General features: G+C 37.0%; 1 protein-coding gene across 4 annotated transcripts; it reads right to left on the bottom strand.

Moving 5' to 3' along the window:
* Positions 1-25,317: 25,317 nt before the first annotated feature.
* Positions 25,318-133,221, bottom strand: LOC131038108 (E3 ubiquitin-protein ligase SDIR1). Of its 4 annotated transcripts, XM_057970424.2 has the most exons (11): positions 132,803-133,221; positions 93,876-94,203; positions 90,865-90,929; positions 90,129-90,402; positions 89,742-89,799; positions 89,576-89,628; positions 89,120-89,360; positions 88,590-88,725; positions 88,326-88,386; positions 61,016-61,141; positions 25,318-25,833 (listed from the first exon to the last, which is right to left on the bottom strand). In XM_057970424.2, exons 4-11 carry the CDS (start codon positions 90,204-90,206, stop codon positions 25,717-25,719), a joined length of 870 nt encoding a protein of 289 aa, XP_057826407.1. In that variant the 5' UTR covers positions 90,207-90,402; positions 90,865-90,929; positions 93,876-94,203; positions 132,803-133,221; the 3' UTR covers positions 25,318-25,716. The 4 variants fall into 4 exon arrangements, with proteins under 4 accessions (XP_057826407.1, XP_057826404.1, XP_057826405.1 ...); XM_057970421.2 differs by lacking the exon at positions 90,865-90,929; XM_057970422.2 differs by lacking the exon at positions 93,876-94,203.
* Between the last annotated feature and the right edge of the window lie 10,958 nt (positions 133,222-144,179).

The following is a 144,179-nucleotide window of genomic DNA, read 5'->3' as shown; positions in this document are numbered from 1 at the left end:
TGTGGCACCATCCTTTGTATCATGTGCCCTCTAAAATATACCAATTAAGTTTGTACCTATGATCTACCGAGTGTAGGATCAAATTCATCTAAATCATCCACACAGCAAAGGTGAAGCGACTTTTTGTGACCAATATACTAATCTTGGTCACCTTAACATCTTGAATAATTTTGGTAATGTTGGATGACTTCTCTATGTTTTCAACATGTGTCCTTCACTGGCCTCTAAAATTCAGCCAATACCTATTTATACTCAGTCTAAATATCATACTCATTGGAAATGTTACTTGAGAGATAAGTCACCAAGGAACTTGCCTATTGTCTCATCTCATCTAGCCTAGCTAAGTTACCAGGTTCTTCCCTGCATGCCTAGATTCCAGTCCTGGTTCAGCCTGGTTACTGGTTTTGGTCCTAGTATGTCCTTGGGTTCACCCAAGGTACTGCCCAGGCTTAAGATTGTGCTAACATATGAACATTACATCATAACACAAAATTCATAGTAGATTGAACAACAAGCAATAGACATCATTAATGAAAGTAAATAACAGCTATTTATGGTTGCAAATGAATAATTTTGTTAGTTTAGATTTGTTCATATATCTGGTCTTTCTATAACAAACTTATGTTCACATTGATCAACATTTATTAAGAAAATAAACATACTAGTTGCACGCGCAGACACACACACATATATTTATATATGTTTTTTGTACTAGCGAACCCAAACCTAAAAAAAAAACTAGTTGAGCTAGATAACTGGATCCCTGAACCGACAACTTAAGTTTCAAGAGTCCAAGAGTAAGAGTGCATTTTAATTTTTCTATGAAGCATTTGTAGGTGAAAACCCTACTCATCATAACATGCTCTAGCAAAAACTCTTATCTCACTAGCTTCACTTTAAAGCATTCAATTTAGGAAAATTGATGAGAAATTTTCTAATTGAGAAAGAATCAATATATAGAATGAGTGATCAGTTGAAAATTAACCAAACAAGCAACCACCCACACAGTAATATATAGATAATAATAATATTAACATAATTGTTTATACTGTATTTAAGTTTAGTACAAATTGATCTATTATGAAAATCTTAACATTGTCCCCCTAATTACATCTTTGGTTAAGTGAAATTGGAGTGCATACTCCTTTATACACTTAGTTTAGTGAATATTTGGCTTTAATAAAAAGTAAAGGATTCAGTTTATGTGCATTCCAATTCACAGCTCTTGCTATATAAGAAAGTCAATTACAAAGGGGAGACAACGAGGAATTGGGATGTAGCCCTTGAGATGAAAAAGCTAGTGAGAGTGGCACTGTGGTTGTTGTGGTTTAAAAAAATAAATTTTAACGGTCATGCTCTTGTTGAAGAGCAACATGAAGATTATATATTTTAACTTTGTATTATTTTTACAATCAAGGAGTAATGAGCATACATACGTACATGGTTGTAAGTTGTCATATTAATAAACCCAAACTCAAGCTGGCATCATAGGACTTACCATTTGTACATTTGTAATTTTGCTCCACACCAAGTCATAAATTAGTAAATGCCAATGCAAGTTATTGACCTCGAAGAATTCAAGAAAGGTGATTATTTTTAGGGAGAAGAAAACTTAATCAAAGCTTTTTAAAAGAAACTGAAAAAACTAAGAATTTTTTTATGTCACCATTAAGAATGGTGGCACAGAAGTTGTATCTATGCCCAAATCTTATCTATGGAAAATATTTCTAATCTCTCATAATGTTTGGAATATTAAAATTGTATCTAATCTACATTCAACTCTCATGGATCACTAAATTATGAAAAGTAACATATCCATTGAATATTATGGTGATTATATTCATTAATTTCTACCAAAATTTTATTGACAGATGTATGACAAGTATCTTATATGCACTCCAAGTTTGTCATAAACATAAATTGTCTGTTTTTTCTATAAAGCAAAATCTAAATACTCCAATATACTTTAAGTTTGAAGTGGTCCACTAGCATCATCAACACTCAACTCAAAAGAGTAGTCAATCATAAGGTACCATGATTTTCTCCCATGTATCTAATGGGAAGGTTTCGAAGGAAAATTGCATCATTGAAGTTTGATTTTAGCCTTCTTAGGTTAGGAAACAAGAACCAATGCAGTCATATCCACTCATGTATCAACTGCAACAAAAATTGTAACTCAATTGACTAGCTTTGTGTCCAATCAACATCTACCCAATACTAAAGTAGGCCTATTTTTACAACAACCTCTTTCTTATGTCAGAGCATGGAATGATATCTAACGTGTATGTGCTTGATGGATTCCTCAGCATAGATTCTAACATCCTGATTTTGACAAGAATGCCTACTCAAATCACATTCCCACCACACAGAAATAGACATCCATGCACTGTGGATAACTTAACAACTTAGTGTCTCATCTACTTTACCATAAGGGATTACCATAAATGAAATAAATAAAAAAATACATTTACAGACTTCTTACAAAAACAAATATATATATATATATATATATATATATATCAGTTTAAACTCACATATTCTAGGAAAATGCTATCACTCCACATAGTCTTCCCAAAGATCTATTCAAAGTTTTCCTTAGCATTCACAAGCTTCCCAACTTATCATCACACAAACAGGCTCTACTTGCAAACTGTGAGATTTTTCCAAGATCTAGAGGCAATGGAAAGCACAAATAAGAGAGGACAAAATAGATGATAGAAATAAATTGTATTCTATCAAGAAAATATTGATCAACTGGATCATTACTTGTTGTTTTTACAAGGTAGATGAGCCTTCTTATATAGGCAAGGCTATATGGATATGTGATCACACAAACATGACATGTGGCTCAATAAGAAACAAGGGTAGGTAGGAGAAACAATAAAATATTCCACATGAGGTGGAATGTAACAACAAGATAAGATCAACACCATAAAAGGTGGAAATTCTCCTACACACACTATCCCAATGTGGCACAAACACCCAAGTGTCTCATACCCAAACTACTATGAAATGCATTATCCTAAGTAAACTTAAGTAAAGTGTAATAATATCCATGATGAATAATTATTTACACCAACACAAGCATTGAATCAGTCAACATGGACAAGGGTTTACATAAGCTGGGCAAGTGCACCAAGATGGTGAACAGAAAAGTGGTCGCATGCAAAAAAAAAAAAAAAAAATTCTCATAACCCGTGCGTGTTCTATGAAATTCAAAAAAGTGTTGGGCTTGGTAACACCAAGCCTAGCCAAAAATAATAATAAAAAAACAAAAAGTTCCTAAAAACCCGTATGGGGTTTGAGGAACATTATATTTAATAATAAAAAAATAAGTACGGGTTTTGAGGAAAAATTTCTCATAACCCGTACTGGTTATGCAAAACTAGAAGTTTTGGCCTTAGTTTTGCATAAACCGTATGGGTTATGTGAACTAGGAACCAAAGAAGAAGTGGGGAGAGAGAGAGAGGGGTGGGGAGAGAGAGTTAGAGACAGAGATAGAAGAGGATAGGAAGAGAGGGAGAGAGATAGGGAAAGAAAGAGAAGGGAGAGAGGATGAGAATAGGATTAAGAGAGAGAGAGAGAGAGTAGGGGGTAGGAAGAGAGCAATAGAATAGGATAAGGAGAGAGAGAGAGAGAGAGAGAGAGAGAGAGAGAGAGAGAAGGGAGAGAGGGTGAGAATAGAGTAGAGAGAGAGAGAGATAAGGGGAGAGAGAGAGAGGGGGGGATAGAATAGGATAAGGAGAGGGGGAGGGAGAGAGAGTTAGAGACAGAGAGAGAAGGGGATAGGAAGAGATGGAGAGAGATAGGGAAAGAAAGAGAAGGGAGAGAGGGTGAGAATAGGATTAAGAGAGGGAGAGAGAGGAGAGAGAGAGAGATAGAGAGAGAGAAGGGGATAGGAAGAGAGGGAGAGAGAGATAGGGAAGAAAGAGAAGGGAGAGAGGGTGAGAATAGGATTAAGAGAGAGAGTAGGGGGTAGGAAGATGGATAGAATAGTATAAGGAGAGGGGTAGGGAGAGAGAGTTAGAGAGAGAGAGAGAAGGGGATAGAGAGAGAGAGAGAATTGGATAGGAAGAGAGGGAGAGAATAGGATAGGGGGAGGGGGAGGGAGAGAGAGTTAGTGAGAGAGTAGGGGGTAGGAAGCGAGGGATAGAATAGGATAAGGAGAGGGGGAGGGAGAGAGAGTTAGAGACAAAGAGAGAATGGGACAGGAAGAGAGGGAGAGAGATAGGGAAAGAAAGAGAAGGGAGAGAGGGTGAGAATAGGATTGAGAGAGAGAGAGAGAGATAGAATAGGATAAGGAGAGGGGGAGGGAGAGAGAGTTAGAGACAGAGAGAGAAGGGGATAGGAAGAGAGGGAGAGAGAGGGAAAGAAAGAGAAGGGAGAGAGGGTGAGAATAGGATTAAGAGAGGGGGAGAGAGAGGGGGGTAGGGAGAGAGAGTTAGAGAGTGAGCGAGGGGGGGAGGGAGAGAGGGAGAGAGGGAAAGAAAGAGAAGGGGGAGAAGGTGAGAATAGGATTGAGAGAGAGAGAGAGAGAGAGAGAGAGAATGGGATAAGAAGAGAGGGAGAAAATAGGATAGGGAGAGGGGGAGGGAGAGAGAGAGTTAGAGAGAGAGTAGGGGGTAGGAAGATAGGGATAGAACAAGATAAGGAGAGGGGGATGGAGAGAGAGTTAGAGACAAAGAGAGAAGGGGATAGGAAGAGAGGGAGAGAGATAGGGAAAGAAAGAGAAGGGAGAGAGGATGAGAATAGGATTTAGAGCGAGAGAGAGAGGGAGAGGGAGAGAGAGTTAGAGACAAAGAGAGAAGGGGATAGGAAGAGAGGGAGAGAGATAGGGAAAGAAAGAGAAGGGAGAGAGGGTGAGAATAGGATTAAGAGAGAGAGAGAGAAAGTAGGGGGTAGGAAGAGACGGATAGAATAGGATAAGGAGAGGGGGAGGGAGGGAGTGTTAGAGAGAGATAGAAAGGGATAGGAAGAGAGTGAGAGAGATATGGAAAGAAAGAGAAGGGAGAGAGGGTGAGAATAGGATTGAGAGGGGGAGAGAGGGGGGGATAGGAAGAGAGGGAGAGAATAGGATAAGGAGAGGGGGTGAGAAAGGCAGTAAGAGAGAGAGAGTAAGGGGAAAGGGGCTAAGATAGAGAATAGGGGATAAGAAGAGAGGGAGAGAATATGATAAGGAGAGGGGGAGGGGGAGAGAGGGGGAGAGAGAGAGGAGATTGGGAGAGAGGGAGAGGGAGAGGGAGAAAAAGGGAGAGAGAGAGGGTGGAGATGGGGATAATAGGATAAAGAGAGGGAGAGGGAGAGAGAGAGAGAATGAGAGAGAGAGAGAGAGATAATAGGGGCAAGAGAGAGAGAGAATAGGGTCAAGAGATGGGGAGGAGAAGAGAGAATAGGATAAGATAACAAGAGGGGGGAGAGGGAGAGGGAGAGGGATAGGGAGAGGGAGAGGGAGAGGGATAGGGAGAGGAAGAGAGACAGAGGGTGGAGATGGGGAGAATAGGAGTAGGAGAGAGAGAGAGAGAGAGAGAGAGAGAGAATAGGGTCAAGAGAGGGGGAGGAGGAGAGAATAGGATGAGATAACAAGAAGGGGGAGAGGGAGAGATAGGGGGAGAGATAGAGAGAGAAGGGGAGAGGGTGATAATAGGATAGGATAACGAGAGAGAGAGAGGGAGAGAGACAGACAGAGAGAGAGTACGAGGAGGAGAGGGTGAGAGACATGAGGTAGAGAGAGAACGAGAAGCATAAGAGGGTGAGAGACTCGACAGAGAGAGAAGTGTGAGGGGGAGAGAGATGAGATAGAACTCAAGGAGGATAATTAGGGCTCGAAATAGACAGAGACGGTGATGGGAGAAGGAAGATTAGAGAGAGGAAAAGAAGAGAGACATGCATATATAGAAACATATATACATATATCTATATAAATATATATATATGCATATATACATACATAAACACATATTATATATGTATGTCTATACATATCTATAGTATATGCTAAGTTTACAAGCATACATTTTGATGTCTTCATAACCCATACAGGTTTTGTGAAACTCAAAATGATGTATTTCATAACCCGTACTGGTTTTGTAAAAATCAAAATAATAGTTTTTCATAACCCGTACAGGTTTTGTGAAACTCAAAATGATGTTTTTCATAACCCATACTAGTTTTGTGAAACTCAAAATTATGGTTTTTCATAACCCGTACAGGTTTTGTGAAACTCAAAATGATGGGTTTAGTTTGGGTTATGTAGAACTATGAATGGTACTTTTTGTTTTTCAAAACTTGAGTGGGTTATCTTGCACATCAGAACCCGTGCGGGTTTTGGCTTGGTAAGAGGGTTGGAAAACGACCCTAAGGCTTGCAAGCCCATTTTCCCTCCATTTTTGTCCGTTTGCACATTTTTTCATCTTCCAACATGATTTCTCAATTTCATCATCATCATGTTTACAAATGATCAAGTGGGTATCTCTAAAATTACCACCATAATCTCACACGTCTTCTCATCTTTCTAACCATATTTATTTTTCTATTTTCAGACAACATTAGCATAGTAAACTTTAATTTTCTTTACCAATGTCTTGACAGTCCTCACATACATACGTCTACCATTTTTTTAATAGCTTCTGATATACTTAACTAAATTGAAAATAAATTGCATATTATTGTTCTACACTAGATTCTATACAATTTTTTTTTTTAAGTTTTCATTTTTTATTATTTTGATGCAAGTTATACCTAGTGCATGAACAGGTACCAAATTTTTAGGATGCGATCACTTCAAAAAAACAAAAAAAAATACTCAACGAAAATTTTAAAAAAAAATACACAACTTCTAGATCTCAATCTTACCTATCATCCTACCAAAGTGTTTTGCAAAATACTAAATCTAATTATATATTTTGTGCAATGCACAAAAATAGATACGTTATGTTTTTTCTGAAAAAATCAGGAACAATTTTTCGTGCGAGAGAGGTTTGACCCTCTTAATCTTATCCAATTTTTAAAAAAATTAGTACTTTAGAAACTAAATTCATAGTACTACAATTCTTATTCTTTTCTCAACTCCTATTTTTGAGTGTGTGACCTTCAAATATCTCTTTGAAGTTCAGGTTTACCTATTTTCAGAAGAAAAAAAAAATGGCCACTTATACCCCCCTTTTTGTTCACCATCTTGGTGCACTTACCCAGCTATCCTAACTCCTCTACAAACTTAACTTATTTCTCGAATAAGGGCCACACACTTTCTCAAGACTCAGGCCCTTGTACCCTTTTGGAGCCTCATTGATTGATTTCACCATTTGTTGTCAATATCACGAGTGAACAACATTTAAAGCCAATCCATTTGCATCATGAGGCAGGGATGGCATAGACTAATATTTGATATTATAATATATTGTTTCCACATTTGGAGAAGCTCATATAGAGAGTTGTTGGTAAATGTATTGATTGTTTCTAGAGAAGGGTTTCTACAAAAAAGGGTAGGAAGATAGGGATAGAACATGATTATTATACTGTGAGAACAAAAAAATTTGATAGTAGAAACTATGGTTGGATTGTCATATTTCATTTGTAAGATTTGTGTAAGATGTTAATCCCCCTTTATAATCATACTTGCAATGTGTCACAACTTTGTAAAGGAGAGGCAATTTCATAATAAACTATTGTTTTCATAGTTCTATCCACTATTATATTCATTTGCAACCAAATTATTAAAATTAAATTGCTATTGTATATTAAATAGACATGTCATCAAAGCATTCAATTAGTGTGGGGGATCTAGCAGACAAAACCCCTCTTGGTTTTCATATTTGGATTCGCTAATGAACACCCTCTTATTGTTGGAGGTGATTCCATCCAAGAGTAACAATCATGCTGAATTATTGAAGATTGTTGAGGATTTGCAAGATTTTTATATGATGTAATGTTCTAGACTTGGATTGACCAAAAATTGTAATCTAACGTCATAGACTCCAGTGCATAAATGGAAGTGTTACTAATTTCTTCAATGTAATAGATATGCCTTAAGTGAATCACACTAGTTTGATATGTAGATAAAGTATAGAATGCACCTCTCTCTCTTTCCATTAGTACCCTAATGTAGAGATCAATTTTGTCTTTGAATATACTATAAAGACTCTTGCAGGTTCTATGAGTTTGGCTCCTTCTCATCACTATATTATTTGACCAAGTAGGTTGTTTAAAAGATCTAATTGTAGTTGTAGTTTCATAGAATTGATATGAATTGTACAAGAGTACTGTAACCCGAGTTAGACTAGTAAATTGGTTAATGGATTAGCAACTTGATATAAATAGGTAAATATAGAATTGTGTTAGTAATGATGCCAAACATTTATAGGAATCTCCTTAATAAAGTTTGATTTATTCCCTTGTGGTTGTCCCCAATAAGAGAATATTCATTAACCTAGTTCTCTTAGAAGTGGGAGGACTAATCTGCTACTACCTAGAATGCTCCTAAGTGGATTGATATATAATATTATTACATCCCCTTTGATAATCCAAGTATATCTCTATTCAATTAGCAATTTAGTGAACCTTATGCACAGAAAAGCAAAAACTGATATAATATATATGATATCCGCCAAAAATTTGATATGAGATCTGCTAATATAGATCAATATGTTTGATTAAAGAACTGCAAAAACTGAATTCTGATAAGAACATCATAATTTAACACATTGCAAAAAAAATGCATCCTACTCATTAGATGTATTAATGTCAATTATAAAGTGATTATGCCTAATACCCAATTCAAATGGACGACCAAGCTCTATTCTAAGGAAAATTTTGTAGGCACCACTACAAAATATACATCAAAATAATTGATGCTAGATGTAAAGTCTCTAATTTGCAATAGTTCAAACTATGCAAATTCTTTGTTCAATGGAAAGATATTGTAAGACAAGTAATGCAATCCATATGAATCGAAGACAATAAATTTAAATATATTTTGAATTGACCTAAATGATTTAAGCAATCCTATCAGTAGCATCACTTACCAATACCAACTTGATAAATAACATAAAGACATTTTGTATTTGGACTAAAACACTCTCTAACAATCATGCGGCAATAACTTTGTGTAATGACTATGTAATTCGATTGCGATGCTATCAAAGATGATCTTAAAATGATGTTATTTAAATCTCTACAATGGTCATATTCCATTGGCTCTCAAGAAAGTCGGTGCATATTTATTCAAGTAGAATTATAAGGTAGAACATTCCCCCCAACTCGGACCAATGTGCAAACCTGAAGACTCACTGACTATATATTGGGGTGTGCCTCCCTCGGCTAGTGTGATGGCCAATCTCCCATTTCCATCCATTGCAGTGATTGGCAAGTGGTAATCACAAGTAGTTTAGGTATACCCAACCATAACCCAAGATCTATATACCCGTCACACATTGGGATCCTCCTTGCCCTAAAGCCTGGTCTTTCAAGAATGGTTACATCCTATTATGAAAATTAATATTTTGGCAACCCTAACCTATATGAAGTGGGGATCAAAAGTTATAAACATCTAGCAGAAACATCATGACCATATCCTGAACCTATTACTCAGATTGAGCTTTCTCATGAAAAGCACACAACTCAGAGGTGGAGTGGTAGGGGGAGAGAGAAAGTTAGTCAATTTCTGGGTGGCCCCCAATAATATCGTTGCCACTTCATCGTGCGAGGTTTCCTTGAAAGTAGGAATTTATTCATAGGTATGAAAAGTGAGAAGACTTTGTACCAACCATTCTAGTGTTCCAGTATTCTATTCAGCAGCCCAAGGACTTGACATCTTTTGTTATTCCCACTACTTAAATTGATTGTTATGACCACGAAGAAGCAACAGACCCCTCTCAGCCCACAAATTGTAAAGGCTAGAATTAGCTCAATATATGCTAGGGTTTCAAGAAAACCTATCTCTGCCCCTCTTCCTCAAGACTGGTTTCCCTTGCATGTTTAAATTTTAATACTAATGAATCCCCTACAAAGATCCCATTGGTACTATGTTTGCCTTTATCTATATGGTGAATTCATTGCTACACACAAAATTTATATATTTTGTATGCCTTTAACATTTTGGAAAGAAAACAGAGACACAACGAGAATAAGAAAACAAATATGCATAAATATTAATTAAAAATCAGCCCTACCTTAAAATTTGTAGAGCATGTGAAGTGCCTATATGCAACAGGAAGAATGATGGAGGTGCCCTTGTTGGTGGATGAAAGAGTTTGTGGTGTAGTAAAAAGGAAAATTAAGGATTCTTTTGGTGGAGAAATTTCTCACTTCCCGCCATTTGGAAAATGCACGTGTCCTAATTTTTAGTTTAAGACAATTAAAAAGTTTTAAGTTTTAATTTAAGATAATTAAAATAATAATTCTAATATTTAAGACAAAATAGTGATCTATTTTTTTTTAATGTCTTAAAATAGTAATCATTTATTTGAGACAATTGAAAATGTAATTTCTTAAAAATCAAGAGTTATCAAGGGAAGAGGGAGAAATAAAAATGACCTTATCATATATATATATATGGTTACAAAGAATAGGGTTAGAATATGTCAGCCAATAGAAAAATAACTCCCGATGCTTTTATAAAATAATTAAATTCCTTTGAGCTTTTGGGGGCGTTGCCCCCAAAAACCCTTGCAGGGGTGCTGCCCCTGGACTCCGCAATGGACGTTGCCTCTTGACCCCGTCTTGGAGGTGTTGCCCCCAAAACCCCATTGAATAATTTATATATATATATATATGGTTACAAAGAATAGGGTTAGAATATGTCAGCCAATAGAAAAATAACTCCCGATGCTTTTATAAAATAATTAAATTCCTTTGAGCTTTTGGGGGCGTTGCCCCCGAAAACCCCTGCAGGGGTGCTGCCCCTGGACTCCGCAATGGACGTTGCCTCTTGACCCCGTCTTGGAGGTGTTGCCCCCAAAACCCCATTGAATAATTTGGGGAGAAAATGGATCGATTAAAGTAGGGAAAATTTAACCTTCGAGTCTGATTAGGCTTCATATAACAACACACACACACACACACACACACACACACAACCACACACCCACACACCCACGCACGCACACACACACACATATATCCAAGCATAAATCGAATGTTTAGTTGTAGTAGAGGAGTAGTAGTCATTTATTTAGTCATTTTTATTTGTGTGACTAATTATTTAGATGTGTTTCTTACCCGATGACCAAATTAGTCATTTATAGTTGTGTTGCAAAAAATGACTAGAATTTGGTCATTTTTACTTGATGTGACTAAAAGTTTTAGTCACCTGGTCATTTATTTGCCATATTTCTACTAGTGATACAATCATTGATTTCTTATTACACTTGTTGGTTTGCATAGTTCCAAACTTCTTACATTTACTTTCATTGCTAATATTCTAGGCCATAAAGAGTACTTCACCATTCATATCATTGTCAGGTTCCTCATCTTCTAAGGATTGGCTATCCTCCTTGGAATAGAGGCTCCTTTTCTCTTTCTTCTTTCTATAATCTCCTTCACTATTATCATCTTCTTTAAAAGGACATTTCGAAGCAAGATGACCAACTCTTCCACAGTTGGAACATTTGAAAGGTAACTTACATTTGTACTTGTTGGTTCCCTTTTTCAATCTTCTCATAGAGTTTTCTTCAATTCCATCATCAAGTTGATTAGCATATACTACTTCTATCCTTTTATTGGATTTGAATGCAACTTCCTTCTCAGGGTCATGTAATTCAAATTATCTCATCTCAAACACAATGAGAGCACCATATAGTTGATCTATTGTATATTTATCCAAATCTTTGCTTTCCTCAATAGACGATTCTTTAGAACTATAAGATTTGGGAAGAGATTTAAATATCTTTTTCACTACTTCATCTTCATCCAATTTTCCACCAATACCTTTAATTCCATTTACTACTTTTGTTACCTAGTGTATATAGTTGTCAATGTTTTCCTCATCTAACATTCTTAGATTCTCAAATTTTCATTTAAAATTTTCCATCTTGATCTAACTTACTTTGTCATCTCTCTCGTAGATACTGCTAAGCTTCTCCCAAAAATATTTTATAGACTTGCAATGCATCACCCTCATAAGTTCTAAATTTGCCAAACCGCTTATGATTGCATTCATTTTTTTGCCATTGTTCTCATTTAGTCTAATATCATTCAGAGTAGTTGGAGTAGGAGCAGTATAACCATCTATGACAATGCTCCATATTCCAAACCCCATAGAGTTCAAATATGATTACATCCTTAGCTTCCAAAAGGTGTACCATCAAACCTAGGTATCTTATAAGATCCATCTTGTGGGTCATCCGAGACCTTCCTCAAGTGGTTACGATTAATTTAGAGGAACTTGGTCTTGATACCAATTGTTGACCACACCCCTAGATTGAGAAAGGGGTGAACCGGTATTGAACAATCACTTATACCTTTATTCACTTCATATCCAATTAATCCTTAGTATAATTAGCAGTAATGATAGATAAAATAGTGAACACTATACACATGAGAACACTAACTTTATGTGGAAAACCCAAAAAGGAAAAACCACAATGAGGGTTTAACTCACAATATATGAACAAGATTAAAATATTTGTTTTAGGCTCGCTACCAAGGAAGCTCACTATTCTTGAAAGGACTTGCAGGTTGGTGCACTACCCCGGGACAAGATACAAGGGGACTTGTAGGCTAAGACTCACTACCTCAGGGAAAGATACAAATAACTTGCTAGGGAGACTCACTATCTCCAAGGAAGGTACATGAATATATGAATCAATATGAATAAGCCATTAGCAATATCCTCTAAATGTAATTGCTCATGCAAGCAATCATTATGCAATTTGGTACCAATACTTTCACCACATACTTTTGCAACCTCAAATTCGCATCTTTCGCTATCCACTCTGACTCACACACTCACACCACACATTCATACTGATTTTATCTTATATATATCATCCTCTTCATCACAAAGCATAATTTATGTCGACCAAAATAGGGGACAAGCATAAGTCCTACTAAGTCGATCACCAAACACAATTGTGGTGAAAGTGGTCTAATCCAGGAGATACTGAGGACCTAAATAATCATTTTAGAATTTTTTAAGTGGTCCAAAACATCATGCATGTTGTAACACATCTACCAAAGTCAAAAACAAGGTAACGTGTAGATAAAGCATGTAGCACATAACTAGTCAGCCCAAAAACATATCTTCCAAATGAATTAACTCAATGTGAATCTCCACTACCCAAAGTATGACCCAAATACAATAGAACACAACTGCCAATTCTGGCATAGACCCTTAAGGACATAATGCAAGCAAGAGAACAAACTCTATCAACCAAACCACATCAATTACCTTTAAAACCAACATTAGACACAATGTGGCATCAAACAGATCGTCCAACATCATGAAAAGAACATATAAGGATATTCCTTGAACATCCCACAACATTACCAAATACTTATTTCTTATTGTCATGTCAAAACATGCCAAATACAAAATAGTTCATTCCGAAAGGTCGGAAAGCACAATTATGAACAAAACATGATTATTTATTTTTGCAAAACACTTCAGCACCTAAAACTTGATCTAAGTCACAACACAAAAATTAAAAGCATTTCCTCCAAGCCATAGCAAAAGAAATATCAATGCAGAGAAATATGTAGCATTTCTTGGATCAATCCTTATAGACAACCAAATTGCCAACAAACTGCAATTAGCAACCAAATTAACTACAACACCAGGGACCAATCAACTACATCCATAGAGAATACATATTATGTTCAAATTTGTAAGACCATGTCATTAAATGCAGTGGAATGTGGAGCATTCTTCCAAATTGTCTTCAACATACATTCTTGAAATTACTTACTCCATTGATCTTCCAAAGACCAAAATGTCTTAGAAACATTATTTTCTCACTCTGGAGAAAACAAGAGAGATAAACCATCATCCTATAGCATACACAAGATCATCACATTCACATCCACTTTATTGCTATGCTTCTAATCCTGAACTTAATATGATATCATCATTATACCATCTTTGAAACTAGTCAAGAGCATCAACACCAATATTTCCATAAACATTAGCATTCAAGGGAAAACCTCATATAAACATCTTTATTATCATCATTGCTCCAAACCATCAAGATTATACCACAACTCCTCGGGTATATACATCTAACTAGAAACAACTCTGCACCATTGTATATAAAACATCAAAGATGTCACACAACCATTTCAACATACTGAGTGTAGACATCTAACCAAGACCAGCATATCTGATCAACATTATTAGGCAATCCAATTAAGGACTTCATTAACTACATTACTTTCATTTGACACAACTCATCATTATTAGCATTAATATTGTCAATCATGATACCATAGCATGCTAGATATCAACACCAAAAGGATGGACATCAAACATGAAACATCTACTCAACTCTCATTTGCATTCTTCATTAATGTCAACACAATTTGCAACAAGAACATCAACCATCTACACACTCATCTAAATCTGCCATAGCAATACTTGAGATATCAATCTACACCATCCATGAATCACAACTAATAGTCATAGTATCATTTTCAACAAAGAGCTCATCATCAGTTGTCAACAACAAACCCAACAACATCAACATCCACTTCCATCATTAGCAACATCAACATATGAGTAATGACAATATCTAGTCAATAATGACAACAATTCCAACAATCTCCATCATCATATCTTTGCACTCAGTTGCACCCTATGAGAATATATAATGACAACATTGCACGGAAGGTTGACATCAATCACAACAACTACCAACAGGTGGATCCAACATAGAACGGGCAATCAATGTAATTGTATGGTTAGGCACCATATATGGAGTGCTTTCTTATATGATTCTTCTATTTCCATTGTTACCAATACATATCACAATTGTTGGATAATGACAAAAAATAAAAAATAAAACAAATATATTATGAAAAAATAATTTTTACTTTAAAACATAATACTTTCATTAAAGGGTTTTTTCCTAAATTTGATGTGGTTGTTATTTTGAAGATATTATATATTTCTTTGTTGCCTTGAAGACAAAGAAATGGCAATAGCAATAGTTGTGTGAAGATTGTAATTATTTCTCTGAGCAATAAGAATATCGATACGTTACCATATGGATGTTTCTTTGACATATTGTCAAGGTTTTACCACATAAATCTATGTCATGTTATTTTGTTTATCTTCTAATTTATTTTTTCACAAGTAACTTGTGCTACAATATTTACCTTTTCCAACAAATATTTACCTTTTCGAAGCAAATATTTTTCCAACAATTGTTTTAGGATTGGGTGTTGGTTTTGCATAACCAAATAGTAAATGTTTCAAATGTAAGGTTCGAGGTGGAGAAATTCAATGGGAAGAATAATTTTGAGCTATGGAAGCTCAACATACATGGTTTATTAGTGCAACAAGTATTGTAGAAGGCATTGCTATGAAAGTTAAAGAAAGTTGCAAATATGATTGATAAGGACTAAGAAGATCTAGTACAAAATCTTATGACACAATTCAACTATGTTTGGCAAATGATGTTCTTTTCAATATTGTCAAAGAGGAAACAATAGCGGACTTATGGAGCATAGTGTTGAGTCTTCACATGATAAAATCTTGACAAATCAAATCTATTTGAAGAGACAGTTGTATAGTTTGCAAATGAAGGTATAAACTTGTTGGTTATTTAAATTTTTTTAATATTCTTATTTGTTAATTAGCTCGTAGGGGTTTAAAATTTAAAAAATGAAAACAAAACCGCCACATTATTGTGTTGCCTAGATTTGGAACCATTAAGTCACTTCCATTAGCCTTAGCACAATTGAAACCCTTGGTTTTGATTCTATTGTGGGAGCTTTGTTGCTACAAAAGTGCAAAGGAAATCTAATGCAAAAACCTCCACACCCGAAGCAATGGTGGCTAGAGGTTGATTGACAAAAAATGGGGAAGATTGGAGAGGTACATGTAGATAAGTCAAAGGGTAAAAAAGGTAAGGGAAAATGTCAGTACTACAATTAATTAGGGCATCTCAAAAAAGATTGTTGGAAGAGGAAAAAAGACAATGATGAATCCAATAAGGAAGTAAATCGGATTGAGACAAGTTTAGGTATGGTTGATGAAGTATTATCTATTTCTAATATCTTACAATATTATGATAAATGGTTATTAGATTTTGGTGCTTCTAATCGCATGTGTACACATAGGATTTGGTTTTCTACTTACCAAGCTATTGATGGAGGTGTCATTCTTATGGAAAACAATATTTCATGTAAGACTGTTGATATTGGGAGCATTAAGATCAAAATCTTTGATGGTCGTAAACACATAAATGGAGGTGAGACATATACCAGAACTAAAAAAGAATTTAATTTCCTTGGGTATTTTGAATCTTGTCAAGATTGAGTATTAAAAGTGTCCAAGGCCATTTGGTAGTCATGAAGGTGTATAGTTGTAAATTGTATCCCATACAATTTCATCCTCACTTAGGCCACACTTTAGTGTTCTAGCCTTCCACGTTTTGACCATGTTTGATTCTATTCGCACTAGCTTCAAATCTCAATCCTCGTGTTCATTTGGCTTAGTGTTCTAGAATCCAACCTTGATATGCTAGACAAGGACATCCTCGATGCCCTTTCTTGCTTAAAGAGACATAATTTTGGACCCAACATCTAACCAACTACAAAGGGTTGAAGGAGATCTCATAGCTTGTCAGGGTAGTTGGAGGACATAAAATATGTCAACAAAATTGGCAACTATGCTACTCAAGACACTTTGGTTCATAATATTTATTTTTCCCTTGATGAGTTGGATAGAAACACCCCTTGATTTTCAAAGAAAAGTATTTCCTGGAATGTGAGGGGTCTCTTGAACCTCCCCCATAAATATTTTGTTCATAGGCTCATTTTTAATATTTAGACGTCCTTTGCCTTCAGGAGGTCAATGTGTCTAGTTTTTTACACTTAGTTGTGTGTTGTGTCATTTGGCCTACTAGTTTTGCTCTCTACTCAAAACCATGAAGCTAATTAAGGCAAAGTCGTCACCTTCCTATCACCCATGTGACATCAATTTTTGGTTGATCATGGATCTGACCCCACTTACATAGTGGTTGGGCCCTTTTCCATGTTTGTAATCATTATTTTGGACTAATTAATGTATATGCCTCTAATGATGTCATTGAACAATCTACCCTCTAGCATTGAATAGTTGATTCTTTGCCAATAAGTTTTGTGAGGGTGTTTAGGATCATTGGCATTCTACGCTTCAAGAAACAATTGTTTTATTGGCTTTTTTGATCCATCAAACAAGGATGTTTGCTTTCTTTGACTTTCTATGTCTTAGCTACAGAAGATTTTGTCTATTTACTTGCACAAGCTTATTTTGTATTCTTGTGTTAAGGGTATTTATTTGCCTCACATGGACCAACAATTAATTAATGATCTATTCACCTATCATTCTCTCAAGTGTTAAAATATTTTATGCCAAGTGTATAGGTCTAGCACTCAATGTCACTGTACTCTTTGTTACAAACAATCTTTCCTTCCCAAACCAACCTGTTTGGCCACATTCCAGTAGAAATGGATAGGCCATGTAGAATTTTTTAGGGTTTTAGGCTTTTCCTTTACTTTTCATGCCAATCTTGTTGTGCTAGCTAGGATTGAAAAAAAACTTCGATACTGGATCACCAAGCTCCTCTCTCTAAATAATAAGTTTGAGGTTTGTTCCAAAATTCTAAAGGCCACATATGTTTATTATTCCACATGTTCGATTCCTTCTAAGGCCTCCTAATCAAAGGTGGAAAAACTCCTCAAATTTTCTCTAGGCAGGCCATCATTGTTAATACCATATGGCTTGGGAATTTTATTTCTTACTGCACGATTCTAGTTGTTTGGGCTTAATTTCTATTTGCTAATAAGGTGCGGCTTTATGTGATAAATAGATAATCAAGGATCTCACTAGAAATGAAGCTTGCAGAATCTTGTTTAGCCATTTCCTTTTCTTTGGCTTCCCTTGTTGATGTTCAACCTTAACATTGGCACTCTACTCACCATGAAAGAATTGGTCCAAATCTAAGGTACTTTTGTTATAAAAAATATTTGGAAAGCCCAGGAGGCTCTCAAGCCTTAACTTCTTTGCAATGAAAATGATTTTCACAATGGGTTGTCCATCAATCAATACTCCATTTGGTGGTCCTAGTTATTTAGCACTCAAGGGAGGCCTTTACCTCTCTCGCCTTGTACCAAGGCCCTACATTTCTTTAAAAAATGCATCAAAAACTTGTTAGATCTTAAGCATCCCACCACCAAGAATTTCCTTTCTTGGTCAGACTTTAAGGTGAACTTCCAACTCTGTTCAAGATCAGGATATCCATTGGTTTATTCTTCATTCAATTCTCCATTTGTCCTTACACAAGTTGGGAGTGCATTATGTAGAACCTTGGTGGAAAGATTGGAAATGATATCCAAACACTCATTTTCTGAGTTATAGACCAACAAAGGGTTACCCTCGATTTTCACCTCACATGCATATGGTGGATAAGCTCAATTATCATTGGTGATTGCAATACTGTGATGGGTTAGGGAAAAACAGAATTCAAGGAGTCTAGAACGCTATTATTTAGCCAAAATTGACTCACTTTTCTTGGCGCCTTTTGTAGCAAGGTCCTCCCTACGAGGACCTGTATGACTTATGGGCATTCCTCCTCCCAATTGTCCCTATTGTGGCCAAATTGAATCTTTGAAGAACCTCTACTAGTTATGTCCATGAGCTCAGGAAGCTAGGAATTGGGTCCACGACTTCTTCAAGGTATTTAGACTTGATTTCTTTTTATGGCACATGTATTTACTTGGAGATTGGCTTTGCCTTCCTCACAAGCTCAATCTTATATGGCACACTATAAAGTTGGAGATTTTCTTTAGCATATAGAAAGACAAAAATAAAACTTTACTCAATAGCACCTTTGTTGATAAATGCTTCTCTTTATATTATAAAGCTATGGTATGGTATAATGTGCCTTACAAATTCAAATGGAAACTAGCAAAGTTGTGCTTAAGGTTTCTCACCTCTAGGAGCTTCTAGACTATTGGGGAATGCTCCATTGTGTTGTTCCTTGTGTCCCTCCTGACTCCAGTTTCCATCATGGGCATCAGTTCGGGCATAACTGCTCTTCAAAACTCCAATGATTCAAAATTAAAATTCAAAGATTTTTAATAAGGAAGTAACTTATGATTTATGAGTACATTTAGCCCTTTTTGCTCACATGACCTATTTTCTAATGCCATAAACATGTAGTTTCATTTACTTCAAGTAATTTAGTACTCCCTTTTAGCCTATAAAGCTTGCAACCTTTATAGCCTCTTGTAATGTGGGAAAATGGGTGTTTACAAGTTTATGCATGTAAACAAGGAACTAGGTCTATTTCCAAAATATTACATTGAAGGAGAGCTTGAATCTACTTGGCTCAATCACAAATCTGATTGAAAAGGATTGAGCATAAGAGAGATTTGGGTCTCCTTTGTTTGAGTTAAAAATGAGCTATGGAAAGTTGTAAATTGAATGCTAGATCTAGGGCTAAAGGTGCAAATTTGACATATGTTAACACAAACAAGTAGTTTCAGATTTAATATGCAACCATAAACACAGATATCGAATCAGGGAACTAAGAGGAACATGTGCTTGAAATCTGAGCTTGAAAGTGCGAGACAACGATGCTCTAGACAACCTTGTCCTCATAATGTTGGATGTAGACAACAAATCTCTTTTTGGGATCATAATGAAATCTAGAATGATCTCCTAAAGATTCGACAAAAAATGATTGAACATAGGTGTGTGGAGCAACCTTGTCCACCACTTTTCGCTCTTGTAAAAGTTGGATCTGGTTGTCTCTATCTACCCTGCCTAATTTCATAGTTGTGGCTTCTGAATTTGTCCCTTGCACATAGAAGAAGAGAAATTGTGTTGTTGATAGGGGTTTACATAGATCAAACCTCATGTTTGGAATTAAACCTATAATTGAGATTGAAATTGAAATGTAATGGAAGTGTAAAATGTGCTTTTAGAGGATAGAGGCTAGATCTAAATTGAAATGTCAAAATAAAATGTTATACCTTGATGAATCTTATATTGAAGTCTTCATTCAAAAGCTAATAATGTCATGTAGGATGTCATCACAATGTCTTGATCATGGATGCCATCTTGAATGCTTTAAATCTAAGTACTTAACCTCTCCTTCATTGCCTTTAAAATTTTTGATTGCTTGCTCACTTGAATTAAATATGAATATTTTATGACAAGCATGACCTACCAGGTCTTGGGAAGCAACTACACAAAGCTAGCTAGAAGAAACTGTCTTCTATGACCCTCGAGGGACAATAAACTTTGAACCTTAGAGCTTGAGACTCCTTGCCCATAAGTTTTGTGAGGGGGTTTAGGAGCACTAGCATTCTTAATTTTGCAATTTATTAGTGTAGAACCAACCAACCTCATCCTTATAAGGGGATGGTGAGCTTGTAAAGGTCTATGAGGCAAGTTTAGGATGTTGAACAACTACCAGACAATCCATAATATTGTGGTAGGATGCTTAGCATTGATAACAAGTGTTTGGAAGATTGATGTATTGGATTCTATATGAATAGCAAGACTCCCCAATTTGAATATCCACACTTTCCTTCAGGTTTTTTGAGAGGTCAACCTTGACACAAACCTGACAATTAGGGAAAGTTGAGTAAAATTTCTCGAGCTCAACACAAACAACAATACCCACTAAGGTTGCTATCTGGGACAAACGCTGCTAGAAAGGCATAGGTAAGATGAGGAACTCAAACCAAACCAAGACACAACGACTCTTTTCTCATGACAAAAAAATCATTAGTCCAAGGTTTGAAAACGAGCAAGGAAGAATGGACAATCCACGAACCCCAAAGAACAACCTGGGCATGATTGGCTTCAACAAAATGAAAAAGAAAAAAAACCTCTAGAAAGATTTTGCATGACAATTAGTTGAATCCCATGCGAGGTCCAAGATTTGGCCACCCAATCATGAAGCACATTTTCAAGGGCGACCCTTCCCACAAAGTAACCCACAAGGGTACAATTTTCAAACCATTTGCAAGCTTCTTCGAAATCTGAAAGGAGAAAAATGATAGCTAGAGGTGGGTCAAAAGACATACCTCATCAAACACTTTCAAGACGAATTTGAGGTCACTTGGGTGGGGAAGTTTGATTCCTTCATAGTGCACCAAAACTTCAAAGTGAGCATGACCATTGTGTTTATTTAAATTTTTTGAAAAATGGTTTATTCATTATCTTGGTGTTATATATTCACGATATGCTTGTAGCAAGCAATAAAAGCATGCCTGCCATTAGCAAGTTAAAGGCTTAGTTGGCTAGGGCATTTGATGTGAAGGATTTGAGAGAAACAAAAGAAATTGGGGCATAGAAATACACAAAGAGAGGGGACATGGTAAGCTTTGGTTATCACAACAAAAATATGTGGAGGAAAGCCTCATAAAATTTGATATGAAGAACGTGAAACCAGTAAGTATCCTTTTAGCTTCTCATTTTAAGCTTTTTCAAGTCTCTATCTTCGTAATATAGAAAGGATTATGTCTCGCGTACCATATACTAATGCAATAGGAAATTCAACGTATGTGATGGTATGTACACGAACAAATATTTCACATGGAATTAGTGTTGTCAATAGATACGTGGAAAATATAGGTAAAGAGCATTCAACAATAGTGAAATGGGTGGTTCAGTGTTTTAGAGGCATGAGACTATTTAATCACTTATAATGGTTGCAATGATTATGCTGATTTAGATTTTGAGGGGTGAGTTAGACAAAAGGATATCTACTTCAAGATACACATTCATTCTTGTAAAAGGACCTATTTGTTGGATGTCAAAGCTTTGAGAAACAATTGTTTTATCATCTACTAAGGTAGAGTATATGATTGTCTCACATGCATGTAAATAAGCAATTTGGTTAAAGTGTCTACCAAGTAAGTTTGGAAAAGTGCAAAACAAAGTGATTGTATTTTGTGATAATCAATGTTATTCATTTGACTAAAAACCCATCTTATCACAATAGGACCAAGCATATTGAAATTAAATACCATTTTGTAAGATAGGTTATTGAATGAGGTGGAATTAAGTCTCAAGAAAGTTCATACACAAAATTGTATAGACATGTTTACAAACCATTATTATTAGAGAAGCTGATGTGGAGTTTGACTTCTCTTGGCTTGTAGAAAAGGTGATGGATGGACATGGGTTGGTATTAGATAAATTGTTTTTGATAAAAAAAAAAAGCAGCATTAACAAGGGCACTGACCCAATACAAAGAGACCTCAATCCCTCAACGATTAGTGTTAACTATTGCTAATTGTTTTTGAAACAACGCAACGTTAAGAAGGGCGTTGACCCATTACAAAGCCAAAGGCTATCAAAAAAGACCAAGCAGGGGTGCAAACCCCAAAAGGACAAAGTCGGACCGGCTAAACCAACCTGTTAAACCATCAACACCCAAACCAAATCAAGAGGGGGGAGAAAACCCCGACTCTTGAGAAAGGAGGGCTTGGGAAAGGTGGTTAGAATTTCCTTTCCACCTACGACAAACCACCGTCCAGGCAATACTATCAGTAAGAACTTTCGCAGAAGAAACAGGCGGGAAAAACCCTGCAGGTCACTGCCAGACTACTGTTGCAGAGCGGCAACAGGCTGTTGCAGCAGAGCAGCAACAAGCTGTTGCAGCGGAGCAGCAACAAGAGAAGGAACGCCAGGAGCAGAGTGAGTGAGAAGCAAGAGCAACAGGAGGAGGATCCAAGGGGGCGGAAGGGGCCGCACCAACAGTAACATCAACCAGGGCTTCATCAGATGTAAGGGGCACCTCATCATGGGATGAATCAACCGAAACAGAATCTGAAGCATTAATCATCAAGTGGTCCTCCATTGCATCTTTCCACCAAGTAGCAGCACCTTTGCGGCGAGAGAGAGAACAGTCAAAAGCAAGGTGACCCGTTGAGAAACACCTTCGACAGCGAAACGGGAGGCCCTCATAATCTAGCGGTTGAGTCCAAGGCCTGTCCCCAACCATAAGAACCACATTCCTAGGGAGGGCCAGTGATAAGTCAACATCAATTAATAGGCGAGCAAAGGTAGAGTGACCCATGGAGAACGTGGCATCATCAACCTTCAAGAAGCTGCCAATGGAGTTACCGATGGCCTCAAAACAAGGTTTCTAGAAATGGAGGGGGAGATTGGGGAGGCGACCCAAACCGGACGAACAGAGAGAGATTCTGTAAGGGGGTTGAAGGAAGGAGTCCAGGGCTTAAAGGAGAGAGAGTGATCCTCCCAAGACCAGAGCTTACCCAAAATCAAATCACGATCATGAGTAGAGGAAAAGGAAGCAACAAAAAACCCCTTAGCACAAGGGAAAAGCTCAATGCCATAAGAAATATGGGGCTTCCAAGAATCACTCACCCAGCGATGAAGGTTCGAGAGGGAAGGCCAAAACCCAATAAATTTGCAAACCAGAGCGTTGCATTGATAGAAGTCAACATTCTCCATGACCTCACGGCCACAAACCACAACAGGAGAGGTCTTGGCACAAGGAAGAGGACGAACCCCCCTAGAAGGCTGGGCAGCAGATTTAGCCACACGAGCAAAGCTACACATCCCAGCAAAGGGTCTGGGCATAGCAGTCTCACCCGCAAGAAGGTTGTCACTAGCCCCAACAACAGTCGCCAAGTTATCCAAATCCAGAACTGGATCAGAGACACTAGGTTTGGGAGGGACAAAACCACCAACAGGGATCTTGGCATCCAAACCCCCAACATTAGTACCCAAAGTTGTAGGAAGACCTTCTGCAACAGCAAAATCACCCAATGTAGCAGACAGATCCGCCACGACACTAGCACCAAAAGTAGCAGCCACGAGTGGGGGAAACTCACCATCGTTGTGGGAACCACCAGTGACCCACCCAACAGCAGACGGAGGCACCAATTCTGAAGAGGAGCATGGAGCAACAGCCGCAACCCCAACCCGAGCAGAAGCATGACCCAGCGCAGAGGGGAGCGAAGAGCCTTTGCCGGTCTACGCAGTAGCAAGCACATTTGAAATGCAAGAGGCGGGAGAGCCGTTGGGGTGCGGGAGAGACATTGTGGAGACAGTTGGATAATGACAACAATTAAAGAAAAAACAAATTTTATCTTATGAAATACTATTTTTACCTTACATGATGATTTTTCTTTTAAGGAAAATAATTCCTAGTTTCTATTAAAGGAAAAACTATTTTTTTCTAGATTTGATAGTGGTTGTTATTTTGAAGATATTTTATATATCTTTGTTGTCTTTTAAGCAAAGAAATAATAATAGCAGTAATTGTGTGAAGGTTGTAATTATTTCCCTAAGCAAAAAGAATTCAGATACCTTGCCTCATGGATGTTTCTTTGACATATTGTCAAAGTTTTACCACGTAATCTATGTATTATTTGTTATTATATTATATTATTTATCTTCTAATTTATTCATTCACCACTAATTTGTACTACAATATTTAATTTTTCTGGCTGTATGCTTCGGCTTCCACAACATCAATAGTCTTAAAAAAAAAAAATTAAAATTAACAGTAAACATGATCTAAGCAAAATTATAAACGAAGTATTTCAGTATTTAAAGAAGATCTTCTTCAGTCTAATAGATTTCTTCTAAGATGGAGTGGATGTTTAAATGAATAGCTTGCAGGCACTCTTATTTCATTGGCAGATAAATAGCTTAGTGTCCGCTTCAAGCTTAGTTGCAAGATCCAGACCCAGGGGTAGAAAATCTTAACAGCATATATGAGGTCTATGGAAAAAAATCCCTAGTTGGCTTTACACAAGGACGATCTTCGTATGCCAAATTGGCTTCCTCCTACGCTGTGACCCAGAAAACCCTGTGTTTTTTATCTTTTATACTACAAATATTAGATTCATTAAAAATTGGCAACCATGAGGAAGATGAAGATTTTACACTCTTATGCTAAGGAAAGGATAAGAATAGTGATTCCGTGTTAAACAATGGCGACCATCAGTAATTATTGAGACCTAAATATTTGTATATCCATACATATTCCAAGACCAATAATGATGAATTAAATAGCATCAGAGTCTCCAATTATTTATTCTTAAGGGGTTCTTGCTAATGAGGTTTAGTAAGAAATATAATATTGACCGAGGTTGATGCAGAATTGTTTTTGAAAAAAATGACCGATGTAAAAGAGAAATGTTGCTTAGGTGCTGGCAAATACATGATTGAATAAGCTGGTAGAATACAAAATATACATTCATGTTGCACACAGTACGGTACAACAAAAGAACAAGCTAGATAAGTAATCAGTGTTCGTTTATGCAAATATAAATACAACTCTCAGTGTTGGTCTGAAAATATAAATTCAACTTTTTATACAAAAGCCTGCTCTATGAACAACTGTCAAGGAATGAGATCTCGAACATTTCATTAGAGGCTTACAGATCCCCAGCTAAATTTGACAAGCTGAAGCCTATAGAATTATCTTTTTTTAGCCTTCTTAATTCACCCTGCACTAAAGACAAACTGATTTGCAGGAGTGTAGTATAATCATATACCCATCCAATAAGTATTAGTAGAAAAAATTAAGCCATATATGAACCATTGCTTGTGTCTGAGGAATCCTGCGATCCAACCCTGAACTTACAGACTGGGCAAGTTGCCTGCTGTCGTAGCCATGGATCAATGCATGAGGCATGGAACTGCAAATAGTATTGAAACAAAATCGATTCATTTAGTGAAAAATGCTGAGTATCAATAGATATTGAAGTCAAATGTCTGAATGTGTCCTAAGACAGTTCATAGATGCAAAAATGAGAGATTACAGAAAACAAAGGAGAGATACACACAAATGTCAAATACTACACTTCTTTATTCATATATGTCAATTTATATTAAACAGTCTTTCTAAATGACTCAATTTTTCCACAGCAACAGACTTCCCTATTTTTAACTCGTTAACCTATGGCTAAGATACTCTTCGGGACACATATACATTAGTTGTCTTCCCACACAACAAAAATCCCTAAATAATAGACTATTACATATTTGTGTTGGATTGTATACTCTTAACACCTCTTCATGTTACAATACTAATGATTTAAAACATGATTGACAAAGAAAACATAGAATGAAAATTTCTTTTAAGAATCTTCTCTTCTAAACAGATGCGGAACTATGGAGGTACTCCAAAAAGTTGTCTCATCAACCTCCTTAAAGTATAAATCCAAAGTTCCACCTTGCTGAACTCCCAAGTTGATTGACAAAGAAAACATAGAATGAAAATTTCTTTTAAGAATCTTCTCTTCTTCACAGATGCGGAACTAAGGAGGTACTCCAAAAAGTTGTCTCATCACCCTCCTTAAAGTATAAATCCAAAGTTCCACCTTGCTGAACTCCCAAGTTCCTGAATTCCATCTTCCAAAACTCCCGAATTCAGGAACACCCAAATTATTAGACAGCAATCCACACAGACTTAAACCCTCTCAAATTCTTTCTTGCCATTGAGATTCAACAACTTATAAGAAACTTAGTTTCTGATCCACTGACACCAAACTCCATTTCATAGTTGGTGTTAGAATCTTTAATTGTTACCTCATTCTACATTTCTCTTGCCATTATCTTTAACCTTCTGTTGAAAAAAGTTATTGGCTCTAAGTTTGCATTTCCATGTAGTATTGCCGAGTTTCTTGCAATAGAAACACTCGAATTTTTTTCTTAGTACCTTTATATTTTCTAGTCTTCTGCCTATTTTGTTTCTTGCAATGAACGTTATTTCTTAATATTGTTCTACTTCACAAGTGCTCAACCAATTTCTCTTCAGCCAACAATGATGATATCACATCATATACTGAAAGAAGACATTTGGCTTAATGTGAAAGTAAATTAATTATAATTTGAAGGCAAGCTGTCCAATAATATAGCCTTTATATCTTCATCTACATTTACACCAACCTCTGCAAATTGTTTTATAGATGATCTGAGCCATTTCATTAGCCTGGACATATTTGTTTTTGCTTTCCATTTTAAATCTGAAAAACTGCAACTTTAACAATACTTTGGTATTAGCCAAATAATGTAATGTCTCCTTTTGGCATTGCTCTGAATCTTGCCCTTGGAAATATCAAAGTCTGCTAATTTTCACCCTTATTAATTCTGATATTGAATATTGATCCATTGACTTTCTTGTCTTCTTTGATCTTATGGATGATTCCTCTAATTCCCCCTTCTCAATTGAATTAATCTCTTCTTTATATCTTCATTTGTGGGAAGTCACACCTCTTCATAAGAAATGAGTCATCACTCTTCATTGCTGCCCTTTGAGAATAATAAGTTACTCTTCAAATTTTATCTCCCTTGGATGTCCTCCTCAAATGAGGCTTTCACCTTTTTATATCCTCCAATGTGAGGGAGAGATCACATCTCTTCATCATGTATGCCCCTTTGGAAAAAGACACACCCTTTCCAACATTAGCACCCTTTGAAATGGTGCAACTCTTCATTATTTCTGCCGTTTGAAAGTAACACAACGTTTCACATTCAGATCTGCACTTCTTATTCCCCAAATTATCCCCTCAAATGAGGTTCTCTTCTCCCTTTTATATCTCATGTTTGAGAGAGTCACAACTTTTCATTTCATATCTTTGACAATTCATTAACTTAATTAAAATTTAATTATATTCTTTTATATTTTAATTTTAATTTTATTATTATCATTTATCATTAAATTGTATTTCAAAGTGGGGGCATTACAAATAACTTAATTCCTCCCAAACTTCAAAAGATCATTTATCTAGGTCAATGAGGTGCACTTCTAAATCAGAAATGGCTAGTCCAATGATTCTTAGTTTTATCAACTTTGTTCTTCCACTCAATGAGTTTACTATGCTTCGTAGGTGTTATTTTTGTCCCATCAACCACACCAAGATAAATTTTACCATACAAGTATGCAAATTGCAACCTTTATTTTTTTCTAATGGGATTCCTCTTTTTCAGAAGATTAAGAAAACTAAAAAATCTGAAAAATAATACACCTTATGATACAATCTAAGCCAAGGAGTCTAATGAAGACAACCTAATCTATCAATGTCAATATTACATTACATTATAGAACCTTAAGATACCACATTTGTGTTCAAAAATTCATTGTCGATACTCAATATGCATTCATAATTGAAAATACGTTGTCAATATAAATATGCCAACACTTTTTTTGCATGTAGTTCATTGTTTTTTTCTGGTTGGAGGATGTTTTGATACTCTTCCATTTCTATTATGACCTAAAACCGCTTTTTTATGCACTAAAAGTTTTGGGTGTGAGAGAAATTCTGTACCAAGCTTTTGTTCATATTTCTGAATGCTTTTGGCTATGATTCAGACCTGTTTGCCTTTCATAATTGTGAAAAGTCCACTATTGCAGACCTGCAACCACTTTTTTACACACTACCAAGTTCTAAGTGTTTGTGAAATTTATTACCAGGCTACTGCTCATTATTTCTAAGTGCTTTTGTAAGCGAATTAGACATGTTTACCCATCATATTAGTGAAAATCTAGTTTTACAGACGTCCCCTTTGAGAATCACTGCCGTCCCCAAGTTTCCAGGACGTTTCCCACGAATTTTGCAATTTTGGGGACGGCAGGGGGATGTCCCCTAGCCATCCCCTAGCCATCCCCGAAACGTCCCCAGTACAGGGACGGGGGATTTTAGCCCCGGGACGCATCCCCGGGTTACGTAGGAAATAAATAACTGCTACCCTGGCTAAATAGATGTTGTAGATCCTATCACCAGCTAGCAAAAGAAAACAACCACGGTCAGCAGTTGTAACCACCTTCAGAAATCAAATGAATCTACCCAGGAAAAGATAGAAATAAAGTAATGCTGCCCAATGTTGAAACCAAATCTCCCAATGAAAGAAACAATAAGGAAAATTAGAAAAAGCAGCCACGTGGTCAAAGGAATTGTCTTGAAGGAACAACATAAATTTTAACAGCAAAGGAATGGTCTACATGGGAGATGGCAACCCATGGCATGTAGGAAAAATTCAGATACCATCACCAGCCAGAAGAGAAACAACACAGTGCCCTTCAAAAAATGAATGGATCAACCGAGATGAAGTCAGAATGTTACCATGCTCCCAATTTGTTATCAAAAATAACCAACAACAAGAAATTTACCATGTGAATACTACATTAGTTTTTTGCCAAAATAAAATAGAGAATATTAAGGTTCCAAAGCTGCCCATAAAGAAGGAATAAAAAGCTCAACCCTCATCAAATAAGAAGTGTAAAACCTTTGCCACAAATTATTGCCAATTTCTAAATTGCTTAAAGTAATAAAAGGCATCTGAGATAAATCAGCCCAATGCTGCCAAAGAAAGAAAGGCAAAGGATCTATTTTACCTAAACAATTAACAAACTGGCCGCTAACAAGGCAGATCCATATTGCCATAAATTATATTGCATAAAGCAATGATAATCTCATCATCCAGCTTGCCAAATAATTCTTTGCACTAACAGCTGTGGCAGGTTCTGTCACATCCTATCACAAAGGTAAAATACTGCAAAACAGCACATGTGACCATCTTGTAACATACTACACAGCTCCCATCACATTTTTTTAATCAATCCACTTACACAAGAAACTGAAGTGTTGCAATTTGAATTAAGCCTGTCGCAGCCTTTAGGTGTCCTACAGCACAACTACAAGTCTAAAATCCATTTGAAACCAGCAGCCTTCCCTCATCACAAATTTCTGAAAGAATTCTAATCTAAAGAATTACCTATCATTTCTTAAACTGAAGCAAGTTCTGTGATGAGCTGCAGCAGTCAGGGTTTTCTTTCCTCTAGCTGCATCAATTTTTATCAGCAAACACAAGGTGCACAATCACATTGAAACTCAACTTGGGTTATTTCAGATCTTCTAGTTACCCTAATTCTTCCCACACAATATAACAAACATTAGGCTCTGATACCATGATAAATAATGAGACTGTGGTAATACAAAGAAAGGAGAGATACACAAATACTACTTACTTAGATACATCTATTTATATAAAACAGAATAACAAGAGTCTTTCTAAGAGACTCCAAGTTCACTCATTAACCAACAGTTGAGATACTACTCTTAACTGCATTCATACACAACAATAATCCCCAAATAATAGACTATTACACTTATTTGAATTGGAGTGTATACCCTAACATTTACATAATGAGTGGTTAGAGAAATAATATAAAGCTGATGCAAGAACATATTCCATGACCTACAACACGGAGGTGGCTTGTAGCACTACTTTGTTTTCGACTAGCTTTACAAATGAAGGGGTCACCCCTTTATATAGGCCTCCAGCCTTGATTACATGCAAACACTAATTAGGGTTTGACCCCAAAGATTCCACACACATGATGCAATAAGGTGGGAATAAACATTAATGACCCATTATGCCCATTATCAATTAATTAAATTCCTGTCAAAAATGGCGTCCATTGTGCATTAAATGCACCACTTCTTTCAAATTCCCCCGTGTAATAAATGCTCCATCATGCAATAAATCACCCATAATGCTCCACCATTTCCAAAATCAGCCATATGCAATAAATGGTCCATATCTCGCCATGCATTGACTCAACCGCCACTTGGTCAAAATCCCGCCAGCAATAAATGTGACTCTTGGCAACAATGTAGCAAACTAAGAGGAGGTGGGGGGGATCAGTTTGCTCACAAACTTTACTTAATTCAAACACAACTTCAGATCTGATAATAAACAATGAAAGCATAAATCAACACCACATCAATAACACACATAACACCAAGATTTTTGACGTGGAAAACCCGATTAAGGGAAAAACCACGATGGGATCCTACCCACAATGAGATAATACCCTGTTAGGAGTAAATGAAATATTACAATGGGGAATGCACATGCATTCATGCACACTGCCTAGAGCTCACTGTTCAAAAACAACAAAAGGCTACAACCCTAGGAAAGCTCACTGCCTTACAGAAACATTCAGATTACATCAAGAAGATCATGAATTGATAAAATAGCATCTCCTCATGCCTGGTTACAGTTCCGATTAAGCACAACACAAACTTTGCTCTTTCACACTTTTTCACACTTCCTTGCACTTCTTCTCTGCTACCGAAAGATCAAAACATTATTCACACACACAGATACATCTCTCACATGATTATTATATATATTTATACAAATCATCAACCTATATTTCAAGGTCGGCTCAACACTCATCACACATTACAAAGAATATAACCACACATGCTACATCAATACATGCGAACCAAAACAATGTTCGCTAAGACATAATCTGGACCCAAATCACCACCTCAACAACAAAACACCTCCAAGAATAACACCAGGAACATCCACAAGATGCTACAATCATTTGGTCGGCCAAGAACACCGCATAACACGAACATATCGGAGAAATCATTAATAACGCGCACAACGATCAATGTGGACCATCAACATAGATAGGGCCCGATCTAGAAATATACACAAGAATCATGAATTACAACAGCAACAATCGCAACATCACCACTTACTAGAATCTCCATTATCATTATACCGAACCTCAAGAACACCAACTAAACTGACTGTCAAACTAAAAGATTCACTTGCGGATCTCCAAATCATGAACCATCTGAATTGAGGACACATATGAACGTCCCAAACACTCTGCCAAATCCACAAACCAAGATATTGCAATTCTGGAGCAATGCAGAGCTAAATCCAGAATACTGATCAACACAAACAACTGAATACCAACCACAATACCGGATCTCATAACTCGATCAAATCACCATGCAGACCACTGAAACTCTAGCTGAATCAACTAGAGATGCTTATCTCAAAACCCTTTAATCCGCAATAACTCATCTACAACACACTGACCAAACAAACTCATCCAATCCAACTGCAACAATGGAACACAAAAATATGTTGACATCAATAACAACACATCATTCCATCAAACTTCTCAGCAATATCCAACAATCTCCCCCTTTGGCATTGATGGCAACATATTAATGTGAAAAACAATCAATGCAAAGAAAGAAATCAACCACCAACAATCTCCCCATAAATCTCAACAATCTCTCCCTGAGATCTTCCACATGATATGGCAGTTTTTCACATGCTCTTCTCCCCCTTTGACATCAATGCAAAGGGCACATATGCAAATCATGATTCTCTCCCTCTTACCAGATAATCTCTCCCTCTTTGACAAACTCACAAATCTGAACAACTGAACCACATACTGACTGCTCCCCCTGAGTAGTAGCCACCACTCATCAATCCAGATCACAAGATATCTCTGTGAAGTCCATCGGACTAATGCAACTCAATGCATCTTAGCTCTCATTAGGAGGGGCAAGCACCCCTAGCTTCTCTCTGAAATACTCGAAAGTATCCTTAGGCAAAGACTTCGTGAAGATATCTGCAATTTGTTCCTTTGTAGATACATAGTCCAATCTGACTTCCTTCTCATTCACCTTCTCTCTCAAGAAATAAAACTTGATTGATATATGCTTAGACTTTGAATGCAACATAGGATTCTTAGAAATGTTGATAGCACTTGAATTATCACAGTATATAGCAGTAGGCTCATCAAAAACAACTCTGATATCCTTCAACGTCTGCTTCATCCCTACCACCTGAATACAATTGCTAGCAGCAGCAATGTATTCAGCTTCTGCAGTAGATAAGGAAATAGCATTCTGCTTCTTACTCATACATGAAACCAATCTCTTGCCCAAGAAAAATGCACCACCACTAGTACTCTTTCTGTCATCAACATCACCTGCCCAATCAACATCAGTAAAAGCACTCAAAGTAAAGTCATCAACTTTAAGATACCACAAGCCAAAATCAATTGTCCTTTTCAAATATCTGAAAATTCTTTTAACAACAACAACATGAGATTCCTTAGGATCAGCTTGAAATCTAGCAACAAGACAAACAACATTCATAATATCTAGTCTAGTTTGAGTCAAGTATAACAATCCACCAATCATAGATCTATATCTAGTCTAATTTGCTTTCGGAGATTCATCATCCTTTGTCAACTTGCATCCAGTTACCATAGGTGTACCAATAGGCTTTGCATCATCCAAACCAAACTTCTTCAGCAATCCCTTTACATACTTAGACTAAGATATAAAAATACTTTTATCCAACTGAGTAATTTGCAATCCCAAAAAGAATGTCATCTCACAAATCCTAGACATTTCAAACTCATTCTGCATATCATCAGCAAACTTCTTGCACAAACCATCATTTCCACCAAAAATAATATCATCAACAAAAACTTCAACAATTAAGATGTTATCATTATCAATCTTGAAGTACAAATTACTATCAATAGTACCTTTATCGAATTCAAGCTTCATCAAATACTTATCCAATCTAGCATACCAAGCTCTTGGGGCTTGCTTCAATCCATACAATGCTTTCTTCAATCTACAAAACATATCTTTCTAATTTGTCAACTGAAAGCCATCTGGTTGCTCAATATAAACTTCTTTCAGCTCAACATTAAGAAAGACTGACTTGCCATCCATCTAATACACTTTGAAATCTTTGTAAGCAACATAAGCAAGAAATAATCTAACAACTTCAATTCTAACTACCGAAGCAAAAATCTCCTCAAAATCAATTCCTTCCATTTGAGAGTAACCCTTACAAACAAGTCTTGCTTCATTCCTAACAACTTCACCTTTTTCATTCAATTTATTCCAAAACATCCATTTAGTTCCAATTACATTTGTATCCTTAGGTCTGGGAACAAGAACCCATGTATTATTCTTTTTAATCTGGTTCAATTCTTTTTCCATTGCTTTAACCCAATTTTCATCTTTGCATGCTTCACTAACATCTTTAGGTTCAAACTTAGAAATCAAGCAATACTCTTCAACAATTTCTTGTGACCATTTCACACATCGCCCCATTAGAATGGGGACCCCCTCTTTTTCTTGGGTTTTTGCTTTCCCTTAGTTTTTCTCTACTTGCTAGGTGTTTTGAGTGAGTGAATGGTCGCCTGGGCTGGGTAGATTAGGGTTTCTCTCTAAGAGCTCGTCTTGGGGTTTCTTTCAAAGCTGAGTAAAGTCTGGACTTGGTAAGTCAGATATTGTCTGCCTTGAACCCTAGGGTTGTCGTAGAGGAGGTTTTACCTTTCAGGAGAATGAGGATGGATAGATTGGGTGAAAGAGATGATAGGTCTCAGGTCAGGGCAGGTCTGGAATGTTGGTTTTCTTGTCAGAGTCTTGTTTTCCTCCAGGTCAGAGCCGATTAAGCAAAGTCAATGGCCAAGGGGAGATTCAGGAGGCGATTTTAGGAATTGATGAGCAAATTCACTTGACGATGATTGAAGAAGTATTGAAAAGTTATATCCAAGACAAGGAGGTTTGAGGTATAAAATGAGTCTAAACCATGAAATTAGCTCCTGACCCTTCCAAAGGATCCAGGGCAAAATTCATATTCCTCTGCTCTGCCCCTTGTCTGGACCAATTTTGAAACTTCTACTGCATGGTGTCAATGATTGGAATGTATATTTGCCTTAGGAAGAAGGTTTGAAGCAACAAAATGATGGAAATAAGCCTGGAGGAGAAAATTCGTTCCTGACCCTTCCAAAGGTTCCAGAGCGAAATCCTCATTTGACCCTCAATTTTGGTCTAAGGCATTGAAAATGAAGATTTTGGAGTCAAGTGGATGGCAAGTAGACATGATGGTGCTAGGGAGAGGTGAATTTGATCAAGTCTGAAGTGAGTTGAGTAGGAAAGAGGTGTGAAATCAACCCAAAACATGAATTTCGCTCCTGACCCTTCCAAAGGGTCTACAGCGAAATTCCAAGAAGACACCTTTTTTCTCCTGGTTTGCACTAAAAGTCTTGTTCCTTAGACATGTGGTGAAGGTTTTGATATTTTCTTGCCTAAAAAGTGATTGAAAGCATTAAAGGAGGAAGATTATGACCCAAGACATGGATTTCGCTCCTAACCCATCCAAAGGGTCCAAAGCGAAATCCACTTTTCCTCCACTTTGCTCAAAGATATGACCAAGATTGTTAACTTTTGAGGCATAGTTGATAAGGTTTTGATGCACGTTTGCCTTATAGAGGAGGTTGAGACTTTGAAATTGCGAAAATCAACCTGGGAGGAGAATTTCGCTCCTGACCCTTCCAAAGGGTCCAGAGCGAAATCCTCCATTTAGCCTTCCTTTGACCTTAAAGACCTAGTTTGACCTTGCCTGAGGCCAATTGGATGATGGATTGTCTTGATTGCGATAGGAGGAAGTTGAATTGATCAAGTTTGAAGGAGAATGAGATGAAAGAGGGTGAGAAATTAGCCAAGAGTAAGATTTTTGCTCCTGACCCTTCCAAAGGGTCCAAAGCGAAAATCCTTATACACCTCAATTTCTTCATTGTCCAAACCAATTTCCTAGTTTCTAAAGCATGTTTGGAGGTGTTTTGAAATGTTCTAGCCTTAGGGAGTGATTAGAGTTGGGAAAGATGATGGATTTTAGCCTAAAAGTTGAATTTCGCTCCTGACCCTTCCAAAGGGTCCAGAGTGAAATTCTTGAAAACACTCATTTTCCCCTTATAGCCAAAGTCAGGACCTTGGTGGAGATGCAAAGAGAGTAGTCTATGTTTGCCTCCCAAAGAAGATTGGAGTTGAAAAAATCAACAATCAAGCCTAAAACATGATTTTCGCTCCTGACCCTTCCAAAGGGTCCAAAGCGAAATTCCAAATTTTATGCCAAAGGCAAGTGTGGATCAAGGTGAATTGAGATGAGAGAGGTCCCTAAGGATGACTTTAAGTTGCTAAGAAATCATTGAATTTGAAGGAATTGTGCAAAACCAGGATTTTCGCTCTTGACCCTTCCAAAGGGTCCAAGATATTAACCCTAGATTGATTCCTCTTTATCAACATCTTTTTAAGATGGTTTTAATTCTGAGCTTCATACTACTCTTCCCGAGGGGCATGTCAAAGTTTAGGGCATCCCAATTAGATTGAATAGGATGACAGTTCCTATGGATCTATATAATTGGAGTTTGTGATCAAGTCACACATCACAATATACTGGGTCTTCTAATTCTTTACGAGTTTTATCTAATAGATCCGCGATATAACTAGGGCGTCGTTTGAAATACCAAAAGAGCAAAATTTCTAAAAATCATCTATTGACCCTGCAGGTCAAGTCAAACTTTGGGTTGTTATAGCTTGGATGAGTGTGAGGAGAGGTGCCCTTGCCCTTTTGAGGATGATTGAGGTTGAAAGATGGAGGAATAAGCCTAAAACAAGATTTTCGCTCCTGACCCTTCCAAAGGGTCCAAAGCAAAAAACCCTAAAACCATCTTTTTCTCCAAAATTTGTGTGAAGACTAGCCTAGACCATGGTGAGAAAAGCTCTTTGGATTGCCTTGGAAAGATTTTTGACCATCAAGAATGTGAATTTTGAGCTAAACACATGAATTTCGCTCCTGACCCTTCTAAAGGGTCTAGAGCGAAATTCTGGATAGGTCCTGTCCTTGGCTAGGTTTTTGAGCGAATTTTCCTTTTCAAGGCTTTTGAGGATCAAGCAAATGTTGCCAAGTTGAGAAATGGATTCAAAAGAGGGAGTCTAGAGGAAACAAGGTGAAAGGAATGGAGTTGAGTCAGGATAAACAAGCAAAAGATGAATTTCGCTCCTGACCCTTCCAAAGGGTCCAGAGCGAAATTCTTCAAATCCACTATTTCCTCCTTGTGTCAAAGTCAAGATTTTGATTCCTAGGGTGTGGTTGAGATTGGAATGACGTTATTTAAGCCTTGCAAGATGAGTTGAAGTGAAGGAGATGAAGAATTAAGCCTAAGACTTGAATTTCGCTCCTGACACTTCCAAAGGGTCCAGAGCGAAATTCATAAATTGACATTTTTCCTCCAAAATTGTGTTGAGCCAAGTCAGTGATCCAAATGGATTGGGCTTAGAGATTGCCTTAGAAGAGATGGTGAATGAAAGAAGGATGAATTTTGACCTAAAAGGTGAATTTCGTTCCTGACCCTTCCAAAGGGTCCAGAGCGAAATTCTCATAATCACCTAATTTACCCATGGTGGAAGCTAAAAAATTGAATCCCTAGGCTATGTTGAGCTAAAACTAGCATATGCTCACCTTCAGGAGAAATTCGGAATGAAAGAATGAGGCAATTGAGACCTAAAGGAGGAAATCAATCCTGACCCTTCCGAAGGGTCCAGGGCGAAATCCTTGGAAAAGCCTATTCTTCACCTTGTTTGGGCTAGGCAAAGGCATGATGACAAGAGCATGAAGTAGTGATAAATCAAGGTTGTGAAGATGTTGATTAATGGAGTAAATATAACTAATTGAGGTAGTCAAACAAGCCTCCTTGGAGTGATCTAAACCTCTCTCATATCATGGACATTCTAGTGACTATGAAAAACATCTTCAAGATTTACCTTGTCTTTTTAATAATCCACATGCGAATCTCTTCGAGGCACTTTTTTCTATTTCAAATCACTCACTAAACCTTATGCTTGATTAATAAAGCAAATATGCCTTGATTAAGCAATTGTTAAAATTGACAAAATCGACTTTTAGGCTTTGCAATTAACTTAAAATCAAAAAATCCACACTTTGGCGCTCAAAACATTTCATTTTTGCTTTATTACCAAGTTGGCCAGCTTGTAAAAGGTTTTGTTTTATTTTATTCACACATTTATCAAGTCGGCCTAGTGGTAAAATGGTGGGAGCGCCCTATAAAGGAAAGGTGTGTTTTGAATTTTCTAAATCACTCATTCATTTTCTCCTATGCGAATTTGGAAGAGCAGAACTAAAGGTGCGAATTCCAGCAGACTTGGGCGAATTTCTTGATTGAAGAGCAGAACTAAAGGTGCGAATTCCAGCAGAGTTGGGCGAATTTCTTGATTGAAGAGCTGGTTGAGAGCTGGTTGAAGGCGAATTTCTTGCTTGAAGGCTGATTGAAGGTTGGCTGGAAGCTGATTGAAGGTTAAGTCATCAAAGGGGAGGACCTGAAATTCAGATCAAAGACCTGTCATCCAGCAAATCTCCATTTTCCTTTATCTTTTTTTTCAAGGTTAATAGCTAAAAATCAAAGAGAAGGTATGTACAATCAGATTTTTGAAAGCATGTTGAAGATTTGATTTAATTCATAAGTAATATCAATTTGAAAATTCATAATTCTAAAGGTTTATCACATTATTTTCAAATTGTAATCTATTTATTTGCTTGAAAGGTCTCAAATCTCCTACCTTAGGATATCATGCTCAAACCTAACTTAAGTGTTTTGTGTAGGTGTCAAATGACGACCCCCAAGGCCAATGGATCCACTACCCAGCAGGCTCTCATCAAGGAGGATCAGAAGAACGATGATTTGGAGACCAAGATCGTGTCCAAGTGGAGCAATATCGGAGACACCAATCTAGGAAGCTTCAATGTGAAGAAGTTTCGAGAAGCGCCCTACATCGACAAGTCGTCACCTGTTGCGAAGAGGATAATTGAGAGTGGCATCATCAAAGCTGTAGGATTTCCTCCTGCAGTCAAATGTCACGAGTTGATGATTGAATGCGCCCAGCACTATGATTCACATTCGAGGACGATTGTAGCCAAGGATGGAACTATCTTAGCCTATCTTTCAGAGGAAGCTATAAGTGAAGCTTTTCATCTCCCGCAGCCGAGAGACATGATCTACAGAAGTTTGGAAGGAGCTAGGTCTATCTACGAAGATGATCCTGATTCCTGTCTGAACTTCATCAACAAGAATTGGTTACTCAAGAGTAGACCTCGCTTCAACAAGATTCCCAATTTGCCGCACAGAATTGATTTCCAAGAGGAATTCAAGGACTTGATAACCATGCTCAATCGGGTTACTGGTGCCTCTCAAGCCTTCTTCTTCGACAAGTGGATGTTCTTCTTCATACAAGTGATTGTCCAAGGAAAAGGAATGCTCAATTGGGCTAGAATCATTAGCAACAACCTAGACGTGCAATTGAGGAGGTTAACCCCTACCAAGACTTTCCACATGAGTTCATATGTTATATATTCCTTAGTCAGAAGTTTTGAGTATGCAGGGCTACCACACAGAGGAGTTGTTGGGAGAGGACTCGGAGAGATAAGAGCATGTGATTCTTATGTTCAACTGCATCATCCGCCAAGGAATGACTACAAGCTAATCAATGACACCTTCACGATGTACATCACCAGGACATTGCAAGGAGGGATTCATTACCGGTTGTCTACCGAGGCACAAGAACTCGTGAAGAAGAATGGTTCGTGGTTCATTCAGTTTCCAAAATTCACCTATATTAGAGTCCATGGATGTCCTTCACCTCCCTATATGTTGCCAAGGTATCCAACAGACAGGATAATATTACTTGAGGTGACTAGACAGTTGGCAGCTTATGCTAGAGCATCAAGACATAAGCATGGAAATGGAATCCCTGTACCCATTCTACTAGGGAATCCAATTGAAGTGTGTCCTAATTCTCAAGCTGCGGAGGATGCAGAGAAGGAGTTATCTCTATATTCGTTCACATCTTTTGCCTCAAGGGAGAATTTCGACCCTCATGGTCACATGGAAGAGACAGTTGGGAGGAAGTACAAGCATGAGTTTCAAGTAGATGACTTCTGGATGAATATTCAGGATGATAGAGAGATGAAAAGAAAAATGCATTCTAGATTTTGCCCTTGGATCTCATCAGGAAATGTAAAGTTTACAGAGTAGCCGATCAAGCTCAGGACAATGGTAGATATCTCCAATCGTCATATGAAAAGGAAGATAAAGAAGTGAAGATAGATTGGAATGAGCCAGAGGTTTCAGACCTAAGAGCATTAATGGCTCCTATGTTGAACTGCACTCACAGATGGGTGGACGTACAACATCAAAAATTGAAAGAACAGAATGTAGCCATGACATTCACCCTGGAAACAAGAACAGAAGAAGGAGAAGCAAGTGTGAGTGAGAATACTTCTCATTCCAAGGGATCAAAGAGAAAAGAATGACTTGAGAAGAGAGAGCCTTCTAAGAAGAAACAAAAGGTGAATCCTGATCGTCCACCGAGTACGTCTTCTAGGCATGAAAAAGAAACAAGTCAAGGAGAAGATCAAAGACAGATAGTGTATGAAATTGATGAGTCTATAGAATCCATGGTGCAGAATGATAAACAAGGTAAAGGACAAACACCACAGCATTCATCGGGTCAATCTCTCCAGGTTGGTGCTAACGAACAACAAGAAGAAAAAAATGATGATGAAGCAACATCTCCTTTCAGAGAAGATAGACCTCTGCCTAAGGAAATACAAGTGAGGGAAAGAAAGTCTTCTATTCTAGATTGGCTAAAAGAAAGGCTGACAAGCGTAGTTGTGGTTGAAGAGGAAGAACAAGTATTCGACTTGGAAAGTCTCATAGGAAATTCCCATGAAGAGATTGAAAAGAAGAAGGCTACAAAGATGTCAAAGGTAATTAGAGATGATGCAGGATCCAGAAAGGTACAAGTAGCCACACCAGTAGTGGACAAGTATGAGGATGAGATTCTGGCAAAGGAATATGATCTAGAAACATTTGATCTTGGTCCACTTACCTCCGAGCAGGCCATGGAAGAAGCAACTGATTCAGTGAGAGCACTGAATGACAAACTCAAAGAAGAAATGGAAAAGAATAAGAAGCTAGAAAGGGAGGTCAGTGCTTGCAGGAATTATTTTGGCCACCTTAATCAACCTTTAAGGCGACAGGATCCATCAATATCTCCTTTGCATGCACTTCCTCCTGAATCAATAAATGAGGCAGAAAGGATGAAGAACTTGGCCCAACTCATGAGTTCTTGGATTGATGAATCTTACAAGGTACCCATTGAATTTGCAACAAGAATGATGAAGATAGTCCATCGGGCTATCCAGGTCCTTGAGATCATTCATAATCTATTGATAACTGTAGATGCATTCACTCACACTAGAGACATTATCATCCCGGTCTTGCAAGTGATAAGAAGGACACCGAGACAGATTTTAGCACAAGAGAAGATAATGGATGGAGGAACCCATACCCTTCTGCAATGGTCCACTTTACTCCAAATGAAGGAAGTTCTTTTCGAGGACATCAATATCAGATGCAGCCAGGTTGAAGGTACTATCCACCCTATTCAAGACAAGGTGTTTGATATATTGTGTACGATCCTTGACAGAAGGATTGAAATCGAGACAGATGTGGATGTCCAAGAGTATGTATGCTACATATGTTCTTGATTGAGAAAACGAAAGAGCTAGAGCCTGGATGGGAGACGACCCTTCTCACAGCTTTTGATCAAGTCCTCCACTTGGAAGAACAAATGAAGAATCTTCATGAGATTCCCATTGCTGAAATTGAGGGGATTACGTCTAGATTTATTGAATATGCTAGAAAAGAGCATAGGAAAGGGAACAAAATTCTAGATGAAAAGTTGTTATAAGATGATGTGGCAACTTTATTCCCATTGGGCTATGTTTCCTCATTATTTGTGCCAATTTCTATTGACTATGGATTGATAATGTTTATCTAGATGGGGTCTCTTTTGTAACAAACCCTAATTAGGGTTTAGGTGTCAAAATCTCAACCATTGATCTTCTTTTGATCCAGGCCATCCATTGTATTTGAGAGTGCTATATAAGCCCTCACTCATTTCATTTTAGAGAGTAAGAGAGTTAGAGTCAGAAATAAGAGAAATAAGATTAATACTGTTAGCAGCAAAGAAATAAGTAGTGTAGAGAGAAAGTTGAACAATTGTTGTTTATTTGGCTATGAGATCAATGAAATATTGAAGTTATGGTGTTTTATTGCAGTCCTTGTGGCTATTTTCATGGTTGTTTATCTTCTAAAATCACTCTTAGTAGAGATAGCATTTAAGTTTTACGATTGAAGGACGAATGTTGTGCTTGATCTTTGGTAAAACTCATAATACAAACCACTAGCTCCTTACTGATTGTAAGTACACCCTATGTGGTCAACTGGAAGTATTAAGATTGTTAAGAGTTCAATCATTATTGGAGATATTGATATGTATCTTAGTTATAGTATCTATCCCCTTGATGATTTGAAAATCATTGAATCCCCTTAGAAGATCGTAACAATTCCAGTGGAGTTGTAATCTTTTGGCAATACTGAAATTGGTAGAGTTTTATCAAGGCCAGTCCTCAGTGAGTCATTCTTAGGATTAGTTTAAGTATCGCCTCCTTTAAACCTTCATCTTTTGATCTTTTTTGAAACATCAGTTAGTATTAGGAGAACCTAGTTTCCTCATTGAAAAGTAGTTGCAAGAACAAGCTTTCCCAGAAAGTACGTAAGGCCCCTTGTAAAACAGCAAACACAATGACCATTGGTGCTTATCCACGAGTAGAGAACCTACATAACAGAACTTTGAAGTTTCTTCGATTGATCCTTTTGCGATATCTTCAGCATTCCAGAACTTTATTCAAGAGAGGATAAGATACCTCTGGGTATTTTATTCTGTGTTTGGACGTGTACAAAAGACACATCAACACAGTTCTTCTCCTATTCATCACACCTTATTCTTATCACCTATGATCTGATTCTCTGAATGATTCAATCTCACATACCTGGGAGTTTTAGGATTTTTCTTATTTCCTGACTCTTGAGCTCTTTCTTCTGTACATTCTCAGGGTTTTCTGGAGCAATCTGAGTTTGATTATGGGTTTGCGTTTGCTTTCCTTTATCTGAACTAACATCCTAATCATCAGAATCATTTCAGCAAGATCTGATTTGTCTCTCATTGCCTTCATCAACCTTCACATTAGCACTTTCAGCTGTCTTTCTCAATCTCTTATTATAAAACCAATAGGCCTTGCTCTTAGTAGAATAACCAAGAAAAATTCCTTCACTTCTAGCATCAATTTTTCCTAGATTTTCATCTCTTCTAATATAGCATTTACTACCAAAAATTCTGAAATATCTAACTATAGGAACATGACCAAACCATAACACATAAGGAGTCTTACTCGTATCACCTTTGATATGCACCCAATTAAAAGTGTATACAGCAGTACTCACAGCTTCTCTCCAATAGATATGCAGAACATTTTCTTCAATCATCATCGTTCTAGCAGCTTCCTGAATTGTTCTTTGCTTCCTCTCCACAACACCATTCTACTGAGGGGGCTGCAGAGCAGATAACTATCTCTTCAGCCCATGCTCTTCACAAAAAGCATTAAACTCACGGGAAGTAAATTCACCACCTTTCTCAGATCTCGGACACTTCAACTTCAATCCAGTCTCTGTCTCAACCATAGCTTTGAAAATTTTGAACTTCTCCAAGGCTTCAGACTTCTCCCTTAAGAAAGTAACCCACATTATCCTTGAATAGTCATCAATCAGCAACATGAAATACTTGTCACCCTACAAGCTTCTCACTCTAGAAGGACCACACAAAATGAAATACTTGTCCATCATAACTATACTGTTTTCTTTTAAAAGTAACTCTTTCTGGACACCTTGAGGCAAAATGTCCTATCTTATTGCATGAAAAACATTTAAGAGGCAACTTTCCTTCATACTTACCGGCTCCTTTAGGCAATTTTCTGGCAATCAGGGCTTCAAACTCTCTCATCTCCTTCTCATATCTAGACACCCTTGTAGAACTTTCTCCTGGATCATATTTCTACTTCCCGGAAACAATAGCTTTAAATGCAAATTCAAACTTAGGAAGAGATTCACCAAATTCACTCAACTCAAAGGCGGCAAGTTTTCCAATCAGCATGTCTCTAGTCACTTCTGTCACAGTCTGGATCTCCTCAATAGCAGCAACCTTGTGCTTGTAAGCAAGAGGCAAGGATCTCAGCACTTTATCTACAATCTCTGATTCTTCCAATACTCCGTCGGCACATCTGATGTTCAACACAAGTTCATTCAGTTTCTGCATAAAAGAGGTAATGTTCTCATCTACACCCATCTTTAGCATCTCATACTTTCCCTTCAGGCTCTGCAACTTAGCAACATTCACATGGCTGTCACCTTCATACAAAGTCTCTAGCTTCCTCCAGATCTCATGAGTAGTCTGCACATCCATCACATTAGTCATCTCAGGATCAGACAAAGCACTCAACAATGCTTCCTTAGCTCTAATATTGAATTCAGCTTCCTTTATCTCATCCGGAGTTGTAGGACCATTCAGAGGAACATTATACACATTCTTAGTAATCTTCCAATAATCTTCACCAATGCATCTCAAGTGACATCCCATCCGGTTCTTCCAAAGAGTGTAATTAATTCCATCTAATCTCGAACTATCCTTCTTATAAGCAAAGGTTGCCATCTCGGATCACCTCAAGCAGTCAAGCTTCTTCCAGAAGATCTAGCTCTGATACCAATTGTTGGCAACAATGCAGCAAACTAAGCGAGGGGGGGGAATCAGTTTGCTCACAAACTTTATTTAATTCAAACACAACTTCAAATCTGATAATAAACAATGAAAGCATAAATCAACACCACATCAATAACACACATAACACCAAGATTTTTGACGTGGAAAACCCAGTTAAGGGAAAAACCACGGTGGGAACCTACTTGTTGTGAGGTATTCACACATCACCCTATCGCAAATGGGGACCCCCACTTTTTTTGCTTCCTAGGGTAGCAGTTTGACTCTTTTGCTATTAACCTTTGCATTGGAGAGGTATAGTTGGTCAAGAAGCCAGGAATCAAATGAATAGCCATTTTGTGAGGTGTGAAATGAGGTAATGTGAGACAAGGAGTCAAGTCAAGAGTTTGATAGAGGAGCCCCTTTGGCCAAGCCTAGTCGACTATGCAAATGTTTTCTTGATCCCCCAAGTGACCTAATTACACTTCAATGGGAGGTGAGACCCGGGAGCAAAATTTGACTAAGTATGCTAAAATTTCCTTTGCTCCAATCTAGGAGCAAATTTTGCTTCCATTGCTACGCTTTAGGAGCAAAATCCCTCTCCATGCCTTCTAAATCACCTAAAGCTGCCTCTAATCATCATGTGATGCCTTAGTTTAAGCGAAGGATTCAATCCTTGATCAAGAACCTTGAATGAGGTTAAGTGTGGAGGTCATTTCCATTGCTCCTTCTCAAGAGCGAAAACCACTTCCTTTGCCCTCATCTAGGAGCAAAATTGCTTTCCTGAGTACATTTGAGGAAAATGAGTGAGTTTTAATGCTTTTGGCACCATTTTGATCATAAAAGAGGTGAAGTTCATCACGATTTTGGCTAAGGAATGGAGGGAAGATGGCAAATTAGGGTCACTTCCATTGCTCCTCTCTAGGAGCAAAATTCATTTCCATTGCTCTCCTTTGAGAGCGAATTTCCCTTCCATTGTCATTGGAGTGGAGCGACATCACATTCAAGGTAGGCATTGAGGTTCTTTGGTGCATAGAGACTGAAACCTAAGGCATGATGTGATAAGACCAAGCTAGAGGATGAATTTAAAGATCATTTCATTTGCTCCCAAATTGGAGCGAAATCCTCTTCCTTTGCCCCAAGTTGAGAGCGAAATTCCTCCTAGGATCTCACATTGAGCATGGTTTGACGCATTTGAATTGAGAAAGTGAGTGTAAGTGAACAGAAGTGAGTTAAGTGTCAACTTGGAGACTACTTCCTTTGCTCCTCAGTGGGAGCGAATTTCACTTCCTTTGCTCCTCTCTAGGAGCGAAACTCTCTCCAAGACCTTCCTTAAGGTTAATTTGACACCTCTGCACACTAGGAAGGTAAAATCACAAAGTCTAAAGTTGATGCAAAGGCAAGGAATTGATAAAACCTAGCTAAGAAGTGAGTTTGAAGCCTACTTCCTTTGCTCTCTGATAGGAGCGAAAAACACTTCAATTGCCCCTTGCTAGGAGGGAAATTCCCTTCCTTTGCCCGAGTCTAGGAGCAAAATTGATCTCAAACCCTTTCTTAATGTTGATTTGATTCACTTGAAGTGAGGAAAGACAAAATTTGGTTAAGTATGAGATTATTTCCTTTGCTCCATGATTAGAGCGAAATTCCTCCTAGAGACTTCTTTGAAGTCAATTTGACTAAAGGTTTGAGTCCGTGAAATGGAGGAAATTGAATAATATTGAGCTAAGTGTTCAACTTGAAAGTACTTCCTTTGCCCCTTGATTGGAGCGAAAAACACTTCCATTGCTCCTCATTGGGAGCAAATTTCACTTCTATTGCTCCAATTTTAGAGCGAAATCACCTTCAAGACATTTGGTGGAAGAAATTTAATAAAGCTTGCATATGAAGAGATAAATTGATGAAGGGAGGGCAAGAATTTGGTCAAGTGTCACAAAATTTCCTTTGCTCCCCTTTAGGAGCGAAATCTTGTTCCTTTGCTCCTCATTGAGAGTGAAATGCTCTTCCTTTGCTCATGAATAGGAGCGAAGTTGATAAAAAGGTTTCTCTTAAAGTTATTTTAACCTATTTTTGCCCATGGATGATTGGAACCTAGAATTTGAATTGATGAATTGAAGAAAGTGGATGAAATTTTGGCGATGTATGGAATAATCTCCATTGCTCCACTCTAGGAGCAAGAAGTTCTTCCTTTGCTCCCCTTTAGGAGCGAATTTGCTCATTGACATCGGCTAGCAGCAAATATAATTCATATTCAAAAGGGAGGGGCTTAAAACATGTTAAGTCGGCCTTCTTAAGGAAAACAATTCAATTTTATTTGCTCAAGATCAAGTCGGCCTCACCTTAAAAGGACACATCTCCTCATTAAGACACCTATATAAGGAGACTTGAAGCAATCATTTAGTCACCAACTCAGAGCAATCCTTTCTCCTGGAGCGAACTTGATCAGCAGATCAGTAGTCCCCATCAACTTCACTAGCAAATTTGATCAGCAAGGCAAGGAATCCAATCAATGTCAACAGCAAATCTGATTCAAAAAACATATCATCAACGAATTTAATTTCATCAACAGCGAATTTAGTCAACGTCAACATCAAATCTGATCCACAAGCAGCAGCTCCAATCAATAGTGACAGAAATATTCACAAAGGAAGAAGCAAATTCATCAAGGAGACAACAAATCTGCTCAAGGGGAGTGACCTCCCCTATAGAAACACATATTAGACCTGCTACACATAAAAAGGGGGATCATGTCAAATTAAGAGATTATAAAGGTTATATATCATGTGTGTTTAATGCTCATTTGTTTGTTTTGCAGGAGGTGAAGGAAGAAATCAAAAGGACCAGGTTGGAGGAAGATTGGAACAAGTGTCCTAAGGGAGAGATTCCAACATCAAGGTCAAGATACAAGGAAGATATCCTCAAGGGGACTTCATAGGCAAGCACAAGAAGGTGACTACACAAGAAACATTCACTTATACCAGAACATGATCCAGCTATTCAAGGTTTGATGCATTGAAAGAGTCAACAACATGAAGGGAGTCACAAAGAAGGAATTCCAAAGGAGAGAAGCAGTTGTGACATCAAAAGTTCATTCCAAGGCAACATCAATACTTCAAAACTAAGAGGGAGTCAACATCTATACCTTGCACCTCCGTTGAGAGATTTTAGAGGATAGTTTTAGAAGAGTTAATCAAAGTTAGAAGATCATCATCATCACTGCTGAAGCTGGATCATGTTGAGCATCAAGAAATGTTATTCGATACTCATTCATGGTGATGAATCCAATCCACTACTCCACCAATCAAAGAAATTCCACATCAGCATGTCTAGATGCAATGTACCTGACTCGTCCATGATGACACAAACTCTAGCGTACCTACCCCCACTATCTATTGGTTGAATATTCTAGAGATGACATGTGTCAAAGTGTTGTAATTATTTCGTTGGCTAGAATAGAGTTTGTTGTAACAAACCCTAATTTGGGTTTCATTGTAAAATCTCAGCCATTGATCTCAAATCAATCCGAGCCATTCATTGTAATGAGCTCTCTATATAAAGCTCAAGCTCTTCATTTGTAGAGGTTAATAGAATAGAGGGATAATAGAATAGTGAATAGCAGATAGCAATTAGAATAGAAGTTAGATTAGGAGGAGAAATTGTAGTTGTGACTTGTAAATGAGATACTCTTTTCATTGAAGTTATGGTGAAATGTGTTATTTCAACAAGTCCCATGGTTTCTACTTCTCATTTGCTTTCATGTTGATTAGATTGAATAGAGGAATTTGTTGAATGCATTTGTGTGGAATCATTTTAGTCCATACCACTAGCCTCTAGCTGATTGTAAGTGTGCCTTTCGTGGTCAATTGGAATGATATGAGCTTAACTTCAAATTGTTGTACATCCATTGTTTAAGCATTACCTTGAATGGTAATAAATGTTTGATGATAATGATTTGAATATCTTTAAATTATCCCTGAGAAGATTGCACTGAGCTTGTTTCAAATTGTTCAATTTGATGGTGAGACCTTGCCCAGTAGGATTCCATCGAATCATTCACTCTTCTCTTGCATTCTTAGGATTAGAATAGACCCCTAAACCCTATGTCTTTTGTCCTTTTTTAATTCTCCAACCAAGTAGTTAGGATCTAAGTTCCAACGATTCAAGCATTCAACAATTCAACGTAAGTCCCCTTGTGATTCCAGCATAATCACATCAACCATTGAGCTTATCCACACATCGTGACCCAACATACTAAGAACCTTGGAGTTGTCTCAAGTGATCCTTATGTGAATCTTCAACATTTGAGAGACTTTGATCAGGAGAGGATAAGATACCTTGGTATTTTATTATGTGTTTGATTGTGCATAAAAATACATCAACACTACCCACAATGAAATAATACCCTGTTAGGAGTAAATGAAATATTACAATGGGGAATGCACATGCATTTAGGCATACTGCCTAGAGCAAACTGCTCAAAAACAACAAAGGACTACAATCCTAGGAAGGCTCACTGCCTTACAGAAGCATTCGGATTACACGTGGAAGATCATGAACTAATAAAATAGTATCTCCTCATGCCCGGTTACAGTTTTGGTTAAGCACATAACACAAACTCTGCTCTTTCACATTTCTTCGCACTTCTCTGCTACCGAAAGATCAAAACATTATTCACACACACAGATACATCTCTCACATGATTATTACATATATTTATACAAATCATCAACCTATATTTCAAGGTCGGCTCAACACTCATCACACATTACAAAGAATATAACCACACACGCTACATCAATACATGCGGACCAAAACAATGTCGGCTAAGACATAGTTTGGACTCAAATCATCACCTCGAACACGAAACAACTCCAAGAATTACGCCACGAATATCTGCGGCACGCTACAATCATCTGATCGGCCAAGAACACCACATAACACAAACATACCGGAGAAATCATTAATAACGTGCACAACGATCAATGCGGACCATCAACACGGATAGGACCCGATCTAGAAACATCCACAAGCATCAAGAATTACACTAGCAACAATCGCAACATCACCACTTACTAGAATCTTCATTATCATTATACCAAACCTCAAGAACACCAACTAAACTGACTATCAAATTGAAAGATTAACTTGTCGATCTCCAAATCACGAACCATCTGAATTGAGGACACATATGAACGTCTCGAATGCTCTGCCAAATCCGCAAACCAAGATATTGCAATTCCGGAGCAATGCGGAGCAAAATCCAAAATACTGATCAACACAAACACCTGAATACCAACCACATACAGGATCTCATAACTTGATCAAATCACCATGCGGACCACTGAAACTTTAGCTGAATCAACTAGAAATACTTATCTCAAAACCCTTTAATCTGCAACAACTCATTTGCAACACACTGGCCAAACCAAATCATCCAATCTGACTGCAAGACTGGAACACAGGAATATATTGACATCAATGACAACACATCATTCCAATAAACTTCTCCGCAATATCCAACAGTGCCATCATGCCGCCATGCATTCAATAGATTCTCAACATGCAAGTGGACCCCACCATCATATGAACTATAATTTTCCAGGTTGTGCTTCATTAATACGGAATATTCTCTTTCCATGTCACCAACTCATCCTTTATAAGAATCTTTCCATTTCATGCTCACAAAAGATATTTTGGAAGATTTTCCTACCTTGGAAGAATTTTAACAATCTTTTCAATTTCTAAAGGATTCCTGAACGTCCAGAATTTGAGAGAGAAAATCCCTAGAGAGAGAATTTTATCCTTAAGGAACAATTTTGTGCACACTTCGTCTTGTAGGGAGGTTTTTCATCAATAGACCACTTCTTCCATGCCTAAGGAATTTTATCAATCTGAATCTTGGAGAGAAAAAATTCTCACTTAGAAAATTAAAATTATATTAAGTTTAAATAAATTTATTATAAATTTAAAAATAAACATAAGTTGATAAGTTGGAAATTTCATTTAAATATTTAAATTTGTTAATTTATAAATTGTTAGTTTAAAATCTAAATTAAATATTCAAAATATTAAATTTTAATATTACATGTCAACATTAAAAATAAAATATAAATAAATAAAAATAATAATAAATTTAAATCTATTAAAGGGTTCATCCTATAGTGTGATGGTTAAGTGGTTGCATTGTTAATGGTGCAACCAAGGTTCAAATCCCCACTTGGCTCACATGGTGTTCCTGTCGATTATGGGCTATCATTGTGGATGTGTTGCTGGTAGCAGGGGATATAAGGTGGATGTGTAGGAGGAGGATGTGCTAGCGGTGGAGGAGAGATGGAGGAAAGATGAAGATAAGTGGGCGGCCAGGTGTTAATGCCAAGGAGAAGGATAACAATCGAGTGTTAATGTTGGGGGTGAGGCCACAAACACATGTAGGAGTGTTAATGCTGAGGGTGAGGTCACAAACACGTGAGGAGGAGATTGTGTTGGAGGATGTGCTAGTGGTGGAGGAGAGAGAAGGGTAGAATTGGATGGCCAGGCGTTATTGCCAAGGAGGATGGCTAAGTGTTAATGTCGAGGGTAAGGCCACAAATGTGTAGGAGTGTTAGTTGGTGGTGAAGGAGAGACAATAGGAGAATTGGACGGTCAAGCATTAATGCCGAGGAGGAGGAGGACAATTGAGTGTTAATGTCGAGGGTGAGGCCACAAACACGTGTAGGAGGATATCGTGTTGGAGGACGTGTTGGTAATGGAGAAGAGACAAGAGGAGAATTGGATGTTTAGGTGTTAATGCCAAGGAGGAGGACGATCAAGTTAATGTCGAGGGTGAGGCCACAAACACGTGTAGAGGCCACAAACACATGTAGGAGGATATCGTGTTGGAGGACATGTTGGTAATGGAGAAGAGACAAGAGGAGAATTGGATGGTTAGGTGTTAATGCCAAGGAGGAGGACGATCAAGTTAATGTCGAGGGTGAGGCCACAAACACGTGTAGGAGGAGATCGTGTTGGAGGACGTGTTGGTGGTGGAGGAGAGACGAGGAGAATTGGATGGCCAGGTGTTAATGCCAAGGAGGAGGACGATCGAGTGTTAATGTTGGGGGTGAGACCACAAACACGTGTAGGAAGAGATTGTGTTGAAAGACATGTTGGTGATGGAGGAGAGACAAGAGGATAATTGGACGACCAAGAGTTAATGCCAAGGATGACGAGGACGACCGAGTGTTAATGTCGAGGATGAGACCCCCGTTTGTGTCCTCACCTAGAGCTAGGGCAAGGCTAAAAATTCTAGCACTCTGACTTGTTGGTGTACATTTTATAATCTACCAAACATTAGAATAAGATACCCAAAGGTATTCTATCCTCTCCTGAAAAATCATTGCTGATTCCAAGGTCTATATGTGCAAACAAGCGACTTTAGTGGGATAGCTACTTGGGTAATGCATGCTGAAAAGGGGGTCTTACGTTTACAAATGTCTTTCAAGCTTCTGGACTTAGATAAATTTGTCAATTTTAGGCTCTCTTTTTTTGGATTTTTCGGGATTTAGACTTTCAAAAAGGGAAAAAGGGGATAGGGTTTAAGAAAGCTGATCTAAACCTACGAATTCTGGAAACGGTATTAACTGGGTGTTCTCGGGAAACCGCACTTTGCTTCGCCACAATAACGACAACTACACAAAGTGGGTGCAATCTTCAATGGATTGTGCTTATGATCGAAGTTTTGGCATACACAAGGGATAGGCTCAGACTAACTTTGCACGGTGAAATGGAAATCATCCATTCACCAAAAGTATGAGCAAAGATACACCGTTAATTAATACTTATCAAATCCTTCATTCAACTCTAACAACTTTGAAAGCAAATCTAAATTAAATTCTAATTAATGTGTTGAGGAAATTGAAACCATGCTAATCACTCAAATAATAGAGATTACAAAGCCTTATTTGAAAAAATGACCTTCACGCAACAATATATCAAAACCCTCACACTCCAAATGAGAGGAGGTAGCCTTATATAGTTTTCCCAAAAACAATGAACGACCGAGATCAAACAGTGATCAAGGGCCCAGATTGAAAGCTACAAACCTTAATTAGGGTTTCTCAAAACTCTATCAATTCAGACAAACAAAAGAGTGACATGTGGCACAGCTGCCATTATCACTAAGGTGAGTGTCCAGTTTCCTTTTTTGCAGATTCAATGTATCTGGACACAATGAGTCAAACCTCTTCCATAGTGACACTAGGCAAGTTACTAATCTGGAAGTTGACGACGTCCACATCATCAATACACGTGGCGAGGATGCGCTCCCACTCAATTGTCTGGGCAAGAAAGTTTTCGTCAATGAGGAGAAAACTCGCAATTCTTGAGAGATCCCCTTTATCAATCATCCCCGAGACTTTGAAAAAGCTCGACTGAATTGTGGCTCTCGAGTTCTCTGCCTGCAAGTGTTTTTCTCGCATGCCCCCCTTTGCCAAATTTCTGATGCCACATGAAACACTTTACTTAAAATTTCTCTAACATTCTTCTCAATCTCAAAACACTTAGTCTCAGATTCTTCAAGACCTCAATCCTCGTGACTAAAGCACGATATCAAGTGTTAAAATCATCCTTATCCCCAGCCTGGAAGACACATGCATCTATCAAGTCTTGCTTTGACAGACCTCAGATAATCCTCAATTGTGGAAGTATTTCATCTTGGATTTCCTCAATATCCTCCCAATTTGCAGCCAAGTCTTGAATTATACTGACTAATGAAGAAGCTGACTCATGTGTTAATACCAAATTTTCCACAAGTATGTCAACCCGTGTCGAAGCATCTGAGGTCCATTCCTTAACTTGCTCGAATGTGCCCTTCATGTCCTCATAATCTTTCATCGACTCATGAGGAAGCGGCTGCGGAGTGGCAACTGGTATCTCATGATTAAGTGGCTTAGTTAGATAGAGAACATATTTTCTCCATTGCTGATTCTCTTCCTCAATCTTAATTCTTTTCTCCTTTTCCTTGGCTAGTCTTGCCTTGAGGGCATTGCAAGAATCATCAAAATATTGGATCTCTTGAGCCTGAGTAGGCTTACCCAAGTCTACTGAAGTGATCTTATAATCTTCTGGAGCAACATCACTCTGGGTCTTTCCTTCTGTTGACGTGTTTTTTGTACACAGCCAAACACAGAATAAAATACCTAAAGGTACTTTATCCTCTCTTGAATAAAGTCTCCGAATGCTAAAGATGTCGCGAAAAGGATCAATCGAGATGACTTCAAGGTTCTTTGTTGTAGGATCTCTACGTGTGGATAAGCTCTTTGTGGTATGATGTGATTTGCTGGAATCACAAGGGGACTTACACTTCAATGACCTAAACGTCTGATTTGCTGGAATCACAAGTCCTATTTACTGACTGGAAGGCAAACAAATGGCAAAAGATGCAAGGTTCAGGAAGTCTACTCTACTACCTAGAATGCGAGAAGATGGATGAATGACTAGGTGGATTCCTACCGGGCTGGGTCTCACCATCAGGCTGAACAATTCAACACCAACTCAATGCGATCTTCTAAGGGATGCTTCTAATATGTTCAAATCGTACACCATCTGACAATGATCACCATTCAAGAAAATGCATGAAACAATAGACGTGTAACGACTTATGATTAAGCTCATTTGTTCCAGTTGACACGCAAGGCGCACTTACAATCAGTAACAGGCTAGTGGTATGGATTAAACGGATTCCACACAGGTGCATTCAACAATTTCCTTCATTCAATCTAATCATAAAATCACTTTGATCTTGCAAGAATAATGCATATTTGAAAATCTCGCTGTGGACCCTCTCTGAGGGTTAGGAGCGACTTTTGCTACCTGGACCAAAATGTTTCACTTTTCATCTAAAAATCACTTTGCCAAGGGAGATGTCATCTTGTTCTTTGCTATGAATAAAAATTCATGTCCAAGAAAGGTCCAAAAATGTGCACACAAAGAAAATCGTTGTGGGCCCTCTCTGAGGGTCAGGAGCGATTTTACCTTTCCTGGGCAAAACTCCTTCAATTTATCATCTTTGATCAAGTCTGGATACTTCACTATGCTCATTTCATCCATCCCCATGCCTTTGACATCTTAAGTCGACCAAATAAGGCTAGCAATGACCCTTATAAGATTTCTCGCTGTGGGCCCTCTCTGAGGTCAGGAGCGATTTTTCTGTTTTCAACAAGGTCCTTCATTATTTCAAGTCAAAACTTCTTCAGGCGGGTGGAGAAAGTCATTTATTTCCCTTTCATGCTCAAAACTTAGTCCTTTTCCATTGCAAAATGAAGTGAATCAAAATCTCACTGTGGGCCCTCTCTGAGGGTCAGGAGCGATTTTTCGCTGTGGGCCCTCTCTGAGGGTCAGGAGCGATTTTTGAATTTTTGAACTCTCTGTCAGGATAATTTTATGGAATATAACATTTAAGTATAAGTTTCTTATACTTTAAGTTATATTCCATATATACTTTCAGGATGTTTGAGAGTGGTTTCAGACCTCCAAGAGCCATATTGCAAAATCTAGTTTATGGAGGATTTTCAGTTTTCTAGACTTAGTCAAATTTCAGGATCAGGACATTCCAGACTTAGTCAAATTCAGGATCAGGACATTCCAGACTCAATCAAATTTCAAGATCAGGACATCACTCAAGAAGGACCTGCTATCCAGGTGATCCCCTTGGCGACACTCAAAATGCAAAGGCTAACTAACAAAACCCTAAAAGACCTAGAAAACAAACCCTAGAAAGCAAAAAGTCGGGGTCCCCATTTGTAATGGGGCGATGTGTGAAAACGTCACAACACCTTCCTTCGATACAACTATCTGAACCGTTCTAAACCCTGCACTATCCCTCTGAATCAAGAGAATTTTCTAGCTGGCTTAGGTGGTTTAATCATAACTAGTTCTTTAACCTTCGTCAAAAATGTTGCAGTATTCTCTTCTCAGTGAGTCTCATTAGGAACCTTAGCCTTTATCCTTTCTCTCAACCAATCAGGAATGGTCGATTGCTCCTCAGTATTTTTATCAAATCCACCATCTATTTCTCCAGACCCACTAACTATACCATCAAGAAAAACCGCTAGAGGCTCAAATTGTTCCTTGGTTGGATTTTGGACAGCCTCTCTCATTATCTCTTCAACCGAAGGAGAAGGCACTCTTACTTCATTATTCTCCATATCTGTGTCCATCTCTTGTTCTTCAATTGTATTCTAGTCAGGCATAGCAGATGTGGCACTCAAGGTCAATTACCTTCATTTGATTCACATCTTTCCCCAATAATTTTCTTTCCCTTGGCCTTTTCAGAATTTCCAGCAGGTTCTTTTCTCTTTTGGGACCCAACACAAGTGGCTCATTTCTTATCTTTTCGAAACCCGGTTGTTCAAGTTCAGGACTATCTTCCACTTGAGCAACGACCCAAAATACTTTTGTTGCTCTTACCATGCATAGGGGAATTCTAGACCAGAATCTTCTTTTGATTTTGAAACTATCGGCTGCATTTTCCCAATAATCCTCTAAATCAATTCTGTGTTCAAATACAACTCCTTCTACCCTTTTCATCTTACGGAATGGATGAAAGTTCCTTCTTGCCTTGTATTGGTAGAAGGGGTACCATGCCAACTCTTTTTCAGTAGTGGCAGCAGCTTGTGCTAATGGACATGTCTCCAATCCATTTCCAATAGTGAGAGAAGATGTTCATGCCTTCTTCTGCTTCTCTCTTTGCACCGTCATGAAGCTTTCCAGTTGCCTCACAACTTCCAGCAGCACAATTCGGTTGGTGGGATACATTGGGAGCTTGTAGGGAGATCCAGAAAATCCCTGAATTCTGATATAGGTGAATCTTGGGTATTGGATATACCAATACCTGAATTTGCTTATGAAGTCCTTAGACTCTTTAGAGAGCCACTCTTGAGAGAGTCTTTGATGTAATCCACCTTGCAGTGTTCGTGTGATATGCATCATTCACCCTCTCGAAATGTAACTTTTCTTCCATATGCAGTTGGGGGTAGCAATTGTAAAAAGGAAACTAATTCTCCTTGTTTCTCACCTGTCCTCTGCAGGTGAGGCCTCTGTATCTGTAACTTCTAGCAAGAGAATAGAACAAATATGAACTCATGTAGAAGACTCAATCTCCCTCCAAATTTCTCAACTGACTGTCCAAGTTGTTGCTTATTATCTGAGCCTAGTCAATCATCTTGACTCCATTCATTATCTCATTAATGAAGTAATACATCCAAGGCTCAAATGGAGCGCCTTGGGGATTACCCATTATTCGGTTCAATAAGACAATCGTGTCTTCAATATCTTCTTTAAAATATGCCCTCACCAAGTTCTTCTTTGACAGCTTAGAGGCCCCCTTTCTTGGTTTGTCCAGCCATGAATGATTGATGATGGCTTCGTACTCCTCCATGTGGTCTTGATACATTTGATTGGCCTCATCCTTGGTCACATATACAGCATTATGATATTTTGGGATTCTAAATGCTTCCCTTATGGCTACATCACTAATATTAGCCAACACTATTCTGTCTGGTGCTATAACATCTTTACTGTCAGGGTTATAGTGCCTAGCACACTCAACTACCAACTTCGTGCACTGCATAGTAGGGAGAAAGCCAGCAACATGTACGATGCCACTCTTCATCATCTTACGCGCGGTCACAGTAGGCACAAGCTTGTCCAAGCCGAACATCCTTTTCTTAAACTCCCTCAAATTGATATGTCTGAGGTTGGTATCACTGACATTCTTCCATTTCGAGATCATCCTTGATTCAAGAGGAGCATCCTTGTCTACTTGAAACTTCATCGCGACTGAAATTTGCGAAAACACATGAAGCCTAATTTAGAAATTAGAATTTCAATTTAAAATTTGAGTTTTTGAATGACTAAGTGGTTGAAGTTGTTTACTTCATTTTTCATACTTAGTCATTAAAATGGAGTTTTCACATGTACGAATTTCGAAAATGATAATAAAACTCCATACTCTAAATTCTGATTTTAATCCAAAAACCAGGTCTGCAATAACATCAATCTTACCCAAACTTGCTTTGAAAGGCAGGAAATAAGAAAGAAGGTATGAATATTCAATCCAACTTGATCTTTCTTATTGAAATTTTGGACAAATCTGTTAAAATCACCTCCAACGAAACTTAGAAAACTCAGAATATCTAATAAATCTGCGTTCAAAACCAACTTCACCTTCGATATAATGAGAAGAAAAAGACAAGAAGATAGAAGGAACTAGATGAAAACTCAGAAAACGTGATGAATATGCCTCCTATCAGCTCGTTTAACTCCCAAAACCTGAGAATGCTATGGTTTGAAATGATAGTAAAACTCAGAACCTGCAAAAACTTCTTCGAATCTCCCTCAACCTGTAAGAATACCTCTTAAAAAAAATGCTCTCAGCACCGTGGAATTCGAACTCTTGTGTGTAAAAATGAAGGAGAGGATGTCTTATTTGTATTGAAGTTGGATTTCATAATTAGAAACATGCAGATCCTCTTCAAATTCATGTTTCCAATTCGATTTCAGTCTTAGATACTCATGGAGAAAGTTTCTGATTTAATTTTGAGTTGCAATGTCATCCTCATCTAGTTCGAATCTCTCACAAATGTAAGTTTCTAATTTGATTTTCCAGCTCATATTCAAACTTGATCTTCGAATATCCCTTTTTTAAAAACTTTCTAATTTGATTTCATGGTTCGATATCCCAGTTTCTATTTCAATTTTGAGTTCATATTTGAACTTAATCTTCCACACAAACTTTCTAATTTGGTTAATAGTTCGAATTTTCCATGAATCTGCTAACATCACTTGAAGAATATTCCATTTTTTAAAACTTAGTCAGCAACCTTTGACTTATTTTGACCTCCATTATGAGCAGGGCGGACTTTGTTGAGTTTGTCTCATCATTAATGACTTTGGGCAGAGTTCTTTAGGAGTATAAGGCGGACTTTACTCGCCTTGTGCACTTTGCAACCATTCCCTAGAGTGGACTTTATCATCTTGTGCACCTCAAAACCTTTCTATCTAAGGCTGACTTTATCATCTTGTGCACCTCAAAACCTTTCTGTCTAAGGCAGACTTTGGAGGGGTTGATTATACTTTGCCTTAAGGCGGACTTTACTTGTCTTAGGCACCTCATATGTTTTCCACCTAGGGCGGACTTTGCTTTGAATGTTACTTTCACAAGTTGTAGGGCAGACTTTACTTGTCTCATGCACTTGATCTTTTTCTTATGTTCACACACCACTAGCCATCTCCTTAGGCGGACTTTGGGAAACTTGAAAAACCTTAATCTTTCATTGCAAGGCAGACTTTGAGTAGGTCATGATCCTAGGAGGACGGACTTTTTTTGCTTCCTCCAAACACTTTCAACTTTCTTCAGTTTTGTCGCGGACATTTTGGAGTTTATGACCTTTTCCATCATCCATAGGGCGGACTTTTTAGATGTATGGTCCTTTGGAGGGCGGACTTTCTCCATCTTAGGTGATGTTGATTGCAAAGTAGGGCGGACTTTTTGAGACTTGAGACACCATGCACTTGTACCTTGGGCGGACTTCTAGAAGGTCGTGACCATGCTTCCCTTCCCTTAGGGCGGACTTTTGGAGTTCATAACACTTGCACCCCACCTTGGGCGGACTTTGTCCATCTCCCCTTTGCATATGGCGGACTTTTCAGAGTCTCCTTTTCATCATGGGCATACTTTTGGAAGAACATGATACTTATACTTCACCTTGCAAATTGGGCAGACTTTTGAGAAACTTGAAAAACCATGGAGGGCAGATTTTTGAGACTTCCTTGCACCTTCTCCATCATGGGGCGGACTTTTTGGAGGTCATGACCATGCTTCCCTTATCTTAGGGCGGACTTTTTGGAGTTCCCGTCATTTATTCACCAGCAAACATGATTAGCCACACTTAGGGAAATACTCAAAATTTAATAACTTCTTCAATTTTAGCCAGATTAACATGATATTTGAAATCCATACTCAGGTAACCCATCTGAAGCATCATGACCCCTAAAAAGTAGGAACTTAGCTTTTTGGGTCAAAAATTGAAAGTTTTTTTTATCACGATCGATGCAGGTCAGTGGTGCTGGTGCAAACCCTGGGACCCCACTCTGAAAAAGCAAAAGGCAGACATCCCTAAAAAATAGAGAAAAATTTCTAAAAAATAGACATCCTGGGGATCGAGCTAAAAATGCCAAAAACGAAACTTTGTAAAAATAGGAAAAAGCAAAAAAAACACTTTCCAAAAATAGAAAGTTGTCCAAATTCGCTCAAATCAATTTCATTCTTCATCCTTCGGCATTTCTAGGCACTTTGATAGTGTCTAGACTCTGTTATCACTTGGTTTGCAAAAACTGACTTTCAATCCTTAAGACTCAAACCGTTCAAAACTTGACAAAACTGAGCAAAATTGAAGCGGAAGGCCACGAGACACTAACAAAAACCCTAGAAAGCAGGAAAGGAGAGGGTCCCCATTCTCAATGGCGTGATGTGTGAAAGTGTGAAAAATTGTCACAACATGACCCAACTTTACCAATCAAAAAAAAATTAAATCTATTAAATATTAATTTTTAATAATTATTTTGATAACAATAAAATAATATTCAGTTTTTTATATACATCAATTATTAAAATATAAAATGCCTATTAAATTAGAAACAAGATCGCGGCTGCCTACCTTGGAGTTGCAGACTTGCTGGAAGCCCAAGGAAATCTGCAGCAGCGTAGCCTGCAAGTAGACACCAGGCTAAACTTGCTCTTGTGGTCATGTGGGTCATCGCTCCTTGCCCTAATGCCCTCCTATCACACATTGCAAAAGAAATGTGCCCCCTAGCCACTAGCAATAGTGGCTGAACGAACTCACGGGATACACGAACTCTATGAAGTCGGCTGCAGAAGGAATGTGCACCCTAGCCACTAGCTGTCGCCACTAAACGAACTCACTTAATGGCCTCGTCGAGACTCATGGGCTCATGCTTTGTTGAAACCAGCATGGGCCTTGAATTTATAGAAAAAACTGTCGAAAAGCCTAAACGAAAACATTTGTGCAAAAATGTATTTTAGTAAAAATCCTGGCTCTTTTTCCGTAAAAATATTGATGCAATTTTTTACAAATTGCATACATTTTTTAAATATTCGCCGAATTTCTAACTTAAGCATGAAATTCGGCAAACCCTATGAGACAAATGGGTACATAGAGATATGGATAAATAAATCTGGATATAAAGATAATGATTATTGTGCATCAAAAAAATGTTTTCTACCACTAAATGGTAAAGCTAGTTATAGTCTTTAGTGATCAGTGACATTTGTGCAGCTATGATCTAGTCACAGATATTACGCTCAGCCACATAACAGACGGTGGTTTACGATTGTCAATAACCACCTTATGATTGGGCACTCTCCCGAATCAATTGAATAAGTAAACCTTCAAAAAATCTACAGGAATATCAGGAATGCTGTTGAAGATTACAAGATTGAGAAGTTGAGGAATTCAGTTACCTGATGTAAACAAGGTAAACTACGAATCAACTCTCCTTCATTAACCTGCTCCAGACAAACAGTACAAGTCAATTCTTCTTCTTGTCCTTTTCCACTGCCCTCTGCGTTCGCTGAATCAGTTTTCTTCTGTGTCATGCAAAACTCAGAGTCAATAACACATAACATATTTGATACAAGAAAATCATCCTTAGCCAATACTCAGATCCGTACTATAAATCAGACATCTGGCTATAATTGCAAGAATGACATTTGCTTTTATCACCATAAAATGAGAAATGGAAAAACTATAAGCACATATTACTACAGAAATCATTTATTTATTTGTGTATTTAAATCCACAAAAGATCAAGGAAAAGATTAATTTTGTAATTAATTATTATTTAGTTTAAGGAGGATACTGAAATATTAGCTGCCATCATCCTAACTAAATATTAGTAATTCAACTTCTCTACAAATTAAGATCAATAAAATGAAGATTAATTCAATTTGATTCTGCTCTAATATGAGAGAAAGTTAAAAAGAAATTCTCAAATTAAAACTGTTTGCCATATATGCATATATTTGTGACTGCAACCGGTAGCATACTGCCGGCAATGCGATGCTAATCTAAGTGACCATCAGTAACTTCAACAAAGTAGAGTGAAAGTTAGTCTTTAAGTTGTATATTCCAATGGAGCTTTGAACAAACACTTGTTGAAGAAAAGTTGAAAGATATGGAAGTAAGAAGTCATATGACTATTTCATAAAAATATACAGCTTCTTTGGACTAAAAGAAGTCTACCACGAACCAACTATCAAAGCATAGTTATATTAGGAAGTAACTTTAAAATGTTCATAAGAAACTCTACAAGGATACCAATCTTCAAGTGGTACTATAGTTACCAGGTTCACGATATTGGTTTGTCTGGCAAGTCAAAAGGATTCAGAAATCCAGAAATTTTGAAAAAGCCAGCAACATTCATATAGGAATCAAAAAATCCAAACAAGATGAGATGAATCTGACTGGTCCAAAAAATCCAGATCTGTCTGGATTTGGTAGCTATGAGTGGGATGAGATGTTCAAATTTTAGATAGCAGTGCCTAACAAGGCAATTCTAAACAAAACTAAAGGTAGGTCCAAATATTCAAGTTCATCCTAAGAAATTCTATTATATGCTATAAATCTAGAGACAAAGGTGAACATGTCAACTAAATTAGAATTGAGATATATCTATCACTCTCTATACATGACAAGTCAAGAAGAGTGAAAACACTTTCAGGGCCACACTAAGTTCTTCCTCCTGATTTCTCCCTTATGTAGTGTTGTGACGTTTTCACACCGCCCCATTGCAAATGGGGACCCCCCTTTTTTTTTCTTTTTAGGTTAGGGTTTTGTCTTCAATCTCTTGCCTCTGCAAATGAGTCAAGTTTTGTGAAATTTGGAGGAGTCATCATAGTTAAAAAATGAAGCAATGGTCAAATGGACGTTTTATTGCTACGGATGGTCTCAAATAGGTTGGAGTAAAATCGCAGTTTCTTGGGGTCAATTCTGACAACTTGCTTTTTTTAGGATTTTTTGCTTTTTTTGTTTTTTTCTAAATTTAAAAAGTTTTGTTTTTGGCATTTTGGTGCTTTTTTCTAAAAAATAGAAAGTTGCTTTTTGCTTTTTTCGAAGTTCTAGATTGTTTCAAGTTCAAGAAAACAATCAAGTCAGAGGAATTCATCCAAAATGCACTAAGTATGAAATAACTTTCAAATCCAAACGATAATTTCTAAAAAGCTGATTGAAGATCACAAGAAATTGGCACGAAAAGAAAAATTCCTAAAATTCCTTTAAAAAAAATTCCTAAATTTCCTTGAAAAAATTCCTAAATTCCTTGTTTCCATGGCAAACTTCCTTGAACATAAGCAACGTCCGCCTAGGAAAAAATGTTCAGAATTTCCAAAAAAAAAGTTTAGCATAAGGAGAAATTCGCCCAACCCATGAAAGGAAAGAGTTTGAACTTGGCTAAATTGAAAAGGAATTAAAGCTTCTAGAAGAGAAGCTTCCAAGAAGAAAAAAAGAATTGCTAATAAGTCTTAAAGTTAAAACACAAAAAAATAATAAAACAACGAAAGTTCAAATTGGAAGCCTAATTGTGTCCACATTCATTATCCTTCAAAAATTCAAAAAAACAAAAAAAAACAATTCAAAGAAGGAATTCCAATTTCCTTTTAAGTATAGGCCTTGGCCTTTCATTATCACACTTCTTTCTAGGAATTCGAACTTTCTTAGTCTCTCCAATTTCTTCTTAGGTAATTTAGGAGTTTTATTGAAGGTTTCAAGAGGAATTCAAGGAATTCATCCACATTCTTTGAGATCTTCCTCCATTTATTGCAGGTCTGAAGCACTTCTAGGACAGAATTCTGACATTGTGGATTCCAAATTTCTTCTTTTCTGTCTAATTTCTCCAAATTTCTGAGTTCCATCCATGATACAAGGCTTCTTTTTTGTATTTCCTTTCGTCATAAGGGCAGAAACCCTTAAAATCAAACTTTGTTTACGAAACTAAGATTATTTCATGTCTGATCTTAAAGTTTTGGAGTTCAAATTAGACCAAATTTCGTGATTCCCAAATATATCCTCAGTCTGATTTTGATTTTCAGGCTTCATTTTAACCAGATTTCCACTTTACAGAGTTCAAATCAGACCAGATTTTATAATTTTCAAGTATTTTGGGCCTGATTTTGGATTTCCAGAACATTTATAAAGTCCGATCAGACTAAGTTTCATAGTTTTCTGAGAAATCTTTGGCTTCTAGAATGATAATAAGGTCTAATTTAAAATTCTAGAAACTTACTTAAAGTCTGATTTTGATAAGGTCTAGGTCTGCTTTCCAGAATCTTTTAGTTTGATCAGTCTCTATCCCATTAGTTTTCAAATTTTCTAAGAATGATTTTGAGTCTCCAGAATATTCCTAGGTCTGATTGGCAATTCCAAGTTCATTATCAGTCATTATTTCTGAAAATTTCAACTCTGATTTTTATTTCTCAGACCATACTCAGTTTGATGCTAAGTCCGATTTTCAAAGTTTAATCGGAAAAGTCAGAGTTATTGTTCGAAGTATCTTAAGTTGACATCAAATTTATCACTCCTAACTTGTGAATTTCTCTATATTGCAGATAGTAGATGTCAGCACAAGGAGGGATTTCCAAAAAGGTGCCGATGAAACAAGGAACCAATTGGAAAAATGATTCCACAACGCATAGAAGTACAACATTCACACTTCAAGGTGGAATCCAAGAATGAATGCAATAGAGAAGAAGGACCTACAGTTCATCAAGACATTCGAAAAGATCAAGTCATACAAAGATGAAAGGTCTGGTCCTACATCGACCTTGGATTTCTTTTGGAAATCCAAAATCGAAAGAACTCGACCCAGGAATCCAAGTCCAAGGCAAGGAATTCTAGAATCAAGGAAGGGGGATAGTTTCAGAAGAATTAATCAAAGTTGGAAACTTAATCATCCAAGATGATGCAATTGGAACAACTCGATCATCCAAAAATATTGCCTAAGGCATTGACACTTCTTCATGATGAGGAATCAAATCTGCACGGCAAGTTGAGGTGGCATCCCAGTCATCAATCGACCAATCCAAGGGTGCCAAGTCAGACATGTCTAGGTGCAATGAACCAGACTCAACAAGTGGCTCATATTTTCTCATTGGTTATGCGCAGTGTTATAATTTTCTCATTTGCCGAAAGGAGTTTTTTTGCAATTAACCCTAATTAGGATTTTATCCATTAATCTCGGTTGTTGATCTTAGATCAATCTGGGTCATTGCTTTGTAATTGGGTGCCTATATAAACCCCCTCTATTTCATTTATTTTCATACGAGAGATTTCAAAGATTGTTGTAGTGATGCTCCATAAGTATAAAGACTTGTTCATTGTTCAATTGTTGGTGAATCTGGTCTACTTTGCGCATTAGCATGGTTTCTTGCTCTCATTAGAAGAGGATTTTATTTTCAAGTTGTTAGAATGAATGAAAGATCTGATAGAAATTGCTTTATGTGAAATTGTGTGTTCATACTTTTGATAGTTGGATGATTTTCAATTATCGTGCAAAGTTAGTATGAACCAGAAATTAGAAACTTAACTTCAATTACTTAATTCATTGTTCAAAATGTTCGTGAATGATAGTATATGAAAATCTTTTATTCCATAGAGGATTGCACCATTCTTGCCTAGTTGTTGAATTTGGCGAAGCTTGAATTGGTTTTTAATTTCGCATTTGCAATTTTCGTCTCTTGAATTCCTAGAAATTGTTTAGGATTAGAATTATCTTTCTCAAACCCTCATCTTTTTACCTTTTTTCTCAAAAACTCACTTTAGAAGTACAATTTATTCAAAAATTGTTCCAAAAAAAAAGAAGAGAAAGTTAAGAATCAGCAAAATCTTTAAACTAATCATCTCCTTGGACATTTGTGTAAGTCCCCTTGCAGTTACCAGCATTTTCAAAAAGAGACGAATGAGACTATCTGCATTGAATCTGGAACCTTGGAGTCGTCTTCGTGATCACACAGGTCATCTGTTCAGCACTTAGAGGATTTTGATCAAGAGAGAGTAGGATATCTTAGGGTATTTTATTCTGAGTTGTGCATGCATAAAAAACACACCAATATGTAGGATCTAAACCCCTTCCCCAAACTAGTGCAGACATTGAACCTTTCCAACTCCTTGCAGAACCTTAGCCTGAGCAGAACCATATTCTCCAATTGTTCGAAGTGGTTGTCTAGATTTTAATTTCTATGTGCTTTAAAGTCGCATTTGGTATCCTTTGAAAGCACACAACTTCCTCGTATTATATTTTCTAGAAATTAGAATACCTTGTGTAATTGTAAGCCCCCAATCAAAAGGATTTTATCCAACAAAAATCAAAACCAGATGAGACAAATCTGACTGGTCCAAAAAATCCAGATCTGGCTGGATTTGGTAGCTATGAGTGGGATGAGATGTTCAAATTTTAGATAGTAGTGCCTAACAAGGCAATTCTTAACAAAGCTAAAGGTAGGTCCAAATATTCAAGTTCAAACTAAGAAATTCTATTATATGCTATAAATCTAGAGACAAAGGTGAACATGTCAACTAAATTAGAATTGAGATATATCTATCACTCTCTATGCATGTCAAGTCAAGAAGAGTCAAAACACTTTCAGGGCCACACTGACTTGTTCCTCCTGATTTCTCCCTTCTGTAGGATCTAAAACCCTTCCCCAAACTAGTGCAGACGTGGAACCTTTCCAAATCCTTGCAGAGCCTCAGCCTGAGCACAACCATATTCTTCAATTGTTCTAAGTGGTTGTCTAGATTTTAATTGCTATATGCTTTAAAGCCCCATTTGATGTTCTTTGAAAGCATACAACTTCCTCGTATTATATTTCCTAGAAATTAGAATAACTTGTGGAATTGTAAGCCCCCAGTCAAAAAGGATTATATCCAACAACAATCTGCTTTCTTGTTTGGGAACGTTGTGTTTATAATGCCAATAATGGGAGCTTTGCAATTCAATCCTCTCCTCTGCAACCAGGTTTATTGAAATAAATGGGCGATAAGCCTGTGAGTACAACAATACAAAATTAGAAAGGGATTAATTACAAGGTTAGTTTGCTAACTCTAAAAGGCAATGCTTAAAAATTTTATAGCCAACTTAAGAATTGGTATAATGAGCAATAATTTATAAACATATTAGTCCATCATATGAGAGAATAAAGGTTTACAACCTGATGACCAATTCTCTCAAACCATATCTTAGAAAACATATAATATAGTGTCACACCCCTACCAAATGCCCTCATTTCCCCCAAGCTTTCCTTAAAAAAATTCACATATTTGTGTTAATGTGGTATCAATTCAGATTAGCAGAGTCGAAATAAAGTTTGAAATTTTTAAAAATAAAAAGTTGAGTGAAGAGTCAGAAATCGTGCAAACTACACTTATGAATGCTTTTTATCCTTTTGAGAAAGTAATCTTTCAATTCCAAAATCCCAATTTTCAATTATATGTCATTTTTTTTGTGTTTTAAAACCCTTTTTTGGTAAAATATCTCAAAAGGGAAAGGGGCTTTGAAAGATCCCTGATTATAATTCTGATCCAAACTACTGAATGACCAACGAATGTGTTTTCAGAATTTTGTAAGTTTTTGGGGTTTTGACAATGCATAAAGGAAATAACAATGCAATACAAAGGAACAACTGACTGAAATCAATTATCACATTTCTGATTTTATTAACAGCAAATATTAAATGCAAGAGATTAAAGGATTTTTAACACAATAATGCCAAATATGGCCTACCAAAGGTCCAACGCCCTCCCTGGAGGCTGTGTTATTGACTACAACTGCTGCTACAATTGTCTCCAACGCTCATTAACAGCTTTCATGAGCTTTATTCATCACTCTAATAATTAACAAGAACAATTAAGGAGGTTGTATGCAAATATGAAGCCTTTCCCAAATTCTTGCTAGGAGAACCACCAGGATTTGGCACCAATTTCCAAATGAATCGCTGATAGCTCCCAAATAAGCTGAGATATGATCAATCTAATCAACCAACTGACTTCCCTATTGCCTGACCATGATTTTGCAAACAAACCCTGCCTCCAATCACTTCTAATTAATATTATTGTAAACCCCAGGCTGCTGAAATGGTACGGCCAGCATGGGTGGATAGTACGGCTTGCATAGACTTCAAATATGGACTGAAAACTCACAATTATCTGCCCAGATCTGATTGTAGTTTTCAAGAAATGCTGATTCCAAAGTTTGCTTGCAGAATGGGCCCTCCAATGGCCTGAAACAAACTTCTGATGTGTCCCACGTGGTGCCTGTAGAAGGGATCTCGTCCTTCTGAAGTCAAATTTGAGGGTATCGTCCCAAACTTGATGATCTCAGGAAAGTTGCAGACCTGCAATTTAACAATACTACAAAATAACCAATGCATAATGAATTCCAAAAACCCTTTTCCATCTCTTTAATCCTCTTGCCCTAATTCGAACCCCTTAAAGCATCTTTTTAAGATTCCAAATGGAATCTTACTCCTTCAAACTTGTACGCCCAACTTGAGGGGTTATTTGTCATTAAAGAGGGGCCACTTTAATATTATAAAACAACCTAGGTAAATGTGTGTTGACGTGTCTGGAATCGCATCGCTGCAAACTCCATACGGCCAACGCAAAATAGAATAGCCGACTGATTATCCTACTCTCTCCTGAGATAAGGAAGTCTCTAATGCTGTTTTCTAAGTTTGATCAAAGGAGACAACCTCAAGGTTTCTTTTGTCAGGTCTTGACAGCGGGATCTCTCAGTGGCTTGATGTGTTTTTGTTGGAAACACAAGGGGACTTACGATTTGCAACAAGCTAGTCTGCTGTGATTCTCGAATTACGCAATAAAGAGCAAAAGGAAAGGGTTAGGAGATCTAAAACTAACAACACGGGTATGCGGGTAGACGGATTCAACATAACCAATTCCTGCTTGGCCAGAATAGCTCACAACCTTGCAGAAATGGTGCAATCTTCAAAGGGACTTGGAAGATTTTCAGACTAGAGACGCACGGCTAAGCACCCAATTCTGGCGCAGCTTAGACGGACATCTGCAATTGAACTAAGCACAATTAAAGGCTCAGGTTAACCACACAAAAGGATACACAATCAGTATATCCTCAGTGGTATGAGCCTGAATCTATCAAATACCTGCATACCCAAAACATAAAGATCTATCTAAAATACTGAAAGAAACCATGCAAACAGGATGAAAACAAGACAATAAACACCAAATCAATGTTTATATATTGATCTCATCTGCCTATTACAACAATTTCTGCAGCATCTCTATGCTACTGCTAAGATCTAACCTATTCTAACCTCTAAGATCTAACTACAAAATTCTAACCAATTGTTTGACAAAAGTCTTCAACTATCTAACAATCTAACCCTTTACAAAAGAAAGGCCTCTGCCTTTTATAGATATTACAATTTTGAATCAGAGGCCAGGATGGACTGCATCCAAGGGTCCTGATCTGTCTTCCAGAAGCTGGCAGCTTTGACCCATGCCTAATCAATTCTCAGTTATCCAACCAACAACTATCTCAACTACCTGCCACTATTTGGCTTTAATTCAAGTCTATCCAATCTTCTTGGTGGTTGGGAATAGTTATCCACAAAAATATCTTGCACGGGACCCATAGGCAGTTTACAATAAAGCTGTTTCAGTTTTAAAACTGAATTTCTGGACTTAAATCCAGCTATGTGCTTTTTGAGAATGCATAAACTTGCAGCATTCAGAGTGTTCTTTTGCTTTTTGCCTTCAATTTCGCCGGTGGACTTTATCTTTGTTCAGTGGCACGATTCCCAATGCTCGATTGCTTTGATCCTGCATTGCATCTTTCTCTTCCAACTTTCAGCGCTTGGCCTTGGATTGAGATCCTTCCTTGATTTGCGTTTGAGGTCTTCTCCTGGTTCTCCAAAGACGTCCTAGGATCAATCAACCAATTTCACTTCATTAAATTAATTTGAAAAATTAATTAATTAATTTAACAAATATTAAATTTAATTACGACGTCTAGCTTGAGAAGCTCTTTGTGAGATGTATCTTGAAAATGCTTCTCCTTTCTCTTCGAATGTAAAATCTGATCCTTGGTCTTGATAGCGTTTGGGCGATTTAATTCTGGGTGATTTTACCTTTGGAGTCTTGGACGTTTTAAATGGATTTATGGCACGACTCTGGAGGTTTGAAGAGCTTCTGCAAATTTTAAAACTCTTAACTCTCATGCTTTTCTGGTGAATTTCGGAGAATGGAGGGCACTTTTATAGACTTTAAACTTTACGTTTCCATCTTCCAAATTATGAACTCTGCGTTTTCGCGCTTTGTCTAATAAACTTTCTGCGTTGTGTTCTTCGAATGAATGGGGATCTATCAATTTCGCATTCCTATGCTTGCCTTATGCATTGCGACTTTTTGAAGTTTATGGCGAATTTCGGAGCATTGGCGCTATTCTGCAAATTTGGAAGTGTTTCGGACATTTTGCATGTTTGGAATTTTGCATTTTTAGGCCAAATTCGGACCTTTTATCATGCTTCGCAACTTTTCCAAAAACTTCAGACCACTGGGCATGTTTGGAATTTCGCGTTTTAACCCTCTGGCGAATTTCAGAGCGCTTGGGGTTTTTGTTCCAGCTGAAGGGTAATTTTCGGACCTTGAACCCTTCTGCAAATTAAAGAAAACTTCGGACCCTTTGAAGCATTTTAGGTAAACTGGGAGTTTTTCGGAGCTAAACGCGTTTTGGCAAATTTCGCTATTTTAATGCCAAATTCGGAGCTTAGGGCGGTTTGGTGCCCAAAGGCATTTTCGGACCATTCGGGCGTTTTTGGGGAATTTACCCATATTTTGCACCATGAAGGTCTTTTGGTGAATTTCGGGACTTTTAACGCTCGATTTTCGGAGCTTAAGGCGTTTTTTGCAAGTTGGATTATTTTCAGACCCTTAGGCGCTTTCTACAACCTGTGCGAATTTTGGACCATCAACATGCTTCGCAAATTCCCTTAAAAAACTTCGGATCTATAACGCACCTTTTCAAACATCGACGCACTTTCCATTTACCTCCCAGGGTCCGAAAATGAGGACAGTTAAGTGGTTTTGGACCTTGTAACATATTTTGCAAAATCGCGTTTTTTAAACATTTCGCCCCAGGGTCCGAAAATGGACGTTTGAGTGATTTTTCGGACCTTGAGGGTCTTTTGGCAACTTAAGGTAAATTTCGGACCTAAAGGGCCTTTTCGAAACTTTTGAACCTTTTCACATTCTAGCCCCAAGGTCCAAAATTGGGCATTTCAAGCGTTTTTAAACGTTTTCTTCAAGGAGTGCGAGCTTGGGCACTTGGGCAAGTTTGATGGGTCTCCCCGGAGGATCATTTAATGGAATATAACATTTAAGTATAAGTTTCTACATTAAGTTATATTCCATATATACTTTCAAGATGTTTGAGAGTGGTTTCGGCCCTCCAGGAGTTATATTGCAAATTCTAGTTTTTGGAGGTTTCCTCAGTTTTTCAGAGTTAGTCAAATTTCAGGATGAGGACATTCTAGAGTTAGCCAAATTTCAGGGCAGGACAGAAAGGCACAAACTGGGGGGTCCCTGTCCAAGACGGGGATGGGTGTGCGATTCGCACAACAAATGGCGACTCGGTTGGGAAATGTTCCTGAACATTTCAAGGATGACTATCCGGATTGAACCCGAGAATCTCTGGTATATATCCCACAAAACAACCCAAATGACAGGAGGCAGATTCAAAGCAAAAATGAGGTCGCAAACGGAATCAAGTCACCAACCTTGAGAAATCGATTGTGTGTAGTGAAGTTTATTCAAGCCTAAAGAAGGTTGAGATATCATTGTTTAGTTAATGCAAGTTACGTAGAGCGACTCTAACTCCAAAAGCAACCTGGATAGAGCCCCGCTGCCAGCGAGCGTTTATAGCCCCGACGGAGTTATCGACTGTAAGCTCATAGAGATTGCTCTGTTTCCGATAAATTTTCTTGTTGAAAATCGACAGAGGTGTCTGCATTCCCAAAGCCAAGCAACTTGATATTTTTTTGCTTTTCAATTTCTTTTCTTTTGATTTTTCTCTTTTATTTTCACTTTTTCACCTTGGCTGGTAAGCAGTGAAGCCTACATGGGATTGAGCGTTACAATGGTCCCTGAAGCAGAGCTTTAGAATTTTTTCACTTGCAGTGACTTCCCTTTGATAAAACGACAGACTTAGGCATTTTTAAGCGTTTAAAAGTGCAGTGATCACAACGTTGGCAACAAGACACAGTAAGCAACTAATTTTTTAGACTGACTAAGCCTTAAACCAAAATGGACTGACTATGGGGGCAACCGTCAATTAGGCGCTCTACCAAAGCCGGCATCCAAGAAATGAGCCGGAAAAAAATTCCAACTTCGTACACCAGCGTTGGGAAAAGCAAGCAAACCCCTTCAAAAACTGACAGGGAGACAACCCCTTCCGAAAGGACACCTACACTACGGAAAGCAAACTAAACTAAAGCAGAAAACAAGAAATCTAAGCTAGAACAGAAAACAAACTAATCACAAAACAGGAAACGAAAACTAAACTATGTACAAGAAAAGACCAACTGCACAAAAGGTGGACTATATGCATGCGTTCCCGATCCTTGGTGATTTTTCAATATATGCAGCAGTAACAAGGTAGTGGGAATAGTTCTCAGTTTGGCTGGTTTGTCTTTGTATTTTGAAAAGAAAAATTTCAGTTGGCCACTCTGGAATTTAACCAAGACATTGGGCAAAATTATTAACTGAGGGAGTTCAGTAGGTCCGTGGTTAATCCATTTACAGGTTGTTTTTCCAACATATTCAAAATTAAACAGAAAATTTTCAGAATTAACAGCAGGAGGGAAAGAAACAACCTGGCAGGTTTCCAAGTCATGCAGAGTTTTGCACGGTGCGTTGTGGGGCAGGGAGGCTTCAACAGCTGTATCAGGAGGTCGCCATTGGTGGTGCAGCATCTCGATAGCGTCTGGTGTATGCAAATCAACATCAGATTTTTCATCGGGTGGCCCAGGTTGACAGTTGATCTCAAAACCGAACTCGAACTCGAACTCAAGAAAGAGGGGTGCATCATCTACTGGTGCATCTTCATATCGTGTGAACAATGCAGCCTTATGTACTTCTATCAATACGTCCTCAAATAGTAGGGACTCTTTGATTGATTGGTCCTCAAAAACGTCCTCAATAGACACCTGGACTGCATCCCCCATCGGTGGAGCTGCTGCAAACTGTTCTTCAACCTGTGGCTGATCCACAAAGCTCCCTCGATCGTCCTCTTGAACATTGTTCTCATCAGTTGCAGGGATAACAAATGCATTTGCTGCCTTGGTCCGATTGACCAATCCATCTTGCTTATCAATTGGCAACTCCATCCTTTCATCATCGGGGAGTGCGGCGCTGCATGGATTTTGCGTTTGTCTATACTCGTCTACATCAAGGTAGGCACTCCACACTTTGTTGGTGATGCTCTCCTCTAGTTCTCCCAGTAGTCCAAATTGGGCTTTGACTTGACTGACTGCTTCTATGCATAGCAAGCAGGTGAACTTTGAATGTGGGGTGCGGTGAATTCTGCACCACCAAGGTGACAGCACGTTCTCCAAGCATAACTCCTCTTCGAGACCAAACTGATTCTCAATCAAATTCTTGAACCTTGTAAATTCTTCGATGCTGGACGAAGGACTGGGGATATCCGACTGTACAGTCGCCTCTGGTTTGGGGACATCCCAAAAGAATATCTACCCCTGTAATGCGAGCTCGACCCTTGACAAAAATGTCAAGCAATTCAGTTCATCGTGCGCTGTGGTGTCATGAATTCTACAATGAGTTGCAGATGCAAATTCGGACAGCTACCTTGGATAGAACTCCAAACTCAACCTCTGATGGATCTAGAAAAATTTCGGACTGTGAATTCATGAAGTCACAATACGGCCAACGCAGAACAAAATAGCCGACTGATTATCCTACTCTCTCTTGAGATAAGGAAGTCTCTAATGCTGTTTTCTAAGTTTGATCAAAGGAGACAACCTCAAGGTTTCTTTTGTCAGGTCTTGACTGCGGGATCTCTCAGTGGCTTGATGTGTTTTTGTTGGAAACACAAGGGGACTTACGATTTGCAACAAGCTAGTCTGCTGTGATTCTCGAATTACGCAATAAAGAGCAAAAGGAAAGGGTTAGGAGATCTAAAACTAACAACACGGGTATGCAGGTAGACGGATTCAACATAACCAATTCCTGCTTGGCCAGAATAGCTCACAACCTTGCAGAAATGGTGCAATCTTCAAAGGGACTTGGAAGATTTTCAGACTAGAGACGCACGGCTAAGCACCCAATTCTGGCGCAGCTTAGACGGACATCTGCAATTGAACTAAGCACAATTAAAGGCTCAGGTTAACCACACAAAAGGATACACAATCAGTATATCCTCAGTGGTATGAGCCTGAATCTATCAAATACCTGCATACCCAAAACATAAAGATCTATCTAAAATACTGAAAGAAACCATGCAAACAGGATGAAAACAAGACAATAAACACCAAATCAATGTTTATATATTGATCTCATCTGCCTATTACAACAATTTCTGCAACATCTCTATGCTACTGCTAAGATCTAACCTATTCTAACCTCTAAGATCTAACTACAAAATTCTAACCAATTGTCTGACAAAAGTCTTCAACTATCTAACAATCTAACCCTTTACAAAAGAAAGGCCTCTGCCTTTTATAGATATTACAATTTTGAATCAGAGGCCAGGATGGACTGCATCCAAGGGTCCTGATCTGTCTTCCAGAAGCTGGCAGCTTTGACCCATGCCTAATCAATTCTCAGTTATCCAACCAACAACTATCTCAACTACCTGCCACTATTTGGCTTTAATTCAGGTCTATCCAATCTTCTTGGTGGTTGGGAATAGTTATCCACAAAAATATCTTGCACGGGACCCATAGGCAGTTTACAATAAAGTTGTTTCAGTTTTAAAACTGAATTTCTGGACTTAAATCCAGCTGTGTGCTTTTTGAGAATGCATAAACTTGCAGCATTCAGAGTGTTCTTTTGCTTTTTGCCTTCAATTTCGCCGGTGGACTTTATCTTTGTTCAGTGGCACGATTCCCAATGCTCGATTGCTTTGATCCTACATTGCATCTTTCTCTTCCAACTTCCAGCGCTTGGCCTTGGATTGAGATCCTTCCTTGATTTGCGTTTGAGGTCTTCTCCTGGTTCTCCAAAGACGTCCTAGGATCAATCAACCAATTTCACTTCATTAAATTAATTTGAAAAATTAATTAATTAATTTAACAAATATTAAATTTAATTACGACGTCTAGCTTGAGAAGCTCTTTGTGAGATGTATCTTGAAAATGCTTCTCCTTTCTCTTCGAACGTGAAATCTCATCCTTGGTCTTGATAGCGTTTGGGCGATTTAATTCTGGGTGATTTTACCTTTGGAGTCTTGGACGTTTTAAATGGGTTTATGGCGCGACTCTGGAGGTTTGAAGAGCTTCTGCAAATTTTAAAACTCTTAACTCTCATGCTTTTTTGGTGAATTTCGGAGAATGGAGGGCACTTTTATAGACTTTAAACTTTACGTTTCCATCTTCCAAATTATGAACTCTGCGTTTTCGCGCTTTGTCTAATAAACTTTCTGCGCTGTGTTCTTCGAATGAATGGGGATCTATCAATTTCGCATTCCTATGCTTGCCTTATGCGTTGCGACTTTTTGAAGTTTATGGCGAATTTCGGAGCATTGGCGCTATTCTGCAAATTTGGAAGTGTTTCGGACATTTTGCATGTTTGGAATTTTGCATTTTTAGGCCAAATTCGGACCTTTTATCATGCTTCGCAACTTTTCCAAAAACTTCGGACCACTGGGCATGTTTGGAATTTCGCGTTTTAACCCTCTGGCGAATTTCGGAGCGCTTGGGGTTTTTGTTCCAGCTGAAGGGTAATTTTCGGACCTTGAACCCTTCTGCAAATTAAAGAAAACTTCGGACCCTTTGAGGCGTTTTAGGTAAACTGGGAGTTTTTCGGAGCTAAACGCGTTTTGGCAAATTTCGCTATTTTAATGCCAAATTCGAAGCTTAAGGCGGTTTGGTGCCCAAAGGCATTTTCGGACCATTCGGGCGTTTTTGGGGAATTTACCCATATTTTGCACCATGAAGGTCTTTTGGCGAATTTCGGGACTTTTAACGCTTTTGCGATTTTCGGAGCTTAAGGCATTTTTTGCAAGTTGGATTATTTTCGGACCCTTAGGCGCTTTCTACAACTTGTGCGAATTACGAACCATCAACATGCTTCGCAAATTCCCTTAAAAAACTTCGGATCTATAACGCGCCTTTTCAAACATCGACGCACTTTCCATTTACCTCCCAGGGTCCGAAAATGAGGACGGTTAAGTGGTTTTCGGACCTTGTAACATATTTTGCAAAATCGCGTTTTTTAAACATTTCGCCCCAGGGTCCGAAAATGGACGTTTCAGTGATTTTTCGAACCTTGAGGGTCTTTTGGCAACTAAAGGTAAATTTCGGAACTAAAGGGCCTTTTCACAACTTTTGAACCTTTTCACATTCTAGCCCCAGGGTCCGAAATTGGGCATTTCAAGCGTTTTTAAATGTTTTCTTCAAGGAGCGCGAGCTTGGGCACTTGGGCAAGTTTGATGGGTCTCCCCGGAGGATCAATTAATGGAATATAACATTTAAGTATAAGTTTATACTTTAAGTTATATTCCATATATACTTTCGAGATGTTTGAGAGTGGTTTCGGCCCTCCAGGAGTTATATTGCAAATTCTAGTTTTTGGAGGTTTCCTCAGTTTTTCAAAGTTAGTCAAATTTCAAGATTAGGACATTCTAGACTTAGCCAAATTTCAGGGCAGGACAGGAAGGCACGAACTGGGGGGTCCCTGTCCAAGATGGGGATGGGTGTGCGATTCGCACAACAATGTGCCAAGGTAATTTCGTAAAGTTGTTTTATAATAACTTGTAACTTAACTTTTTCTATTTTTAGAAAGTGCTTTTATAACTTTAATTTATAAAGTATAAGATTCCCTTTGGCAAGTAGATCATCCCCAAACACTAGAATTCACCTGTGGAGAAGGGTGTCATGTGAATTTCCCTTCCCGATAGATCACTCAAGAAGTGGGGACATTATAGGCTTCTCTTTCTAATTCATTCAAATTCTCTCATTGCATGTCCCATTTTTGCAACTTGAGAGCACTTTTTGGCAAAAATCTTAAAAAACAACTGTTTTGGATTTCTCATCCTTGTGCAATTGTGTAAGTGTTGGCTAAAATTATTTTGAAAGGAAAAAAGATGCTTATTTCTTTGGTTCCCCAATTTTCCACCTTTTTCCCACTTTGAGTCATTGCATATACAACTTTTGACAAAATGTAATGTCCCCTTTTGGGATTACCCTAAATCTTGCCCTAAAATCACAAGTTTAATTAAAAGAAGAAAGATAAAATAGTTAGAGTTGCAACTTTACCCATTGAAATGCTTTAAGCAATATAAATCCCGGTTTAGGTCCTGCAATCATATTAGATAACATTGGGAATATAATTCATAAGATTAATTATTTCTACAAGGGTTAGGGATCCAATATATAGATACATATATAATTATTATAATAAATTACGTAAATCATGTACTGCCTATGTTCATTTTTAGTATTCAACCATAATAGGGGTTGAATAAGGGAACACGATAGGTTACCCAAAGCAACCCTCACACTAAGCCCAAGAACGGACTTAATACCCCGTTGGCCCACAGGTGGCAAACACGCCAGTCATCCACCATGGGGTGGCCTACCTAGTGCCAATGCTCGTCTCTGCCCTCCCTATTCGTGTCACCTTATTCACACATCTATGATTGCGACTTCAACAATCAACCATCGCAAAGGTTGGAGAGGAAACCACAATAGCGCACCTGGATATCCTCCTATCTAAGCCCAAAAGTGGACTTTATACCCCCTTGGCCCACATGTGGCAGACATGTCAATCATCAATCATTGAGTGAACTACTTAGAAGGGGATCTCGTATCTGCTCTCCCTCCTTGTATTTCCTTATCTTCTCTACATGATTGTTTGTTGGGGAAACAAGTAATCTAATGATTAAGGAAAAGCATTTCATATTATGGCCTATACAAAATATAAGAAATTATATATACAATATACATCGTATTGCATACGGGAACAATTTGTAAGAACACAAGTTATTGCAGATTCCCGTAAGTGTGGTGAGTGCAGATTAGATATTGTTTTTCTGATTCCGTGCCCTTTATAAATGCAGGTCCTGTGTATAGGTACTTCTACTCTTCTTAGATGCCAATTGCTTGTTATTAAAATCTTGTCTAATTTCCTGATTATAGGTCAAAGTTACATTTCCATTTGTTGATCTATCATGGATACATTTTCTGAAATCAAACTCAGATTTTAAAATTTCTGATCTGATCTTTATTCTGTTCTAGATCTGCTCTTATATACATTCTCCTTCACAGTTCTGCATAAACTCCCCTTTTCAAATCTGCTTATAACATATTTATGCCTCTGCTGTTATACTCAGAATTCTGCTTTTAAAATGGACTGATATATCTTCCTTTCTGCGTCTTCAAATTAGATTGCTGCCTTATACTCATCAACCGCTTCCTTTATATTTTTCTCTGCCCTTTCTAATGATTTTCCTTATTTAAATCTTAATGATTCCTTTTTCTTCCCTTTAATTCCAATCTTATCTCTCTCTTTATATACTTCCAAATAGTGCAATTATTCCTCGAAAGAGGCATCCACATAGGTTAAGACGCCCTTCACAAAGTGAGGTGTTTCTTCATTCTATTTCACAACTTATTAGTCTGTCAGCCAGCATTAATCTCATAACAACTATGAAGGAGGTTGGCCACATCTAAGCACATATATATATTTCATTATGTTTGCTTCATTAAGTATGTAAGTGCTACCATTACAAGGGTTGTTCAAAAGCTTGAAATGATTAAAACATCTTTATATATGATAAGGCATGGTTGGCCCAAAGACATCAAGACTTGATATGTTTTTCCACTCAGCGCTGCCTTTCCTCTAACATAATGACTCGGCCTTCTTTGTATTTATAATAAGTGCTTCTCATTGTCGGCCTTAATTTATTAGTAATTGTTATCTCAGTTGGCCCAGCTTAATTGTTACAAAGGTTACGAAAGGCTGTGGCCTTAAAACTGGTAGAGGATATGACACAAAACTAATGCTTTTATTGAATAGAAGAAAAGACCAGAAAATGGCAATGAATGTGATATGAGATTCGTTTCCATTGCAGTTTGGGGGCAGGTTAGCCTCAAGTTCGAAAATTTGATGAGCCAAAATGCAGAATATGAGCTATTATGTGCATAATCTCCAGGCAAGGTTCGTAGATGAGTTACCAAGCACCGAAGAGCCTGATGTATGGTCCATTAAATTAAAATGTTATAATGGCAGGATCAGAGATGGATATGGCATTCTCGTCTTCCTTAATGGCATCATCCCCAAATCCATTTCAAGTTAAAAACAAAAGAGGGGACAATATTTTACCCCTCTCAAGTTGTCATCAAGTTCACTGCGCCTCCACTATGACCCTCACTTGCATAATGGCTAAGTTCAGCAGGTTCAAGTTCCCTAAGAAGATTCGCATTGCCTCTATTTGGATTTGTCTTCCAGTTTCGCCTTGATCTTCAACAAATTATTCACATGATTATAAGCATGAGCATAATTCTTCAACATAAAAATATGAAATTTGCCACAAGTTTTAACACCAGGAAATAAATCTAATCTATCTACAGAAAAGATTCCAAGATTTAAAATACTTGTCACATTTTTCTCAAGGGAGTAAACTCCTTTGCATTCTAAGTAGTGCCTACATTCCATTAACAAATCTTTGATCTAATCTACAAATACCTACATGATACTTTTGTTGAAACTATACCACCTTGAAATTATACTAGATGCAAGCAAATTGCTCTTCCAACATCTCTAAATGATCTGTTTGTAAAATACCCAAACTGAGCAGGAAAATAATGATTATAATTACATTATACATTAAACTTTATATATTGTACAGTTGCTCCCAGCCATACGAAACCTAGGGGAAAAAACTGCCATACTGGCAAAACCTGAACTCTAAGCCCATACCTGACCTGGTACCCAAAGTTGCAACTTAGGACATGGTTGCAAAGACTTTGAAAACAAATGTAGGAAATATAATAGCATATAGTATATACAATGAAGACAAGTCTATAATTAAATGTCACGTAATATATTTGGGTCCACTAAGCACCTCTAACAATAAACTTTTCATTGTTAATTGCCTCGTATCACGATACGGGAAAGGCTCCCTTTTTATGCATGTGCTTAGGCCATGTACTCATTGAGAGTCATTTGATTGGGTCATCTAGATTCTACCTTACCACAGGATCTTAACATAAACTCTTCAAGCCCACAAGAGCCGACAATCATATCCCAATATCGTAGATATGGTAAGCGAAATTGAGTCATGTAGGTGAGTATAATAAGAGATTCCAAATACTCATATCAAACGCCTCAAAAATTTGCCACACCTATGAGTAGATCGACAAACCTTCTAAATTTACGATCTATGTTGTGCCTTTTCCACATCATCACCCATTTGGTATTATTGAGACATCAAATTAACATTCTAACAAGTGACAATAAGGAAACATTTATGACACAACCAACCACCTAGGAAGCAGTTTGTAACTACTACCCCTTGATAAATCAAGTTTCTATGAGGCCTTCCTCCATGCTTTCTTTTAATCTGAGTGTACTTTGTACTTGTAGTCCATTGGTTGGAACATAAAGCAAATTTGAGTCCAAAGCTCTCATCTTCATCACCTTGACCTTGTACTCAAAGGCATGTGGTATCTAGCTAGTTAATAGTGTCAACAGTTTGACCAATGTGCTTGCATTAGTCAATATATTGATGATGGTTGGTTTGTTGGTTGAAGGGAAAAATTGATCCATAATCAGTATAGATAATCCATAACTGATTCACCAACAAGGATCTTAATCTCTCCATCTATCACCTTAGTTATATTGCTCTCTATGACGAATTAATTAAAACAATCAACATGTGCTTTGAAAATGAGTTCATCAAGTGTTGAAATATAAGTTAAACTAAACAATACAAATCCAAAACTAACACAAAACATACTTCAATACAACCCTAGAAAACCCAAAGTGGCGAAAAAATCCAGATGACTACGGCCTTCCCCTTCTCTTGTTGTCTATGCTGTAAATTGCAAGCTTTCTGCCTTCCTGAGGTCTTCAAGGACACCAATCACCACTAAAACAATGTCATAAACCTTGAAATACTCTCTAATTTGCTCAGATGAACAGGTATCTACTACATTCAACTCCTAAGCCCTAACCAAGAGTAACTTATAATGAACCCTGGGGATGTTTTTATTCAATTACAAGAAGTTAAGGGTTGAGAAAAGAAGCCCAAAGGTCAGGAGAGACATCAGTTGCAACTATTACGCTTCATATTTGTTTCTTCCTAGCAAAATCATCGCATAAAATAGCGTAAAACCACCACCTTCATGAAAATTTGCCATGACATGTCTACAATTGCCATGATACATCTGGAATTACCACCTTGTTACAACTACTGGTTTTTTCACTAGTGAAGTCATACCCTGTTTTCTCTATTTTCTCAGTAACCTACTTAAATTGTGTTTGACTCCAAGTCCAAATTGCTTGAATCGCCTCAAAATGATCTATAACCTCTATAAACCCCTATACAATTTCACTGTTCTTTTTTCTTGGTTGAATTGCATTGTTTTGAGTGTGTTAGAGAATGATTTCAAGTTCCATCTTAGACAATTTGACTAATTGAATGAGAATGACAGCTTAGCTGTATTTACTAGCTTTTATAATTCAATTCAGACCACGAATGTAGCCAGTTGAAATCAATGCCAACAAGCAACCTGTAACTCCACAACACACATATGTCATTGGAAAGCATGAGCAAAATCACGACAGTTGAAAATTATTGGGCCTCATAAAAAACCTACAAAGATTAATGATCATCCTGTATGATCCATCCATCCTGATCTGTATCTTGTGCAAACTACTTTGCCAATAGTATCACAGCCTTGTAGATAAAATAGAGGTGGGCAGCCATCAGAAAATGTTGGCAAGCTACAAAGCTTGATTCACCTATATATATGCACATAAAGCTACCAGGTTTGTACTAGGTCTAAATCCCAAGCCAATATGCGAAACCAAACACCTTGGATACATTCCCAAATTGATGCCCTAAAAAAACCCAAGGCAAGCTGGAATTCACAGCACAATTAAAAACATTTTTGCTTTAAAGTAGTGAAAACAAAAATCACCTAAAAACTAAAAGCAACTAACTTAAAACAACACTAACAAGACAAAACAAAAAAGAAACCAACTCTTAACTCTTATTTTTCACTCAAACAGACTTCCACTTGCTGCCCAAGTCTCAAGCTTTGATTGGTGTTCAACTTCATGATATTACTATAAATAGACTTCTATGAGTGTTTATTAGCTCTTTAGAGTGTTTGTGGCTGTAACCGTGTAGAAGTTTTTAGCATCAATGTTTCGAATCACACTCTATGATCCATCATCAAGAAGAAGATAAACTTGGAATGGAGATTGTAGACAAAGCTCCTCGGAAAAAAGGCACCAACACACTCAAAGGATGCAACAAGAAATATTCATTTAATTAAAAATATAATGACATTAAGATTGATAAAATATTAGTATAGTGTTTTTAGTTTTTAAGGAGCTTTGTCTACAATCTATCCCAAGCTTATTCTCTTCTCACACTCAAAGGATACAATAAGAAATATCCGCTTAAATAAAAATATAATGACATTAAGATTGATAATATATTAGTATTGCATTCTTGGTGTTTTAAGGAGCTTTGTCTACAATCTATCCCAAGATTATCCTCTTCTTGATGATAGATCACATCATAGTTTGCAAACTCAATGAGTATCTGACAGACTCCACTCAAACTCACAAATCTTTTTGCGACTTGCATTGAGTCAATGTGACTCATGCGCCAATTCGAGGCTGACTTCTTGTCGAGGACTCACAAGTTTAGGATGAAGACTCACAATTTTCTGGCATGAACTTGCTTGGTGTACAATATCAAAAAAACCCACAATTTGGCATTTTAGTACTTGATTTATGTCATTCCAAAATATCCCTACTTGTAAAATTGGTTAAAAAATTGAAAATACAGTAACATCAAAGAACTAAATGTTTACAGTATTGAACTAAGACAATTCCTTAGACAGATACAAAGAACACTTGCTGTTTTAAACTCCAGTATGCATTTATTATTTTTTAGACAATTATCGATCCATACATTCGAACAATCAGTGATATCAAGCTCTGTCTTCAAATCACTAATTCAACATACAATTCTTGCAATAGCTTATGAGAATGTTAACATACAATTCCCCCTTGCAGACTACTTCAGATGGGACGATATAATTTGCATTCCCGGGAACAAGCAACAGAGCCTTGGAGACGATAGTAGTCTGATTCACTGCTTATTCCATCGGCTTAATTGTTGTTGGTGTCCCCTAACATGCACGTGCCTGGTATGCAATCCTCTGATGTCGATGGTGATATTTGTGGCCTGCTTTAACTATCTCATCCCTATTTCCTTAGCACCTCTTCCTTGATCGATTTGATATAGTATTGAACCGATGCTTTAAACCTCCAACTTTGCCTGTCAAAGACAAAGCTAAGGCAATGACTACTGTAGCAATTGATCTTACGTCGGCCCGTCCTTATATCAGCGGATAGTTCTGTAACTCCTACTTTGGTCTGTTTCTGCGAATGCTACAATCCACAGAAATCTCCCCTCTCCTTGCGAACATCACCTAGCAATGGTTATGGACAACAAACTTAGAGTTGGCAAGCGTAATTCTGTACTGGCTTGGAAGAATGGTGAACAAGCATAAGGGTGTTGTCTTACCTTGTTTGGGCTATGAGATGATTGTCCCACAACCTATCATGCCTAAAGGCTAAACCAATTATCCAAACATATGAAAAGCCTTCAATTAGCTTCCTTAAATATAAATTTGCAGCATTCCAACTTATGGAGAGAAAACCGACCTCAACTCAGCCATACACAAAATTAGAAGTTTATTTATATTTCTCTGGCTATTTGAAAGGTCGGCCCATAAGAACTGATTATATTGAAATTTATAATAAATTCATTTATTTAAAATTTTAAACTTATCAATATAAAAGGAAAACACAAAAAGAGTGGATGTTAGTTAACACCATCTGGCTGGCCAACCAGCCCCATCAAATTGGGCTCATCACACATTTAATGCTTTTATTTTACCTAGCAAAAGACATGTTTCCCATCCAGGTGACAAAACACCCTAAGTCAAGGGTTTGAGGCTAAGATAAGTTTTTACAAGTTACAATATTTGAAAAGATTCAAGAACGATGGCATTGCAAGTTCCTATCTTCAACTCCAGCCCTCATCATTTAGACCAATTAGGTTCCCTAGCTTCACAATCAGTTCTTTGAAGATTGAAAAATTGGTCAAAAATAGTGAGGACATGGTGTGGGAGAAAAGTTGAAAATATAATGATAAATTTATAAAAGATGGCATGCGCCATGAAGGTCCATGTGGTCTCGAATGCCCTAATTTGGTCTTGGTGGTGGGGGCTCCACCCGTCGACCTTGCCCTATACCACCACAAGGAACAGGCCAAGCGTGCTATGCCCCTCAACCCCACTAAGGGCAATACCCCCAAACCCCCATAATCATGTAATTTCATCTGCCCCCATAGACCCCAATATTAGCCTGCTCTTCTTGTTCCTTGACTGCTTTAATTTTTATTTCCCTATGTTGAGATTAATTTAAAAAATAATATTTATACATAAATTTAAAATTTGGATATAACTTTTTTATGAAATATCACTAAATAGGAAAGCTCGCAATAATTCCTTCAAATTACACAGTGATAACATTAAATTTAGGTTACTCAAAAATTTCATGCCACTGCTATGCATATTAAGATGAACAAAGGAATAATCATGTACTGGAAATCGATTGTTTCAAGGACAACATGCAACTGCATTCTTATTTCAACAACAATGACTAACTGAAATATACTTGCAGAAACAACACGACTGTTCAGACAACAATTAGAGATGTCTCCTATTACAGCACTCAGTCATGTACTAGTATGGTAGACAGCAGATGCAACCGATATAAGAAAGTACTAATGTTTAGCGTTTGAAATGCACTCACATTAATATCTATTGTTCAATATCATCAAATTACTCACAGGTGGAAATATACCCAGCTGGCATTAGGATGAATGCAAACAGTATGACAATTAAGAGCTCCCACAAATGCCAATGTCTCCTGACAATCATAAAGGCTTCAGAATTATGTAAGCCAACCGAGCTGCTCCAGATAAGATAGCCGCACCAGAAAAAGATGGTATGCCTATGGAAGAGGACCCATGCACATAAATATCGTTCTTCTCTTACTATTCACTCTGGGAATAAGCAGATGCGATTACAACACCATATATTTCTGCCCAATCCTCAACTTCATTCATGGATCAGGAATAATCAGCACCGCTGATATAGACCAAGGCCACACTCAGTGGTTCCGTGCTCGTGAAATATTTAATCCAAATACCATTTAATTCTTTGCAAATTAAATACCAAACATTAGAAGTGGCACATCCACATCTTAGTTATTTCCAGTAGAGAAGAGTCTGATATTCCCCACAAAATATTATGTTCCATGGCAATAAGAAGGAAGCCCCTATTCTAATATTATTATTCGTTATATTCACCCAGCTTAGCAGATTTAACATCTGGTAGTCTTCATTAATCTCCACAACAATATCAATCAACCAACCTTTCAATATCGCAAAGGCTCAAATGTTCACACCTCCGGCAAAGAACATCTTTCAAACAATTTATCACTCAGCAACAGAAAATAATAATCAGCCAATACATGAGCTAATCCCACGACTCTAGGAAATATTGCAATATTATAAGCTACGGTTCTTATATGGTTGCAATATTATATGGTTGCCAATGTTTTATGTAACTCCACATCTGCAAATGTCCTTATTAATAGGACTTATCTGCATATTTGTCTCTAACAGAGACTTCACAAATTTGGCTCATATGTGAACTCCACCATGAATCCACCGCTTTGGAAGAGCTAGGTTTTCGTTCAACCCTTCTGTCAAACTCCTAAAGGTTTACGTCTCCAGAACTCGTAAATTGTTTATCAAATCCATAAGCATGATTGCCAAAACCCTAGGAACCTCCTTATAAAGACTTCCAGGAACTTTCTAGAAGATTAGGCCGACTTTATTATTTGTCATGATTGGAGAACTTTATTTAATAAGTGACTTATTTTATAATTTTATTATTTTCACTTTATTTTATAATTAAATTAATTAATTAAAGTCATCCTTTAGAAATAAGGCTAATTTTTGGACAACTTAACCAATTAATTTAATTAGAGACTTTATAAAAATTTTGGGACATTACATTTTATAATAAATTGAATATCTATATATTTGTATCATGCTGAGATATATTTAAATTTTATAATATTACAGTTACCTTATAATCTTTAATGTAGATAGATAGATGTTGATTATTAATTTATTTAACTCGTTTAACTTATAATCTTTAGTTTACATATTATCTAATTATAATAAGTTGAATATCTATATATTTGTATCATGCTGAGATATATTTAAATTTTATAATATTACAGTTACCTTATAATCTTTAATGATAGATAGATAGATGTTGATTATTAATTTATTTAACTCATTTAATTTATAATCTTTAGTTTACATATAATTTTTAGCTAATACATAATCTTTAGAAAATACATATACAATCCAGAGACATTAAATTGTTATATAAAGTTAAAATGTGTATGTGTTTATGATTTCTATATGCTTTGTATGGTTGAACCCAACCGAAAAAAAAATATTGTCCTAATCTGCATACTGAAACCACATACCCAAACATGAACCAGTTAGTTTTAAAACATATCCTCGAATACAAATTGTTCATTTTTTAAAATCTGTGTTTGTTTTAGATCTTGTAGCTACAGGGATTTGGTAAAATGGCAGCTTCTGGAAGCTATAGTTTTTTGGGCCAATGATCAACAAGAACTTTCAAAACCAGCCCTTTTCACTGCTTCGGGGACACATGACAATGATAGAGTAGATTCCATGACAATAATGAGTGCCACAACAGATACAAGCCTTTGTAAAGTCCGATGAATGCCCATTTGTGTGTGATTTCCAGCCAGTGAATCAGAGGTTGCAGTAGGCTGAACAAACATGGAATACCAACAACAAAATTCTTGTATACACAAAAAAACAAGAAGATGAAAAAAGTACATGAAAAAGCTCAATTGAAGTCTCATTCATTGTAAAAGAAAGTATCCATATTGAGAAAGGAACCTACAAATCCTTCCTCTACTCCAGTCATGGCTGCCACATATCCAATTTTAGTGATGCCCTATTCAGAAGAAGAAAATATCACTCACCCAAATAAAATAAAAGATGCAGGCCCATTAGAAAAGGCATTCCAAAATAAGGCAAGAGATAATGTCAATAAGTTCATTGGGTGGTGTTTTTACACCAAGAATGCAATTAAGGCGCAGATGATCAATTTTTTGAGTTGTAAATGGTTGACATCGTGACCTTTGTGGCCAAATATGTCACCCACCCCTTCCTTTTCCTGTATATGCTATTTGGCTTCAAGGATCTATATCTCATATCTAATGACAGATCATAAATCAGACCTGTACTTAAGACTATGTGCATAATGACCAGGTCTAGTGATAGAGACTATCTGTTTATATTTTGTGGGTCTCTTGTGGTATGATGATGAATGTGTATCACATTATAGACAGTTTGTTTTCATAAAGATTGTAGTCTTTTTAATTAGTTCTGCACTGCATACCTAGAGAGGGTAATATTCATTGCCTCTGAATTCTCCGAAGTTCACTAGCACTAAGGAGGTATTCGAATCATTAGTTAAGTACATTGCAGCATATAGTAGAGTAGGTTTCTTTCTTTACTCACTAAACTTTTATCTGTGGAGGTCTCCCTTCTTTAACCCTGCTGAAAGATAACACAATTTAGGATAGTCATTCTTTTGTATTTTCTTCACTAGGTCCTGCTTCTGTCAATCGTGATTTCAACTTTTAATTTAGTTTATTAATAGATTTGTGTCACTCTTCGTTGAAGGTTTCCTTCTTTTAGCTTCATTGGAAGCCAGCCATTATTTAATGCAAATATGAAAATCACATCCTGGTCATGACATTATTGAACAATATAGTGCTAAATTTTCATCCAAGGAGAGCCAATCTAGAAGGGTTTAAATCAAAGAAATAGAATACAGTGAAAAGCATTAAACTTTTGCAAACTTCATGACACTTTAGTGGATGATTGAGTTTCTTAAACATAAGCGTAAAATCGCACACACTAGCACTATGGTGATTAATGCCTAGAATTCCCACATAGGCCTGCCTTCTCAAAAAATGAACCTATTCACTTGTTTGTGAACTGTAAATATATGAAATTCATTGGCAGGATTTGAAATATATGTGTCATCTAAAGAAAAGGAAAAACTCAAACAATGGTCTATTTTTGGTAAAACATATAAATGTGTATATAACAAGAAGACTTACCATTCCCATCTCCTTTGATACTGTGCAAGATGGAATTTGACGTTGTGAAGATGTGCTTTCTCTGGAAACAAGATAAAATTCTTAGTATTTTGAAATTAAGGGAACAATGTACAGAAAATCAATGCCAAAGGCCAGACCATATTCCAAGAGAAAAATATGTAAATTATTTTACTAAACTAACTATTTTAATAAGCACCAAATCCATAATATAAAAATAATGAATTTACTTAATAGTTAAAAGTAAGTTGTAGCCTTAAAACCTACCCATGCTGATCACCAACAGGAGACTGACGAGACTGGGCTTTGTATTTATGAACTGGCAATGTATTTATCTCTGCATCACTCATTGAATGAACACCGGGGGGATTGTCCGAGTCTAGTGCTCTCAATGCATCATAATCTTTAAAAAAATTCAAGCAGCTGATCAGCCTTATAATAAAATTTGATATAGCGGTTTTTTCTTCCAACATGCATTTTATTTCTACCAGGAGTAAACAATTGCAGTTTCTAATTTCTACATCACATTTTCAATCATCCTCTAATAGCGATCAAAAATTATACTATGAAATATGTTGTGATTCGTAATGTCATTTACCAAAATATCTGGCTTCAAAATGCCTAAAAAGCTAATCAAAAGTTTCAGAGAAACTACAAAAGTCAAAAACCAAGAAAAATTGTTCTATGTCAAATATGCTAGGAAACTCTGCTAAAACATTCTAATTTATTTGAACCTGAGATGAATCATGAGACAAAAGAATTAAAATTTACATTTGAATGTGATAATGCAGAGATACCTAGGTCATCAAATTCACGGTCAAGCAGAGCAAGCTGAAGACGAAGACCTTGCAGCCGGCCTCTTGATGCAAATGCTATGGATGGTGGCATGCGTAACCGCAATTCTGTATGACCTACTAAACCTCCAGCTGCAGCAGCAACAGCTGCAGCATGAACCTGTGCCTGAGCTTGGAGCTGCTGACACATTGCATACATACGAAGACTGGTTGCCATCAAAAATACCCCAAGGCCCAGCCACAACTGCACATAATAGAATTGGACATTAAAGGTATTATATCCCTTACAACTCGAACAATGGGTTACAACGAAATAAGGATTCCATGTATCCCTGTCTACTTTTTAGACAATTTTCTTCATGTCCTAAAGCAACACAAAATGCAACAATTAATTGCCATAACCAGATTTAAGATTTGATAAAGGCCATACAATCGAGTGTCTTGGTGCATTAGACATACCAGAAAATTTGGAGACATTTGATGGGAATTCAAGATCATGAATAAGAAAAGCACTGCAACAGCATCAGTAAGCAGTTTCAAACATGTAACAAAATAAATTTCGCACTAACAGCAAACAATTACAATTAGAATCAAATGTAAAACATGATGCAACCCCAAAAAATACCTGTGGCCAGAAATGCCATTGGATTAGCATTTATTGAACGCCCACCATTATGTATTCTCTGAAAAAGAATAAACAGAAACGCACTTTGTAGTTAGTAATAAACAGCAAAGCCAACATATTAAATTAATTTCAGAACTTCATCTGAATGTAATCTTGCTGCAATTCCAGAGACTTCAAGTGAAAGCACAATTCTCTCCAAAATAGCATGTATCGAGTTAGTAATAAACATCAAAGCCAACATATTAAATTAATTTCAGAACTTCATCTGAATGTAATCTTGCTGCAATTCCAGAGACTTCAAGTGAAAGCACAATTCTCTCCAAAATAGCATGTATCAAAGTACTGGAGCCACCAGTATTAAGAAATACAATTAATTTTTAAACATACCACAGTGCGCCTCTCTGGAATAAAACCAGGAAATCCACTTTCTATGTCCCCTCGAGACCCTCGGAATACAAAGCTCATCTTTAAAGCGGCACAAAATCTTCTATTTGAAAGTCAATATAAAGCTTAAAATCCAAGCTATTTCTTACAGACTTTGAGGCTTTAATTGAATAACTGGCAATTCCTTTTTCTTGCAGGCACAAGATGCTTAATAGAGAAATATCAATGGAAAGCACTTCAAGAATCCAATATAATCTTCAAAGGATTCAGTACTTTTCTGCATAAGTGATCAAGGAAAATATAAAAAGTTAGAACATACAGTTGTCAGGTGGAAGAAAATTTTACTCGCAAAGATAGGACTAATCAAAATAAGGCAGACATTCTCTTCAACAATACATGAATTGCAAAGCTTGGCCCTTGATGCCTGTAAGAATGCCTTCACAAAGGCCAATTCCTAAGTAGTGAAGATATATAAATAAGATATACAAACAAAAGAGACCACAGCTAATTTTGCATACTTTAATTTTTTTTAAATGAAATATTTTAAGATTGAACTGCCAATGCCATGATAAAATTATTTACTCGCCCTATGCTGAGTTCCCAAAAGGAAAAGAATGAGAAACGTTTGACAAGGAGGTCAAAAAAAATTCAATTGTACTCTGATTTCCAAACTCATTCTAGTTCCAACATCAAAGAATCTACTGTCCTAGTTATCAGTACAATATTGTTAAAATTATACCAATTCTTGGAGACAAGGGGAGAATTTTCAGGCTCCATTGGAAAGTCGAGGCCATTTTCAAGGGACTGCAACTCACAAAACAATATTGAAGATTAATGTACACAATTACCAAGCCAATGTTTTCATCTAAGAAATTTAGATGCATCTAAAGTTCTAAAAAACTGCTAGATAAGTCTCTCGTTTGTAATGCAGATAACAGTAATGGTTCCTACTTATGCCTTAGAACTAAATATCAGTACGGTCCACACATATAGTAATAGAAAATTAGGAATAATATAATGCAGAAGATGGATCTCACACAATATGAGATGTTTGTGGGCCACGATGCCCTAATATCCAAAATATGCAGAAATATAGTAAAACCATACAATACTCCTTATGAAAGAAGCTACTCCATGCTATATCTACTCCATGCTATATCTCCAAGAGATCCTAAATACAATATCATATTTCACAGATATCTTACAGTGATAATAACCTCCCTTATATAGACCTCCTCATAATAATACAATGGAAGGGTAATCCTAATGACGGCCTACTCAACTCTTGAATAATTAATAAGTTATTCACATGACCCAATATAACTAACTTAAGGGATGTGTGCCACATGTTGGCGTCTCCATCCACCCAAATACATTATAATATCACATCCCTAGGTACATAATATGCTATCCCTCCTTGACATGTTTTGTCCCCAAAACATGAGAAGAAGCTAAATAGTATGATTGTCGCAAGTTATTATAGATATGATGCCATGGCCAATCATCTAACCATCCAGAGTTGATCCGTGTTGTGCCTTTTGCTTGATATTGCTTAGATCCCATCCTTGATCAATATTTTTTGTACCTATTGTCAATGCATGATAGCCTCGGTAAGATAAATGATTGAATGAGAGATAAATGAAGTCTCTCATTCAACATTTATTATCGTGAGAGGGCACAATCAAGTGATGTCTTGATCGGCCATGTCCAAAAGACATGGCCGGTCAAGGCATCGCTTGACCGTACCCAACCCACTACATATACCAAATGAAATGTGTGAGAATGGACATTGAAATAAAAATGCTTCTCCTCTCTTGCAACATAAAAGAAGACAATCAGATTTATACAACAATTCAGTGATAGATAATACATCGAACAAGATAAATTTTAATTCTGATCCACAAAATTAACATGGTATCAGAGCCAGGTTTCCTTCTATAAAGCCTAACCGCATAAAGGAAGATCCAATTAAGATCAGATTGATATCTCCTTGAAAGTCTCGAATATGGCCACATTGCAAGAACTTGTCCTCTCAAACTTAAACTACAAGCGTCCCTTGCTGAAGTCAGAAATTCAGACGTATGTTCAGAAAAATATGTTCTCTAGAAGAAACTCAAGATACCTTGTGATTGAGATGGAGCTTACTAATCAAGATTGAGCACTTCTGAGGTAAAATTGTAAATATTGATTATTATTATTAATACTAATAATTATTTTATGGGCCCTGTGTAAATCATAAGGAAGTGACGACTTCCAAATGATTTCCACTTGTATTTTTGAGGTTATTGGAAGGTGACGATCTTACAATAACTCAAGATTGTGGATGGAATCGCCGATAGAGGCAATCCACACAAGAGCTCATGGATAGAATCGCCAACAGAGGCAATCCACACAAGAGCTCATGGATAGAATCGCCGACTGAGGCAATCCACGTAAGAGCTTGTGGATAGAATCGCCAACTGAGGCAATCCACGTAAGAGCTTGTGGATAGAATCGCCGACTGAGGCAATCCACACAAGAGCTCATGGATAGAATTGCCGACTGAGGCAATCCACGTGAGAGCTCATGGATAGAATCACCAGCTGAGGCAATCCACACAAGAGCTTGTGGATAGAATCGCCGACTGAGGCAATCCATACAAGAGCTTATGGATAGAATCGCCAACAGAGGCAATCCACTCAAGAGTTTGTGAATAGAATCGCCAACAGAGGCAATTCACATCTTGAAACTATGGTCCCAAGATAAGCATCATTTGATTTATGAATATTGCTCCCAATACCTTTTACATTTATCTTACCTAGCTAAGAGGGAGTGTTAATGCATGATAGCCTCGGTAAGATAAATGATTGAATGAGAGATAAATGAAGTCTCACATTCAAACATTTATTATCGTGAGGGGGCACGATCAAGTGATGTCTTGATCGGCCATGTCCAAAAGACATGGCCGGTCAAGGCATCGCTTGACCGTACCCAGCCCACTACATATACCAAATGAAATGTTTGAGAATGGACATTGAAATAAAAATGCTTCTCCTCTCCTGCAACATAAAAGAAGACAATCAGATTTATACAACAATTCAGTGATAGATAATACATAGAACAAGATAAATTTTTATTCTGATCCACAAAATTAATACCTATTTGACTCCATTCCTTATAATAGTATGTCCTCCTTTGTTTCCTTGATAACCATTACTTTTGTGACACCACTGATTGTTGTAATTGTTCCTTTGATTCCATATAGTTCCATAGAGATTGTCTTGTTTATTTCTTGTACTACCATTCCTCCATGATGGTTTCCTCCATAATTCTTGCCTCTTACAATGATGTGGATGCCTATATATTGCACCCTCTATTGTCATTGGACCCTTCTCTAATTCTTCGCCATTTTTTGCCACTTGTTTTAGTTATTCCTTAGTAGAATTATTTGTATTTTCATTTTTTTAACATCTTGATCCTCTTGCTTTTCCTCTAATTCATTGTTACAATCTTCGTGATATTCTTGGACTCTCTTTCTCAATTTTCCTTTGGACTTCTTTATGTTTAATTTCTTGTAATATAATGTTTTCCTTCTATACCAATGCTTCATGAACTTCTTTTGCACATTGATATTTATTGTTCCCAAAGATTCTAACCAAGGATAACCCAGAACAATATCCAACCCATCCATATCCAAAGCATGAAAGTTTGAATGCGAAATATATTGATCCATAGAGAGCTTTAAATCTTCAAAAAATTGAATATCCATACCTAAAATTTGATTCTCCTTGATGTTTTTTGCTTGTACATGTAGCTTCTTGGCTAATTCCATGCTGATGAAGTTATACTTGCTGCTAAGGTTTATGGAGACAATAACCTTTTCCTTTTGAATGCATCCATGAAAAAGAAAGATTAAATCTTCCTTTCTTGGAGCTAAAGTTCACGTACTTATATCATCTCTTCCAAGTTTTCTCCTTCCCTGTTTTCTTTTTCTGTAATGTCCCCTTTTTAAAATGACCTGGATTGCCCTAGATTATAATTCTTTGCTGTTAAAGATAGGTTAGAAAGCGAGTACCCTTTATCTCTTTAATAGGGAAACCTGAAACACAAGTTAGAGAATAATTCACCCATTATAACATATAAGTGTCTAATACCTGTAAAATGATTATGCTGATACAGAAAATAAAGACTAATAAGATAGACTAGTTATGATTCATGAAGTAAAGAAAGTCTAACTATGATTTATAAGTAAAGTAGAAAGACTATAAATAAAGAAGACTAATTATGATGAAACTTAAAGCAAACTGCAATCACAAACAACTGAAGATCAGGATCCTAGATCATAATCATAGGAATCCCAATCATAGCGGGCTCTGATGGATAACTTGATATGGTGCCTTAATAACCATTCTCCCTTAATCAAGCCTCACTTGTGAGGATGTCTAAATCATTCTCCCTCCATCAAACCATACTTGTGAGGGTGTCTTTATCAACCGTTCTCCCTCATACTAGAGAAGGTGTCTAAACTGTTCTCCCTCATATGCTAGAGAGGGTGTCTAAACCGTTCTCCCTCATATGCTAGTCTTCATAACCATGGCTGATTACACTAATCAGACATAATATATATATGTATATATATATACCATAATAGATCACACAGTATGTGTCAGAAATGAGCAGATTAGAGAATACATGAAGTGAACGATAACAACAATCTGCTATCAATAATAGTATGCATAAAATATTATCAGAAATATGCACAGAACTTCATACCAGAATATCGTCTTCTCAATAGTTGCTTTGAGTGGTTGTTATACGGTATATAAACCCTCAATTTGCATGGAAAGTCATGTCTTTCCAAACGGTCACTATCCTTGCAAAGGTGGTGACTCCTCATATCATGTCTTTTGCCTTAACTAATCAATCTGTTGTAGATTATCGCACCTAATCAAGGATTATTAATAATACTTGTTAATGTAAACACAATTCTTATTGTTTTCTTAATCCATTTGCTAACATGTTAATGCTGCATTGACATATAATAAGATCTCTGCCTGGTTTGGTATAGCTGCTCTGCAATAATTAAATGCACATTTTGTATAGTGCTTGTTGTTTTTAGATCATCCTATGCATCAGCCTTATATTTGCTTTTGTTTGAGTATGGAAATAGCCTGTAAGTTCTCACTGGATGCTTTGATTCCTTTCCTTTATATCTCTCAATGAGAGGGAGGGATCACACCTCTTCATCATGTATGCCCTTTGGCAAGAGACACACCCTTTCATCATTAGCACCCTTTCAAAGAGTGCAACTCTTCTGCCCTTTGAAAGGGACACAACCTTTCACAATCAGATCTGCACTTCTGATTCCCAAATTATCCCCCTCAAATGAGGTTTTGTACTCCCTTTTATATCCCATGTTTGAGGGAGTCACAGCTTTTCCTTTCATGTCTTTTCACCATTCATTAACTTAATTAAAATTTAATTATTTAATTATATTCTTTTATATTTTTATTTTTATTTTATTATTATTATTTACCATTAAATCCTATTTCAAAGTGGGACATTACATTCTCTTCTTCCTACTCTTCTTCATTCTCTTCCTCCTCTTCTTTATTGTCTTCTTCCTCTTCTTCATTATTTTTTTCCACCTCTTCTTCTTTTGGAGCCCATCTATCTAAAAAAGCTTGTTCTAGTTCATCCAAAGAAGAAAAATCCTTATCCAACGGTAAATACAATGTGAAAGGTTCACCTCTTAATAAACACAAAACTTTATTTCCATGCTATATTTTTACCATATGAAATGTTATGCCCCTAATCCCATAGTGTCTCTTGGATTATGAGTAGTCGGTTTGTGGCCACCTATTGACGTGTATTTTGTACACCATCATACACAGAATAAAATACCTAAAGGCATCTTATCCTCTCTTGAATAAAGTCTCTAACTGCTGAAGATTCGCATGAAGGATCAGTTAGGATGACTCCAATGTTCTGGTTAGTAGGGTCTCTACATGTGGACAAGCACCAGTGGTATGATGTGATTTGTTGTATCCTCAAGGGGCCTTACACTCCGAAAGTCTCACTAAACTAAAGAAGCTTTTCAAAAAATAACAAAAAGGATAAGGTTTTGTAAGAAGTCTAATCTAATCTAACCCTATGAATGACTTCATGTGGACAAGACTTGGCAAGATTCTACCAACTTCAATTTCGCCATAAAATAACAACTCAATTGAAATTGATGCGATCTTCTAAGGTAACAAAATGATTTTCAACGCATCAAAGATCAAAGACACTACCACGAAGGTACATATCCAAGATACAATAATGATTGAAGGTTAAATGATTCAGGTATTCTCCAGTCGACCACACAAGGCGTTCCTACAATCAGCAAGAAGCTAGTGGTTTGGATTACGAATCCTACCAAAGATCAAGTCTCACACTTTGCCCTTCAAAATTAACACACTACTTTGATTGAGCATGATTCAAATGAATTGAACAACCATGAAGATAACCAAGAAAGTTGCAACAAAACACCATAACTTCAATATTTCATTGATTTCAAAGTCATCATGTACAACAATTGCTTGAATTCCTTTCCTCAAACTCAATCTTGCTACAAAAGTAAAATTGCTTCTAACTCTAATCAAACTCTCTCTCTAATCTCTTCACTATTATCTATTCTCTATTACAAATGAAATGAAAATGAGGGTATAAATAGCATCCTCAATTACAATGAATGGTCCAGATTGAAAGTAGATCAACGGTCAAGATCATGACACCTAAACCCTAATTAGGGTTTGTTACAAATGGCCTCCTTTTTACTGAACAATATTAAATGCATAGCCAAATATTAAATTTGGCACAAAAACCTAGGAGACATAAACCAATGACAAATAAGATGCCACGTCATCTATAACAACCTCTCATCTAGAATCTTATTCCCTTTCCAATGTTCCTTTTTAGCATATGCAATGAATCTTAATACGATTCCTTCAATCTCAACAATTGGAATCTCGGGAAGATTCTTCATACTTTCTTCCAAGTGGATGACCTGATCGAATGCATCTAGAAGAGCTGTGTCCCATGAAGATTCAAGTTCCTTTGTTCTTTCAATCAGGAGCATGGTGGCAAACATCTGATCATATTGCTCGTCTACAACATCAGCGTCCTTGCAAAAGATGACCTTGATTCTATCCTCTAATTCCTGCATATCCACATCTGTCTCGACCTCGATCCTCCTGCCAAGAATGGTACGAAGTACCTCAAATACTCTGTCCTGGATCGGATTGATCACCTCCTCAACTTGGCTACATCTAGTACTGATGTCCTCAAAGAAAACACTCTTCAGATGGAGTAAGGTAGACCACTGAAGCAAACTGTGAGGTCCTCCATCCATGATCTTTTCTTGCGTTAAGACCTTCCTTGATGTATGTCTAATTACTTTCAAGACAGGAATGATAACATCCTTGGTATGAGCAAATGCGGCTACTGTTATCATCAAATTGTGGATTATCTCAAGAACTTGGATAGCTTGATGAATAATCTTCATCATCCTTGTTACAAATTCTACGGCAACTGTATGAGATTTATCCATCCAAGTACTCGTACGCTGGACCATATTCCTAAATCTTTCTGCCTCATTAATTGATTGAAGGGGAAGTGCCTGCACTGGTGATCTAGCTGGATCCTGACGTCCCAAAGGTTCATTGAGATGACTGAAATATGTCCTCCATGCACCGACCTCTCTCTCAAGCTTTCTATTCTTCTCCATTTCTTCTCTAAGCTTATCTTTCAAGGCCTCAAATGAATCGGTAGCATCATCTAGTGTCTGCTCAGCTGTGGATGGTCCTAGCTCAAAAGTCTGTATATCATAATCCTCTGCTAAGATCTCACCTTCATATTTGTCTACTGCCGGTGTAGCTATCTGCAGTTTTCTGGATCCAGTCTCATCTCGAATCATCTTGGACATCTTGGTAGCCTTCCTCTTCTCTGTTACTTCGTGTGAACGTCCAACAAGGCTTTCTAAATCAATTGCATTATCCTCGTCCTCTATCACGATCACCTTGGTTAATCTTTCCTTCAACCAATCTGGGATGGCCGATCTTGTCTCCTGAACCTGAATTTCCTTATGTACTACTTCTTCTTCTCTGGGAGGAGATGTTATTCCGTTATCCTCTTTATCTTCATCTAACTCATAATCCTAGAAAGATCCATCTGGTGACCTTTGCGGTGCCTGTCCTTCTTCCTGCCTATCATTCTGTACCATCGACTCCATAGATTCTTCCACTTGAAGTGTCCTCTTCTCTGGTCTAGAAGATGTACCGGATGAACGATCTCAATTAGCCCCTTGCTTCTTCTTGGAAGATTCCCTCTTTTCTGGTCTTTCTTTCCTCTTCGAACCTCTTGGATGGAGATTGCCTTCACTGGCACATCGAAGGTTACCTTCACCTGAATTTCTAGGATTAGGATTGCCTTCACTCACACTAGCTCCACCTTCGGCTGGTTTCTCTTCCAAAGTGAAAGTCATAGCTATACCTTGCTCTCTCAACTTCTGATGCTGTACGTCAACCCATCTAGGAGTACAAGACAAGACTGGAGCCATCAAAGCATCTAAATCCACGACCTCGGGCTCATTCCAATCTAACCTTATTGATTTGCTTTCTCGATCATAGGATGACTGGATATGTCTGCCACTGTCCTATGCTTGGTCGGCCACTCTGTAAATCCTGCATTTCCTGATGAAATCCAAAGGCAATCTAGAATGCATTTTTCGTTTCACTTCAAGATCATCTAAGAGATTCATCATAAAATCTTCTATTTGGTACTCATGCTTAAACTTCCTACCGACTGTCTCCTCTAAATGTCCATGTGGATCAAAGCTTTCTCTCAAAGCAAAAGATGGAAAAGAATACAAGGCTAACTCCTTCTCTGCGTCATCCATAGCTAAAGCATTAGGACATACCTCAACTGAATTGCCCAAAATGATAGGTACCGGAACTCCATTCCCATGTCTGTGTCTGAATGCCTTCGCATATGCTGCCAACTGTCTTGTTACTTCAAGTAACACAATTCTGTCTGTCGGATATCTCGGCAACATGTATGGAGGTAAAGGACATCCATGCACTCTAATATAAGTGAACTTCGGAAACTGAATAAACCAAGCACCATACCTCTTTATTAATTCTTGTGCATCCTGAGATAATCTGTTGTGAATCCCACCTTGCAACGTCCTTGTGATGTTCATCGTGAAGGTATCATTAACTAGCTTGTAGTTGCTTCCTGGCGGATGATGCAAGTGGACATAGGAATCACAAACTCTGACCTCACCGGGTCCTCTTCCAATCACTCCTCTGTGAGGTAGTCCTGCGTACTCAAAACTCCTAATCAAGGCATAGATGACGTATGAACTCATGTGGAAGGACTTGGTAGCCTTGAATCTTCTCAACTGTACGTCCAAGCAATGGCTAATCATTCTAGCCCAATGTATTGTTCCTTTCCCTTGAACAATCACCTGGATGAAGTAGAACATCCACTTCTCAAAATAGAAGGCGTGAGGGGCTCCTGTAACTCGGTTGAGCATTGTGATCAAATCTCTGTACTCCTCCTGGAAATCAATCCTATGCGGTGTGTTCGGGATCTTGCTCAAGCGAGGACGACTCTTGAGTAACCAGTTCTTGTTGATAATGCTTAGACAAGCATCTAGATCATCTTCGTACATTGACCTGGCTCCTTCTATGCTCTTGTATATCATGTCTCTGTGCTCTGGAAGATGGAAAGCTTCACTTATAGCTTCCTCTGAAAGGTACGCCAAAGTGTTTCCTTCATTGGACACGATCGTTCTGGACTGAGGATCATAATGACGAGCACACTCGATCATCAACTCATGGCACTGAACAGCTAGAGGGAAGCCGGCCGCCTTAATGATGCCACTCTCGATTATTCTCCGGGCGACAGGTGATGGCTTGCCAATGTAAGGGACCTCTCGAAACTTCTTCGTGCTAAAGTTACCCAAGTTGGTATCTCCAATGTTGCTCCACTTCGACACGATCTTCGTCTCCACTTCTTCGATCTTTTGATCTTCCTTCATGAGAGCTGGACGACTGGTGGATGCTCCCGCCTTCAGGGTCGCCATACCTACACAACATTTCATAATGAGAAACTAGATTTTACAATACATAACATAGATTAGAGAATAAATTTTAGGAAACATCATGATAAGTCTTAGAGTTATCATTTCCTAAAAAGGATTGAGCAACTGGAATTCAAAATTTCAAAATTTAAGCTATGACGATCAACGTTTCAAAATTAAAACAATAAATCCAATATCGCCATACCTCACTAGAGAGCTAACTCTAGAATGCAAAATAGAGGAATTCGCCTAGGCAAAATTAACGTTAGATAGCCCTTTGCAAGTGATCTTCAAATAGACACCCTCCTTATCAATATCGCCACCCTTGGTGATGTCCTTGACGTGGTCTTTGGCAAGCTCGCCTTAATTCAAATTTCAAATTCGCACCTCCTTAGATAATACTTCGTGCCACCTTGCTTTGTATATTCCAAATCGCACTTTGAACACAATTTCGCACTTCTCCCTTTGTCTTCCTCAAATCGCATGTGAAATGATAAAATGATAATGTGAAAATAACAATTTTCACCCTCCCTTTATAAGCGCTCACCTTCATATTCACCTCTAGGCCGACTTTTATAAAATGAGGCAATTAAAACGATTTTTTAAATAAATAACAAGGGCCGACCTTCATAAACCAAGCGCTCCATTTAATTTTTTAATTAATTAATAATTAATTATTAAATGCCATCGTTTTTTTAAATTAACAAATTCGATTTTTTACAAGGCAAAAATAATTAATTAATATTTAGCGCAAATTTTAAATGCTAATTTAATTGAATTTTCAAACTTTACCGATTTTTTAGCATTTAAATAAATTCAAAAAATGTTTGAGCGCCCAAAATTTGAAAATGGAAAAGTACAAACCTCATCGCCCTGGTCCCTGACTGAGGGACAGGAGCGATCCATCAACTTGGTCTTGATTCTTGCACTTTTGACGTTCAAAATCTTCATCCTTACATTGAAGTTGGCATTTTTGCTAGGAATTTCAAACTTGACTAACTTGATTTGGTGGATGAATATCCTTTTGTGGTGATATCGCCCTGGTCCCTTGGAGAGGGACAGGAGCGAACTAGATGTTTTCTCCTCGATCTTGTATCTTTGATCTCCAATCTCCATCATAAGGCGAGTAATAACGTTGTTTCTTTACTCCATGCTTGTATCACTTGTTTTATCAAGGCATTTAGATGTTTGGAGGATCATCGCCCTGGTCCCTTGGAGAGGGACAGGAGCGATCTTAGTGCTCTAGCTTGAAATTCTTCGTTCTTGATTTTAACTCCTCGTTCATTGCCTTCCAAACGACGATCTTGATCTTGTGCGACCTTGCTTTGACATGCATTTGAAGGAAAATGAAAGATCTTGTGAGAATCGCCCTAGTCCCTGACTGAGGGACAGGAGCGATATAGCTTCCTTGTTTAAATTGGTAGTCCTTTGACGTTTGAAACCTTTGTATATCACCTTTCAAACATACCTTAAACCTTTTACCACCTCGCATGTTCTTGGCTTAACGTGATTTTGGAAGGATTTGGCCAAAATGATAAATATCGCTCTGGTCCCTTGGAGAGGGACAGGAGCGAACTTCAATGTCCTGGGCCCATGCTTGCCTTCTTCAACTTGCCATTGCCTTCATTGGGTAAAATGTAGTCTTTTGACCCCCTTTGGACACTTGATATGCGATCAACTTTCAAAATCTAAGCCCTCATGAAAATTTTGCTCTGGTCCCTGCCTGAGGGACAGGAGCGAACTAGGGTATTTAGTGCAAATCTTTCAATGTTGGCGACCTTTGCAACTTTGTGCTTGATTGAGACGCTTCGAAACGCCCTTGCCACCTTTCACCTTGACTTGGAGTGGTTTGAACTTGAAGAAAAGGCAACATAATCATTATATCGCCCTGGTCCCTGGTTGAGGGACAGGAGCGATCTTGCTCTTGTAGGCTCCATCTCACTTTGCTAACTTCTAAAATTATCTTCAATGGTCCTGTAGTACTCCGTTTCACTCATCCATGCCTTGGGATTCATTGTAACTTGGCAAGAAATTTGTCTAAGGTAAAAATCGCTCTGGTCCCTGACTGAGGGACAGGAGCGAACTTGGGCATTTGGGTCCCTTGTTGATATTTTATAATCTTCAATTTGTCTTCAACGGGTTCAATTCACCTCCTTTCTTGCCTTCAAACTTTAAAACTTGCTTGATCTTCGCCTAAAACATGCCTTATGAAGAATTTCGCTCTGGTCCCTGGGAGAGGGACGGGAGCTACAATAGACTTCGCCCTGGTCCCTGACTGAGGGACAGGAGCGATTTTGGCATTTTGGTTCACTTTTCTTCATGTTTGTGCCTTCAAATTATATTCAACTGGTAAAATGCACCTCTTTGGACTTCTTCAAATCATCAAGTTGTTAAAATCCTGCCAGAACAAAACAATATTTGATTTTGAGCTCCGGTCCTTCACTGAGGGACAGGAGCGATTTTGCTTCCTGAGGCATTTCCGTGTTCGTGAAATTCTTCAATTTATATTCAACGGAAAGATCACGCCTTTCTTTATTACTTCCAATTCGAAATTCATCTTGACCCTGCAGGGACAGTAAGATTTTTGAAAACGAGCTCCGGTAATTCACTGAGGGACAGGAGCGATTTTGCTCCTACAGGCCAAAATATCAAGATTTCACAAGTTTAATCACTTCACGAGGCAAAAACAAATCATTCCCCATGCCCAGGATCAAAAATCAAAAAACTCAAAATTTGGTCAAAATTACTCAATTGAATAAAATTCACATTTTCATCATCAACACTTAGACAAATTAAGACTATGCATTCAAAATTCCAATTGAAAAATAGACCATTCTGGCGAATTCATTTCATTCAAAATTACATCCTACAAAAGGAAGCTCAAAAAGCTCTCAAGACTAACTGGATTCTGGTCTAAAAAGATCGAAAACGGGAACCCTAAGGCTTGACCCTAATCCAGACAACCGACGAACTACCAAAACCCTAAAAAAACAAAACGAAAGGCGAGCGAAAAACGAGCAAAAAGAGGGGGTCCCCATTTTAAATGGGGCGATGTATGAAATGGTCACAACACCACCTTAACTCTTAATTAAGTCATGTTATTAGTATTGTATTGCTATTTAGTTATTTTGATCAGCCTAGGGCTTATTAGTTGTTATCTAAGTCAGCCTAAGGTGATATCCTTGGCATAAGTATGATATGCATAGGAGGTAGAGGTTAGTTATTGTCGTGTTCAATATTGAGTTCTTGGTGAAGACTATTAGAGGTGCCCCCTCAAAGTGGCATATTATTATCAAATATCTACATCATATTTCATATTATCTATCTGTTGTGCAAGTTATTTCATAACAAGTGGTATCAAAGCATGATCTTGGTGTCATGAAGGCAAGTCTTTTTTTTTCAATTTTGGAGGTCATTTTGTGAAACACATAACCATCATATCTAGTCAAACTTTTGTCTGATTTTTATAGGGTTTTTAAAGAACATATTGAAGCATTTAGAGTCAAAAAATAAAGTTTCTATCATTGATATTGTACAAGTTATTACAATGTAATGATTTTTCATAATTCATTTTCTAGCTTGCAAATCAAGGAATTTTTTCATTTCTAGAAAGCTCACGAAAATCCATTGGAGGTCAACTAATTTCATTTTTTAAGTTGAAGCCGACTGGATCATGTATTGGTCGGATCAAAGTTGAGTCAACTAGATTTTGTAGAATGGTAATCTATTGGGCATTTTTTATTAAACCCTAGTTTCAATGGGGTTTTCTTAGTTTGATGGAAGTAGAGAAGCATTGGAATGGTGATACAAATATTAAATATCTTATGGTAAAAATATATCATGGAAAATAGTGTTTTGTGTTTATTAAAAGGTGAACCTTTCACATGGTGTTTACCATTAGATAATGACAGTTCTTCTTTGGATGAACTAGAACAAGCTTTTTTAGATAGATGGGCTCCAAAAGAAGAAGAGGAAGAAATGGAGGAAGAAAATAATGAAGAAGACAATGGAGACAATTGTGGTAGAATTGCAAAAGAACTGGGTAAGGACCTCAAGAAGGTTGCTCCACCCATATTTGATGGCAAAACCATAGGAGACGGAGTGGAAGCTTGGATCATTGAGATGAAAAAGTACAATGAGCTCCATTATCTATCCAATGAAACCAAGGCTATGTGGGGAGTGAATCAGCTCACTGGTGAAGCAGCAACTTGGTGGGACAATGAAAAAGCTAGGAAGTTGCTACCAAGCGAGATAACTTGGGATCGTTCTCCAACTTTTCAGGATGGAGTGGTTACGTCAACTCTTCTTTGACAAGAAGAACGAATTTCAAAACTTGACCCAAGGTAGCTTGACAATGACTCAATATTGGAAAAAGTTCGCCCATTTGCTCAAGTATGTACCACAGTACCAGATTGATGAGCAATTCAGGATCTTGAATTTCATCTTGGGGTTGTGGCCTCAAATTGGAGCGGAAGTTGATATCCATAACCCTATGGATGAGGTTTTTGAGAAAGCAATCAAGCAGGAATAGAAGCTTCAACAAGTAGCCAACTACTGCAAAAATCAAGATGCTAGATTTGGAAATAAGAAATTTCAAAACAACTACCAACGAGGAGGCAACAATCGTCTGACCTGAAGCAAGGCAACAATGGAAGCAATAAGAGGGGCAGATACAACAACAATAATAGGAGGGATGCTATGTATGAAGGAAGCTTGAAGAAACAAGAGCACCCCGTGAAAAATGCTATGTATGCAGAGGTGAACATTATGCCAATGTTTGCCCTCGACAATCAATGGGTAAAAGGAAAGAAATCGACAAGGGGTACCACAAGATCAGATCCATGCAATTGTAGACAACCAACAAGCAAACTTCCAAGCCTCTCCAATTTAATTCCCGAGTAAGCTCTATGACCAACCTATTTCTATTGAATGATATTGGGGTAACAAAATGCTTTGTAGATCCGAGAGTAGTTTCTAAATTACCAGTTAGACTACGACATATGGCTAATTCATGGATGGTTCGGTATGAGAAACGAGCAAAAAAGGGGTAGATTCTTGTCTTTTTTGCAGTGAGTTAGAACTTCCTAGCTTTTAGACTCAAGTCAACCTTTATGTGGCTCCCTTAGGGTCTTATGATGTGATTTTGGAAATCAATTCGTTGGCTGTCACAAGCCTATAGTAAATTTTGAAGATAAGATTGTAAGTTGTTTGGATGACTTTGGGAATCATGTTGAGATTCATGGCGTTTAGAAACCATTAGAACTTAGATCAAATCTCAACTATGCAACTCAAGAAGGCCCAAAGGAAAGGATGTTACATCTATGTTGTCCACATTAGTGACCTTGATAACATGAAGTCAATGCTTTACGACTATACTATCCTTAAGGAGTTTCAGAATGTGTTTCTAGAGGAACTGAGAGGATTGCCACCTAAGAGGGAGTTTGACTTTTCAATTGAGTTGCTACCAAGGACTGAGCCACAATCAAAAGCTCCATGTAGGATGACCACTACATAGCTATATGAATTGAAGGCATAGTTGCAGAATTGGTTGAACCAAGGGTTTATTAAACCTAGTGTGTCTTCATGGAGTGCACCAATCATTTTTGTGAAGAAGGATGGGACTTTGCACTGTGCATTGACTATAGGATGTTGAACAAAGCAACCATCAAAAATAGATATCCCCTTCAAAGAATTGATGAGCTCTTTGATCAGATGAAAGGAGCTACAATGTTCTCTAAGGTAGACCTTAGATTAAGGAGGACATTTCTAAGACAGCTTTTAGGACTTGTTATGGACACTACAAATTCATTGTGGTGCCATTCAGGTTAATTGATGCTCTTGCAGCTTTCATGAACTTAATGAACAATGTATTCAAAGATTGCTTAGATGATTTTGTGATAATCTTCCTAGATGATATCTTGATCCTTTCCAAATCAATCGAGGAGCATGATAAACATTTGAGGATAGTATTACAGCGCTTGAGGGAGCACAAACTCTTTGTCATGACCCCCTCCTTGGTCATTATATATAACCTAAATGAAGTAATTATAATTAATTAATATAATCAACAAATGATTACTTGGAATCATTAGATATTTATTAAATATTATATTTTTAATATTTATTAATTAATATTCTTGAAATATTTAAATAAAATAAATTATGTTATATTTGAAAATACTATAAACAATTATTACATATAGTTAATAAATGAATACTAACCAAGAAAAGTGATTGAAATATCACAAATTTTACTCCTATGTCAATTGTTACTAACATTGAACATCACCGATGATAATCATTTAAACAGTAATATTAAATACAATATGATACAACCACCTTTATTATTATTGAAAGAATGATTAATCAGACCTGTTCGGATCATTATAATTATTTCTAAATTAGCATCGGTCCTTCCAAGCTTACACTGAAGAAGAGGCAACAAAATAGCACAATATTAACCAAACAATAATTATTTTAACCAGAAGAGAAGCGGATGATATTATCAAGGATAGGATACGATTAAAGGCAGGTATTAATTATTGGCAAGTATTATGAAGGGAGGTAATCACCAAGAGGCATGAGACGTCTCTTCCCCGTGACTTCTCATCCCAAGTGTAAGATATAAGTAGGTAGTCATAATCGTTCAAAGGAATGGTCAAAAGAGGGTCCAGATCAGAGGAGGATATCTTCTGCAATCTTCGAATAGATGGAAAATGATTATATATAGTCTGTGCCATCAATCAGATCAGAACTGAACTGCTATTAAGTTCAGGCAATAACGCCTTCGTTCTTGGGATTACGCATAAGGGATGTGCTTAATATGTAGGCCTAATATATGAAGCCTGATAATGTCTATATGCAGAATTAATAGTGTAATATTATAGGCTGCAATACGTATGAATCATATGTCATTTTATATATAATGGCAGACCAGATCTGACACATGTCAGATCTGTCTGCCTTACAATCACTACTATACTAACAACAAATGTTATTAAGCAGCCAGCAAGGATAGGAAAAGCTCAGTGACAGGTACGTGTGGAAAGGATTTCTGATTTTATGGAATATAACAGCCAATAATCTATATATTAAAGCCTCTATGAACTTAATTAAATTAGTGGCATCAGTATGGTATAAAAGCTGAAGAAGCAATCAATATCTAATTATTCAAACAGCTTTAAAATATATATATATATATATATATATATATATATATATATATATATATATATATATATATATATATATATATATATATATATATATCAGTTAATGAATCAAAGGTAATCAAATTCAGTTTGCACAAATTGTTGTAATATTATAGTGCTAATAATATAAGGAATATAAGTATGGTCAGTGCTCAGTAAGGGGAGGAATGTTATTAAAGAAGTTCAAACCACACCTTTGGCAGTCAACTACTGTTACTGCAGATCAGTAATTGGTGTCAGCATCCTATGAGAGTAAATCCCCCTTCCCTCATTAGGATTAGGAAATAAGCTAAGATAGATATTAATGTAATGAAGGTTAAATGTGTTATAATACTAATTCATGTAATAATTTAAGAAAATATGAATCAAAGCATAAGAATGTATAATAATATATGTTAATTATTAGTAATTAGCAGCCCTCCTAATAGGGGACATTGTTGAAGGGATAGCTTCGCTCAGAATCCTAGATCAAATGTGAAAGTGGCCTATCGGCCTTTCACATTTGATCTATAAATTAATCTTATTTAAACTTATCATATTCCAACCATATCGACTGTTGTCTGATTACGGTTAGATTAATTAATAACATGATTTGTTAAAGACCGATCATATAATCAACTATGTTGATTATCAATTATGCCTATCACCGATTCTATTATCGGGTTAGTTAATTGTTAGTGAATTATTGTTATCGATTATTCATAATCGATTATGCCAAATTCGTTTGATTATATAAAACCCGATTATATAAATCGTCCTGCATTAACTAAACAGTGTATTGTCTTCATGGCTCCTTGTGGAAAAGTGACGACTCTATTGGAGACTTTAGAAATGATATATTTGTCAATATGTTGTCCTTGGTAAAGGTAATATTGACAGCGATAATATTATAGTCTTTGCAGACGGTGAGGAAGTTGAAAAAATACAGAGTCAATATACATCTGTTGGTGCAAGACGTGACACACAGACGATATACATCTGTTGGTGCAAGCCAAGACAGTCAATATACATCTGTTGATAGCCGTGAATGTCGATATTCATCAGTTAGTGAAATCTGTGAGAAAGTCGGCAAGCAGCAGTCGGTCATCTATCTTCTGCAGTCAGTGGAGATAACAACAGTGGATAGATAAATTTGGATTAATAACAAAACTGATATCCAAAATTAAATAAAAAGATAAGATACTTGCTTATATAAATCTGATCCAAAACTTAACAGACATTACTCTTTGGCAAGCTATCCAAGTGTACCTTCTCCAAGACAAGGTGCATTATCTAGGCCATATCATTTCAGTAGAAGGGATTGCATAAATCCAAATAAAATTAAGGCAATCATGGCGTGGTCTACACCGAATAATGTGATTGAAGTCTGAAGCTTCATGGGACTTGCAAGATACTGCAGGATGTTTGTAAAAGGGTTTTCTAAAATTGCAGCACTAATCACTTCACTCCAAAAGAAAAGAAAAAGATTTGAGTGGAATGAAAAGTGTGCACAAGCTTTCCAACTTTTGAAGGAGAAACTCACTACAACTCCAATATTGACTATACCTGATCCAAATGGGTAATTCACAGTGATAACAGATGCATCAAGAGAAAGAGTAGGAGAAGTGCCAACGCAGAATGGGCAAGTGGTTGCTTATGAGTCTAAGAGGTTGAAGCAGTATGAGTTGTACTATGAACCGCTCGTGTAAGGTTCTCTCTCCTTAAACTATATAACGAAATGAAATAAATGATCAAATTCACATTAATATGGAAATGAAATAAATATCTCAATATACGCATGTCATATTACATCTCATATGTATAAGTGACTAATCCAAGTGTTAGCACATGAAATGAGATAGATAAATAGTACAACTTAGGCTCTCATGCCATGTAATCAACTCAATAAAAATAATGATGTACAATACAAGTAATATATAAGAAATGATATATGAAATATAATCAATGAGTCTTCAACTGGCATCAACCCCCAATAGTCATTTGCAATTTGTGGAGAGGAGAACATGGGTCTGGCGCTCTTCTGCCCAACCACGAAGCTCATGCTTCCCCGAAATTCTTCTTGACACAAAGAATACCAGACCCTGCACAAAATGCCTACAAAAAGGAAACAATAGGCAAGAGGGAACCCCAGTTCAACCTGACATATCTGCATGCATTTCTAATCATATAGATGCAATGCCCTACTTTCAAGATATGGCAGAAAAACATATCAGTATGATTTTGCTAAGCTACATTCATCTATTTCAATGAAAACATGGCTTCAAAAGCCTGTTCCCATGAACTAGAAGCCTTCATACAAGATATAAAACATGAAAAGTTATGATTGTTCATTTAACATACATGTTCCTTGTATCATAAAAAAACAATTGGGAATTAAGGTGTCTCAACCTTTGCAATTACCCAATTTAATTATTTTATTATTTGGCATATTCCTGTAATTACACATTATATTTTAATTATTTTTTATTTAATATTTGTGTTCCGCCTCAAATAGGGTAATAGAATTTGTTTAAGGAATCTAATGCCGAGTGTTAGTACTTTTATTGATGAGTTATAAGTCATCATAAGGTGGATGAATATAGCAGATTTGGACTGCCCCTCTTTTGTGGGATTCTATGACAAGTTACAATGACATTCTAGGATGCATAAGAGCTGAAAATGAGGGGAGCTACTTTAGAATCATGGCCAGCTATGGCAGGCTTTAATATTTGTCATGTGATGCCTATTTTGAGACAAAATATCATGCCAAGTTGTGCACCCATTTTGAGTGGATCAAATTCAAGGTTACAAGTGAATTAATGATTTACTATTTTTGGAACACCACACTTGGAGAGTTGTGTAACATGGTTTTGGGAACCATTTGCAGTTTCCCACCTTGTTCATTAGTCTATAAATTGGTACTTGAGGAAGTGGTTTCACAAGTGAATTTGCAGGTACACAAGTGTTGTCGGAATGCTGCCAGAATTCTTCCAAATCTATTGTTAGTGAATACGACAATAAAGACTTGCATTGCAAGTGCATTGTAATCTAATTTAAATTTGATCATACATCGTGCTAGTTTTGGAGTCTAGGGTTTTTTCTCTCTTTCAAAAAGGTTTTCTCAACGTAAATCACTATGTTGTAGTACAGTTATTTATCTATTTAATATTACATTTCTCTACTTCTTGTAACATTTTTTGGATCAAATTTATGTCCCCTTCAAGATTAGCATAGGAAGTTGCTTTTGTATACCTTGTTTCCTTACAAATGGTATCAAAGCCTGATCACCTTTGGTTCTAGTTGTCAAGTAGAGAGTTTTTTGAGGTAATTACTATTTGAGTGGGAGCTTGTACAGAAGGAAAACTTTGTGATATTTGTTCAAGGAAATAAAAATGGCCAACACGTCAACAAGAATCAAGGTATAAATTTTTTTAGGCATAAAGTTTGGGATGTGAAAACTCAAAGTGGAAGACCTAATGATTGATAGTGATATGTGGGATATTCTTGATGCAAATGTTCAAAGGCCTATAGATGCTACTCAAACATATCAATATGATGTAATAGACCAAAAAGAAAAGGGCCTCATAATATGTTGTTGTTGGCAACAAGGCAGCAAACCATGGTGGGAACCTACCAACAATGAGATAATACCCTATTAGAAGTATGTGAAATATTACAATGGGGAATGCACATGCATTCAAGCACACTGCTCAAAACACATAACAAGAAGGGCTACAACCCTTGGGAAGACTCGTTGTCTTACAAGAACATTCGGATTACATCCAGAAGATCATGAACTGATAGAATAGCATCTCCTCATGCTTGGTTACAGTTCCGGTTAAGCATACAGTCTAATCTGCTCTGCCACACTTCTTCACACTTCCGAAAGATCAAAACATTTGTTTCCACACTTATCCGATCACACACATTCGGATACACTCACAAATACCACGCAGATACATCTCTCATATGATTATTACATATATTTATACAAATCATCAACCTATATTTCAAGGTCGGCTAAACACACATCACAAATTACAAAGCTATAACCACACGCTACAAAATTACATGTGGACCAAAACAATGTCGGCTAAGACATAGTATGGACCTAAATCAACACCTCGAACATGAAACACCTCCAAGAATTAAGCCACGAACCTCCGTAACACGCTACAATCAACATGTCGACCAAGGACATCGCATAACACGAACAAACTGAGAAAATCATCAATAACGCACACAACTATCAATGCGGACCAACAACAAAGATAGGACACGATCTAGAAACATCCACAAGCATCATGAATTACCACAGCAACAACCGCAACATCACCACTTACTAGAATCTTCAACATCTTTATACCGAACCTCAAGAACATTCACTGAACTGACTGTCAAACTGAAAGATTCACTTGTGGACCTCCAAATCAAGAACCATCTAAATTTTATTTTTTTGAATTAAAAACCATCTAAATTGAGGACACATATGAACATCCCGAACACTACCAAATCTGTGAACCAAGATATTGCAACGCAGAGCAATGCCGAGCAAAATCTAGAACACTGATCAACACAAACAGCTGAAAAACCAACCGCAATACCAAATCTCATAACTCGATCAAATCATCATGCGGACTAGTGAAACTATAGCTGAATCAACTAGATATGCTTATCTCAAAACCCTTTAATCCACAACAAATCAACTCACTTATCTGACTACAACACTGGAACACACAGAGGAATATGTTGACATCAATGACAACACATTGTTCCAACAAACTTCTCAACAATATCCAACAGTTGCCTTACAAATTATGTTCTAATTAATATTCACAAAGAACCCACTACAAAAACCTTTATGAAAGACACATAGAGAAACTTATCATACCAAATCCTTAGCGAACAAACTATTCTTGAGAACGAGTCTTTGTTCCTTGAGGATGGAAGACGATAGATGGATTTCAAACCACATAGAAACATTTAACACGTTGGTAGCTCAATTAACCTTTGTGGGTGTAAAGATGGATGAGAAGGAAAGATGTCAAACTTTATTCTATTTGTTGCTAGACTCATGGGACAACCTAGTCATGGCCATTGGGAGTACTTCTGTCACTTTAAAGTAGAGGATGTTGTTGGTTCTTTGGTTTCCAAAAAGATGACGAAGAATATCTCTATAAATGTCAAAGAGGCTATGAGTGTTTGAGGAAGACCAAAAGAAAGAGGCAAAAAGAATGACAAGCAACATGACAAATCTAGATCCAAGTCCAAGAGGTGGTTTAAACCTCCTGAAAAATCCAAAGCCGTTATTGGAACTATAGTAAACTTGGCCACTTCCATAACGAGTGTAAAAAAGAGGGTTAATTCTAATTTTGAGTCAAAGATGAAACATTGTGATGCATTCATTGCAGCTTTGACCACCCATGCAAGTGAGAATGCATGGTTAATTGACTCAAGTGTACTCTTTCATATGACCTCAAATAGACATTGGTTCTACAAGTATGAAAAGTAAGAAGGTAAAGTGTACTTGGGTGATAACTCTTATTTAACTATTGTTGGCCAAAGTAGTATATAAATAAAATTTCCTAATGATAAAGTTATGAGATTTGATGGTGTCTTGCATATCACGTTATTAGCATGCAATTTGTTACTTGTGAGAAATCTAATAAATGTGAGTGTTCAAGTAAAGTTTTCTAAAGTAGGTGTTAAAATGGTCAGAGGTGCTATGGTGATTGCTAGAGACTTGGAACTTTGTTTCAACTTGATGCATGCATTGTTTAGTGCAATAGTACTGTTATGAAAAATTAATCTACAACTATTTTGTTAGATAAGAAAAAGGTATCCTCTTCACCTGTCATATTCCAATGATGATTATATCAGATATATCTATATCACTGTATTTTAATATTAATGCAATATATGAATTTTACAAAATCGTGCTGGGGGTGCACATCCTTAGATGGTCACGACCCAGGTAAATGTCTGTTTGAACTTTAAAGTAGATCAAACCACGAGAGAAAATACAGAATACTAAATATAATCAGATCAGAGATAAAGTATTAATATTTCAGTCCCCTGTGCATCCGGGACCCACCAGCTGAAAACAATGCTTCAGATTGTTAGTAATTGCTCACCAATGAAATATATTATGGAGCATTAAAGGTAATTTCATTCCTTAAGTCCCTGCCTTCAGCAGACAACCCACAGAGGATCTCAGAATAGTATCAGATTTGGTCCCCTTTAAACTACATCAAACAATAAGATGTTACGTCAGGTTTAGGAAGACTTAGGGGCCTCACAAAACTATAGATTACGATCATAGAAGATATTTATAATAACTGAAGTAGTGGGTACATTAAACATTTATCAAGATAAAATCATGTTATAATTAAAGTTAATTGAATGAAATGAATATGAAGGGTCCGCTCAAAGTGAGAGTAAACATAAGTCAAATTATAATTAATAAACAATGCAAAGGAATAAAACCAAGTGGAGCGCTCAAGGTAAAGGACGTGGCTATTGGAGAAACCCGTCCTATGGAAGAAGCACAACGTTTGGTGTATATCCATTCGATGGATATTTAAAGGTATGTGGGAGGAAAAAGGGAAGTCAGGGAAGGAAAGAAAAGTATTGTCTGCAGTGCATTGGATTTGTAGAGGAATTCGCTCCAGGTAAGTGCCTAACACCTCAGAAGATTTATGATCATTATCGTATAAATCGGTATAAGTAATACTCCAGCCTCAGCACAAATTACGTATTCATTATTAGTCACTCTCTTAGTAAATCGGTTAATAATCTGCATTATAATATTTAGCATTTCTTCAATACATCAGCACGTATGTATCCATACTCAGACCGATAAGGAGATTAGATTCTTCATAAGTATTGAACCTGTAACCATTGAATTCCAAACTAAGCGTTAAAAGTATATTCTGAATTTGTCAGTCTGATTCATATGCTATGTTATTATTAAATTCTGTCTCTAACCGTATTCACATGATATACTTGCTGGAAGTGTGAATTATACCATAGTTAGAGTATTCCTTAGCTATATTTTTTATTCCTCACGATATACAGAATGTGTATGGTTAGTGGAGGAATTATATAAACTTAAGTTACAATCTACTCTTGTTCCAAATTAAGTTGTTTCAGACTGTTGAGGATTTCCCTCAACAAATAAATTAGAAGAACTAATTAATACTTAATTCTTTTACAAACATTGAAACAAGGAACTGGACTAAATGATACTACACTAATAAACCTAATAATTATGAACTGATATAATTGCCTTTCCAGGGAGAGGGGATCTGTAGGGGGGTCGATTGCCCACCCAAATATACCACCGTGTAAGGATGGACCAGTAGGCCAGGAGGGCAAGTGACTGCTCCTGGGTTTGGGTCTGGCATGATGAACCACTCCTACCATCCGCTGTCTCTCTAGGGAAAATAAAGAACTAATTAAAGAAAACTAACTGTACAATATTCTGGAACATATAATACAAATGAATTAGCTTACTGTCCGACTAAACCCAAATGAACCATCATGATAAAATATGTATACGGATTATCTGCTAATCTTTCACCTGCATATCTGATTTATTTATTTCTGAATTATTTCTGATTTACTTATTCTGGTCCAGGCAACTGTAACTGGTATAATAATAAGGAATCTTACAAATATCTATGTCAAATTCCGCTGTGCAATAAAGTAAATATGAATTTATTGTTTTCAATTAATCTCTTTTCAATTAATCTCTTTACTGTTAAGCCAATATGGATCTTGTTATTTTATCTATTTTTTGATTGTTTTTACTTATGACCTCAATCAGGCAAACATAGCTGTATTCTGTAATTAAAAAGGGACATCACAAGTGGTATCAGAGCATAATCTTGCCATCTTGTGGGACAAGACTACATAACCACCATGTAATTAGAGTAACTGTTAAATTAACATTGCTCTTCCATATGTGGGTACCTTTCAAATGAATACTGCATGCCTTACAAGTGTATGCTCCCTACCTTATGGTCGAGGGGCTATGGACTGCTCGCCCTACAATTCTATAGGCTCAATTCTAGATCTATTTTAGCGTGGAGGGGGGCTAGCGGGCTTCTCAAATTTACTGCTTGCCCGACTGAGTCCGCTGGGGGGAGGGGGGCTAGCAGGCGTCATTAATGAACTGATGCCATTTACTGCTCGACTCGACCATCTATTTGTAATCCCTAAATTTATAGATCATGTATGTTCCCTACCTTGTGAGTATTCACATCTTACATGTATTTATGCTTCATTGGCTCTTGCTTTATGTGTATATTCAATGCTTTACGTGCATTGAATCATGCCTTGCATCCATTCTGTGAGTATCTGTTTCATGGTTTATGTAATTTCATATGTTTTGAATGTATTTAAGTGTATACTCATATATTTATATACGCTTTTGGCACTATGTGTATAAATGTGTGCAATTTACACCTTATGTATTCATATAGGTGTTTCACACCTTATTTATTCATATGTATGATTTATGCCGAATGTGTATTTATTACTCATGCCATGTGTTCATGCCTTACATAACAAGTTTCATGCCATGCAATGTATATGCTTCATGTTCTCTATGTATTTATGTGTGTACTTTCTGCCTTAAAGTCTATTTATGTGAATGCTTTATTTCTTAGATGCTTTTTGTTTGTTCATATTTATGTGCCCTACATGTATACTTCATACTCCATGTGTATTCATGTGAATGCTTCTTGCCTTAAGTATATTTATGTGTATGCTATATGCCCTATGTGTATACTTTATGATTACGTGTGTGCTTCTTGCCTTAAGTATACTTCATGCCTTGAGTGAAATCACATGCCTTTGTGTATTTCATAATTTGCAGATATTTACTATATGTTTGATGTGTCTTTGTAATATCCCTACATTAATAATACCATTTCTTTCCCCTTGCACTTAATATATGTATTAATGATTCAATAGATTATAAATGAATTATTACTATTATCGTATATGAAATGATTATAACATTAGGTATTCATATCAATACATATATTAATATTTATTAATCTTAATATTAACATTAATGTATGTAAACTAACAATATTAATAATATTAACATGTCTACATTGAACTAAGAAATGATATTAAAATATTATCATTCAACATATATAAACCTTATATTAAGAAAAATAAAAAGAGAAAGAAATATTAATAACGGTCATACACAAAACGGCACATTAGTATCTATTTTTAAGATGCATTCTTTCCTAAAAGAAGTCACACCCATATTCAAAAAGGAAGGTGTGGCTTTTCAAACACCGACGGGTATTAAGATGGGCCAATTTCCAACCAAGGGAGGAGGACTACATCAAACAATAAGATGTTACGTCAGGTTTAGGAAGACTTAGGGGCCTCACAAAACTATAGATTACGATCATAGAAGATATTTATAATAACTGAAGTAGTGGGTACATTAAACATTTATCAAGATGAAATCAAGTTATAATTAAAGTTAATCGAATGAAATGAATATGAAGGGTCCGCTCAAAGTGAGAATAAACATAAGTCAAATTATAATTAATAAACAATGCAAAGGAATAAAACCAAGTGGAGCACTCAAGGTAATGGACGTGGCTATTGGAGAAACCCGTCCTATGGAAGAAGCACAACCTTTGGTGTATATCCATTTGATGGATATTTAAAGGTACGTGGGAGGAAAAAGGGAAGTCAGGGAAGGAAAGAAAAGTATCGTCTGCAGTGCATTGGATTTGTAGAGGAATTCACTCCAGGTAAGTGCCTAACACCTCAGAAGATTTATGATCATTATCGTATAAATCGGTATACGTAATACACCAGCCTCAGCACAAATTACGTATTAATTGTTGGTCACTCTGTTAATAAATCGGTTAATTATCTGCATTATAATATTTAGGATTTCTTCAATACATCAGCACATATGTATCCATACTCAGACCGATAAGGAGATTAGATTCTTCATAAGTATTGACCCTGTAACCATTGAATTCCAAACTAAGCGTTAAAAGTATATTCCGTATTTGTCAGTCTGATTCATATGCTACGCTATTATTAAATTCTGTCTCTAATCGTATTTACATGATATACTTGCTGGAAGTGTGAACTATACCATAGTTAGAGTATTCCTTAACCATATATTTTATTCCTCACGATATACAGAATGTGTATGGTTAGTGGAGGAATTATATAAACGTAAGTTACAATCTACTCTTGTTACAAATTAAGTTGTTTCAGACTGTTGAGGATTTCCCTCAAGAACAAATAAATTAGAAGAACTAATTAATACTTAATTCTTTTACAAACATTGAAACAAGGAACTGGACTAAATGATACTACACTAATAAACCTAATAATTATGAACTGATATAATTGCCTTTCCAGGGAGAGGGGATATGTAGGGGGATCGATTGCCCACCCAAATATACCAGCTACTGTGTAAGGATGGACCAGTAGGCCAGGAGGGCAAGTGACTGCTCCTGGGTTTGGGTCTGGCATGATGAACCACTCCTACCATCCGATGTCCCTCTAGGGAAAATAAAGAACTAATTAAAGAAAACTAACTGTACAATATTTCTGGAACATATAATACAAATGAATTAGCGTACTGTCCAACTAAACCCAAATGAACCATTATGATAAAATATGTATACGGATTATCTGCTAATCTTTCACCTGTGTATCTGATTTATTTATTTCTGAATTATTTCTGATTTATTTATTTCTGAATTATTTCTGATTTACTTATTCTGGTCTCTAATCCAGGCAACTGTAACTGGTATAATAATAAGGAATCTTACAAATATCTACGTCAAATTCCGCTGTGCAATTAAGTAAATATGAATTTATTGTTTTCAATTAATCTCTTTACTGTTAAGCCAATATGGATCTTGTTATTTTATCTACTTTTTTATTGTTTTTACTTATGACCTCAATCAGGCAAACATAGCTGTATTCTGTAATTAAAAAGGGGCATCACATCACCAAATCATTGTGGCTTCTAAGTACCTGAGAGTGCTCTTTCTACTAAGATACCTGCAAAAAGGACTATCTTATTGCACCACCAAGTAGGCCACACAAGAGAGAAGGATCTACAAACCTTCAAAAATAAAAACCTTGTTGAAGTTTTGTTGTTTGTAACTAGGTCAATATGGGTTCAGATTGCTTTAAGGCAACATCCGAACCCATTTAGGACTGGGCCCTATCCTAAAGGGTAACGTGCCCCCAAGATTGAGCCCAGCCCTATACTTGCACGCCACCCTAAATACTCCACGCCACAATAAACATATTGGCACCAAAAGAAGGAGGCCGACTTGAATTAATAAAGACTAAAGACACATATAAATAAGACATCTTGCATATACAATTCTCTCATTCAAGCAATCAGCAAATTAGCTCTGCAAGTAAAAGGTGCGAATTTACACAAGGAGTGTGCGAACTTGTCTAGGCTTGTGCGAACTTGTCCAAGAGGACATAGGCTGTTTTGGTGCAGACTTAAAGAGCTTAGAAGTGCAGATCTGTCATACAAAAGGGATCAGATTTGAAAAGGAAGCTAAGTATTGTATTTGTGATATTAAGGGAGAATATATAATCTGACCTGTGGGTCTTTAATGCTGGGTTTTTCCTCCTTGGAGGTTTTCCCAGGGTATTTGTGTTTGTCTCTTGTTTACTTCCTTCATTTCTGAGTTTACTGAATTATGGTTTACTAAAATGTTACAAATCTGATTAACAAACTAGGGCATAATTAAAGGACAAAAATCTGATTACTGATCTAGGGCACAAAATTACATGGTATCAGAGCTAAGGTGTCACTAACTTCAGATTTTAGTAAATCATTTGTTGCATATAGCTGCTGTTTGTTTTCAGATTAAAATGTCAAGTTTGAGGGTTGAAGATAGACTTGATGGAGCCCTTGATTTTGCTGCTTGGAAAGTCCATATTCTATTGATCCTTGAAGAGAATGATCTGCTGAAATTCGTAGAAGAAGAAAGGCTGTCCCCTCCAGAAGATGCTTAAGAGCTGAAACAGTTCAAGAAAGACTCCCTCAAGGCTAGGAAGATCATAATTGAATCCGTCAAGAATCGTCTTGTCACTGTCATATCAAAGTTTGTGCCTGCCAGGGAAATGATCAAACACTTGGAAGGGATGTATGAAGTCAACAACCTCAGCAGGGCTCTTGCTCTAAGACAGCAGCTTCTTCACATGAAAATGAAAGAAGAAGATTCAATCATAGCCTACTTCATGAAGATCAATGAACTAAAGGACTGAACTAAAGGACAAGCTAAGTACTCTTGATTGCCAAATCTCGGATAAAGATCTTGTTATGATTGCATTAAATGGTCTACCTGATGAATGGGAACCATTCATTCGTAGCATTGGTGGAAGAGTCGATCGTCCCAACTTTGAGCGTCTTCAATCGGATTGCATCGAAGAGGAATCTCGAATTGAGGTAAGAGGAAAACTCAAGAACTCTCACAAAGATAATCATGTTCTCTTAGCTAAATCTAGGAAAGGTGGACATTGGAAGAAAGAAAAAAGAAGCAAAGATTTTAGATCCTCCGCCCATGATCCAAGGAAGAAGTCAAGAGATTCCTCTCACATTCATTGCTTCAGATGTGATAAGTATGGTCACTATGCCAGAGATTGTCAGAATGATCCAAAGGAAAGGAAAGTCAATTTAAATGAAATTGCCAAACAAAGTGAGGATTATCTTGTTATCTCTGCTCTATCCAGCAATGTTCCTACGGACAGTAATACGTGGATACTTGACAGTGGTGCCTCCAGACACATCTCAGGTTTTCGTGAGCATCTCTCAAATCTGATTGAAAAGGACACCAACCTTCATGTGGTTATCGGTGATGATGCTCGATACTCGGTAAAAGGTTCTGGTACTACCTCTTTAAAACTAGATTCTGGTATTTCCTTACAACTCTGCGATATTCTCTTTGTACCTGGTATTAAAAGAAATCTTATTTCGATTTCTGCCTTAGAAGATAAGGGTTTGCAAATAGCATTTTCTGAAGGGAAAGTACTCGCTTGGTCTAAGAAGTCTAATTTCAAAACTGCTCGTGTTATTGGAAATAGATGTGATAGTTTATATAAGCTTGCAGCTAATCCAATTCAAGCTCTCATCCATGAGGCCCCTGAATCATGCGAGCTATGGCATAGAAGACTTGGACATCTACACTTTCAAGCTCTTCCCACTCTTGGTAAAATGGTTAAAGGTATGCCTAAACTTAGTTTATCTCATGATGATGCTTGTAAAGGTTGTGCAATGGGTAAGAATGTAAAGAATCCTTTTCATAAAAGCGATAGTAGGGCTAAAGAAAAGTTAGAACTTATTCATTCAGATTTATGTGGTCCTATGTCTATAGCATCTCCTAGCGGTTTCATGTATTATGTTATCTTCATAGATGATTTCTCTAGGAAAACGTGGATCTACTTTCTTAAATCTAAAGAGTCTGAAGAAGTCCTAAACAGATTTAAAGAATTCAAAGCCTTAGTTGAAAACACTACAGGAAATCAAATTAATTGTTTAAGGTCTGACAATGGAGGTGAATACACCTCAAGTAGTTTCTATGACTTTTGTGTTAAAGCGGGAATTAAGAGGGAGTTTTGTGTTCCCTACAATCCTCAGCAAAATGGAGTTGTTGAAAGAAAGAACAGAACCATTGTTGAAGCTGCAAGAGCCATGATCCATGATCAAGACCTGCAACCTTTTCTATGGGCGGAAACATCCAAAACAGCAGTTTATATTCAGAATAGATGTCCTCATCGTGCCCTAAAGGATGTGACTCCCAAAGAAGCCTTTACAGGAATCAAACCTGACATCAACCACCTAAGGATATTCGGGAACCCAGTGTATGTTCATGTGCCTAAAGAAAAACGAACCAAGTTGGATCCATCTGGAAAGAAAGGCATCTTAGTGGGATACAACGAATCTTCCAAAGCCTTCAAGATCTACATTTCAGGTCAAAGGTATGTTGAGGTAAGTAGAGATGTAACTTTTGAAGAAGATATTGCTTTCAAAAGATCTAAAGGTTCATCATCTAACAATAATGATATGGTGATTGAAAATCAAGATTCAATAGTTGATGCTAACCCTGAGATACAGGAGGAGTCTACTGACCTTCCGGATCAGGAAGTTCAGAATGACCCAACAGAACCCATGCACTCTACCGATATACCTCAGGATATTGTGGTCTGCAAGAAGAGACCACTTTGGGTTAGAAACACGATTCAAGATGCTAAAGGATTTGCTGCTCCCAGAGGAACCTTTAGAGATAGCAAGAGATTCCAAAATCATGCCAACAACATTTCTGTGATGTGTAATATCATTGAGTCTGAACCTCACAATGTCGAAGAAGCTATGTCCCATCATGCTTGGAAATCAGCCATGGATGAAGAGTATGGGTCTATCATCAAGAATGATGTCTGGGACATTGTACCCAGACCCAAAGGTAAGTCTGTTGTTTCCTCTAAATGGTTGTTTAAAATTAAGCATAATGTTGATGGTAGTATTGAAAAATACAAAGCTAGGTTTGTAGCTCGTGGTTTTTCTCAAAAAGAAGGAATAGATTATGAAGAAACTTTTGCTCATGTTGCTAGATATACTTCTATTAGATCTATAATAGCTATTGCTGCAGCCAAAGGTTGGGAACTGCATCAAATGGACGTTAAGACAGCCTTCCTCAATGGTGTTATTGAGGAGGAGGTCTATATTGAGCAACCAGAAGGTTATGTAATCCATAAAAGAGATTCTCATGTTTGTAGGTTGAAGAAAGCCTTATATGGGCTCAAACATGCTCCTCGGGCTTGGTATGAAAGAATTGATAAGTACTTACTAAGCTTAGGATTTCGTAAGAATGATGCTGATGCTAACATTTACTTAAAGGTTTATAATGATGATATGCTTATTTTGGTTTTGTATGTGGATGATTTATTTCTCACTGGTGAAAATAAATTAATCATAAGATGTAAGAAAGAATTAGCCTTAGAATTTGAAATGAAGGATTTAGGTCTAATGCATTACTTCCTAGGGTTAGCAGTATGGCAAAAATCCAATGAAATTTTTCTAAGTCAAGGAAAATATACTATTGATATTCTGAAAAGATTTAGAATGATGGATTGTAAACCCATGCATACTCCTATGGAATCTAACTTAAAGAAGTTAAGTGTTTCCTCAGCCAACTCTGATTTTGCAGATCCATCTGAGTACAGGCAGCTGATTGGATCATTAATGTATCTAGTCTATACAAGGCCAGATATCTGTTATGCTGTGAATGCCCTCAATCAGTTCATGAGCTTGCCTAAACTTGTTCACCTGGTGGCTGCCAAGCACATCCTAAGATTCCTGCGTGGCACTATTGGATATGGGCTAAAGTATTCGCTTAACACTTCAATCTTCTTGGAAGGCTATTCAGATTCAGATTGGGCAAGAAGTGTCAAGGACAGGAAAAGTACTTGGGGTATCTGCTTCAACTTGGGTTCTGCAGTGATCTCTTCGGCATGTAGAAAGCAATCTTTCGTAGCATTGAGCACTGCAGATGCTGAGTACATTGCAACATCTATTGCATCCAGAGAAGCAATGTGGCTTTGCAAACTCCTCGTTGGATTATTTGGTCAAACTAGTGGTCCTACCACCATTCATTGTGATAATCAAAGCTATATAAAGATGTCAGTAAATCCTGTATTCCATGATCGGTCCAAACATGTGGAAACGCACTATCATTTTATTCGGGATATGGTGCAAAGAGGCACCATTCAACTAAAGTATATTAGCACGGATGAACAAGTTGCGGACATCCTTACCAAACCCTTATCCAGAGTGAAGTTCGAATACTTCAGAGACAGTATTGGTATTGTGGAAAACGGAACCCTGATTGAGAGGGAGCTCCAATCTCAGTGACTCTATCTGCAGCACTTTAATCATTCTTTGCTTGTGTGCAAGAATGAATTGTGTCCAATCTATGCTTGTGTGCTAGATGGATAATTGTAATTATGTAAAGACCGCATGTGTATTACACTTTCTATGCTTGTGTGCTAGAACCATCCTGTGCTTGTGTGCTAGGTGGAAGATGTAATTCTATGCTTGTGTGCTAGATCCATTCTATGCTTGTGTGCTAGATGGAACTCTAAAGGTTCAGATTATGTATTCTCTTCTTCCCTAGTTAAAAGGGAGTGTTGTTTGTAACTAGGTCAATATGGGTTCGGATTGCCTTAAGGCAACATCCGAACCCATTTAGGACTGGGCCCTATCCTAAAAGGTAACGTGCCCCCAAGATTGAGCCCAGCCCTATACTTGCACGCCACCCTAAATACTCCACGCCACAATAAACATATTGGCGCCAAAAGAAGGAGGCCGACTTGAATTAATAAAGACTAAAGACACATATAAATAAGACATCTTGCAAATACAATTCTCTCATTCAAGCATTCAGCGAATTAGCTCTGCAAGTAAAAGGTGCGAATTTACACAAGGAGTGTGCGAACTTGTCTAGGCTTGTGCGAACTTGTCCAAGAGGACATAGGCTATTTTGGTGCAGACTTGAAGAGCTTAGAAGTGCAGATCTGTCATACAAAAGGGATCAGATCTGAAAAGGAAGCTAAGTATTGTATTTGTGATATTAAGGGAGAATATATAATCTGACCTGTGGGTCTTTAATACTGGGTTTTTCCTCCTTGGAGGTTTTCCCAAGGTATTTGTGTTTGTCTCTTGTTTACTTCTTTCATTTCTGAGTTTACTGAATTATGGTTTACTAAAATGTTACAAATCTGATTAACAAACTAGGGCATAATTAAAGGACATAAATATGATTACTGATCTAGGGCACAAAAATTACAGTTTTGACAAATTGTAATCTTGAATTCAATTTAAGTGAGCATTGCATTTATGGTATCCAAAACCACATTCAATTTTATTCAAGTTCTCATAAATATTGCGGTATTTTGAATCTTATTCATTCTATTGTGTTTGGTCTTATTTATTGATGATTGAAGCAGAAGGACGCGGTTTATTTTCTAAAAGTAAATTTAAAGTTTCCAAACATTTTAAAGAATTTAAAGCAAAGGTTGAGTTGCAAAGTAGAAAGAAAATTAAATGTGTGAGAACTAATAATAGCAATGAATTTTGTTTTGATTTTTTTGACAAATTCTATAAGGATTGCAATATTCAAAAGACAGAAAACAACTCCATATTCTCTACAACAGAAAGAGGTTGTAGAAAGAACAAACAAGACATTGATGGAAAAAGCTAGGAGTATGCTTAGCAAAACTAGCTTGGAACAAAAATTTTGAGCCGGGGTTGTAGCCACTACATGCCACCTGATTAAATGATGTCCTACATCAACTCTTGCAAATAAATGTCCATAGAGGCATGGTCAAGTCACAAGCCTTAATTGAGCATATTAGAGTTTTTGATGTGTAAGAGCTAAAAATGGTGGGAATTACTTTGGAATCCTAACCAGCTATGACAAGCTTTATTATTTGTCATATAGTGCCTATTTTGAGATGAAATATTATGCCAAGTTGGGCACCCAAGTTGAGTGGGTCAAACTAGAGGTTACAAGTGAATTAACGACTCGCTATTTTTAGCAAGTTAAAAGGAATCTTCATGGATGGAATTGGAAATTTTGCCCAAAGTAGGAATCACCTTTGGGAGAGTTTTGTAACATGGTTTTGGAAACCATTTGTGGTTTCCCAACTTGTTCACTAGTCTATAAATCGATACTTGAGGAAGTGGTTTCACAAGTGAATTTACTAGTACAGAGGTGCTTTTGGAATGCTATCAAAATTATTCAAGTGTATTGTTAGTGAATACTCCTATAAATACTTGCATTGCAAGTGTATTGTAATCCTCTTCAAATTTGATAATACATTATGCAGGTTTGGAGTGTGACGTTTTTCTCCTGAAATGATTTTCACATACCTAGCTTCCTTACAAATATAGTTGTCTCCTATGCCAGTGAGAATGTAACCACCTTGGTGGATACATACACATCGTGACAGTTATGGAATCGCCATATTGAAAGCCAGTAGTTTCATAATTGCCATCTATGCATAACCAAAAGTTTTGGTATAAGTGTCATGTCCCCTCCTTGATCGTCATATATATATATATATATATATATATATATATATAACCACCTTGGTGGATACATACACATCGTGACAGTTATGGAATCGCCATATTGAAAGCCAGTAGTTTCATAATTGCCATCTATGCATTACCAAAACAGCCAGTAGTTTCATAATTGCCATCTATGCATAACCAAAGTTTTGGTATAAGTGTCATGTCCCCTCCTTGATCCTCATATATATATATATATATATATATATATATATATATATATATATCAGTTATTGTTATTAATTAATAGAATAATTACCAAATAATGATTATTTGAAATTTATTTATTTATTTAATTAATATTTATTAATGTTTATTACTATTAATATCTTGAAATATTCAAATAAAAAATAAATTAATATTAAATTATAAACATAATTTGATGGAAAAATTGACATTGATGACAAAGAAGATTGTATGCTTACTATGTTCCGAGGATGCCTTACACATACATATGCAGTAATATATATGCGGTGATAAAATCAGTATACTGTATAGTGACAACAGCAAACAGTGGTCAAACTAAGTGATAAATATAGGTGACAAAAACAAATAATAATATATTTCATGATATTTAAAAGATATTCATATAAATAAGATTCCTCTTCACTTTCTACGGTGGATGCAAAGACTGTCAAAACTGACATGGAAACAGTGGAAAGCCACGTCTTTAGAGTCTTAACATGGTCAAAGTTGGTTGAAGATCGGTGGTAACCAAAAACCAAAGTCTAAGATCTTCAATAAAAACAAAGGAAATATACTTATCGTGGTCAAAACATAAATCGCATAAGATTGAAGTTGCTTTTCTCCTATGCGCTGATAAATTACAAATCATTCTATGAATCGTTTTTTTCACTAATAGTTATGAATAGCGGCGATACATTTATGAAAAGAAAAGTTAGAAGGGACTTGACTCTTCATGAAAAGGTAAGGAAGAGTATATGTATATATTCAGATTTCGGTCCCAAGAAAAGGAGGATATAGAGAATAATACGATTCTGAAAATTAACTATGGAATATCACTGATTCAATTCACGTTAAAATAGATATGTCTCCTAATCAACCTAGTTTAAGTCATAAGTATATTGAAATAGCTTAATTATGATTAAAACAAGCCTAAACCTAGTAGGGGACATTACAAGTGGTATCAGAGCATGTTCCTACCAGCCTGGGGGACATAAAACAATACACGGAGAAAAAATAAAGAAGTCTACTCTGTGCTTCAGCAAAGACATCAAAAACTCATCTTTAATTCTAGTATGGGTTTCTGAATACATGGTCTATCAGCACTTATTAATGACGCCTCCTAGACTGCAACTACTATATCGTTCTTAATATGTATTTAATCTGTATATGTGTATTCCCCGATCATCTGAGATACGGTTGAATTAGCCAGCAGTAACTATATTAGTTCTCGGAATAAATAATCAGTTCTTCTGCAATTCATTGCTGCACAAGATTACTCTATTAATCTGCATACAAATAAATAGCAACCCTGCAACTGATAAATAAGGGTAATAAACTGGAAGTCTACAGTAAACTAAGTTATGGTGAATATCTGAATAATTTGGTATTTGACAGTAATGCTATAAATCTACTGATAAATAATTAGAATGATAATAGGACATAAATGTTGATAATAATTATTAATGACAATCTGAATTAAATCCATTACTGAGAAGTAGGGAGAACTGCTGAAGGGTGCCTTACCTGATAACATAGGTAGGGAGAAGTCCTATAGGGCACCCTACGGGACATGTTAAGTAGGGAGAACTGCTGAAGGGCACCCTACCTGATACCATAGGTAGGGAGAACTGCTATAGGGCACCCTACAGGACATATTAAGCAGGGCGAACTGCTGATAAGGGCACCCTGTAAATATAAGTTAGGGAGAACTGCTGATAAGGGCACCCTGTGAAAAATAAGTTAGGGAGAACTGCTATAGGGCACCCTACATGATAATACTAAGTAGGGGAAACTGTTGATAAGACACCCTACATGAATATATTTTCCACTGTCCAAATCTCTGTCTTTATCTTTGATATTGTAGCATAAATCTTTCCCCATAGTTAATTCTGAATATATTTACTTATATGATCAAACCTTAATGTATTTCGTAGTATCTTCTAAATTTGTCTTGCAGGTTTGGACCAGCAGAGGCTAAGGTACTTATACTTAACCCCTACTAAGATCTATAACTCGAGCATTTTTAGTCATTTTTGCTCATTCTCTTAATCCCTACACTGAGATCTGAAACATCATAACTAGTATATTTTAAGGTCATTACAATGTATTCTTCATGTGTTTTCATGTGAATGCTTCTTGCCTTAAGTACACTCATGCGTATTCTCTACGTCCTATGTGTATACTTTATGTTTTACGTGTGTACTTATTGCCTTAAATGTATACTTCATGCTTTAAGTGTATTCATGTGTCTTATGTATATTTCTCTCAAGTGTATGTTTCATTTGTCTCATGGCTTGCAGATATTGATGTGTTTACTATATGCTTGATGTGTCTTCAACATGATTGCTCCATTATATATGTATGTCTTGTATGAATACTTATGAGATTGCTTAATGTTGTCATGTTTTCAGCATGATTACATCATGTACCTTCCTAATGTATGTTTCATGTATTCTTTACAACATGTATTCAAGTGATTGCTTCATGTCCAATATGTTTTTCAGCATGTATGCCTTGTGTCTCTATGTGTCCACTCCATGAGTGCCTTTCTTATATATGCTTTGTACTACCTTATGTGTATTTTTGTATTGCTTCAGGCCTTACATGCCTTGTGTGCATACTTCATGCTTTAGTGTATACTACTTAATATTTACACGTGTAGTACTTCAAACTTCATATGTATACTTCATGCTTTCATATGTCTACATGCCTTATGAATGATTCATGCCTTGAGTGTATTCTTGTGGATGATTCCCCTATTTTTGTATATATGTTTCATACGTATTTGCCCTATGACTTAAATGAATTTATATGTGCTATGTACATTCACATATATACTTCTTGACGTAAGAGGATCCATGTGTGAGCTTCATGCTTGTTAACTCGCGCAAATTCAAGTGTATGCTCCATACTCTATGTATTTCACGTGTATGTTGCAAGCCTTGATTGTATTTACTTATATTACACTCATGCTTCATGCCTAGTGTATATTCCATGTTTTACATAGATGCTTCTTACCTCATATGCTTTGGATTTACACCTTATGTGTATTTGTATGTATGACGCATGTCATATGTGTTCATGTGTATGCTCGATGTATTGGGTTTGTGCATGGAGTGTTTACTCTGTATGTCTTTCTTATACATGCTTTACACCTCCATGTGATGTGTATGCTTCATATTTTATGCGTACTTGTGAATATTGCTACATGCATTACTTATGTCTATGCTTCAAGATTTCCATGTATACTTCAAGCCTTGAATGTATTTACATGAATTTGTGGGTATTACTTCATACCTTCCCTGTCTTCAATTCTTTCGATGCCTCATGCTTCATTTCTTGCATGTATTCATGTGTATTAGAAATATTCAAGCTTCATGCCTTATTACGTTACATGCATTGTGTATACTTCGTGCATGCTTTGTGTCTCTATGTATACTTCGTGTTTTATTAGGAAATGACAAAGTTGAGAAAATTGTCAATTGCTTGAGGACAAGCAATTTTGGGAAGGGCGGACTGTCATGTCCCCTCCTTGATCGTCATATATATATATATCAATTATTGTTATTAATTAATAGAATAATTACCAAATAATGATTATTTGAAATTTATTTGTTTATTTAATTAATATTTATTAATGTTTATTACTATTAATATCTTGAAATATCAAATAAAAAATAAATTAATATTATATTATAAACATAATTTGATGGAAAAATTGACATTGATGACAAAGAAGATTGTATGCTTACTATGTTCCGAGGATGCCTTACACATACATATGCAGTAATATATATGCGGTGATAAAATCAGTATACTGTATAGTGACAACAGCAAACAGTGGTCAAACTAAGTGATAACTATAGGTGACAAAAACAAATAATTAAATATTTCATAATATTTAAAAGATATTCATATAAATAAGATTCCTCTTCACTTTCTACGGTGGATGCAAAGACTGTCAAAACTGACATGGAAACAGTGGAAAGCCACGTCTTAAAAGTCTTAAAATGGTCAAAGTTGGTTGAAGATCGGTGGTAACCAAAAACCAAAGTCTAAGATCTTCAATAAAAACAAAGGAAATATACTTATCGTGGTCAAAACATAAATTGCATAAGATTGAAGTTGCTTTACTCCTATGCGCTGATAATTACAAATCATTCTATGAATCATTTTTTTTAACTAATAGTTATGAATAGCGGCGATGCATTTATAAAAAGAAAAGTTAGAAGGGACTTGACTCTTCATGAAAAGGTAAGGAAGAGTATATGTATATATTCAGATTTCGGTCCCAAGAAAAGAAGGATATAGAGAATAATACGATTCTGAAAATTAACTATGGAATATCACCGATTCGATTCACGTTAAAATAGATATGTCTCCTAATCAACCTAGTTTAAGTCATAAGTATAATGAAATAGCTTAATTATGATTAAAACAAGCCTAAACCTAGTAGGGGACATTACAATAAGGCAAAACTACAAGTACTTAGGCAGCTTCAATATTTTGGAAAACTTTCAATTATTTTTTCAGTCATCTACCCAACTTCTTATCAATCAGTTGCTCAGCATTACAAGGAGCTAAAGGCAAAATGTATAACACTTTCTTTTAGCAACAACTACATAGAACCATAATAGTCCAAATTTTGCATTAAATGGTTTGATGTATGAACCTACCAAAGCAATAACAACCCTAATGCACCATCCAAATAAAGTTCAGATGGACCATCCAAATAAAGTTCAAGTTTTTACTTGTGTAATTCAAAATCCTGCAGAAATGCTGCAATATAAGTGTCTGAACATGAACTTATGATTGCATCATTTATAAGACTCCCCTACTTGTTGTACTATGGATCAAAGGAAAGCTTGAAGAAAATTCATCCTCCTTCAATGATTTTTATTTTTATCTACGGGAAAGTTGCCACAAAACCTATAATCTAACTGAAATTAGAAAAAAACAAGGGTTGTAATGTAATGGTAATGGATGACACGTTTAGGGCATGACCCATGTTCAAATTCCCCCACTGCAACAAGACAGCCAACAGCTTGAGTGGACATGTAGCAAAATTGTCGCATATAACAAGTAGTGATCCATGTTTGCAAATCTTTAGAATAAGGTCCAAGTAAGAATGAGACACAGCCCTAAGCAACAGCATGTTAAACACCCAAGATTTACCAAGGTCAAAAAAGCTTTTAAAGAAAAAAGAAAAAAGTGGAATCGGCAACCATATAGAGTACATGGCAATAACCATTGTGACAAAACGCAAAAGCAATGCCCAATGACTACAGCTACAGATAAAAGGAGAAGAAATGTAAATTTAAATCATAAAGTGTGGAATGTTTGCATTCTTTTAAAGCACATATTATTCACATTTTTTGAAGCAACTTTTTGTTCAAGAAATTCTTTTGTAACTATAGTTAACGGCATGCTTAGGAGGAAGACTAGGGTTCAAATACTTATTCCCCAGCTAGGCAGCCACATAACTCCACCGGTCATGAGATGAGGTTGTGAATCCATAAATATAGATTATGGGGTATATTTTAGCGTAAGGATGTTTGCAAGTCTTAAGAGTGAGGCCAGCACTTATCCTACCCTATGTCTAAGGCAGATTATCACTACAGCTACAACGAAAAGGAAAAAAGAAAAGAAATACTTAACACACAAAGTGTGGAATGTTAGTGTTGCTCGAGAAAATAGTGAATTCACAGTTACATTTTTACAGCTCCATTTTGTTCAAAGAGTTCTCGTGGAATGGTAATTAAGGAATTCTTAAGAGCATGATCAAAGGTTCAAATTATTTTCAACTCGATAGGAAGGCTGCATAACTCCACTGAACATGAGAAGTGATTATGATATCACAGTTATGAGGTACATTTTATCATGATAATGTCTGAGAGTCTTAAGAAGGTGACCCAGGCTTACCCCACACTGGTAAATGTAGCCCATAAATTTGCTTAACAGTTACCAAAGCCACAACACAGTTACGAACTTTATTGTTATAATGTCTACGGGTCTTAGGAATGTGACCCAAGCATAGCGCAAACTGTGGTAAAGGAAGCTCATAACCTCGCTGAATATTTACCAAAGCCACACAAAAAATTTTAAAGCAGAACTAGAACTAGAAAAACAACACACAACATTATCCCTCATGACGATGCACATGAAAATGGTAAAATTTACAGCTAACCTGAAATTTATTTTTTTTAATCGCCATTTTCTTCTAGGACTTAAGGTAAAATGGAAAAAGAAGCACTCAAAATCAAGTCCCTCTCTCCAAAATAAGGCAGCCGCATAACTCTAGTGAACATGAGGTGACTCAATGAGGGTAGCGGTGTTAAGATAATGAGGTACATTTTAACAATATAATATCAACAAGACTTGAGAAAGCAAAAACTGACCAAACATTTAAGAGGGCCAAAAAGAAAAAGAAATAAAAATGTCTATCTATTGGCATTATCAATTTAGATAATGCACACGAACCGTGCCCTTAAATGCAGCTTCTAGAGAAGACAAAGAAATTAACTTAAAATCACCGAGAATGAAATATTGGAAATTTGCATAGTTTCTGGACACGTTAAATTCACAACTCATTTAAGGAAAAAATATCATTTTGTTAACCGAGTTGCAGACTAATGACAGTGAAGAAGCCTGTAATTCAAATCCCTTTTGCCGCAACAAACCGGCCGCAAACATGACCATTGTTAACCGAGTTGCGGACTACTGGCAATGAAAAAACCAGTAATTCAAATCCCTTTTACCACAACAATGCTGCCACAAACATGACCAGGTTATGGCATTAAAATTGTGAGGTAAATTTTAGAGTGGCATGCTTACAACTCTTACCAAGGCCTAACATTATCCCAATTTCTTTACAAGAAAACAGAGAATTTGTTTTCAGGATCCCGTGGCCAAATGTAGTACAATTTCGTCACCAGAGAAACCCTAGACGCCAGTCCAGAAATCACACAAGCTAATTGTGCTAAAATACAGGAGTTTTTTTTTACCATCAATAGAAAGGGTGAACAAAACAAATTACCTGTGAGCTCTGGGTGAACAAAGCAGATCAACCGGGCGTTGGAAGTGGGAAAACGGCAATAATTTCAGGCGTAGATTTGTCCGAGATGTTGTTGAATTCCTCCAAAGGAAGACTGGATATCGAATTTAATAATAATAACAATAAGTGAAGTAACATGCTTTGGGTTGAAGCTTCTCGACCCGCCCGCATATAACGGACCCAGCGTGGTGACGCCCGCCTTCCCTTTTGTTCGAACCAGCAATGTGTGATTCACGCGGCATATATGGCTGCTTGCGTGGAAGACATACATACGTGTCGCGCCAATATTGCAGGTCATTACAGCAATGGACACTCTTGTTAAATGTTGTATTTCCCTTCCCTTGTGTAATTATGAAGGTAGATGTAACCGTGAACCAGGCGAGGCACAAAGCCATATGGATACTTCGATTGTCGGGGAGGGTAAAGTGATGTGTAGGTTAGGTGAATGATTTTGGATACCTTGCCTAATTCTTGTTTGGTGTTCTTTTCTTAAATAGGATATTTATTTAAAATTATGAAACAATGACATAATTCTTAAATAGGATATTTATTTCAAAATAATAATAATCAATGAGATCAGCACTTAGTAGACCAACCTTAAATCTCATTTAGGTTTGGAATTACATGTCCAAGATATTACTCAATATATACAGATGTATATTCATCAAAAATATGTGTGATTTTAGTTAACTAATATATCTAATTTATTGTATAATTTAAGTAAGATACTTCAAGAGATATCAAATTATAAAAATATTCAATATTCAATATTTATAAATAATAATATAGAGTTTGTTACTAATGAGTTTGAAGTGAAATAGTTGAATAAGAAGCCATTATATGCTCATTAGAACTATTACAATTACATTTGTAAAATATTAGCAAAATTAGAATTTTACAATCATTTGTCAAACAATATGTGAATAAAAATTATCTTAGTTAAGTATTTGCAATATCTATAAAATAATATCAATATAGAGTTTAGTCATAGTTACAATGTGTAAATGGTTTTAAGAAATTTGTCAAATAAAATTTCAAATCTTTTTTGAATTAGTTAACCATTTATGCACTACTAATAACTCTCCATTTTTAGTATCCTCAAGAAGAGCTTGAATTTTAACTATTACATTGGACTTTACGACATGCAATGTAGGTATTCCTTAGTGTGCATGTAACAACCTAAATGATGGCATGACCTGATGCACTATGAATCTAATTGAATAATTGAAGTTAAAAGTAGCGAGCAACCATTCCTCAAAGTGCCCCTATGTGATCTAACTAATATGTGATTGTCCCTTAAGGAATTTCATGAACTTCATACTGAGTTGATCATATAGGTTGTGCTTTACAATGGTCATTGTTGGCCCAATAGTCACCTTCCAGATACATCTAGTAAGGTAAAGATCTTGAATCTCATGGTATAGAGTAATTGACCAGTTAGAAATATTTGTAATCTCAATTTGCAGATTATTGAATTTTACATCTAAGTTCATTTTCACCTTGTTTCCATAGAGGAAGTTAAAGTATAGAGCATAATTATCAAATTTCCTTTGACTAGTTCTTGGTCCATTATTTTTAATTTTGTTGGCCATCTTTTCTCTCAACCAATAGCGAACATTGAATTCTTCTATAAGAAGGATGACATCGATGTTGCCATTGTGTTGTCATTGATGTCAACTGGTATGGGATGTTAACCGCTGAGTAAGTATTGGTGACCGGTATGGAATGTTGACCGATGAGTAAATATTGGAGACCGATATGGAATGTCAACCGGTGAATAATGTGTTGGCAATGTGTTGTAAGCCAGCAAGGTTGAACTAATGAAGAAAGTGCAGGCAATCGGTATGGACTCCCACCGAATGAAGATGTTGTCACCAAATGAAGAGAAGACTGACAGAAATTGCGGTGCCTCAAGATAGCAAGTAAGACAAATGGGAAGTCTATCGGGTCATATGTCTAGTTAAAGATGTATCTGCTCAACTTCAGGAAAGTCATATTAGTACAATGTGATTGTGTGGGGGAAAAAGTGACACTAAGCAAACATGCCCTAATCTCACTTTCAATCACACATTTGTGGAATACGAAAGAGCCTAGAGGTATCACACAATTGGCTACTTCTTTTTGTGAAAGAGAGAGCCATGGGCTACCTATTAGGATTTCTATTCCTTTGTTGTAATTGAAGGATAAAATGATGCAAGTTCAATTCCTAACCCCACAGTGCAAGTATGAACTAATAACAAGATTGCAGAATTGAGCTTAAACAATGGAAAGTTGTAAACACAAGGACAAGACAAGAATGCAAATGCGTACCCGGAGTTAAAATCTGAGTGAAAATGTTCGAGACGGGGGTGCGGGCGCCACTGTCCTGATTCTGCCCCTGAAACTGCTCCGGAAACTGCTATTTTGCACTCTGGAAAACTGTCAAAAATGCTAAAAAACTGTTGTCTGTCAGGAGGACCAGGGCGCCCAGCGCCCCTGTCCCAGGGACCAAGGCGCCCAACGCCCCTGTCTTGACAGGACCAGGGCGCCCCACGCCCCTGTCCTGGTCTTTTGCTCTGAAATTTGGTGTGGAGTGCTGTCTCAACCTGCTTTTCTTGGATCTGTAACTTGCGGCGTCGTCCGACTTTCGAAACCTACACTTATATCTGAAAAGGTGTGGTGGGCGGCTATATAGGGTTTTGCCTTAGTCAAACCCCCGCTTCGGTGATTTCCACCTCCACGAATAGCCAAGTTGTATTGTAAAATGTATTGTGTGTGCAGACCTTGTGTGTGTGCAAGATCCTAAAATGCAAGCAAGCAAACTAGAGCAACCTAGAAAGTAAACCCTAATTGCTTGTAAATGATAATGTAAATGCTCTAAATCAAGATGCAAAGTGATCTAAAGCATGAATAAAGGATATATTGAAGCTTATGCAAAGACATGGAAACAACATGAAATCATACCCAACCCCCAAGGGAGGGGTACAAGCCAATCTTCAGTCGGTAATCTCCTATTGTTCTTCAATGTCTTCCAAGCCCTAAATGGATGAATGAAATTGATAAATGCTTGATAGAGGGATGTTGAATGTTGTTGAAGTCTTCCAAGATCTGCTCTTTCGCTGCATAGAAGGTCCTTGAAAGCCAAAAATCGGATCCTCTCAAATGAAGAAAGAGAGCTCTTATATATGAAACCCTAGGTCTTAATTTCAACTTTTGGCTAACCTAGAGATTGAATATCCCACCAATTTCTTGGGGTTAAGCTTTATTTTATGATTGGGTCACGCTCCTAAAATTTCGAGAAAAATGTCCGGGACCATGTGCACTCCGGGCGCCATGGTCCTGACAACTTTTCACCAAATTTTCAGGGCCGTCGGATATGATGATTTTAGAGAGAATCCTGAAGTTACAGGTGATTTCAAGATGTTTTGACCCCCGAAATCAAGCCCCCAAGTTCAAAATAGGACCTAATTAGGGTTTTTGATTGGAAGAATAAAATGAAAGGGGCACACTTTAATGAAAAGGGCCCAACTTTATGATATGGGAGATGATAAAATAGAACCTTAGACCTAATTAATTTAATTAATTAAGTGCTAAAGGGGAAATGCAATGCAAAATGCAAAATGCGCCAAGGCGGGTGCTAAACTAGGTGTGAAATTGTACCACCCTAGCAAGTGCGTACAATTTACGACGCTATAGTGATGTCAACCGGTTCCCACCAGTTGTTGGCCAGCAAGTGACAAAGATCCATTATCACCGAGAGATTGGTAGGTTGAGTGCAACTGCCTATCTACTCCTACTGGTTGGTGGCAATGCTTAGCTTATCTCACAACATGCATGGGATACATCCTAACCCTCTGGGATAAGACATTCAAAGAAGTTAAAGGAAGGTGGTTGAAGGCCTATACCGGATGACCAAAGTGAAACATAAATATGCCTCGGGTGTGTGAAAAGAGAGATATGCACCAGATCAACAAGAGAAGGCGTGATGAGCTACCGGGACAGAAAAGGAAGAATAAGAAGTGATGAGTTTGCCACTTTGGCAAACCGATTGAGATGAGGACCGAGCTAATGAAGGAGAAGGAAAGGTTTAGCCCTGTAGATATGGAGTTACACCGAGAGGCAAGAGTGTGTTCTTGGGATGCAGATGTAGATTAATGAATAACAGTTGGATTTTGATGGCATGGAGTCATCAAGGTTGTTACTAGTATGCAAACATATGTATTGTCAACCAATAAATAGGAACAAAGCAGTGATCAAAGCAACGGGTATAGACGATTGGAGAGGATTCAGATGTTGCAGTTTAGAATATATGCTCATAACATTGGCATGTGTCTGTGACTAAAACTGCATCAAGTTTGGTGAATTAGAGAGCACATTTATAATTGATTGATATGTGCTCTATGAAGAAGAATGAATATCGGTCCAGCATACAAGTAGGTAAGGCAACCGGTAAGCTAACAAAGAGACAAAGTGAAGTGATGAACTCTAAACTGGGAGCAATCTAGGTCACCATGACCTAACTGATAGAATGGTGGAGTGCATGGCATGAAGGTTAACCGATTAATGTAACCAGTAAGACAAGATGAACCAGTAGTATGGGGTGAATACCGGTAGTGTGTTTTTGGTCGGTGCCTAAGCCTGAACTGACATAATCAACTAAGGTGGATGTCGATAGAGATGACACATGGTTTCTAGGTGGCATACATGCAGTGGTAGATGAAGAGCGTGTCAATGAGGTAGTTGCTAACTAAGTTTGTATTTAATGCAGACTGCAAAAATCACAGGTCGATTGCAGAGGTTTGCGGCTTGATGCAGACTAAAAGGTGTAGATTTGTGATGCAATGATCGATGAAGGACATCCAGTCGCATATCTAATTTGGAGTAGAAAATAGCGAGAGCATTAATGTGATTGACAGAAGCAAAGCCCGCATTTGCCAAGTTTAGTAAATGTGTATTGGAAGAAAAGACTTGGCGATATTATCTTATTTGTTGTAGGTTGACAATCTAATAGACAAAATCAAATATGATCTGATATGGATGGATTTGGTGAAGGAAACCCTAGTGCACCAAGCTTGAATCTCTATTTTGGCAGGATAGCACAAGTATAAATGTGCAGATCAAAGATCAAAGTTGATGATGTTGTGATGTCGTATGCAGAAGAACGGAGTGTGAGTGTGCATCAGAGAGTTAATCAGTCAGAGAGTTCATCGAAGAATATTGAATTGACTAAGTGCTTGAAGAGAGAACTGGTAAGAAGGCTTAAACCGATAAGCAAAGTAATCGGTAGCCATGTGCATTGTCTAACAATTCATCCAACCGACAGAATCTGAACCGGTAAGTCAGCAGCAGTGATTGAAAGATGCAGAGAGAGAGTGAGAAGATGTTACGCAAGGTTGAGGCTGAGTAGAAGAGGAATCAAGAAGAGTGAACAGAACCGACGAAGTGAACAGAACTAGCATAGTGAATAGAACCGGTAGTGATGAGAAGCAAAGAATCAGAGAGGAGTTGAACCAGAAGGGTGAAGTGTATATAGAGGTTACAAAAATCATTTGTAACTAGGTTTTTACTATTGTGTTGATAGCATTCATTGTAATCATTGAGTTGGTGCTTGATGTAGGGGTTGGTGCTCCTTGGGTTGGTACCCTAAATCAACAAGGGTTGGTGCCCTAAATCAGCAGGGGTTGGTGCTCCTTGGGTTGATGCCCTAAATTAGTAGGGGTTGGTGCTCCTTGGGTTGGTGCCCTAAACATTTTAACAGTTGTTTATTATGATGCTAGATTGGAGCAGTAGACTCCAACAACATTTCTCACTAGGTTTTTCCCACATTGGGTTTTCCTCATATATCTGGTGTTATGTGATTGTGTCTTTGTGAGTGCTTGCATCTTAATCTCTTCCTTGTCTCACCGGTATATGCACTTAGTGTTTGAACTGCTAACCAATACATATAGTCAGGTTTAAAAGGTTGAAAATATTGATAACCACTGATTCACCCCCCTCTCAGTGGCATCTTGTGTTCTACAATCGATTGGAAGTTTTCAATGATACTTTGACAACCAAGTGGACACCCATGTATGCATAGTGTATGACATCTTAGTGACCTACATGAATATTATTATTAACTTTTACATTAGTAATAAATAGGAAAAGATATTTTTTATAGACTAATTAGGAGATCTATATATGACTCTAAACTTTAAGCAATTATATGCAATCAAAGTAAACCAAAATATAATAAATCCAATTTATATATGTAGGAACAATTTTCTTTAAAGTCCAATTGATTAGATAAATTTATAAAAAAACTAGTTCATATAAATTGAATGTATAAAGTTAAACAAGAATTAGAACATAACAACATTTATGTAGAGTTTCACTTTACTATAACCAAAAAAGTAATGCAAAGATGTTAGTAATTATTATCATGGTGGTAAATCACATATTTATTAATAATAATTTATGTCATATTATTTATAAATAATTATTTATTTATTTATGTACAATATCAGTATTACATCTATTTGGTGGAGTTGGGTTTGAAAAAAAAATATTTGGTATGTTTTTTTTTTATTGGTAATATGTTATTTTTTTATTATATTATGAAATAAAAGCACTACATTAACAAAGAGCCATTTAACAACCATCCACCTAAAACCACCCATTTAAACCCCCAAACCACCCAAAATAGAAACAAGTATTAAAAAACCACCATCCAACCACCCCCCAAACCAACTTCCCACACCCAAGTAGTAGTTAACTAAGCACAAAAAACACTCATTACATCATTGCCATAATAAAAAATTCACTGGCAATTCAATTTTAACAGACAACTACTAAGAGTATAAAAGTTTTTGAACTAAAAACTAAACTATGCACATGGCGAGCTAAAAATAGGGGTACCCGGGAACTCTTCTTGATCATTGATGAGCTTCCTCCTCCTCCTTCACCACCACGACATTTGAATCTCCACTTGTGCCTTCTGTTGCATCTCCACCTTCATTCAAAAATATTGCCAGAGGTGCATTTATGTCTGCCATAGTCTCGGACATACATCTAGTTTGCAACCTCAACCTCCATCCATTCATCTCAACCTCCCCTACTTCCACTCGTGCCTATCAAATAATCTCCTCCAGTTCCAATATTTGAACACACAATTTCAATGCCTCCCATCCTCGCCTCGTTGTCTCCCGAAACCAAGCCTTCACTTCTTCTCTCCTCTTGAGAAATAGGATGTCCATACATCTATTTTAAGTTCTACCTACTCATCCGAAATTCCTTTCGACACATTGAAACCCTGCCCCGACACCACTTGCTTAAGTAGCGAATCCATGTTTTGTAGATAATCCTCTGGCACAATTGCCCGCATAACTTTCCTAACCTCCTCATAGGGGGTGCCCAATTCTAACCCCCATGCCATAATGAGTGAGTAAACATCCACCCTTGATCAATACCTATGGTCGATAACTACCACCTCCTCTCCCAACACCAACTGCACAGCTTTCAAAAACAAGGGCTCCCTTGACTTAAACATGGTCTTCAATCTTCTCTCCGGGATCAACCCCCAAAATGCTAGCATCAATTTGTTGGTTTTAAGCATGAAATTAGCCTCCATAACATCCGTCACCTGCAAAACCACCTTCCTCTGTCACAAAACCACTCTCTCGAGTTGTAGCAGTCACTAATTATCCACACTAACTAGGCATTCATTCTCAATCTTTCCATAAATGCATCCTCCACCACCACTGTAGAATTCATCGACATTAATTGCCAATGTTAGTGAAATTCGCCTAGGCTCGCGCACAGGGATGAGAAATTAATCTCACACACTTCATCTGAGCGGCTGTACTATACAAAATCAGGCATTCAAATCATGCCAATGGAATATGTCATCATCCCTGTCCCACCACTTCATCATTCCTTTATCCAGGTCGCATGTCACGTTGGATAAAACATCTGCTAACTCATTGCCACCTCTTTTGATGTGGGTTATACAGAAATCTTGAAAGTTGCATAATTTCGAAAGAATCAAGGCTATGAGCTTATTTAATCTCCAACTCAGGGTTACCCCTTTCATAATTGCGTTCACTACAACCTTAGAATCTCCTTCAAGGTGCACCTTCGGAATCTTCATATTAACTGCTAACTCCACTGCTAATAAAGCAGCATGCGCCTCTGCATCATTATTGGTTCCATCTTGTAGCTTCTTCGCACCCTTAAAGAGGATCATCCCACTTTCATCATGAGCAACACATCCCACCCCTAAGATGCTCGAATTACCCCTAGATGCCCCATCAAAATTTATTTTAACCTACCCCTGCTCTGACTTACTCCATGATTCCTCCTCCTTTCTTTGTTCTTCACCCAAAGGATGAACACTTGGAAACCCATGAACAGGTCAAACATTTTCTATGTAATGCTCAACATTTTTGTTTAATTCTTTTATTATTGCTTTCTAAATTTTTCTTTTATACTGTCAAGATGTTATAGTGGTTTGTACTTTGTTTCATTTTATTTAATGCAATGCAATAAATAATTTTTTATGTAAGATTTTATGTGTTACATCCCATTTGTGTTCTAGTTGTTTTTATGCTACATTTATGCCATGTTGTTTGTACCCTAGGTGTTTTATGTGATATCTATTTACGTGATGTTAATCGTGCCCTAGGTGTTTTATGTTATAACTGAGTGATGATGCCCTATATGGTATTTGTGCTCAGAACAATGAAATGATGACTCAACTTTTAAATTGATGTTTTATATATTTAACACGATGACATTTAAGATGTTTTACTTTTGTTGATAATATTTTTGAAATGTTAGAGTTATGACAAGATTTTAGGCTAATTGTTTGAACTGGCCAAGTGTGTGTAGGAGTTCGTCATCCTCCAAGAAGGAAGGGGAAGTATCATTAGGTTGGGAGGTATGGAAAGAGAACTCAATCCATTTGGAAACCCTAACCATAAGTGAATCGGGTCATCTCATGATGATCATGTCTTTCGTCAGCCTGTCGTGTCAGGTAACCCTAATTTGGTTTATATGGGGTTTTAGGGTTTCACGACTCTAGTCATGGATTGGTATACCAAGTTAATTTATTAATTATTTTAATTATAGAATTTAATCATTTTATCGGTCATGCATTAATATAATTAATACATGTTTATATCAATATGTATGTATAAAAAATATAAATATTAATTCACACCTTTTACCGTATATTATTAATATTAAATGTTTTGGACCAATCTTTTGATTTGGTCTTTTTATTAAATTCATTGACTGGTGCCATCATTATGGAACAAATCTAATTTAATTTTTATTAGCACCATATATATAATCAAATTCATTTATTTGAACATAAAATTATAGAAGGTTATTTCTCCGAAAGGGGGCTTTTATATTTAAATTAGATTACCCCATGTCCCCATGTGTCTGCTTAAGTGCAATTTTTGCTTAAAATTAAGCAGGCAGAGTGTTCCCATGCAAATTTTTAATTAAGAGGAAAGGATAAATTAGAATCTTTTCCTATTTAAGTGGAGCAGCAGCTGCTTAAAACTTAAAAATAAGCTTTGAAAAAAAGGTGGGGCTGGAAATAAGCAGCAACTGCTTATTGAGAAGATTGACACGTGGCTCTCCAAAACAATTTCCCTCTTTTTATTTGTTTCCAATTTTTTCTCCACAATTTATGTGACCAATTAGAATTAAATATTTCTTTTAATAATGCAATTTTAGATGATTGCTTATTTTATAAGCAACAAAATCTTACATTCATGGGGCCACTAGCTCCACAAATTAATGCTAAAAAAATTGAGTAGCGGCTGCTAGCCAAAATAAGCTAAGTAGCCGCATGGGGACCTGCCCTTAGTATAAATAATTCTTGAGCTCCGCTAAAGTTTAAATTGGCATTTAACCAGGTATCAAGTATAAGCCCAATGTTTATATTGATGTTATCTATCGGGCATAAATAAGGAAAGTTGTGTGTTTTGAAAATGCATTGAAAATAATACGTGTAAGATAGCTGAAATATAAAGAATAAGAACAAAGGCTTTTGGCATAAATTTTTTTTATCTTCCTTGTCACACAAGGGCATGGAATGGGCATGAGGAGGAAGGAAATTCACATGAATGCAAAGGATTTGGTCGAAATGGACAATATGCCTCATTTCATGGGATATATGGCATGCTTTTAGCAGAGCGATAGACATTATGGGAAAGGGTTTGAGAAATATTTTGAGCTCTATATTTTGGAAGCGCTATAACCATATTGGGGGTTATTTCTTCTGGTAAAAGCTCTGGAGGTTTCAGAAGCTGCACTAAGAATGGTATCGAGTCGAGTTTTCCTCCAACTTTCAGGTCATGTTATTTTGACAAAGCTCAGCAAGCTTGTATTTTCTTTCATTCTTCTTTTAGAGTTCGAATTCATTGTAGAATTAATTGAAAGGAAGAAAATGCAAAGATGCTTTCTGTTATTATTCAATTTGATTATGAGTTGGCCATTCTAAAGTAGGAATAATGTATATACTGAAATACCTTCTATTCTTATTTTATTTTAATGAGATTTGAACAATCTAGAGTAGGAAAATCATGTAAATTTACTCAAGTATGTTGAATAGGGTTTAGAGTTTAATTAATTGTTAATAGAATGTATTATTCTCAATAACTAGCACCTAAAGGATGTCAATATATGGTTCTAATTTTAAAAAAAACTCTGCAATCACCCTATACAGTATAGGGTTTGCCAGATAATAACTCTTAGCTAAGAGTATTCTTTGTCAAGCAGTATGTTGTACATAGGTGAAGGCCTCATTAGCATAGTATGTTTTGGTAATTTAGTTATTGATGTAATAGAACAAAGAATAATCTTTGGTTGAGATAAAGTATGGACTGGAAATATTAATGTTAGTCATTGGAGACTTGCACCAAACCCAAGTTAAACATACCCACATAAGTATGGGGTTCATATCTATTTCATGTATACTTAATATGGAAATTGATAAGTTGAAGTGATTGTTCCTTCAACACAACCATTATGTAATACTAGAATGGGAATTATCAATCAGTAGTGAAGTTGCTCCCCTATCAGAGATTAACCTTCACTAGCTTGTGAATGAAAACTAAAACCCTAGATTAGGAAAGAAAAATGGGTAAGTGTAGAGCAACAATACCTACAATGTAATTAGCATTTCAATTAAAAAAGACACTCAGACCTTGCAATGACAACATAGATGTTCATTCAAAAATTAAAGATTATATGGCCAGCTTGCAGCTCTTAAGCCATTTCACCTTTCCTAATATAGGGGTTATTTGTATTTTCTAATATTTTATACAATGATTTATGAGAAGGTTAAAACATGAACCTCATATGAGAATATAACTCATAAAATAAA

The sequence above is a fragment of the Cryptomeria japonica genome, chromosome 11, assembly GCF_030272615.1.
Source record: "Cryptomeria japonica chromosome 11, Sugi_1.0, whole genome shotgun sequence".
Lineage (NCBI taxonomy): Eukaryota > Viridiplantae > Streptophyta > Pinopsida > Cupressales > Cupressaceae > Cryptomeria > Cryptomeria japonica.
The sequence above is the reverse complement of the archived record's forward strand: the minus strand, read 5'-3'. Positions and strand labels throughout refer to the sequence as shown.

What these genes read in the sequence shown, in the direction of transcription:
- LOC131038108 (XM_057970424.2), bottom strand. Translation starts at nt 90,206, where the DNA reads ATGAGCTTTGTATTCCGAGGGTCTCGAGGGGACATAGAAAGTGGATTT. An exon ending in AATGGCATTTCTGGCCACAG is followed by an intron (nt 89,629 to 89,741) that starts GTATTTTTTGGG and finishes ATGCTGTTGCAG; the next exon opens with TGCTTTTCTTATTCATGATC. An exon ending in CCTGTTGGTGATCAGCATGG is followed by an intron (nt 88,387 to 88,589) that starts GTAGGTTTTAAG and finishes TCTTGTTTCCAG; the next exon opens with AGAAAGCACATCTTCACAAC.